The sequence below is a fragment of the Phacochoerus africanus genome, chromosome 8 (assembly GCF_016906955.1).
Source record: "Phacochoerus africanus isolate WHEZ1 chromosome 8, ROS_Pafr_v1, whole genome shotgun sequence".
Taxonomy (NCBI): Eukaryota; Metazoa; Chordata; class Mammalia; order Artiodactyla; family Suidae; genus Phacochoerus; species Phacochoerus africanus.
In genome coordinates, this window is record NC_062551.1 from 62,901,373 (window position 1) to 63,017,327 (window position 115,955).

Sequence of the window (115,955 nt, forward strand, 5' to 3'; positions counted from 1 at the left end):
CCCTTCGCCTTGTAATCTAAATCTAAGCCAAACACTACCCTAAACCCTAATCCCTACGAACCCTAACAACACCTATCCCCACCTAATACTAACCCTAACACTAACCACCCCTAACCCTAAGCCCTAAACCCCAACTCGCCACCACTAACCCTAAACCCTAAACCCTTACCCCATGAACTTCACGCTCCTCACCCTCCCCCGCCCCGCACCCTAAACCGAAACCCCGTAACCTAAGCGTAGCCTAACAACCCGTACACTACCCTACCAAACTAAACCCATATACGTACCCTAACCCTAGACTACGTGCCCATACCCTAAAAAAACCCGTACCCGTAACCCTAAACCCGTACCCTATACCTAAGCCGTCCCTAACTGGACCATAAACCGGACAATCTCCCTAACCCTAACCCGTAACCTAACCTTACCCTAACACCAACCCTAACCCGTAACCCATAAACCTAATCCCATAAACCCGAACCCTACCCTCACCTTTCACCCTAGACCCTCCCCTAACCTGGACGACCCTAACCCTACGGGATAACCCCTAACCCGAACATACAACGGAGCCTAAACCTGTAACCAACCAACCAACCCGCACCCTAAAACAACCCTAGACCCTACACCCTCTATACCCCTAACCCCTAACCCCCTAAACCATAAACCCTAACCCCCACTCCCCTAACACCTTAAAACCTATACTCCTAACGCGTCAGAACCCTAACCCTCTCCCTAACACCACCCCTCACCCTCAACCCCACAACGCCTACCCCCCTACCCCTACTTCCGTTCCCCCCTACAGCCCTCCCCCTAACCCCTCCACCCTCAACCCTACCCCTACCCCCCCCCTAATCCCTCCACCTGCACCCCTCCCCCCCTCCTCCTCCAACTCTACCATCTCCCCCGTCCCCCTCACCCATACCCCCCCCCCCCCCCCCCCCCTACGCCCCCCCCCCCCCCCTCCCCCTTCCGCCCCGTTCCCGCCTACACCCTCCCCCATCCCCATCCCCCCTCCCCCCCCCCCCCCCCCCCTCCCCCCCCCCCTCCCTCCCTCCCTCCCCCACCCTCTCCCCGCCTCACTCATACCCCTAAACCTAACCTTTCACACTAACCCCTAACACTAACGCCGAACCCTAAACCCATACCCTACCCCTAACATACGTATCCAAACCCTACCCTACACCGTACCCTCAACAGTACCCGCCGCCTACCCTACCCCTCTAACCCGCTTACCTCAACCCTACCGTAACCCCTACCCTAACCCTCACCGTCCCCAACCCCTACCTCTTCCCCTCACCTTTCCCCTACCCCTACCACCGCCCTCCCCGCCACTACCCCCCCTATCACTCCCGCCCTCCCCCTTCCCCTCACCCTCCCACCTCCCCCGGCTGCCCACTCCCCGATCCCCTCCCCTATCCACTCCCCCTCCACCTCCCCCCTCCCCTCCCGCGCCAGCACCCGTGCCACCTCCAACTCCCTTCCGCCTCAACCCCGCCCCCTCCACCCTTCCCCTCCCCCGCAGATCTCCACGGCCTTCCCCATCGCCCCCCTAACTCTAACCCTAACCCTAACTGCTTCAGGCCCCAGGTGCAGCTCCGAGGCTCTAAGAGGTGGGAGTGGCAGGCTCCAAAGCCAGGCTCCATGGCGCGGGGCGGGGCGGATGGAGGCTTGAGCGGGACGCACCCACAGCAGGCCCCAGAGGATGTGCGGGTGTTTCCTGGGCACCAGGGACTCTCTCCTCCGAGACCCTCCTGTCAGGCGAGGGGCGGAGGTGTGGCCTTCCGGATTTGGAGGTGGTTCGCGCCCTGGTTGGGTGGCATGGGTTTGGAAGGCTTGAAACAGGTCGTGGTCTAACCCTAACCTACAACCCTAACCCACCCTAACCCTACCTAACCCTAACCTTAACCCCTAACCCTACAACTACCTAAACCTAGCCCCTAACCCCTAACCCCTAACCCCAACCCCAACCCACCCTTCCCTATCCCATCCCTAAACTTAACCCTAATCCCTAACACTACCCCTACCCTCACCCCTAAACCCAACCATAATCCAACCCTAACCGAACCCTAACCCTAACCATCTACCCTCGCCCCTAAACCCTAACCCTAACCCTAACACCCTAACACCAACACACCCTACACTCACTCCTAACCCTACCCGTAACCCTAAACTTAACCTAAACTAATCCCTAACCCCTCTAAAACCATAGCCCTCTCACCCTAACCCTCAAACCCTAACCCTCTAACCCTAACCCTCCTAACCCAACCTCTCAACCCTAACCCACCCTAACACTCCCCCTAACCTCCCCCTAACCCGGACCTCCTACACCTCTCCTCCACTACACAATCCCTAACCCTCTACAACCCTCTCACCCTCCCTCAACCACCCGCCCGACCTCAACCCCCCTAACCCTAACCCTAACCCTAAACTTAACCCTAACCTTAACCCATAAACCTAACCCTTAACTCATAACACCTAACCCCAACCTAACCCCTACCCTAACCCTAACCCAAACCCCTAACCCCTAACGCCTAACCCCTGACCCTAACACTAAGCCTAACACTCTAACTCAACCAACCCCCACTATGTCCTAACCCCTATCCACTAACCCCTAAACCCTAAAACCTAACCCAAACTAAACGCTAACCTAACCTGAACCCGAACCCTAACCCTCAGCCGTACACTAACCCTAACCCCTAACCCTAAACCATAACTCCTAACCTAACCCAACCTGAATCTAAACCTAACCCAAACACTAAACCGAACCCTAACCTAACCCTAACACCCAACCCCTAACCCTAACCCTAACCCCTAACCCCAACACCCAACCCCTAACCCCAACCCCAACACCAACTATAAACCCTAACACTAACCCTAACCACTAACCCTAACCCTAACCTTAACACCAATCCCTAACAATATCCCTAACCCTGAACCCATAGCCTAACCCGTACCCATACACTAACCCGTGCCCTAACCCTAACCCTAACCCCTAACACTAATCCCTAACCCCTAAACCCTAACCCCTAACTCTAATCCATAACCCTAACCCTAACACTAACCCCTAACCATAACCCGTACCCTAACATGTACCCTGACCCTAACCCCTAAACATAACACCTAACCCATACCCTAACCCGTATCATAACCCATAACCTAACCCTAAACTGTACCCTAACCCTAACGTGTACCCTAACACTAACCTATACCCTAACCCTAACCCTAAAACTAACCCTAAACCTAACCCTAAACCATAACCTTAACCCTAACCCTAAACTTAACCCTAACCCCTAACACTAACCCTAACCCTAACCCGTACCCTAACCCTAACCCTATAACCACTAACCTTATTCCTAAACTAACCCTAACCCTCTAACCATAGCCCTTTCACCCTAACCCTCAAACCCTCACCCTCTAACGTTAACCCTCTAACACTAACACCTAACCCTAACCTTAACCCTAACCCTTACCCATAAACCTAACCCTTAACTCATAACACCTAACCCCTAACCTAACCCCTAACCCTAACGCTAACCCCTGACCAAAACACTAAGCCTAACACTCTAACCCGAACCCAAACCCGAACACTAGTCCTAACACCTATCCACTAACCCCTAACCCTAACCCCTAAACCCTAACCCAAACTAACCCTAACTAACCCTAAACCAAACCCCAACCCGAACCCGAGCCCTAACCCTAAGCCGTACACTAACCCTAAGCCCTAAACCCTAACCCCTAAACCCTAAACCATAACCCTAACCTGACCCTAACCTGAATCTAAATCTAAGCCAAACACTAACCCTAAACCCTAATCCTAACCCTAACACCTATCCACTAATACTAACCCTAACCTAACCCCCTAAACCTAGCCCTAACCCCAACCCCTAACACTAACCCTAACCCTAACCCGTACCCTAACCTTAAGCGTACCTAAACCTAACCCGCACCCTAAACCTAACCCGTAACCTAAAGCGTAGCCTAACCCGTACACTAACCCTAACCCATATACGTACCCTAACCCTAACACGTGCCCATACCCTAACCCGTACCCGTACCCTAACCCGTACACTATACCTAACCGTACCCTAACCTGGACCATAAACCGTACCATATCCCTAACCCCTAACCCGTAACCTAACCTGTACCCTAACCCGAACCCTAACCCGTACCCTAAACCTAACCATAACCCGTACCCTAACCTGTACCCTAACCTGCCCTCCCCTAACCTACCCTAAACCCTAACCCGTCCCGAACACTAACACGGAGCCTAAACCTGTAACCAACCCGAACCCTAACCCCTAACCCTAACCCTCTAACCCTAACCCTCTAACCCTAACCATAACCCTAACCCCCAACCCCTAACCCTTAACCTTAATCCTAACCCAGAACCCTAACCCTCTAACACTAACCCTAACCCTACACCCTAACCCTAACCCTAATCCTTAACCACTAACCCTAACCCTAAACCATAAACCCTAAACCCTAACCCTAACCCCTAATCCCTAAACCTAACCCTAAACACTAATCCTAAACTCTAACCCTAACCCTCACCCATAACCCCAACACCCAACACCTAACACCAACACCAAACCAAACCTAACCCCTAACCCTAACCCTAACCCTAAACATCACCACTAACCCCAAACCCCAAACCCTAACCCCAACCCTAATACCTACCCCAACCCTAAACCCTAACCATAACCCTAAACCTAACCTTTAACCCTCAACCACCCTCACACTACCCCTAACCCCCTACACCCCTCCCTCTCGTCCCCACCAACCCACGTACCCAACCACCCGTACCCACCCTCGTACCCTACCCCCCCTCCCTCCCACCCTCCCTCCGTCCCCTCCCCCAACCGTACCCTAACCACCCTCACCCTCAACCCGTAACCCTACACCCCCCCTTAACCCTCCCCTCCCCTCACCCCACCTCCCTCGTCCCATCCCGTACCCAACCCCGCCTACCCCTCCCCGCCCTACCCCTAACCCTACCCTACGCCCGACCCTCCCGTCCATCACCCGTCCCCCACCCAACCCTAACCCTACCCTCCTAACCCGAACCAACCCTACTAACCTCTAACCCTAACCCTAACTGCTTCAGGCCCCAGGTGCAGCTCCGAGGCTCTAAGAGGTGGGAGTGGCAAGGCTCCAAAAGCACAGGCTCCATGGCAGGGGGCGGGGGCGGGGGCGGATGGAGGCTTGACCAGGACGCACCCACAGCAGGCACCCAGAGGATGTGCGGGTGTTTCCAGGGCACCAGGGACTCTCTCCTGCGAGACCCCTCCTGTCAGGCAGAGGGCGGAGTGTGCCTGCCTTCGATTTGGAGGTGGATTCGCCACCTGGTTGGGTGGCGATGGGTTTGGAAGGCTTGAAACAGGTCGTGGTCTAACCCTAACCCTAACCCTAACCCTAACCCTAACCCTAACCCTAACCCTAACCTTACCCCTAACCCTACAACTACACCTAAACCCTAGCCCCTAACCCCTAACCCCTAACCCCAACCCCAACCCTATCCCTATCCCTATCCCTAACTTAACCCTAATCCCTAACACTAACCCCTAACCCTCACCCCTAAACCCAAACCATAATCCTAACCCTAACCGAACCCTAACCCTAACCATCTAACCCTCGCCCTCTAACCCTAACCCCTAACCGCTAACACCTAACACCCACCCTAACACTCACCCTAACCCTAACCCGTAACCACTAAACTTATACCTAAACTATCCCTAACCCTCTAACCATAGCCCTCTCACCCTAACCCTCAAACCCTAACCCTCTAACCCTAACCCCTAACCCCTAACACCTAACACCAACCCTAACACTCACCCTAACCCTAACCCTAACTACTAACTTACACCTAACTATCCCTAACCCTCTACCCATCGCCCCCTCCCTGCCTCCCCGCACTCCCCGCTACCCCTCTCCACCCTCCCCCCTAACCCTAAACTTAACCCTAACCTTAACCCATAAACCTAACCCTTAACTCATAACACCTAACCCCTAACCTAACCCCTAACCCTAACCCTAACCCAAACCCCTAACCCCTAACGCCTAACCCCTGACCCTAACACTAAGCCTAACACTCTAACTCGAACCCAAACCCGAACACTAGTCCTAACCCCTATCCACTAACCCCTAAACCCTAAAACCTAACCCAAACTAAACGCTAACCTAACCTGAACCCGAACCCTAACCCTCAGCCGTACACTAACCCTAACCCCTAAACCCTAAACCATAACTCTAACCTAACCCTAACCTGAATCTAAACCTAACCCAAACACTAAACCGAAACCCTAATCCTAACCCTAACACCCAACCCCTAACCCTAACCCTAACCCCTAACCCCAACACCCAACCCCTAACCCCAACCCCAACACCAACTATAAACCCTAACACTAACCCTACCACTACCCTAACCTACCCTATAACTAACACACTCCTAACCTATCCCTACCCCTGACCCATAGCCTAACCCGTACCCATACACTACCCCGCCCTAACCCTAACCCTAACCCCTAACACTAATCCCTAACCCCTAAACCCTAACCCCTAACTCTAATCCATAACCCTAACCCTAACACTAACCCCTAACCATAACCCGTACCCTAACATGTACCCTGACCCTAACCCCTAAACATAACACCTAACCCATACCCTAACCCGTATCATAACCCATAACCTAACCCTAAACTGTACCCTAACCCTAACGTGTACCCTAACACTAACCTATACCCTAACCCTAACCCTAAAACTAACCCTAAACCTAACCCTAAACCATAACCTTAACCCTAACCCTAAACTTAACCCTAACCCCTAACACTAACCTAACCCCGTACCCTAACCCTAACCCGTAACCACTAACCTTATTCCTAAACTAACCCTAACCCTCTAACCATAGCCCTTTCACCCTAACCCTCAAACCCTCACCCTCTAACGTTAACCCTCTAACACTAACACCTAACCCTAACCTTAACCCTAACCCTTACCCATAAACCTAACCCTTAACTCATAACACCTAACACCTAACCTAACCCCTAACCCTAACGCCTAACCCCTGACCAAAACACTAAACCTAACACTCTAACCCGAACCCAAACCCGAACACTAGTCCTAACACCTATCCACTAACCCCTAACCCTAACCCCTAAACCCTAACCCAAACCCAAACTAAACCCTAACTAACCCTAAACCAAACCCCAACCCGAACCCGAGCCCTAACCCTAAGCGTACACTAACCTAAGCCCTAAACCTAACCCCTAAAAACCTAAACCATAACCCTAACCTGACCCTAACCTGAATCTAAATCTAAGCCAAACACTAACCCTAACCCTAATCCTAACCCTAACACCTATCCACTAATACTAACCCTAACACTAACCCAACCCCTAACACTAGCCTACACCCAACCCCTAACCCTCACTAAACCCTAACCCTAACCCGTACCCTAACCTTAAGCGTACCTAAACCTAACCCGCACCCTAAACCTAACCCGTAACCTAAAGCGTAGCCTAACCCGTACACTAACCCTAACCCATATCCGTACCCTAACCCTAACACGTGCCCATAACCCTACCCGTACCCGCTACCCTAAAACCCGTCCTCCACCTAATACCTACCCTAACCTGGACCATAAACCGTACCATATCCCTAACCCCTAACCCGTAACCTAACCTGTACCCTAACCCGAACCCTAACCCGTACCCTAAACCAACCATAACCCGTACCCTAACCTGTACCCTAACCCGTACCCTAACCTGGACCCTAACCCTAAGGATAACCCCTAACCCGAACACTAACACGGAGCCTAAACCTGTAACCAACCCGAACCCTAACCCCTAACCCTAACCCTCAACCCTAACCCCTACCCAACCACTAACCCTATACCCCTAACCCCACCCCCAACCCCTAACCCTTAACCTTAATCCTAACCCAGAACCCTAACCCTCCTAACCCTAACCTAACCCACCCTACCCCTAACCCTAACTACCTACCATAACCCTAAACCCCTCACCATACACCCTAACCCTCACAACCCTATCCCTCCCCCTAACCTCTCCTAACTCTACCCCTCCCCCACTCCCCCTACCACCCACCCAACACACCTAACCCCCCCAACCTACCCCCCCACCCCCCCTAAACTCCCCATCCTCCCCCTACCTCCCTCCCCCCACCCCACCCTACCCTACCTACCCCAACCCTAAACCCTAACCATAACCCTAAACCTAACCTTTAACACTAACCCCTAACACTAACCCTAACCCTAAACCCATACCCTAACCCTAACACGTATCCACACCCGTACCCTAAACCGTACCGCTACCCATACCCCCTACCCTACCTACCCCTACCTACCACAGCCCCTTGACTCACCCTCACCCTGTCCCCTAACCCCACCCGCCCCTCCACCTGAACCCCTCCCCTCCACTCCCCTGTCCCCACTCCCGCCGTACGCGCACCCAAACCGACCTACCCCCCCCACCGCTCCCCTCACCGCTCTAACCCCCATAACCCCCTCACCGCTCCCCTTCCCCTACCCTCCCCCACCCGACCCCCCTCCCCCTCCCTGACCCGACCGCCCCTCCCCCGTCCCCTCCCCCGAATCCTAACCCTCCTGCCTCCCCTACAACCCTACCTCCTTCCCGTCCTCGTCCCCCCCCTGCCCTCTCATGCCCCAGGTGCAGGCTCCGAGGCTCTAAGAGGTGGGAGTGGCAAGGCTCCAAAGCCAGGCTCCAGCGCGGGGCGGGGGCGGATGGAGGCTTGAGCGGACGCACACACGCAGGCCCCAGAGGATGTGCGGGTGTTTCCTGGCCACCAGGGACTCTCTCCTGCGAGACCCCTCCTGTCAGGCAGAGGCGGAGGTGTGCCTTCCGGATTTGGAGGTGGATTCGCCACCTGGTTGGGTGGCAGTGGGTTTGGAAGGCTTGAAACAGGTCGTGGTCTAACCCTAACCCTAACCCTAACCCTAACCCTAACCCTAACCCTAACCCTAACCCTAAACCTTACCCCAACCCTACCTACACCTAACCCTAGCCCCTAACCCCTAACCCCTAACCCCAACCCCAACCTATCCTATCCCTATCCCTAAACTTAACACCTAATCCCTAACACTAACCCCTACCCCTCCACCCCTAACCCCCACCTAATCCTAAACCTAAACCGAACCCTAACCCTAACCATCTAACCCTCCAACCGCCCCTAACCCTCGACCCTCACCAAGAAACACCTCCCCCCCCTCCCCCTCACCCCTCCCACCCGTCCCCCCAACCCCCCACCCCTAACCACCCTCCACCTCCCCCTCCCACCCTTCCCCCCCTCCCCCCTCCCCTCACCCATTCCCTCCCCCATCTCCTCCTCCCCTCCCCCTCGCCCCTCCCCTCCCCTCCCTCACCTCACCCTACACCCAGTAACTACTAGAAATAGCTACCTAACCCTCACCCGTAACCCTTAACCCCCCCTCACCTAACCCCTAACCTAAACCTACCCCTAACTTAACCCTAACCTTAACCCATAACCTAACCCTTAACCATAACCACCTAACCCTAACCTAACCCCTAACCCTAACCCTAACCCAACCCCTACCCCCCTAACGCCTAACCCCTGACCCAACTACGCCTAACACTCTAACTCGAACCCAAACCCGAACACTAGTCCTAACCCCTATCCACACCCTAAACCCTAAAACCTAACCCAAACTAACGCTAACCTAACCTGAACCCGAACCTGAACCCGAACCCTACCCTCACCGTACACTCAACCCTAACCCCTAAACCCTACCCCATAACTCAACCTAACCCTACCCTTCCTCTCAAACTAACCCCAACACACTAACCGAAACCCACTCCTAACCCTACCCCCCCACCCCCTAACCCCCCCCCAACCCCCCCTCACCCCCCCCAACCCCCAACCCCTATACACCCCACCCCCAACACCCCGCTCTACCCAAACCCTACCCTAACCCAGCCCGTCCTACCCCACAACTCCCCCTCCCCCTCCCCCTCCTCATCCCTAACCCCTCCGGTCCCCTCTCCCTCCCCTCCCCCTTCCCACTCCTCAACCCTCCACGCCCTTACCAGCTCCCCCTCCCCCCTACCCCACCCCTACACCCTCTCCCTCCTACCCCCCCTCTCTTCCTCCCTCCTCCTCCCTCCTCCCGTACCTAACATTACCCTGACCTAACCCATAAACATAACACCTAACCCATACATAACCCATACATAAACCTAACCAACCCTAACGTACCCTAACCCTAACGTGTACCCTAACACTAACCTATAACACTAAACCCTAACCCTAAAACTAACCCTAAACTAACCCTAACCATACCCCTTAACCCTAACCCTAAACTTAACCCTAACCCCTACATAACCCTAACCTAACCCGTACCCTAACCCTAACCCCCTAACCCTAACCCTACCCTAACCCTAACCCTAACCTTACCACTAACCTTATTCCTAAACTAATAACCCTACCCCTCTAACCATAGCCCTTTCACACCCCAATCAACCCTACCCCACAACCCTCACCCTCTAACGTTAACCCCTCTAACAACTAACACCTAACCCTAACTTAACCCTAACCCTTACCCATAAAACCTAACCCTAACTCATACACCTAACCCTAACCTACCCCTAACCCCTAAGCCTAACCCTGACCAAAACACAAACCTAACACTCTAAACCCACTAACCCGAACCCAAACCCAACACTAGTCTAACCCTATCCACTAACCCCTCCCCCACTAACACCCCTACCCAACTACCCCACTCCCCCTCACCAACCACCCAAACCCGTAACCCCGACGCCTAACCCTAACCTTACACTAACCCTAGCCCTAACCCTCCCCCTACAGCCCTACTCCCTCCTCTCCCCTAACCTGATCTAAATCTAAGCCCAACACTCCCGACCCCCTTCCTAACCCCACCCCTATCCCTTCACCCTCCTCTCACCCCTACCCTACCTACCCCTCCTAGCCTCCCCCCACCCCTCCCCTCCCACCCTCCCTCCTTCACCTACCTACCCCCCCTCGCACCCTAACTACCCTAAAGCGTAGCCTAACCCGTACACTAACCCTAACCCATATACGTACCCTAACCCTAACACGTGCCCATAAACCCTAACACCGTACCCTTCGTACCTCCACTATACCTAACCCGTAACCCTAAACCTGGACCCTACCCTTACCTCTCCCTAACCCCCTAACCCCGTCCCCTCCCCCTTTCCACCCACCCCTACCCGCCTACCGCCTCAACCCCGTCCCCTAACCTAACCATAACCCGTACCCTAACCTGTACCCTAACCCGTACCCTAACCTGGACCCTAACCCTAAGGATAACCCCTAACCCGAACACTAACACGGAGCCTAAACCTGTAACCAACCCGAACCCTAACCCCTAACCCTAACCCTCTAACCCTAACCCTCTAACCCTAACCATAACCCTAACCCCCAACCCCTAACCCTTAACCTTAATCCTAACCCAGAACCCTAACCCTCTAACACTAACCCTAACCCTACACCCTAACCCTAACCCTAATCCTTAACCACTAACCTAACCCTAAACCATAAACCCTAAACCCTAACCCTAACCCCTAATCCCTAAACCTAACCCTAAACACTAATCCTAAACTCTAACCCTAACCCTCACCCATAACCCCAACACCCAACACCTAACACCAACACCAAACCAAACCTAACCCCTAACCCTAACCCTAACCCTAAACATCACCACTAACCCCAAACCCCAAACCATAACCCCAACCCTAACCCTACCCCAACCCTAAACCCTAACCATAACCCTAAACCTAACCTTTAACACTAACCCCTAACACTAACCCTAACCCTAAACCCATACCCTAACCCTAACACGTATCCACACCCGTACCCTAAACCGTACCCTAACCAGTACCCTAACGCCTACCCTAACTCTACCCGTACCTAACCCTACACCACGTACCTAAACCCTACCCTAACCGTACCCTAACCCGTACACTCTCAACCTACCCAGTCCTACACCCTACGACCCTAACCCTACCAACCCTAACCCGCACCCTAACACTAAACCGTACCCTAACCGTAACCCCTAAACCTAACCCCTACCCTAACCCTAACCCGTACCCTATCCCGTACCCGAACCCGAACCCCTAACCCGTACCCTAACCCGAATCCTAACCCGTACCCTAACCCTAACTCTAACCCTAACCCTAACTGCTTCAGGCCCCAGGTGCAGCTCCGAGGCTCTAAGAGGTGGGAGTGGCAAGGCTCCAAAAGCACAGGCTCCAGGCGTGTGGGGGCGGATGGAGGCTTGAGCGACGCACCCACAGCAGGCCCCAGAGGATGTCAGGGTGTTTCGCACCAGGGACTCTCTCCTCGAGACACGTCCTGTCAGGCGGAGAGGGCGGAGGTGTGCCTTCCGGATTTGGAGGTGGATTCGCCACCTGGTTGGGTGGCAGTGGGTTTGGAAGGCTTGAAACAGGTCGTGGTCTAAACCCTACCCACCTAACCCTAACCCTAAACCCTAACCCTAACCTTCAACCTAACCCCTAAACTACAAACTACACCTAAACCCCTACCCCTAACCCCTAACCCCTAAACCCCACCCTATCCCTATCCCATCCCAGTCCCTAACTTAACCTAATCCTAACACTAACCCCTAACCACCCTCACCCCTAACCCAAACCATACTGCTAACCCTACCACCGCACCCTAACCCTAACCATCTAACCCTCGCCCTCTAACCTAACCCTCTACCCTACCCTAACCCTAACCCTAACCACCAACCCTACCCACTCCCCTCCCTACCACCCCGTAACACTAACTTATACCTAACTCCTCCCTCCCACCATAACAAAAAAACTGCCCAGCCCTGCTCACGACCATACTTTACCCTAAACCTCTAACATACCTCTACCCTACCCTCTAACCATAGCCCCCTCCCCCTAACGCAACCTACCCTCTAACGCTAACCTCTACCCAACACCTAACCTAACTTACCCTAACCTAACCCATAAACCTAACCCTTAACTCATAACACCTAACCCCTAACCTAACCCCTAACCCTAACCCGAACCCCACCCCTAACCCTACGCCTACCCCTGACCCTAACACTAAGCCTAACACTCTAACTCGAACCCAAACCGAACACTAGTCCTAACCCTATCCACTACCCCTAAAACCCTAAAACCTAACCCAAACTAAACGCAACCTAACTAACCGAACCCGAACCTGAACCCGAACCCTAACCCTCAGCCGTACACTAACCCTAACCCCTAAACAAATCCTAACCGCATACTCTAACCTCACCCTAAACCTTACTCCCCCCCCCCCCCCCCCCCCCCCCCCCCCCCCCCCCCACCCCCCCCCCCCCCCCCCCCCCCCCCCCCCCCCCCCCCCCCCCCCCCCCCCCCCCCCCCCCCCCCCCCCCCCCCCCCCCCCCCCCCCCCCCCCCCCCCCCCCCCCCCCCCCCCCCCCCCCCCCCCCCCCCCCCCCCCCCCCCCCCCCCCCCCCCCCCCCCCCCCCCCCCCACCCCCCCCCCCCCCCCCACCCCCCCCCCCCCCCCCCCCCCCCCCCCCCACCCCCCCCCCCCCCCCACCCCCCCCCCCCCCCCCCCCCCCCCCCCCCCCCCCCCCCGCCCCCAACCCCCTCCCCCCCAGGCCCACCACGACCCCCTCCCCACACGCCCCCCGCACCCACCCACCCCCCCCCCCCCCCCCCCCCCCCCACCTCCGCCCACCCCACCCCCCCCCCCCCCCCCCCCCTCACCCCACCCAACACCAACTATAAACCCTAACACTTACCCTAACCCTACCCACTACCCTACCCCTAACCTTAAACACCATCCCTAACAATATCCCTAACCCTGACCCATAGCCTAACCCTACCCACTAACCCTACCCATACCCTACCCTAACCTTAACCCACCCTAACAATATCCCTAACCCTGACCCATAGCCTAACCCTACCCATCACTAACCCGTGCCCTAACCCTAACCCTAACCCCTAACACTAATCCCTAACCCCTAAACCCTAACCCCTAACTCTAATCCATAACCCTAACCCTAACCCCTAACCATAACCCGTACCCTAACATGTACCCTGACCCTAACCCCTAAACATAACTCCTAACCCATACACTAACCCATAGCATAAACCGTAACCTAACCCTAAACTGTACCCTAACCCTAACGTGTACCCTAACACTAACCTATACCCTAACCCTAACCCTAAACTAACCCTAACCCTAAACTTAACCCTAACCCCTAACCCTAACCTAACCCTAACTCTACCCGTACCTAACCCTAACCCGTACCCTAACCCGAACCCTAAACCGTACCCTAACCCGTACACTCACCTGTACCCTAACCCTACCCCGTACGAAACCCTAACCCGTACCCTAACCCTAACCCGCACCCTAACACTAAACCGTACCCTAACCGTAACCCCTAAACTAACCCGTTCCCTATCCCGTACCCGAACCCGAACCCCTAACCCGTACCCTAACCCGAGTCCTAACCCGTACCCTAACCCTAACTCTAACCCTAACCCTAACTGCTTCAGGCCCCAGGTGCAGCTCCGAGGCTCTAAGAGGTGGGAGTGGCAAGGCTCCAAAAGCACAGGCTCCATGGCAGGGGGCGGGGGCGGGGGCGGATGGAGGCTTGACCAGGACGCACCCACAGCAGGCACCCAGAGGATGTGCGGGTGTTTCCAGGGCACCAGGGACTCTCTCCTGCGAGACCCCTCCTGTCAGGCAGAGGGCGGAGGTGTGCCTTCCGGATTTGGAGGTGGATTCGCCACCTGGTTGGGTGGCAATGGGTTTGGAAGGCTTGAAACAGGTCGTGGTCTAACCCTAACCCTAACCTAACCCTAACCCTAACCCCCTAACCCTAACCCTAACCTTACCCCTAACCCTACAACTACACCTAAACCCTAGCCCCTAACCCCTAACCCCTAACCCCAACCCCAACCCTATCCCTATCCCTATCCCTACCTAAACTTAACCCTAATCCCTAACACTAACCCCTAACCCTCACCCCTAAACCCAAACCATAATCCTAACCCTAACCGAACCCTAACCCTAACCATCTAACCCTCGCCCTCTAACCCTAACCCTCTAACCCTAACCCCTAACCGCTAACACCTAACACCAACCCTAACACTCACCCTAACCCTAACCCGTAACCACTAAACTTATACCTAAACTATCCCTAACCCTCTAACCATAGCCCTCTCACCCTAACCCTCTAACCCTAGCCCTCTCACCCTAACCCTCTAACCCTAACCCTCTAACGCTAACCCTCTAACCCTAACCCTAACCCTAAACTTAACCCTAACCTTAACCCATAAACCTAACCCTTAACTCATAACACCTAACCCCTAACCTAACCCCCTAACCCTAACCCAAACCCCTAACCCCTAACGCCTAACCCCTGACCCTAACACTAAGCCTAACACTCTAACTCGAACCCAAACCCGAACACTAGTCCTAACCCCTATCCACTAACCCCTAAACCCTAAAACCTAACCCAAACTAAACGCTAACCTAACCTGAACCCGAACCTGAACCCGAACCCTAACCCTCAGCCGTACACTAACCCTAACCCCTAAACCCTAAACCATAACTCTAACCTAACCCTAACCTGAATCTAAACCTAACCCAAACACTAAACCGAAACCCTAATCCTAACCCTAACACCCAACCCCTAACCCTAACCCTAACCCCAACACCCAACCCCTAACCCCAACCCCAACACCAACTATAAACCCTAACACTAACCCTAACCCTAACCACTAACCCTAACCCTAACCTTAACACCAATCCCTAACAATATCCCTAACCCTGAACCCATAGCCTAACCCGTACCCATACACTAACCCGTGCCCTAACCCTAACCTTTACCCTAATGCTAACACGTACCCTAATCCGTACCCTAAACAGTACCCTATGCCTAACCCATACCCTAACCCTAACCCATACCCTAAACAGTACCCTAAGCCTAACCCGTACCCTAACCCGTACCCTAACACTACCCTAAACCTAAACCAAGCCTGTACCCTAACCCTAACCCATACCCTAACCATAACCTATACCCTAACCAGTATCCTAACCCATACACTTACCCTAACCTGTACCCTAACCCGGTCCCTAACCCGTACCGTAACCCTAACCCGTACCCTAACCCATACCCTAACCCTAACCCGTACCCTAGCCCTAACCCGTACCCTGGCCCTAACCCATACCAAACCCTAACACGTACCCTCACCCTCTAACCCTAACCATAACCCTAACCCCTAACCCTAACCCCTACACCCTAACCCCTAACCCTAACCCCTAACCCCTAACCCCTAACCCTAACCCCAACCCCAACTCCAACCCTAACCCCAAGCCCTAACCCTAACTCTAACCTCTAACCCTACATCTAATCCTAACCCTAACCCTAACCCCTAACCCCTGAGCCTGACCCTGACCCTACCCCTGACCCGGACCCGGACCCGGACCCGGACCCTAAACCCTGACCCTTACCCTGACCCTGACCCCGAACCGAACCCGAACCCCGAACCCGAACCCGGACCCTCACCCTCACCCTCATCCCTATGCTCACCACACCCCTACCCTCACCCTCACCCGTCACCCCTCACCCTCACCCTCAACCCTAACCCTAAACCCAACCCGATTCCAAACCCCGAATCCTAACCCAATCCCCGACCCCAAATCCTAACCCGTACCCAAACCCGAACCCTTCCCGTGGAAGAACCCAAGGCCTTCCGAACCCCAGGGAAGCCCTCCAGCGTCCGAGCCCACTAAGCAAACTGCCCCACCCCACCCCGCCCCGCTTCAGAACTAGGCTGCCCAACCACCCGAAATGCTGAAGGGATACACCTGTGTCCTCGGCCTGACCGGAGGCGTCTTGGAGCGGAGAGACGCGGATGCCCAGAAAACAACCCCAAACTTTTGGGTGCTGGCTTAAAGCTAACCCTAACCCTAACCATAACCCTAAACCCTAACCATAAACCTAACCCTAAACCCGAACCCGAACCCGAACCCTAACCCGAACGCAAACCCGAACCCTCACCCTAAACCCTAAATCCTAATCCTAACCCTTACCCCTAACCCCGAACCCTAGCCCCTAACCCTAACCCTAACCTCTAACCCCTAACGCCTAACCCTAATCCTAACCCTATGGACCACGGGATCGGGACATGTTTGCACAAATACATTTTGAAAGACCTCATGACCCAGCAAACCCAATCTTGATCATTTATCCGGAAAACCTTCGTCAGACACATTAAGAGTCTAAGTGTCGAGCAATGTGCAGGCAGCACTTTTCACCATAGCAAGAGATGAAAACAAACTCAATGTCCAGCAACAGAGGAATGCATATGGAGGAAGTCGAACCTTAGCTCTAACCCTACGTCTAATCCTAACCCTAACTCCTAACCCCTAACCCTAACCATAACTCTAACCCTAAAACTCTAACCCTATCCCACAACCTCATGGTTCCTAGTCGGATTCGTTAACCAATGAGCCACAAGGGGATCTCCAAGAGATTTACTCTTGGCTCTTTGTCATAACTGAACTGACCATATATGCATAGGTTTATTTCTGTGCTCTCTATTTTCTTCCATTGATCTATGTGTCTGTTTTTTAATGACACTGTTATCATTAGTAACCATTTTGATTACTAAAGCTTTGTAATATATTTGAAATCATCGTACATGATGCCTCCAGCTTTGTTCTTTCTCAAGACGACTTTGACAATTCAATGTCTTTTGCAGTTCTGTAAAATTTTAGGATTTTTTTCTATTTCTGTGGGGGGGGGATGACATTAGAATTTTGACAGGGATTACATTGAATTTGTAGATTGCTTTGGGTAGTATGAGCATTTTAACAATATTAAATCTTTCAATCCATGAGCATGGAATAGCTCTCACATGTGTCTACTTCACTTTCTTTCACTAATAATATCTTATAGTTTTTAGACAGGTCTTTCACATCCTTAATTTTATTCTTAGATATTTTACTCTCTTTGATTGACTTATAAATGGGATGGTTTTCATAGTTTCTTTTCCTTTTTTTTTTTTTTCTTTTTAGGGCCATGCCTGTGGCATATGGAATTTCCCAGGCTAGAGGTCCCAGGCCAGAGGTCGAATCAGAGCTGCAGCTGCCAGCATACACCACAGCCACAGCAACATGGGATACAAGCCACATCCACGACCTACACCACAGCTTGTGGCAACACCGGATCCTTAACTTCCTGAGCAAGGCCAGTGATCAGACCCGCATCCTCATGGGTACAGTTGAGTCCTTAACCTGCTGAGCCACAGTGGGAACTCCCCAGAGTTTCTCTTTCTGACAGATCATTATTAGTGTACAGAAATGCAACTGATTTTTATATATCAATTTCATATTCTGCCACTGTCCTGAATTTGTTTGTTAATTGTAATAGTATTTTGGTGGAGTCTTAGGGCTTTCTATATATAGTATCATTTCATCTACAAACAGTGACAGTTTCAATTCTTCTTTTTCAAATTGGATGCCTTTTTTTTTTTTTTTCGTCTTTTTGGCTGCTCTCATGGTATATGGAGATTCCCAGGCTAGGGGTCTAATTGGAGCTCTAGCCTCTGGCCTACACTATAGCCACAGCAACTCGGGATCCGAGCCACATCTATGACCTACACCACAGCTCATGGCAACGCCAGATCCTTAACCCACTGAGCAAGGCCAGGGATTGAACCCGCAACCTCATGGTTCCTAGTCAGATTTGTTAACCACTGTGCCACGACGGGAATTCCTCGAATTAGATGCCTTTTATTTCTTTTTCTCGCCCAATTGCTCTGGCTAGGACTCCCAATAGTATGTTGAATAAAACATAAAACATATGGTAGCGGTCTTCCTTGTCTTGTTCATGATCTTAGAGGAAAAGCTTTCAGCTCTCCACCATTGAATAAGATATTAGCCATGGGCTTATCATAAATGGCCTTTATTAGGTTGAGCCACATTCTCTCTATACCCACTTTGTTGAGTATTTTTATCATAAATGGATCTATTGAGATGATCAAGATATATATTGTCCTTCATTTTGTTAATATGGTGAATCGCATTGATTGATTTGCATATGTTCAACCACCCTTGCATCCAGGGAATAAATCCCACTTGATCATGGAGCCTGATCTTTTTAATTCAGTTTGCTAATATTTTGTTCAAGATTTTTGCATCTGTATTCATCAGTGATATCAGCCTGTAATCGTCTTTTTTTTTTTCTTTTTTCTTTTTAGGGCCACACCCATGGCATATGGAAGTTCCCAGGCTAGGGGTCAAATCAGAGCTGCAGCTGCCTACACCACCACCACAGCAACACGGGATCTGAGCCATGTCTGTGACCTGCACTACAGCTCACAGCAAGGCCAGATCCCCGACCCACTAAGCAAAGCCAGGGGTCAAACCCATATCCTCATGGACACAAGTCAGGTTCATTTCCACTGAGCCACGATGGGAACTCCCTCAAGGCATTTTTCTATTTCTCCTTTGATCTCATGATTCATTGGTTATTCACCATCATGTTATTTAATCTCTACGTATTTGTCAATTTTCTAATTTTTTTAGTTGATTTCTACTTTCATACAGCTGTGATTGGAGAAGATGCCTCCTATTACTTTAGCATTCTTAAATTTATTGAGACTTCTTCTGTGGCATAACATGTGATCCATCCTGGAGAACGTTCCCTGAGTACTTGAAAAAACTGCTGCTTTTGGATGCAATGTTCTGGATGTATCTGCTAAGTTCATGTGGTCTGATGTGTTGTTTAAGGCCATTGCTTCCTTATCCATTTTCTGTCTGAATGATCTATCCATTGACATAAGTGGGGTATTAAAATCTCCTACTGGGGGTTCCCATTGTGGCACAGCAGAAACAAATCTGACTAGTATCCATGGGGATGCAGGTTTGATTCCTGGTCCTGCTCAGTGGGTCAGGGATCTGGCATTGCTGTGAACTGTGGTGTAGGCCAGCTGCTGTAGCTCTGATTCAGCCCTTAGCCTGGGAACTTCCATATGCCATGGGTGCAGCACTCGAAGCCAAAATCTTAAAAAAATTAAATTAAAAAATAAAGTCTAGCATTGAGAACTATGTCTAGATACTCATGTTGCAACAGAACAAAGGGTGGGGGGGAAATGTAATGTATGCATGTAAGGATAACTTGATCCCCTTGCTGTACAGTGGGGAAATAAAATAAACTCTCCTACTATTATTGTATTGCTTTCTATTTCTCTCTTTAATTATGTCAATATTTGCCTTATATATTTAGGTGTGCCTATGTTGGGCACACATAGTAAATATCAGTATTTACAAATGTTATATCCTCCTGTTCATTTGCCCTAATTATTATATGATGATTCTTTGTCTGTTTTAAATTCTATTTTGTCTAAGAATAGCTATGCAGTTTTCTTGGTTTCCATTTGCATGGAATAAATTTTTCCATTCCTTCACTTTCAGTCAGTATGTGTCCTTACATATAAAATTAATCTCTTCTAGACAACATACAGGTCTTGTTTTTTTAATCCATTCAAGCACTCTGTGTATTTTGATTGGAGAATTTAGTTCATTTACATTTAAAGTAATTATCGATAGGTATTTCCATTTGTTTTAATATTTTCCTGGATGTTTTGTAGCTCTTCCCCATTCCTTTCTTCTTTTCTTGCATTTTTCCTTTATGGATTTTTTTTTTTTTTGGTCTTTTTAGGACTGCACCTGTGGCATATGGAGTTTCCAGCTAAGTGATGAATTAGAGCTGCAGCCACCAGCCTATGCCACAGCCACAGCAATGCCAGATCCAAGCCGTGTCTGTGAACTACACCACAGCTCATAGCAACACCGGATCCTTAACCCACTGAGGAAGGCCAGGGATTGAACATTCATCCTCATGGACACCATTTGGATTCTTAACCCCCTGAGCCATAATGGGAACTCCTATTTTCCTTTGTGGCTTAATGACTTTCTTTGGTGTTATGCTTAGATTCCTTTCTATTTCTCCTTATTTCTCTTTTCTGTACCTACATAGGTTTTTGTCTTGTGGTTAGTATGAGGCATTTAAAAACTTTCATTTGTAACAGTCTATTTTAAGTTGGTAACAATTTAAGTTCAGATGCATTGTAAAGCTCTACATTTTTTACTCTCCCTACCTCCATGGTATATTTTTGATGTCACATGTTACATCTTTTTATCTGGTATATCCCCGAATTATTGCCATTACCGTTGTGTTTACCACTTTTGTCTTTTAACATTGATACAAACTTTATAAGTGAGTAATCCACTTCATTTACTATGTATTTACCTTTCACTGAGATTTATATTTTCCTGTTTTCTTGTTACTAGTTATCAACCTTTCTTTTCAGCTTAAAGAAATCCCCTTAACATTTCTTGTAAGGTTGGCTTCATGGTGATGAACTCCTCTAGCATTTGCTTGTCTTGTCTCTCTCTTTGAATGCTGAACGATGGGCTGATGGGCTTGCCACATAGAGTATTCTGGGTTGGAACTTTTCCTCTGTAATCACTTTGAGTATATTGTGCCACTCCTTCTGGTTGGCCAAGCTCCTGCTGAAAAATCTGCTGATAGTCTTATGGGGGTTCCTTTGTACATAACAAGTTGTTTTTGTCTTGCTGATTTTAAGAGTCTCTCCTTGTCTTTAACTTTTGACATTTTAGTTACAATGTGTCTTGGTGTGGGTCTCTTTGGGTTCATCTCATTTTGAACTTTATTGGCTTCCTGGATCTGGATGTTTGTCTCCTTCCCCAGCTTAGCAATGTTTTCAGCTATTATTTCTTCAAATAACTTTTCTTTTCCTTTCTCTCTCTCTTTTCCTGCAACTCCTATAAAGGAAACGTTAGTCCACTTGACATTGTACTGTAAGTCTCTTAGACTATCTTTGTTTTTTCCTTTAGCTGCTCTGATTGAGTTCCATGTCCCATCTTCAAGTTCACTGATCCTTTCTTCACCTCCCCTTCTGCTGCTGAACCCATCCAGTGTATTTTTGTTATTGTATTCTTCACCTCGTGACTTTAATTTTGTTCTCTCCTAAACTGTCTGTCTCTTTGTTGAGGACCTCACTGTGCTCACCCATTCTCACTAGTCTTTAGAACCTAACGTTCCACCACTTCTGCCATTAAACAGAGCATGGACACCATGAGGAGGTTACTGGGAGCATCTTAGAGGCTTTCACAAGCCCTCATCTTCCTTCATGCTCTAACCCAAGCCCTGCCTCTGAATGTCTCCCAGCACCTATACATGCTGGGCACTTAGAAGTTGACAAGTTGAAGAAGGAATTATGAATTCTGCTAACATAGTTTTATCTCCCTCCTTTAGATTGTCCTCCAATCCCACTCCCGCTCCCACATAAATCTCCTCAATTCATCCTCAAAGTCTGGATCACAGCCATCCTCAGAGACCCCAGGGCATGGCATTAGAAAGGGGTCCAGAAGCTCATGTTCTTTGGGCACTGACTCAGCCTCCTCACTAGGCCCATTTACAGACATTAGTTTTACATTAATGTGTGTAAAATGCATACTGTTGTGGAGCTAATGTTTTCAGCTGGTAAATAATTCTAAAAAGTCAAAGACGGGAGTTCCCATCATGGCTCAGCAGTAACAATCCCAACTAGTACCCACGAAGATGTGGGCTCAATCCCTTGCCTTGTTCAGTGGGTTAAGGATCTGGCATTGCTGTGAGCTGTGATGTATGTCACAGACATGGCTCAGATCCCTCGTTGCTGTGGCTGTGGCATGGGCTGGCAGCTGCAGCTCCAACTAGACCTCTAGCCTGGGAACTTCCATATGACAAGGGTTTAGCCATAAAAAGGCAAAAAAAATAAATAAAAACAAAAGGTCAAAGACAAAGCTAAATACTGGGCTTGTGCATGGGGATGTGGAAGAGAGCTGGAGCCAGAGACCCAAGATGACGGATATCCCGAGCCTTTTCCTCCACTGGTGAGGAAAGAACTGGCACCAGAGGGGCACCAGCAACAGTGTAGCAGGTGACCAAACCCAAGAAAGAGCTTGGATCTGAGTGGGACCCAGAACTTGGCCTGGTGAGGGGCCTCTCAGAGAGACAGAGTGACTCTGGGAAAACCACTGTAGCCTGAGTTCCCCAATCAGTGGGAATAACTGGACAACACAAAGGGGCTTGTGGATGAGCACTGTGTCAGCCACACAGGATGGTGTGACCATTATCCCCAAGCCCTGGTCTTAGGTTTTGTGATTTGAAGCAAGGCCCGCAACCCTCCTGAGCCTAAGGGAAGCACTGGGAAGAGCGGCAGGAGAGTGGGAGGGCGCTAGACCGCTGAACCCAGATTTCATCAAGTCTCTTCCTTCTGCTCACCCCCTTAAGAAGGAAAGCCCCATGGGGCTTGGGGTGCAGGGCCCATGTCCCTGCCTGCATCTGAACCTTCCATCCTCCAGATCCTGGATGACTAAGATGCTGCCGACTCCCACCCGCCACGCACCCCTAGTGCTGCCCAGGGCAGGATCCGGAGAGGGGCTCTCTGTCCACGGCCTGCACCCAGAAGGCACTAGATGGGAGCCACGGGTCCTCCGCGCCGACTTGCAGCGCCGCCACCAGGGGGCGCTGCTCCCCTTGAAACGCTCCGAACCTTCCCTGGATTTGGGGCCAGTCCTACAGAAAGCAGGCATGTGGAAATAAAGGTGAGCAAATGAGAAGCTGTGATGGAAGAAACAAATACCGTAGCAAATACCGTCCCCAAAGTTCTGGTCTTGTTCCGGACCCCAAATTCACGTTAAAGGGGCTCATGTGACAAGAGGTACCTGCCTGTAGAAATTTGGTTCTGACATAAGGCCCACGTCCCCAGTTCTGCCTGACCGTATGTGGGACTCTGTCACCACAGCATGCAGGTTTATAGCCATTTGAGATCATCTAGGAACCAGCCTAGATCCCAAGACCCAGGCCAGTAGGGACGGTACAGGATAAATAAGGGGAGTTTCCTGGTGACCTAGGGGTTAAGGATCCAGCACCATCACCACTGTGGCACAGGTCTGGCCCCTGGCCCAGGAACTTCTGCATGCTATGGGCATGGCCAAAAAGAAGGAATAAATAGGGGAGAAGGACTTTGGAACCAGCAAATTCTTTCCCAAGTAAGAAGCTTCATGTCCCTGAGCAAGCCACCCAACCTCTCTGAGGCTGTTTTGTGATAGAGATAACAGTGCCTCCTGAAGGGGTCACTGGGACCATCAGAGGTGATGATGCAGCTCCCAGCCCCAACCAGGCAGCTTGACCCTCTCACTGTCCCAACCCACTGGTGCACGGCTGCCTTGTGAACCACTGTTCAACCGAGAAAACAAATATATAAAACAGACAAGCCAGGTACCACTCCACTTCCACCTGATTGGCTATAATTTTTAAAAAAAGACAAGTATTGGTGATGATGTGCAAAAGTTGGAATCCTCATCCACTGCTGGTGGGAATGCGAAGTGGTACAGTCAGAGGAACAGCCTAGTCATTCCTCAGAAGTTTCACTGTAGAATCACCATGGGATCCAGCAAGTCTCCTCCTCCGTATACTCCCAAGAGAACTAAAAACATATGCTCAAAAAAATCTGGCCCACAAATGCTCATACTACCAAGATTCACAGCCACTGAAAAGTGGAGACAGGGAGGCCCCATCGTAGCTCAGCAGAAATGAATCTGACCAACATCCATGAGGACACAGGTTTGATCCCTGGCCTCGTTCAGTGGGTTAAGGATCTGGCGTTGCCTTGAGCTGTGGTGTAGGTCGCAGACATGGCTCGGATCTGGCGTTGCTGTGGCTGTGGTGTAGGCCAGCAGCTGTAGCTCTGATTCAACCCCTAGCCTGGGAACCACAGGTGTGGCCCTAAAAAGACAAAAAAAAAAAAAATGGAAACAATACAAATGCCCATCAAGGGATGAATGGATTAAAAATTTGTGTCATATATACAGTGAAATACTATTCAGCCATAAAAGGGATGAAGCACTGACAGAGGCTGCAACGTAGAATAACCTTGAAAACACGATGCTGTGTAAAAAGCAGTCAGTCGCAAAGGGTGCCATATGGTACAAGTCCATTTGTGAAATGTCCAGAGAAGGCAAATCCATCGAGACAGAAAGCAGATGAGTGGTTGCTGGGGGTTTGAGGCGAAGGTAACAGAATGACTGCTTGATGGAGATGGGATTTCTCTTTGAGGTGATGACAATGTTTGGAACTAAACAATAATTTTGGTTGCACGATACTGTGAATGCACTGAATGCCACCAAATTGTTCCCTTTAACATATTATACTGTGTGAATTTCATGTCAATAACATAAATGAGTGGAGTTCCCATCGTGGTAGAGCAGAAACAAATCTGACTAGGAACCATGAGGTTGCAGGTTCGATCCCTGGCCTCTCTCCGTGGGTTAAGGATCTGGCGTTGCCATGCACTGTGGTGCAGGTCGCAGATGCGGCTCGGATCTCGCATTGCTGTGGCTGTGGCATGGGCCAGCAGCTACAGCTCTGATTAGACCCCTAGCCTGGGAACCTCCATATGCGGCAGGTGCGGCCCTAAAAAGACAAAAAATAATAATAATCATAATAAATAAAATAAATAAATGAGTAAAACAACCCAGCCTCATGTGCCTGGAGGAATGGGAGCCCAGTGGTCCCTGGGATGCACGAGCCCACAGTCTGCTGGTCTAGGGCATAAGGTCCCCCCCACCCCACCTGCAGGCCCCCTCCACGTCCCTGATGGCACCTTCCTCTTCACATCACCTGCCCTCACCCAGACTCTCCAGCTTCCGCCAGCCTCAAGTCTTTTGTCTCCTGCGCTTCATCCACCCCCGCATGAGACCCATGACCACCCCAATTCCAAAATCTACCCTCAGTTTCAGTGACCTAGCAGCAACCTTTGGGCCCACTCCTCCTCCTTCACCAGCCTTAACCTGGCCTCCAAGACTCACACCTGTCAGGCGCTCCTGCCCTTAGCCTGATGCCGGGGTTCCTCCTGCCTAAGGAGGAACTTTGCACCTTTGGGAAACTCCTCCCGGCTCTTCATCCCCTGCCTCTAAGGCAGACCCTCAGCCTTTAACAAACTCAGTCTCTCCCAAATTGAAAGAGAAGTAATGACCTTTCCATGATTCTAACTTCCCCTCCACTTTGGTCCTCTCCCTGACACTACCAGTCAAACCTCTAGGAAAAGGAGTTCACATGTATAGCTCTGCTCGCTTTGCCCCTGACCGCAACCCAGCCTCACCAGCCCAAGTGGCAACTCCAAGGAGCACTTCCAGTGCTATCTTCCCAGCTTCTTTATGGCCTTTCTCAGGACTGATACTCCCCTCCTGGCTAAGCCCATGCCTGCCCCCTCACATGGCTCTCAGCCTCCTCTCCCTGCTCCTTAAATGTGAAGGAGTGTTCTCAGAGCTGTCCTGGATGCCCTCCTCCTTTTGCTCTACCTTGTGGTGGGGGGCACAGACCATTGTCTTATATGCATCAGGGTGGGCAGACATCTGGGGACACATAAGCCAGAATCAGAGGCTCACCTCACTGTCACCGATGTCCTTTCTCACTGGACGAAGTTGTGTAGGGATCCCTGGGCGGCTCTCTACCTGCCTTGAGAAAGCCAGGCCCTTCCACCTGGGATGGCTCCGTCCACACTCCAGGAGAGAAGGGAAGACCCTGAGGAAGGCACTGGAAACTCAGCCACCACCCACCCTCCCACCTCAGCCATTCCTCACCTAAAATACACAGAAGCTGGGAAGAAAGTAGGGCTAACCTGTTTTCTCTACACTAGAGAAGTGGGGGGTGAAGGGGTCCTGGAGATCAGCTGGCATTGCTGTCACAACCTGCAGGCAGTGTCTATCCTCGGGTCTCTCCGTTAGCTACAGACAGAAGGCTCCCTGGCTCCTCAGTGCGCAGCCCTCGCCCCGTTAAATGCACTCATTCTACAGTTTTCCTGCCAGCACCCAGCCCAAAATCTTGGGGAGCACAGGTGACATGGGCCACCACGTGAAGAAGCAGAGCCCATGGAAACAACTCTGGGGAGCCCCACTTTGTGGCCTCTCGTCTTCCCCTCCAGGACGTTAAGTCCCAAGACTCTTATGTCACTCCAGCATCTGAAGTCTGCTGTTCCTGAAGGTCATGTTCGCAAGTCTCATTCCTGTGACTAGAATGCTCAGCCCTTGTGTGAGCGTCCAAGCTGCCCCTTGCAGTCGGCAGAAGCGAGCAGCTGGCAGAGAACACTTGGCTCAAGATGCATTTCCTCAGCCCTTGCAGAGGCAATGGGAGGGAAGGTTTGGAGCTGACACTTCCTCTCACCCCCACCCCCACCACTAGGGATCACTGCCTGCTGACCGTCATCATGAGCCCTGGGAACCCTATGGTCTACCAACCTGCAGGCCGCACCGCCTCTGGCACAGTCCACTTGGAAACCAAGGAGCCCCGGGGCCAGCTCTCTTTCCCGTGTTAAAAGAAAATCTCGAACACCCTCCATCCTGAGCAGCAGTGGGAGTGCAGACCCTCCCCAGCGTGGAGGTCGTCCGGAATCCCTGCACCCCTTACCCACCAAGCTCAGCCTTGCCCTAGGACTCCCTGGGGACACTCTTTCCACCTAAAGAGGCCTTTCTATGGCCAAGTCTTATCTCATGGTCAACATTCAAGACAGACATCCAGTCAAAAACCACCACAGAAGCACTTATCTTGTTAAACCCCTCTTTCCTAATCCTCCACATATGACTGTCAAGAGTCTTTCTTATTTATTCACTTGTCTGTTCATCAGCTGCCCCACCCCCCTAGTGGAATACAAGCTCCAGGCAGCAGGGACCTCCAAGCACCTAGCAGAGCTCAGTACACCGTAGGAGCACAATAAAAACCGTTCATCAGTATACGGGGCTGTTAAAGTTGCACGGCAGCAGGTGTAAAGCAAAAAGTTGCAGACAGGAGTGCAGGAGAGAGCAGGGGACCCTGCTATGAGGGAGTGAGTGTGACACAGACCCTCGGTTGGGAGGGGTGGGGTGGAGTTCTGGCAACACCTGACAAAGCAGTTTCCTGGCTGGTGAGGCAGGAGCTGGAGTGTGAAGGTTACAGAGCCGGGAGACAGTCAGTCTTCCGCAGGCAATTCTTTGGAAGTTTTGCTGAAACAAGGAAGAGACAGTGTGCGGCTGAAAGAAGATTTGTGTGGTGTGATGTTGCGATGGGGCTGTGGGGTTGGGGAGAAGCAGCTGCAAAGGAAGACAGATCTGAAGATAGAGGTGGGTGGAGGGAGGGAGGTCCAGGAGGGGCTGGGGGAGCGGGGGGAGAGCCTCAAACTGGCTGATAGCACGGATGGCCTGAACCCAGCGAGAACACAGACTGGGACTTGAACCCATGGTTTTAAATTTCAATCCCTCACCCTGAGCCTGGACTCACTGAGGTTTGGGTTCTTCATGTCTCCGTGCAGAAGGAATTCAGAGAGAGACAAAGGGATAGGCAAGAAATAGATTTATCAAGGTAGGAGGCTTGTGAGAGATGCAAGCGGGCAGTCACGGAAGCTCTGCCCCAAGGATCCGGGGAGCTACCGTTTTTATCAGCCAAGGGGAATGGGGGTCGGAAAAGCCCACCTCTTTCTTTCTGGGAGGAGTAGCTCCTCCTTAGTATCAGGTAAGGTGTGTATTCAAATCCGCAGAAGGGTGGTCCTCAAACTCTCGCCCTTGGTCTGAATCTGGATGCAGGCCTCATCCCACCCCCACCCAAGGACCTGGGGCAGTTCTCAAGGCTCCACTAAGGAGGCAAACCTGCCTTGTTCTGATGGCTTTTTTGAGCCATTTATTTACTTACGGCGATCTCCCAATGTCCCCTAAGTTTCCCTCCTTGTCTGTGGCCCTTTACTGGGGCTTCTGCAACCACCAGTGTCTACTCCACCCCTATCAATACCACCCTCTACACACTGCAGGATCACGGATACTAAGCAGGGTCCGGCCTGGTTAGTACTTGGATGGGAGCCTCTAGCCGCAGGCAGGACCCTGCTCAGTTCCTTCTAGGCCTGTGGCCAAGGCTGAGGCTCTCTGGGCCTCCACTGCACCTGGGGCAACACCGATTGTTAAGCTTTAGGACGTGTACGAACAGCACAGCGCCTGGCACACTCGCAATAGGGGAAAATAGTCATTTTCATTGGTGTGTCATTATTGTCATCCCTCCACTGCTGGGAGGAAGGACAGGAGGGCAGATGTGGTTGCAGAGAACCTGGTGGGTGTGGGGTCGAGGTAGGGAGGGGTGGTTTCCTCAGCGACCCAGGAGGACCCAGCCCAGCCGTGGACCCCATACCTGCGGCTCCTGAGACTGCCCACCGGAACCTCTGCCGGGTTGGTGTCATCAGAGACAGGGACACCCAGGCTCTGCGGGCCAGACTCAGGCTCAGAATCCGCGCCGCCACCAGCCCCACGCCCCACGCCCCACACCCCACACCCCCGGGCGTCAGCAGGCCAGAGCGCCGGGGAAGCAAGGGTTAAGCCGCGCGGCCGCTGGGACGGGCGGGGGGAGCCGCCGGCGCGTCGCCGCGATTGGCTGCGGCGCAGGACCCGGGGGCAGCTGCGGGCGGGCGGCCGCCCAGACTTCCCGGACGCGCCTGGCGCCTCCGCCGCGCCGCCGGCGGCCTCTGGGGACGCGCCGCCGGCTGCCTGGGGACAGCGCCGCTCCCGCGCCGGCCCCCCAGTCCCAGCCGCCGCCGCCTTCCAGCCGGAGGCGGGGACTGTCTCTCTAGGGGCTTGTCAGCAGCAGTGACAGCGTTGCTGCCAGCGCCTCCCACGCGCGCCGCTAGGAACATTGCCCAGCAGCCAGCCAGCCAGCCAGCGCCGCTGCCCCCGGCAGAGCTGAATCTGTCCTGAGGTTCCCCCCCCACCCCGTCCCCACCCCGCTGTGGCTGGGGACTTGGGTGGTGGATGGGCAGGCCAGCAGTCCACCCATGCCCACTGGCAGCTGTTGAGATTAGAATCCTACCTGGAGCACCTGGAAGAGGCTCCAGAAAACCCCAAGCTGGCTTGCAAGTTGTTGACAAAGTCTCGGTTGTCATTTTGAAAAATATAGGTCTGCTCATGCTGGTGCGATGAGCACTGCTGAAAAAGATATGATTCATCGAGGATTTCACTGCAAATAAAAGATGGAGCTGAAGTTCCTGTCGTGGCTCAGCAGTTAGGAACCCAACCAGTATCCATGAGGATGTGGGTTCGATCTCCGGCCTTGCTCGGTGGGTTAAGGATCCCGCACTGCGGTGAGCTGCAGTGCACTTCCCAGATGTGGCTCAGATCCAGGGTTGCTGTGGCTGTGGTATAGACTTGCAGCTGCAGCTCTGATTCCACCCCTAGCCTGGGAACTTTGCAGGTGCGGCCCTAAAAAATAAAATAAAAATTACTTGTAACAAAGCAAACAAACGAAAAGATGGAGCTATGGCTCCTGGGAAAGACTATGGCAGTTTTCAGAGCAAAGTGTCTCCACTCCCCGCAGCAGCCGCCCCAGAGTCGGGAGAGACACCCAAGCCCTGCCCCACCCCCCACCCCTCACCCACCCCCCCCCGCCCCCGTGGGACCCTCTAGATCTCAGCCTTGAGCAGGATTTGGGGAGGACACATCTGCCTTCCTCCTGGGGTTCTTACAGGGGACCTGGCCTACTCTGTGTCCTCTGCCTCCTCCACCCCACCCCCACCCTGACCTTGCCCACCCCCGCATCCTCCTCCCCCCCCCCCCTGCCCTCTGCATCCTCCTCCTGGGCTGCCCTCCTGTTCTAAAAGGGCAGGAATCTCCTTCCAGCCTCCCTCTGCAAGAGGAGGGAGGCAGTGCGGCGATCACCTGCCCCGCTTCCTCATCTATCACCCTCAACTGTGTTTCACGATAAAATTACTCATCCTCGGCCAGTGATAAATGAAATCATCCCAGAGACAACCACGCCGGGTGGGGGTGGGGACGCCCCATTCCAGGTTTCTGGGCCTGGCTGAGAGAGACCTAGGAGAACTGCATCTCCCTGTTAACACACTGCTTAGAAAGAGCCAAGTGAGTGGGATTCTGGGACCTGCTGTGTACTCTTGTTGAAAAAAGACATGTGTGTGTGCTTTGATGCAGCCTGTCGGCCCTGCAGAGCGATGGGGTGGGCTGGGGGCTGAGCCTTGGAGGGAGGCCAGCAGAGATTTGGAATCTGGGCACGGTAGCCAGGTGGGTGTTGAGCAAGGCCGAAGAGCAGAGAAGCTACGTTCCCAGGGGAAGCTGCTCTAGGAATCAGAAAAGTGCGGTGAGCCACAGAGTGGGGTGCTAGGGCAGACAGGAGGAAGGGCCAGGTGTCTGGGAGCCCAGCCTGGGAGGGAGGGAAGCAGGCAGTTCGTGGACCTACAGACAGGGTGACTGGGCCTGGCACCTCCAGCAGCTTCAGGTATCAGGTGAGACCCTGGTCCTCCAAACAGGAGCTCCCAGTTCTCCAGGCATCCAGAGGTCAGGCAACTCCCAGCACGAGCCCCGGCAGCAAGATGATGTCCACTGGATCCTCTGGATCCTTGTGTTCTTCTACTTTTAGACCAGGGATCCCCGAGAAATCCTTAGGGGACAACTAAGGGGTTAATTAATAAAGCGATAAGCTCAGGAGCAAACTTTGGCTCAGAGCAGCTAAGGGCTTGTTTCATGATATCACAGAGGTCCTGGAGTTCCTGCTATGATGCAGAACTTAAGGATCCAGCTATGGTGTAGGTCACAGCTGGTGGCTCAGATTCAATCCCTGGCCCAGGCACTTCCATATGCCGTGGGTACGGCCATTTAAAAAAAAAAAAAACAAAACCCACAAAGATCCAGAGGACGGGATCTCAACACTACTGTGCCACTTGCCACCTGTCACCTGTAAAAGGAGGTAAAAAGAGCGTCTACCTCATAGGTTGCTCTAAAGGCACCTGTGATTATGTTTGTAAAATGCTGAGTCATTGTGACACATATTTCCAAGACGTCTTAAGGGCCAGCTGACCCCAGAACAGAGATGAGACCCCTCTGGGGCTCACAGTTCAGGGGGGAATGTTGGCCTCCTATGCGAGTCAGAGCCTGAGTTCTGGACACGCAGGGAGGTGCGATCACGAGCTGAGGGGATAATGCACTCATTTAACTGGACAGATTCAGAAAGCGTCGTGGAGGAAGTGGCGTTTGAAATCAGCACCAAAAGACAAGTAGGACTGGTTGGAGGGGACTGTGCCAAAGTGCTGTTGCGGATGCCGGCAGCCCAGCAGCTCCTGGGCTGGGTCCTGCGGAGCGGGGGGCGGGGGGGGGGGGGGCTTGGGCAGGTGGGTCTGCCTGCTCCTGGAGGAGTTTGGAGCTTCCTTCTCTGACTCCCACACCAGGAAGGAAGGGCTGTGTGAGCTGCTCACCTTTGGCCCTGGGTGTGCGACACTGTGCCTGGCACAGAGGCAGGCTCGGTGCTAGTTGAACAAATCAGAGAGAAATGATAACTGTGTGCTCGCACTTCTGGCAGTGGAGCCACGGAGTCAATGAGTCAGGAAATGGCAGGTCGAGTGTTCCCGGAAGCGCCGGCGAGGCCAGCAGAGAAACGGCAGAAGCCTGGGTGGGCTGGCCGCCCAGCAAGGCAAGGTGCAGAGGAGGCCTGAGACTCTAACAGGGAGTCCCACTTGAGAGCCAGCACAGGGTGGGCGGAAGTACCTGGGTCTGTGGTGTCAGTGCTATCCGGGCACTGAACTTGCCAAGGCCACTGCCTTTGAGGACAGTGCCTGACAGGGAGGGAGACCCTCTCCCAGGAATAGCACTGGCCTTCAAGTTCACCTGGGGGTGGGCAGAAGCAACACCCTCCCCTTATGAGCCTCTGACTTGGGGCTCCCAGAGGCTCTAGCTTGTTGTTGGCTGTGCTGAAGGCAGGTGGCATTCGGAACTAGGCTCTTTCCCAGGCTCTCCCTGGGAAAGAGTTTTACCTGCCACTCAAAGAATATGTGGCTCTTTGCAGCCTTTGGGTCAAACCTTCCCCCCAAAGAGAAGAAACATAGCCCAGGTCAGGACCAAGACTCATGTGGCTGGCACCCTCACTTCCCCTCCACTCTGTCCACTGCCGCCCACCCTGCTCTGGAACCCCTCATTCCTGACACCTGCCCATCTGCCTGCAGAGCTGGGAGCCAAGGCCCTGGTCTGCCTACAGATCAGGTATCTGCCTCCTCTGGGTACCAGGTCCCCAGCTGCTCCTTTGGCCAGAGAGCCAGCCCTAGAGAATGCTCCCCAAACTCCCCACACCAGCCACACCCTGTCCTTGGAGCCCCCGGGCAGTGACGGGCTGAGATCTGATGCCACCTCTGTTTCAGACAGTGTCCATTCCAAGCCAAAGCTAGATGCTGCCAGCCTGCCTGTGTCTCGTGTGTGACACCTGTGTGACAGGTGTGTGTGTGTTTATGACCAAGGCTGCCACTCCTACACTCTAGAGAGTGCACTTCCTCTCCCAGTGGCATCACCCTGTCACTGGGGTACTGGTGACGAAGCCTTCCCCACTGAGGGCTGGAACCCCAGTCCCAAGCCCCACGGGTTCTCCTCAGAGCATGCTGTCCTCAGCCTCCCCTCCCAGCTCTCGCTGCTCCAGGCACGGGGTGCGTTTTCACAGTTTACATGCTGGGTGGCCCCTTCCTTCCATGACCTTCTGCTCCTCATAGTAAAGCTGCCACTGCCCCAGGCAGCAGGACCGACCTGAGGCAACTGGAGTTGGAAGTGGCCAGCAGAGGACAGGCTGGAGGTGCTGCAGAGAGCTTTGCTTCCGGGCCCTTGACCGCAGAGCCCCCTCTGACACCTCTTCCCCACAGTGGAGTTCAAGACATCCCAACCTTTACCAGCCTGTTGTGAACTGGCCAGTGATGGAGCCAAGAGTCTGTGGTGCAGCAGGTTGTCCAGGCCGTGGGGCCCAGGCACACGCAGAAAACACATGACAAAACTTCCTTTACGCCAGGCCCTGCACCAGATATGAGGCACCTTACGCGCTCATGGGACAGGTACTCTGATGAGACAGTGCAGCCACACTTACCTTCCTGCCAGAGACAACTCAAATACCAGACAAAATGCAGGGAACAACGGCCCTCATGACATCAGATGTCAAAGGATGGGGGTCCCAGGCAGAAACCACCATGGTGAGCCCTGGGACCACTCCTCACCGCCTCGGGAGTGCCCAGCTGCAGTGAGGAGGGGACCCAGGCAGGTTCAGGGGTGCCCAGAGGGGAAACGCGGAGCTAGGAGTCCTGGAGAGCAAAGGACGGAGCCCCGGAGAGGAGAGCGCCCGGAGTCCGCAGAGTCCAGGTTGGCATGTGCCTGGGAGGCAAACAAGACCAAGGGGAGCCCGTCCGGAGCTCCCACAGGCGGGAAAGGTGCTCCAGCCCACGGCCAGGCTGGAAGGTCTTCAGCTAGGACAGAGTACCAAGTGGGTGTTGCCATAGTAAAAAGTGGAACAGGATGGGCCCAAGGCTAAAGGCTGCTGTGGTTATTCTAGCAAAGCTTAAAAGAAAGACCTAAAGGGACAAAACTGCTGTCAAGTAACTTCCTGGTGTCAGGCAAAGTGAAAGGATATTTATGAAAACATTCAGCTCCCAACAGAAGTCACTGTCCTGATCATCCAAGCAGAAGTCACCAGTCATGCATGGAGGCAGGAAAATAGAGCCCATGATGAGAAGGAAAATCAGTCTACTGATGCTGACCCAGAGGCGGCTGGGATGAAAGGATGAGCGCACCAGGACTTGAAGGCATTTCCTGCAACTACACCCGGGTGTTTGAGAAGCCAGAGGACGGACCGAATGTGTCTGAGCAAAAACGCCACCGAGGAGGGGCCGGTCGTGGGAAGAGGGCAGAAACCTTGGATGAAGGCAGAGTGAGATCTCTGCAAGGAGGGCGCAGGCTCAGAGCCAGAGCCTGCGGGGCTGCCTGGCACATGTGTCCCACCCCACATAGACCTGGGATGCCTAGCTGAGCAGGTGCTGCAAACATACATTTTTGTCTGGCTTAATTCTTACTCCATTTTCTTAGATTCGGGCTCAGAGAGGCTGAAGGTCTTCCCAGGGCCAGGTCGTTGGTAAATGGCCGGTGCAGAGCCCTGGGCATGCAGTCTCAGGTCCTCTGTGCCACACACCCCTGACCACCAGGTCTGGCCAACCTGGTGGGTTCCAAGTAGGCTGCAGGTAACCCCAGTCCCCAGGAAGCAAGACGAGACAGGGAGACACATCCATGTTCCCATCCAGTGGCATTAGCTGCCACGAGATAGATGTCAGTACCTGTGCCCACCCGGCCACATGCTCCGTCCAGGACATCTGGAGTGCAGCGCCCCCACCCCAACTTCCCGATCTTGCCTTCTCAACTTGGGAACTGGGAATGGGAGCCCCGCCTGAGGGTGCTCGTTTCCATAATTCTGTAATTACCATAATTGCCTTAATCACCACTTGGGCTGGAGCACTCTGAGGTCTGTGGTCTCTGTTCAGCAACCCCCACCCCGCGCTGTGTACCTCAGCAGTTCCACCTGGGGGTGCAGACGCACAGCCCAGGGGACAGCCCCTGGCCACCCGCCCCCCAGCCCCACCCTGCCATGGCTCAGGGACTGGGCACCTCCGTGAGCACAATCCCATATCTAGACTATTTGCTGGATGCCTGCCTGCCTGCCTGACCGCGAGCCAGTGCTGGACACAGGAAGACAGAGCAAGCCGGGCAGTGAAGGCCATGCCTACAGGTACACACACCCAGGTGCTCTGAGTCCCACCCAGGGAGGCACAGACCCCCTCCCCCCCCGGAAGAGGTGACACAAACCCAGACACCGACCTTCCCTCTTCCCTCTCAGCAAGGCATTGGGCTGGAGGGGATGTGGGGGCCTCTGCTGTGTTGATGGTGACCTGTACTTATTGAGCAAGCTCCAGGGCTGAGCCCGTAGGGTTGCTTTACAAACCTCCAGTGACTGGGCTTCACTTACAGAGAGGGAGGGCCTGGGGCTCAGAGCACAGGACCTAAACCCCAGAGCTCTCCCTGCTCCAGAGTCAGCCTTGGCACCAGCTGCAGACTCTAAGCCGAGGCTGAGGCTCCAGGGGTCCCGCCACTGAGGGGCTAGGGTAGGGAGCGTGAGGACCTCCCCACCCCACCCCGAATCTCCACAATACGCAGCAGCTGAGAGCCAGGCCCGCCGCCGGCTCCTGCCAGGCCTCTGGCAGCATGAGCGATGGTGGGCTGAGCGATAAGAAACTAATAATTTATGTTCCCAGCTCCCACGGCCCCGGCGCCAAGGGAAGGCTGGGCCACAGCCTCCTCCTCACTCGAGCGGCCGCAATCCTTTATTGCACAAATTATTAACGACCAGGGAATGAATGACTCTGTAATCAGATCAGGGCTGCCAGCACTTTTCATTTCAGTTATTTGTATAAATTCTGAAATCAGGGTCCAGCCTGAGCTCGAAAGCCAGCCTCCAGCTGGCCCATGCCCAGGCCTCCACCTCGACAGAACTCACCCTCACCCTCACCCTCACCCTCACTCACTCAAGATGCCCCTGGGCTTGGGGAGGGAGGCAGGGAGGTGGGCCTGAACTGCAAGACCTGAGTTGAGGTGTGCGCACTGCAGCCTCATAAGACCAGGTCTCAGGCCAAGGTCAGAACTCTGTCCTCCAATCCACTCCAGGGCCCTCTCCGACGGGTTCTCAGAGCCGGGGACTTGGAGGTGGGAGAAAGCTCCTGTCCTGAGGGAACCTTCTCTTCTCCTTCCCAGTCCTCCTCCTTCTTCCCAGGCATCCTCTCATCACAATGATGGGCAGGCCGGTCCTACCCAAGGCTGGCCTGCACCTCCCTCTGGCCTCAGCCCTGTGCCCCATTCCATCTGTTTCTCCTGCCACCTCCTATCCTCCTGCCCCTTGCCATCATCTGCCTCTCCTGCCACCTCCTGTCCCCCTGCCATCATCTGCCTCACAGGCCGGTCTCTCCCCTGCCCTCCCTTTTCCTGTCCTGCGGCTGGGCTGGGCCGTCACATCCCTGGGGTCCAGGGACTGTGAGGTTTTCCGTGGCAGCACTGAAGAGTGAGCTGCCTGGGGTCCTCTCATGAGCCCACTTTTAATCTCATTGACCTCTCGTTATACTACGCCCATAAATTCAGTTTTGGAGAGCTTATGTTCCATCATAAATTGGGCTGGCAGACTTCCGATCAACAAGATAAAGCTGTCTCCTGCGAGGTGGGTGTTTTATTAGTCTTGGCCTCAGTGCGGCGGGCAGTGGCGGGGGGAGGGGTGAAAGAGGGTTGTCTCTGCTCTGGATCCTCCTGTGCTGTTCAGGGGGACCTGACGGTGCCTCCTGTTGTCATAGGCAGGCCCCAGGTACGTGATATCCCCCATACCGACAGCACCAGAGGGAGTGGCCACTGCTGGACCCCCAGTCTAGGCACTGGAAGGTCAAGATGAAGACCCCATGTGCACCTAGGCATGTGTCCGTGTGCGCCTCTCCCTCTGTGGTGGAGCATTGTGAGCCTGGCCAGAGCCAGAGGCGGGGTTCAAGGGTTGGGGAGGCAGCTGGACCTGCCTGGGCATCCTGAGGGCCAAAGGGGTATAGGAAGGGGTCCAGAGGGAAGGAGTTTGGGCCCCAGCTCCAGAGATGTGGTGGCCTGGCCCAGTTCTCTTTGCAGATGCAGACACATCCACACCAGGATCCTGAGAGAGCCATAGGGAGGTCTTGGCAACTATAAGCCACCCTGGGCCTGGGGTCCTGCTGCCACCCAGAATTGGGGGTGATGTCTGGAGGCCTTGCCTGCCCCTCTCTGGAGGCCAGAGCTTTCTTCAAAAACTCAGTCTCTGTTCCCCTGCTGTCAACACTTCTGGTTCAGCTTCTGGACCAGTCCGCCAGCACCACCTCTCCGTGAAGCCACCCAAATCAGCATTCCCGAGGCAGCTCCACCTGGGCCTTCTAAATCACCAGCACCCTGTTCCTCCCCCACTCTGATTTTGATTGGAGCACCTCTGAGCACCCCGGCCTGCCCAGGACCTTGGCAACACAGCTGAAACCTGTGGGACTAGGGTATATGCTGGTGTACTGGGGCACAGCGGGGCCCTAACAGGAGAAGAAGGTGGTCCTGGGAGGCTTCTTCGAGAAGGACATGCCACTGTGAGTCTCGAAGGTGAGTAGATGCTAGCAGGGTGATGTCACCACCAGGCACAGCAGGCGTGGCCCCTGGACTCCTGGTACTTTTAAGGGGTATTTTCATTTTAATTTACTTAAAGTTAGAAGGAAAAAAGAATATAATAGGAGTTCCCATTTTGGCTCAGTGGGTTAAGAACCTGACATAGTGTCCATGAGGATGCAGGTTCAATACCTGGCCTCACTCAGTGGGTTAAGGATCCAGCATTGCCGTGAGCTGTGGCATGGGTCAGATCTGGTGTTGCTGTGGCTGTGGTGTAGGCCTGTAGCTACAGCTCTGACTGGGCCCCTAGCCTAGGAGCTTCCATATGCCACAGATGCAGCCTTAAAAAAAAAGAAAAAAAAAGAATATACAATAAGGAATAAATTATATTAGTCGTTAATGGACAAAGGGGCCCACAAAGGCAAGAGCTTGGAATGGGGCCCTGGGATGCTGAAGAATAGTGATACTGGGAAGTGGGGCTCTGGGCAAAGGAAACCACTCAGCTATGCTTGGATACCAAGAGAGGCGCACACAAATACTGAGAGCTGCACCCCTGAGCAAAGGCAGGACACAGAGGTCAGGCAGCTTGGGCTGTTCCCTGAGCAGCTTGGAGAGCAAGATGTCTAGACAGGCCCATCAGGCCCTGGGCAAGCTGGGGTGGAGTCTGGGATGTCCTCACCATGTCATATGGGTGAGGAGGGCCAGGTGGGTCACCAGAGGGAGAGGGATCTAGGAGGGAGCACAGGTGAGGCTTGCTGCTTGGTTAGCAGGGAGGAGTCTAGGGTAGTCTCTGGGTGACTGAAAGCCAGACAGTGGCGACAACACAATGGTGGGAAAGTGGCTCCAGGGACTGTGACGTGGACATATATGGTGAGCTGTAGACTCTGTGAAGCTGGATTTTGGGGTCATAGTCTGCAAAAGAAACCACAGAAGTGCACAAGAAAGAAGAGGGCTAGTGCCCACCTGCCCAGCCCTTGTCCACTCGTCTACCCACCCACCATCCACTCATCCATCATCTATTCATCCACCTACCCATGCGACTATCGTCCACTCATCCACCCAGCCAACCTATGTTCTAGGGGTGAGAGAGGCAGGGGGATCCTAAAGGAAGGAGAAGTGAGGGAGGGGGAGGCTGATCTGAGACAAGGGTCTCAGGACATAGGCCCATGAGTAGAGCTCATCTAATATACATTCACCAGCTGGAAGCACTAAGAAAAATCCCAATTTGTTGTGGTCAGAATAAGACAGAAACAGGAAATAGAATATCAGCACTGAGCAGAAGCCGCCAAGTTTGCTGGGGGCCACGTTCCTGCCTTGAAGACAGGATGACCCGGCCCAAGTCTTTGCTTGGCCCTTTACCAATTTTGAATCACCTTTCACATCTCTGAGGCCTCAGCGGCTAAAGAACCCAAATACACCCATTGGACCTCAATCACAAATTACTCAACAGCTAATGTGGGGCAAACTCTCAGATTTTGACAAGGCCGCCCAGTCTGGGAGAAAGGTCTGACTCTTCTCCTGGAAGGAGAATCTGTCGGCATCTGCATGTACACACAGCATCGAACGGTTGGAGGTGCCTATACCCCTCTGTCCAGAGGTGAAAATACCTCCAACCAGCCCCGGTCCTGCCAACTGTCTCTTCTCGTCCCACTTCTCAGGGGCCGCCAAGCAGTCTCCCCAGTTTCCCAGTCTGCAGGCAGGAAGCCTCCAGGGCCAGCCTGGGACTTTGTTAAAGGTCCTAGGAAAAGCTTTAAGTTATGACTTGGACAGAGACCTGGAGTTGCTGCCCTCCCATGTTCGTGGTAGGTCCGGTCTGGTCTCCTCAGGTGGGCTCCACTCATGGTCTCAGCCAGTGCCTGCCCTTCAGCCCACCCACTTCTGGGCCACACCTGGGCCACTGCGCATGACTCCAGGGACTTGTGGCCCAGAGCTGCCCATCGTGACACCCCAAACATCAGCACGGAAGACAAGATGGCCTTGTGGAGAGCTCAGCAGGCCACACCCAGACAGCACCCACAAATGTATCAAAGCACCCCACAAGGATGTCATTGACTCAGCCTGTCCTGGACGAATGGGCTCGTTGGCAATGGGAGTCCAAGACTTGGCCCCACGTACTGGCCAGACGGCAGCCAAAGGCGGCAGGTGGGGTGTGTGTTGGGGGTTCCCTGCGTCATGCATCCATGTGCGTGTTCCCATCGTGCTGGCTACCCATGTTCACGTTGCCCTTCCAAGTCTCATGCTTCCTGTACCCAGGGCACACTGTGACAGGGGCAAGTGCCCATGTGAGGGTTCTACCTGTGTGCTGTGACCTGCACCTGGGACACTGCATCCCCACCATCTATGTCAGGCTCTCTGGGGCTGGTTCTGAATAATGAGTTCACTACCCAGGACAGACCTCAGAGTAGAGGCCATTTCTAGGGAACTCTGGCTGTTTTTCTTTATTTTGAGGTTCCGGTGTGCATTCCTGTGCCTGAGTTCTGCCCTCTAAGGCCCCAGAGAACAAAATGCCCGGGACCCCCTCCATGAGGCACAGAGAAGACACTTCGTGGGAGGGACATGGAACAGGGTCAGGAGGTCTCAGGCAGTCACCACCTGTACTGGGGTGCAGTATCTCAGGGACCCCTCCAAGGGGCTGCATCTGCTTCACCCAGGAGCAGCTGCCAGCCCTGCCTGCTCCAGCTGCGCGGGACCCCTCGTGGGGCCTCTGTGCCACGCCTACATCACCAGCCAGGATTTCAGAACAGACTGCCACCCCTGTCCTTGGACTCTAACCTCCCCCCTCGATGTGGGCAACACCTGCTGACAGTCAAGGATGCCCACCCTGACCCCCGCTGGGAGGTTTTCCCAGGTTCCTGAGTTTCCTTGTGAAAGAGGATGCCTGTGGCCAACTTCTTAAGAAGCTTCTGGGGAAAGGAGGGTATTCAGAGTCCTGCCTGGGCAGAAGCCCAGTGGGCAGGTGCTGGGAGAAGAGGTGAGCAGGGATGGAGCTGCCTGGGTGGGGAAGCCAAGCTGGACTGAGACTGGGCCACACTGGGACGCCCACCCCCCTCGGTCCAGTTTCAGCTTCCCTCTCTGCCTCGAGGGCCCCTGCCTGGATGACCTCTCTTCTTCCGCATGCACCCAGCAGTCTGGCAGAGAACCCACCTGAGCTCACCTTTCCCCAACACCCACTCCTGCTGCCCTCGGGGGTCCTGACTAGTGGCTTGTGGCTGAGGACGGCACAGTCTGCTATCTCTATGGGCCCTGGAGAACTCTATTCCTTCCCTTTGCTTGGCCCCACTCGGGGGGTGGGGGCAGGGAAGTGCTCCAGCTCCCGCACTCTGACCATTTATGGTGGAAGGGTGTGGGCTCTGCCAGGCCTGCCTCACCATGCAGACCAGGGCACCTGAAGCCACATCTCACCCTGGCAGCTCCACTTCAAGCCAAAGGGGACCCCACAGATTATGAGGCCCTCTCTCATTTTCAGATGGGCAAACCAAGGTCACAATAAGGGCAGAGAGGGCTGTCATGCTGCGGCCGGCCAGTAGGACCCAAGTCGCAGCCCACCACAGGGTCTGCTCTCTCTACTGCCTGCTTCAGCCTCCCCAGCACAGCACGGGGCCACGGCACAGCAGGCAGGGCCTGCTCTCTGCTCCCCAGGGATGCCAGTAAGGGGGAGTCTTCACTCCTGGGGAGGGACCGGGCATGTGGAGCCATTGGCAGCCAAGACTCCCACCCATATTGCCAGACAACAGCTTCCTCTGTGCTGGTGTCAGTGAACCCAATGTTCCCCATGGTGTGTCAAGCACACGAGTGCTGCTGCGCTCTCATCCGGGATCACTGCATGTGTCTGAGAAGGTGTGTGTATGTCAGCACATGAATCTCATGGTACATGTAACTGACAGTGTGTGCCTGTGGGTGCCCCAAGTGTGGACACAAGGCCCTAACTCTGCTTCTTTAAATGGCATCAGTTAAGGTCAGTGGACAGATTGGCCTCAGAAACACCTCCTCCTTTCCTGAGGGAGAGATGGCACGGCCTGCCAGCAGCTCACGGATGGCCAAAGGCAAGGCATATCCCAGCAGGGCAGCCCCTTCTGTGTCTGACTTGGAGCCAGGAACAGACACATCCCCGGGGATTCTGACCACTCCTGCAGGGGTGTCTGAGAGAGCCCCAGCCTATTTGCCACTAAATTCTGACTTCCTCGGTTAACATTTCCTGGTAGAGCCGTGCTGCAGACCAGACCTTGCACCAGACAAGCTGTCTTGGACATGATGACAGTATCCATCTGGGGCTCATGCTGCAGCCCTGTGTGTCCACGTGTGTTTTGTGCACAGGTCTTGGAGGTGGCTTTGATTTTGGCTGTTGTGTAAGTTAGCACACACACACACTGTGCAGGTTTGTGTTGAGGGTGTCGGCATCTGTGCATGCACCTGTACTATGTGGAGCTACAGTACACGCATGTAGGTATAAGCACACATGTGGTATGCTATCTGTGTGCTTTTAAGAAGGCACGCGTCTGTTGGTTGCTGTGCCTGCTTGTGTGGGCACATTTGTGTGTGTGTATGGGTGTGCTCGCAGCTCACTGTGGGGCCCCGGTGATCTGTCCCTGCTTGCCTTCCTGGGTCTGGGCGGGTCTGGGCCTGTTGTCCCACCCCTTCAGTCACCCCGAGCGAGCACAGGAAAAAGGAGGCTGAGAGGGGCAGGCTTGGCTCTGCACCTTTGGTCTTAGGGACACGCCGCTGCCCTCTGCATCTTTCTTCTTCCAACCTCACCTCTGGGGCTCTCTTCCTGGGCTTTTACCACATCTGGTGCTCAATAAATGATTGATTGAAGAAGGAACGGATGAAAAGGGGGCTCCAAGGGGGCGAGCTGGAGAGGAGGTAGGCAGGTACTCCAGGATGGGAGGGAGTGCCAGCTGTGGACGGCCTGGCAGCGCCAGAGGGCCGGTCAAGGCTGGCCGAGCCGGGGTTGGGGGCAGCAGGGTCTGTGGGCCACCCCCACGCTCCCCAGGGACGTCTCGGGTCACAGTCTGCACCGCCAGCACTGTGCCGCCCCACGGGTTATTTATGACCCCTCTCCCTCCCTGGCGGCAGCAGCGCCGGCGGAGGGCCCTGAGCGGGGGGACCACGAGCAGCGATGGCGCCGCAGAGGCCCTGCTGGCGGGCGGGGGCGGGGCCTCTGCAGGCCGGAGGAGGGGCCGTAGCCGCGATCCCACCCGCAGTGTCCGCTGGGCCTCCAGGCCTGAGGGCCAGGCAGCCTGCGGTGATTGCAGCGCCAAAATTCTGTCCCTCAGGCCTCTGGCTCCAGTGTGAACCATGCAGAGGAACGCGCGCGGGTCCAGGTGCCAGGCCAGGACAGAGTGGACAGGAGGGAGGAAGTGAGGAGATCCTCCGGAGAAGGGTATGATGCTCAGGTGTAAGGGTGCCTGGTTCCCTGAGAGAGTGGCTCTGACTCCCATGGGCAGAGGGCTCCACTTCCCAAGAACAGGTGGAAACAGGTGGGAATGGGGGTGAACTGCCCAGATCAGCCCAGGCCCTGAACAACTCCTGGAAGGCATCTACTTGGAGTCAGGGGATGGGCCCAGGAGGAGAAGTGGTCCTACAGGGAGCTTTGGACCCAGTCGTGGTCTTTTCAGGAGGAAACCCTGGAGGGCTGGAGCCAGATGGTGGCACGGAGGTTAGGCTGGCTAAGCTAGGTCAGCCACTGCACCTTGCCAGCTGGCCCCTTGCCCTGAAAGCCAGAGTTGAGGCCCCTTTGTGCCACTCCCTAACCAATGTGTGGTGAGAGAAGCCAGGGGTGAGAGAGGGATGGTCCTGCCAAAGGGATGGGACCCCCCCACCCCCTCGGGCTCAGGATGGAGGAAGAGTTTTGACCCGACAGCTGCCTGGTATCTTCTCAGATCTAGAGATGTGCTTCGCCAGCTTTCCCTTCCTGCAGTATGAAGGTCAGAGGTTGGGGAGCCTGAGGCTCAGTGGACAGGTGCAGGCAAACAGATGCACTAGGCGGAAGAGACCGTCTTATGGTAGCAAAGTCAGGGCTGCGGCCAGACAGCGGGCACACAGGCCCCTCCCACCCGGCCTCCAGCTGAGCCCTGATAGCTTCTCCACACTGAGCCATGACCACCAATTAGCGTGATGGCTCCTCCGTGGGCCTTGGCTCTCTGGCAGGGACACAGAGGCATCACATCTGAGAGCAAGACATAGGCCACAAGTGGGGGGCGGGGGGGACACAGCTAGTTCTCACACTGCTGTGAGATGTCCAGGCTACAGACAGCACAGTGGGGTCAAGAGTGGTGAAGTAAGGAGGGTCACTAATAGTCACACCCACATTCCCACCTGCCCCTTAAAACTCCCCACAGACAGATGAGCAAGGAGTGGAGCAGCAGAGGTTCCCAAACACATTCCTGGTCTGCTCTCCAGGTTGGTCTTGGGGCTGCCGGAAACTCAGCTGAGGATGACGTGGGCAGCATGTATCGGCAAGGGAATGCAGAGGGGTCCCCAACAGTCAGCCACATGCCCAGCCAGTGCTGGTGTCAGGTAGGAGGTGAGTTGCCTCACTCCCAGCCCCACCCTTAACAGAAGGTGCAAGCACTCCTGCGATGCCGCTCAGCGCCCCAAGAGCCCAGTCAGGAAGATGCCACATGGATGCCTGCCAAGTGCACCTCAGAGGGACAGGGGCAGGGGTCTGGGCACTGGGGTGAGTTCCGAAGCTACTTTCTGGCTTGTCCAAAATGGCACATCAGAGAAAGGCTCTCACCAGCTATTTATTATCAAAGCCACTGAGTTTCTCAGTTTGATGTGATGACCTGCAGGGAAGTGTGGGTTGAGCTCTAGGGGACAAGGGGCCCTCATTCCAGGCCTGGGCCAAGGCCCACCTGCTCCCCAAGGCGGAGGTTGATGTGAATGCAGAGGCCCCTCTTCCCCAGCCTCGCCCACGGTGGGGGACAGAAACATGCTCAAATGTATGACCCCACATTCCGCTGCCCCTCCCTCCACATCCCCCACCCCTCTCCCAGACAGGGTCCAGCCCACTTTCTTGCCCCACACCATGGCTGGGATTCTGCTTGTCCCAGAGTCAGACGATCTGGACTTGAACAGCTGTGTGAGATCTGGACAGTTACTTGACCTCTTTGTGTCTCACCTTCCTCGTCTATAAAATGAGTCACATAAAGAAGAACTCACGGTGGGATGATCAAGTGAACTAAGGGGGGTAAGCGCACGGTAAGAGGGCAGTAGCTGGCCAGATTGTTACTCACAGACCAGGAACCCTCCCCAACTCCTCTGCGGAGGCCGCACACCACAACCCACCGCCTCAAACCCTGTACACACAGAGGAGACCACTCATGCCCTACCTACTGATGTCCACCACCTACCCAGAAACGCCCGCTCACACACCCACCAGGTAAGGGGCTATTCCGATTCCTATCTGCTCCTTCTCCATTGCACGGAGCCAGCCCCGCCCCACGTGGAGGCCGAGACTTCAGCCCGAGTCTAGCTGGCATCCATCGCCGGGCTCCCGCCCCCAACCCGTCCCTAACCCGTCCCTTTTCCTTCTATTCTCGCCCACTTGGTAGTAGGGCTAGGGGTGCCGTCGGGTCCCGTCGCCCCCGCCGCCCCCGCTGCTCCCGTTGGGAGCCCGGTTGGCCGTCACGCACCCCCTGCTGGAGCCCGTGCCGCCCGCCCGCCGCGCCGGGGCGGTTTAAATGGGCCAAGTTGTGGCGGCGGTGGCGGCGGTGGCGGCGGCGGCGGCGGCGGCGGCGGCGGCGGCGGCGGCGGCGCGAGTCTTCCAAGTCCCCGCCGGGCGGGCGCGCGCTGGAGTACGCGGGTGCGCGGCTGGGACGGCGGGGCGGGGCGGGGCGGGGGCCTGGGACCCTCAGGCTGGGCGGGGCACGGAGCCAGAGGCTCCACAACTCCTCACGGCCCCGCCTGGCCCGGTGGGCTCACCAGCGAGCGGGACGCCGTGCCGCCCCAGGGAGCGCAAGTACAGGTGCCCCGCCGCCCCGTTGGAGCCTCATGGCCCTGGAATTGCGGCGTTCGGCAGGTCGATCAGGGATCAATAGCAGCTCCGGCAGCATCATGTCTCAGGCAGCAGAGGCCCTGCCAGACAGCCAGGCAGCGGTCCGAGGTGGCCCAGCTGGGGCACAGTAGAGGGGAGGGCGGGTGCGCGGCCAGGAGCCTCCCAGGCCCCCGCCCTCGAGACCCAACTCCAGCCCGGGCCGGAACAAGTTGCACCGGTGGCGGAGAGTGAGGCTGCAGGACCACTGGCCCGCCATGCCGGCGGTCAAGAAGGAGCTACCCGGCCGGGAAGACCTCGCCCTGGCTCTCGCCACTTTCCACCCAACACTGGCTGCGCTGCCACTGCCGCCGCTGCCGGGCTACCTGGCGCCACTGCCAGCGGCAGCCGCCCTGCCCCCGATCGCCTCGCTACCCGCCGCGACCGCGGGCTACGAGGCGCTGTTGCCCCCTCCGCTCCGCGCATCGCGCGCCTACCTGAGCCTGCACGAGGCCGCCCCGCACCTCCACCTGCCCCGAGACCCTCTAACCCTCGAGCGCTTCGCGGCCACTGCGGCCGCGGCACCGGATTTCCAGCCGCTGCTGGACAACGGCGAGCCGTGCATCGAGGTGGAGTGCGGCGCCAACCGCGCTCTGCTCTACGTGCGCAAACTCTGCCAGGGCAGCAAGGGTCCGTCCATCCGCCACCGCGGCGAGTGGCTCACACCCAACGAGTTCCAGTTCGTCAGCGGCCGCGAGACGGCCAAAGACTGGAAGCGCAGCATCCGCCACAAAGGTGCGGCCGCCGTGGGGGCGCGGGCCGCTACGGTCCCTCCCCTCCGCTCCCTAAGGACCCGCGGGTCCCGACTCCCCTCGTTCTACCACCTGGGAGACTCCATCTCTGCCCAGAGAGGGCGCTGCGACTCCGGGGCTGCCGCGGGGACACCCCCTCCCCCCCAAGAAAGGCCGCCTCGGTGGACCCGCACGGAGCGCCCTTGGCCTCCGCCGGCCCCCCAGCGCTGGCCGCGGTGCCTTGGGCTCCCAACTGCGCGCAAGCGGGAGGCTCCTTCCGCACGGAAGGTCTTTGCGGGATTCCTGGGCCTTGAGGCTCTGGGGAAGTTTACGGGAACTCGGGCAGGAGGCCGACTGGGCAGGATACTCCCCTCCCGGGTCGAGGAGCCACCGATTCTGGCGGGAGTAGAGGGGTGCACGTGCGGCCGGGTGCGGACGTGCGCTGGTGGAGCAAACTGCAAGGTGCTCGGGTAGCACAGGCAGGTGGGGGCCACGGGGGCGCGCCTCGGGGCGGGGGCGCGCGCGGAGCCGAGCGGCGGCGGGGCAGGGAGCAGCCGCTTGAGCTCTCTCAGGGTCTGGCTCCGAGGCTGCGACGTGCGGACGCCTGAACCGGCATGCGCGCGGGCGCGGTGAGCGCCAGGCCGAGGGTGGGAGGTAGTAAGAAAGTTAGGGGCCCAGTCACGCTCGTAGACTTTGGGGCTAGTGGCTGCGCGGTGGCTGCCTTCTTCTAGTTGCGAGGTCCGGCGCAGTCCCGAGTCCGGACCGCACCGCTCAGCTCACCTGCGCTGGGGCCCAACCCTCCTCCGCCCAGCTCTGGGTTCCCGCGGACCGGCTTGGAGAGGGTGGAGCGCGGGAGGAGCGGCGCAGGGGGCGGGAAGGAGGCTGCCCTTCGTCCGGGGAGGGCGCTCGCCGGATCTCGAGTTTCTGAGCTCTGCAGATCCCCGCTGCGTCCGCGAGGGTGGGGTGGCCCGCGAGACCGGGTGGTGAGTTCGGAAGTTGGGCGGCGGTGAGAGTTCATACTCGTGGCAGGAGGGAACCCGGCCTTCCGCCTGGCAGCACCCTGGAAGCGTGCCGGCGCCTCGGGCCCTACTTGGGCCGGCCCGGCTCTCTCAACCGTCCTGCCTCGGCTCTTCTCGCAGGGAAAAGTCTGAAGACGCTTATGTCCAAGGGGATCCTGCAGGTGCATCCTCCGATCTGCGACTGTCCAGGCTGTCGAATATCCTCCCCGGTGGTGAGAAGTGGGAGAAAAGCTGGGGCTTCGGGGTCTTGTTTCTCCCTGTGGCGCTTGTGCTTGTATTTTCTAGTATGAGTCCTAACCTCAAATCTGCCAGTGCTCAGGAGGGAGCCCCCAGACGGGCAAAGAGAGACCGCTTTGGGTGGGAATCCTGGCGCACTGGAGCCTCCGCCCCCTTGATGCAGGGCTGGGTGCTGCCTATTTTGGAACTTCTCAGAGCTGCTTCTCCCTGAAGTCCTGGGGACAGCCCAGGGTGTGAAGGACCTCTCTGGACACTGCCATCTGATTGGGGTCTGGAGACTTTGCCCTGTCACAGGGTGCTATGTTATCTGGCCCCACTTGGGAGAGGGGCTGGTCCTAAGTTAATGCTTATTCTGAGATGTGACAGTGTTGGCTGGCCTGAACGTCCATTCGAGCGGGGGGGGGGGGGGGGGCGCACAGGCTTGGATGGGAGTGAAGTACGTCTCTGGGGTGCCCAGAGCTAGAGCCCTGGATGACAAGGCCCTGGTTGTCCAGGAGTGTCTGGAGCTACAATGGAGTCAAGGCCAGAACAGGTGCGGTGCGGGCCTTGAGTGTCAAGAGAACAGGAGTTGGATGCTGGTGCAGGGTCTCCAGAACAGTGTAGACATGTACTGACCCCTCATTAGTCCAGGGGAGCAAGAGACATGGGGGTGCTCTGCCTGCCCCTGAAGTACTGCCTTTCTCATCCTATGCCCTCCTGGCAGCAGTGGTTAGAGGATTGATCTGAAAAGGGAATTGCATGTAGAGAGGGACCAATGTGAGCCCCTGGGGGAGAGCCAATTAGGGCCATGGCTCCTGGTGGTGGTTGGGGTTCTGCTGCTATTCCTGGCATCACTCAGCAGCCCCCTCTGCCAGGAAGGCCTGAGAGGACCCTGGGGCAGGGAGCAGGGGCCTTCAGCTTGTTTACCTTGGACTGGCGGCAGGGTGGGGGAGGGGACGTCTTGGCTTCCTCGCACGGGCCCTGGGGGCCGGCAAACAGGGCAGCCACAGATGACTCTGTGAAGACACACACATTGGACAAGTTGGGCAGGGGAAGGGGATGCAGCCTCACCTCACCATTGCCCCACCCCCCCACCCCCACGCCACGCACACACACTGTCATGCGCTCATCGCACTCACAGGCTCATCTGCATACAGAACACTTGGGACAGGGGGCTGACACGCACAGTGCAGCCAGCCTCTTGTCTGCGGAGCCTTACCTGTCTAGGACAAGAGGCTGGGCTCCCTCTCCACTCCTGCACACACTCAAGGAGCTGGTACCAGAGAGGGCTCCCTCCAGGTTGATCTGGGCTTTCTGTTCAGGTGGGAGGAGCCCTGCCTCTCCCACCCATCCTCCCCAAAGGTCTCCCACAGGAAGGGGGTGGGCAGGTGGCCTGAGCCCAGCATCAGTGCCCTGGAGGACATTGCTCGGATGGGAGGCCAGGATGGGGCTGTCTACCTGTCTGGGGCTCTGCATGAGGGACGGCTGAGACCTGGGCCTACCTCTCCTGAGCCTGACCCTCCCAGGCCTTAGGAAGGTGTTTCATGGACTCTTTCCAGCCCCCACCTTTCCCACCCAGAAACTGTCTTCCCCCGCCTCCCATGGTCATGTCCACAGGTGTGTACACACTTCACGGTCACAGAGGGTACTCTGGGGGCAGAATGTGGGTGTGCGTGGGGCAAGGGTCACGCAGCAGGCCTCATGCACCCACTCGCAGTGTCTGAGGAGTCAGAGCTTGGCCAGGGCAGGGGCTCCGCACCCAACTCTCGAATCTGTGTGCTGAGCAGAGGTGAGCAGCTGAGGTATCCGGTGTGCGTGGGAGGCCTAGCCCCGTCCTTGGCTGAGGTCAGGGCTGCCCATCCTTGTCCCTCTGCCTCAGCTGCCTCCCACAGGAGCCACCACCCCAAGTGGCAATCTTCCTGCTCTCACTCCCCCTCTGCATCCCTGTCCCACAGATGAGAAGCAGAGAGAAATGCATTTACTTTTCTTAAGAGAACAGCTTACTTAAAGCAGGAAGGCAGGAGAGGAGGTCCGGGGCTGGGGCTGCAGGAGCCTAGAGAAGGGCAGAGCTGAGGGGGATTTGCAGCCAAGCACACTCCAGACGGGCTGAGAAACCCCTCCCCGGCAGCCTGGCATGAAGAGGCATGGGGAGCAGACAGGCCGTCACCCCTGCAGCCTCACCTGAGCTCTGCTGTTGCTGGAGTAGCACAAAGCCAGGGCCAGGGTCCTCAGAGGCTCAGAACAGGCCCTCTCATCTCGAAGGCCTAGCCCAGACTCCACAACCCCCTCCACCCCACCTGCTGCCCAGTCCGTCTCACTGAGTGTGTGTTGCAGAGAGGAAAATGGAGGACGTCCTAGGTGGACTCACAAGGGCAGGTGCAGGAGAGACCCTATCAAGGGCACTGTGCAATCTGGGTGGGGCTAGGGTGGGCTGTGTGTCTCGAGGTGATGACGGCCTGGGCACACAGCTGGCCCTCAGATCCAGGACGGCACTGTGCAGGGAGAAGTGAGAACCCCCTTGACACCTTCCTCCCCAAACTCCTGTGTGTGGTGGGGACATGTTGTCCTGGCAACAGGAGGGAGGGGTCCCAGGAGGCCCTGATGACTGAAAAGACGAGAGAGAAGCAGATAATCCCGAGGCCCCTGCCACCTCCCTGAACCAGTGACCTGTCACTCCGTAAGAAAAGGGGGTGGAGTTTCTGTCCTGGCTCAGCGGAAACAAATCTGACTGATATCCATGAGGACACAGGTTCGATCCCTGGCCTAGCCCAGTGGGTTAAGGACCTGGCGTTGCCATGAGCTGTGGCGTGGGTCACAGAAGTGGCTTGGATCTGGCGTTGCTGTGGCTGTGGTATAGACTGGCAGCTACAGCTCCGATTCACCTCCTAGCCTGGGAACCTCCATATGCCACAGGTGCAGCCCTAAAAAGACAAAATAAATCAAAGGAAGGAAGGAGGGAAGAAAAGAAAAGAAAAACAAAGCAAAAGCTCCAGCCCACCAGAAAATGGTCACTTTTCTTCCTTGGGGTGGCAAGACCTGAAGACACGGGTGCATGCCACAGTGTGCAGAGACCTCACGTGTGCCACCAGTCACACGCGAGCTCTGCTGTGGAGTGCCCTGTATGTGTGTGTGTGGGCAGGCCATGCCTTCCACCCTGAAGCTCCCTGTCTGTGAGCCCTGCCCCACCGCACATGCTCCCCACTCGCGCTGCAGCCGCAGGGCAGGGGAGAAGTGGGCCTTGTGGAAAAACTCGCAATCTCTTAGTTCCTGATCCAGGGTGTAGGCCCACTAGGGCCCATAGGACGAAGGGTCTGGGCTGGTCAAGTCTCCGTACCAGGCGGCCTGTGAACCAGAGGCCCACAGTTTGCAAGGGGTCAGCCCCAGGCCCCAGGGTTCAAATCGATCTGTTTGGCACTAATAACAGAACGCGGTCTTGGCATCTGTGGGGGGCTCACAGAGAATGTAAGTGGGATCGCCAGGCAGACATGCATGCAGAGGGAACTGCACGCTGAATGGGTGACAGGACACAGACCTGCTGTGTCCTGCAGGTGAGCGTGGCCCCTTGGAGCTCCCTGGAGCTAGCAAAGTCAGGGTTGACCTCCAGGAGGCGTCCCCACTCAGCCTGAGGAGGGGGGCTGGGCTGAGGCAGAGTCTGGACAAGGCAGTGCCCACAGCCGTGCTGCTCATCCCCTGCCAGGGTGGAGTGGAAGGTGGTCTGTGGAGGGCTTCCTCATGGAGGCCTTGCCTCCCTGGTCACTCTTGGCCTCTGGCCAGTTGTGACTCTCCTGGAGGCTGGAGGCCGCTCTGTTGTAGGCGAGGGTGGTAGGGAGCTTTGGCCTGGGCACTGTGCCTGTCTGACCTCAGCGGCCCTGCTCGGGGGTCAGGACTGGGGTGCAGGTCTCCCAGGAGGCCGGGGGACCTGGTGTGACCTAACCCTCCTCTCCTCCCTCCCTGGACCAGAACCGGGGCCGGCTGGCAGACAAGAGGACAGTGGCCCTGCCCCCAGCCCGGGTCCTGAAGAAGGAGTTGACCCCCAGCTTCTCAGCCAGTGATGGCGACAGCGACGGCAGTGGCCCAACCTGTGGGCAGCGGCTGGGCCTGAAGCAGGAGGATGACCCGCACGTCCATATCATGAAGAGAAGGTACTCTGAGGGCCAGGGTGGGAGGGCACCTGGGCTCTGGCAGGGGGAGGACTCCAGGCAGCTGAGGGCAAGGCTGGGCCTGGGGTGGGGGGGGTGGGGCTCCACCCTGGGGACAAGGCCCCAGTTTAGCTCACTGTGTCTCCAGCTGCCACAGCTGAAACAAAGCCTGGCTGGACCTCCAGGGACATGCCGCAGGATCACTGAGAACCCACCTTGCCCCCGCTTAGGGACAGAGTGCCAGCCAGGATTTGGTCAGCATTGCTGGGGAGCGGGCCCACCAGTGGTGGCCCAGGGAGGGGTCAGTGCGGTTCTGTGTGGGGAAGGTGCTGAGGCGGGATGGAGCTGCTGGGTGTGAGGAAGCAAGAAGGCTCCAGGAGGAGGGTCTGGGGCCACCACCGCCAGGCAGGGAGAGGGGAGCTGGGCGGACCCTCGTGAGAGAAGCCCCTGGACACTCACTCTTATTGGAGGTGGCCACTCCCTTGGCTCCTCACTGTCCCTCCCAAGTTTGGGGCCAACCTTCCTGACCTCCTAGCTTCTCCCCTTCTGGCAGAGGCGCCTCCCTCTTTGTCTGTCATCCTTCCATCTGTCCATCCATCATCTGTCTGTCCAGCATGTCCTAGGCGTCCCCAGAATTTCTAGGCCTTTTGTCTTCCTAAGTAGTCTTTTAACATGTCCCAATTTCTCCGACCCTAAAGTAGCCTTCCTAGATGCCTGAAACCTCCTTCCCAGCCCTATCCCCCACCTGCGCCCAGGTGAACTACCACGTCGGCTTCCCACTGCCTTCCCTCAGACCGAGGGGCTTTCCAGGGACACCACTGGGGGTCAGAAAGCGGGCACAGGGCAGAGCTGTTTCCCTGCTTGATCCCTCACCCTGGTGTCCCTCCCCCCTCTGCTGTGTGACGGTCACTTTCAGGAGGCAGGTTGGCAGCAAGTGGGACCCAGGGTCCTGCACTCTCCTGGGCGACCCCCAACCACTGGGGCAGGTGGCCATGGGGCTCATTCCCTGACCTGGCTCCAGCCTGCCCGGAGCAGCTCTAGCAACTAGGGTTCAGTCACACAAGTGACACAGGCAGAGGAAGTCATAGCCCCCACCCCTAGCACAACACAGGGGCTCCTCTGGGTCCGCTGCCACAGGAAGCAGGGGTGCAGGGCCTCAGTTCAGTCCTTCCCCATACCTTTGTCTAGTGAGGCCCAGAATTGGCTCCTGCCCCACCGGCCTGTCCTGGTGGCAGCCGCAAGCCTGTCGAGCTGGTTCCAGATGGTGCTGGAGGCAGGTCTGAGCCAGCCCTGTTCCCTCAAGCCAGTGCTCTGGGGTAGACAAGGGGCTGCCACACACCTGTCCTGCTGTCCTGGAGGCCACACTGACCCTCTGCTTCTATCCTTCCAGAGTCCACACCCACTGGGACGTGAACATCTCCTTCCGAGAGACATCCTGCAGGTAGGGCCGGGCCCAGGCCAGGCTTCCCCCACGCACTGCACATGAGCACAACGGAGCCTTGTGGCTCCACCTCCCTGGGGTCTGCTTCTAAGTGTCTGCAGCCTCCCTGTCTCACTCCTCTCCTAGTCTGTGGTCTCTTAACTTGTGCCTGGGCCCCTGGGACAGCACAGGCGCGGGCTCTGGGCGGCCCAACCCTGGAGCCAGAGTGCATCCCCTTCCTGCATTTGAGCCCCTCTGCCCAAAGATAGGGCCGCTACTGCCCCCCTCCCCAGCCTCCCAGAGGCGCAGGAGCGTGATCGGTGTATGTTCTAACAAGATCCTTCGGGAGGCCCCGTGCAGCAGGTTGGGGGTTTGCTCCATCCATGGTGATCCAGGCGTGGGGGGCAGGGGGGCAGAGAAGCTGAGTGGGCTGCCAATCTAAAACATAGTAAGAAGAGAAAATCGAGGGGACCTGACCAGGATATTGAGGGTGTTAAGAAAACTCAAGTCCCCAGTGCAGATGGGCAGAGGTGGTCAGTCTGTGGGCAGAGCCCATGTGGGATCAAGTTTTACCCCAGGGTTTTGCAGAAGGCACAGGAGGGCCCAGCCATGCATGCAAGGGCATCCAGCGCCGAGGGGCCCCACTCGCAGCCTGGCTCTGTGCCAGATGTATTATTATTTACGTTTCCGAGCATGTCTTGGTCCTGGAGCCGAATTACAATGAAAATGTCTTTAAACTTATTTCCACCTCACTTTGAAGCTGCCTACTCGACTGATCATTTTTATGAACCGTCATGAACATTGATGACGTTTTATGAGCCTTTTACTTGGGAAGCTACGGGATAAACTTGTCAGCGAGGCCTGTGGCGAACTCTCAGGCTGCTCACCCCACCTGGCCGTGGGGTGTCAGGGAGGGGGGCAGAGGTGCAGACACAGAAGCCGGGTCAGAGCGTGGAGGCACTCCTTCAGCCTGGCACAGACCATAAAAGCAGCTGGGATGATTGTCTGGATTTTACTAGAGGGAAATGGGGCGCGGGGGGAGACACACAGCCAAGAGGACTTACAGCTACCCCCTCGCCCCCACTGCTGTAGCACCCCAGCATCTGGTCAGGGAAGGCTGAGGGACACACAGCCCAGCAGTCTTGCACTGTCCCTCCCTCCTCCTAGCTCAGTCTTCGTTTCTTCCTGGCTCCTTTTTTTTTTTTTTTTTCTTTCGTTTTAAAGGCTGTACTCAGGGCATATGGAAGTTCCCAGGCTAGGGGTTGAATTGGACCTAGAGCTGCCAGCCACAGACACAGACACAGCCACAGCCACAGCAACATGGGATCCAAGCCACGTCTGTGACCCTCGCCACAGCTTATGGCAACGCCAGACCTTTAACCCTCTGAGCGAGGCCAGGGATCAAACCTGCATCCTTGTGGATACTAGTCGAGTTCGTTGCCACTGAGCCACAATGAGAACTCCTCTTCCTGGCTCCTTTTGGCCTTGTCCATCTGCCCTTCCGTCTCTTGTCTGCTGCTTATCCTTCAGGCTCTGTTCATCTGTCTATCTGTTTCCATCCATTCCGTCTGCCCATTAGTGCCTGTCTCCGTCCATCTGTCTGATAGTGCCTGTCTGTCTGTGCCCATCTAGCTACCTCCACCTGTCTGATTTCATCCTTCAGTCTTCATCTACCTGTCTGTGCATCAGTTCCATCCATCTGTCCGTTTGTCCCCATCCCTCTGACTGCCTGACTAGTGGGAGCTCCTCCTTTGGCATGGGCGGCAGGCAGTAGATGTGGTCCGTGTCCTTCTGAGGCCCTGAGCTCAGGCAGGAGATGGACACAAGAACTGTACCATACACTGGTCACTGGAGGAGCCCGAGAGGCCCCTCAAGGAGGCACTGGGGTCTGAGGGTTCACACATTTTCAGTCTGATGTGTGCAGAATTTCTTTGCAGTTCTTTACATAAAACCTGGCATAAATTGTTGAGTGAATGACCAAGGGACCACACAGGTTTTCTGGGGCCGAGCCAGGCTGTCCTGGGGCCTGTGGGGCAAATCCCAAGGCAGAGAGTGGGGGTTGTTGGGTGGTCTGTGTCCTGGTTCCCACTAGGCATCACCTCCGTGGGGCTGCAGCACCACCCGAGTGCCTCAGTGGCCAGTGAGTGAAAGAGCTAGTGCCGTAGCGGCTGGGCAGACCCAGTCCTGGTGTGGGGCGCTCAGCTGAGGGTTCGCAGAGGACAAATGACAGGACCCGTCCCCACCCCTCAGTCTCTGGGGAATTGGTCCACCTCCTGCGGAGTCCTGGGGACACCAGAAAGGGGTCCCCTTGAGGGAGAACTCTGGCAGCAGCAGCCCTGCCACAGGCACCCCTCACCCCCTCCCTGGTGCTGAGGACAGCACTTCCCTCTTCCACACCCCCGAATGGATGAGGGTGATGGCGGGATGAGAATCGCTGCCAATTAATCCCATAAAGTACTTACTCCCAGCCCACCTGCCCTCTAGTTTGCATGGTGGCTGGGGGGGGCGGGGGCTTCTCTCTCCTCTGGGGAGAGGGGGCTAGGGTGGGAGGAGAGCCTGCGTCAGGGTCTCCCAGAGGCTCTAGCCCTGGAGGCTTTGGTGCTGAAACTGATCTGCTTAGGGGCCAGCTCTGGATTAGCCTGCTCCAGCCACCCAGGCTGGGGAGGGGGGCTGGGGGCTATTTAATGAGGTTCAGGGTCGGTTCCCAGGTCACTCCGTGGAGGCCCCCCTTGCAGCAGCCCAGCCAGAAGGCTGCTCCATTACAGGTGGGCCAGGGAGCCAGGGTGCTGGGAAGGGAGTGCTGGCATGCCAGAGTGGGCTGGGGGGCTGGGGTCCCTCCCTGTGCCTCTTCTGTTCTATCCTGACTTCCTGACACTCCAGGCTACATCTGCAAGGTGCCAGGTGGCCCTTCTCTTTGCTAAGGAAGATGCTCTCAGAATCCCAAGGGCAAATGGGGTTGGGGCATCTTCACACAGTTACACTGGGATGTCTCACGCCCCCTTTTCTCTGGGGTTTTGTGATATCAGTAGTGAGCTGACTGAGCAAGAAGAGAAGTAAGGGAACAAAAATTCATGTTCATTCCAAGGTTTTTGGTGGGAAGCAGTGGGTAGAGCAAAGTGTCCTGAGTATGAGCGCATCGGGGACCACACCGTGTGTCCGGTCTGTGTGTCTGCAGACCCTGGGCGAGTGTGCATGTGCCCATGTTTGTCCCTGGACCTGTGCACACCTCATTGACTCCGGACTTTGGTCTCCACCTTGGCTTCCTTATTTGAAGAAGTAAGGACTCCGTGGGTGGTTGCAAGTTCTGGTTGAAATAGCGCGTGCAGTCTCAAGTGCTGGGTCTGTGTGTCCTTGCTGGTAGCCTGGCCCCTGGGAGGAGGCACCCTATCCTAGCGGGGGCCTGGCTGCCCCCCAAGGCAGGAAGCAGGGACACAGCACCTGGTCACGCTGGAGAGGGCATAGCAGGACTGGACCAGCCCTGCAGTCTGCACAGACCCTCCCTGGGAGCAGCAGTGGGGTCTGAGTGCGAGGCCTACGTGTCCAGCAGACACTTGGCAGGTCCTGGTGATCCCAGGTGGGGCCTGGATCCGACAGGGTGAACCTCCACACCCCCACCACTAGGGGACGATTTGCGTGGGACCAGCTGTGGAGATGCTCACACGAATGGTGTCATGGACCACGGCGGAGCTGTGCACGAGGCACTGTCGCACTCAGGTGCTGCCCACCAGGCCATGCACGCTCACACTCAAACTCAGTCAGGAGCCCCACAGAGTCTCACCTTCCCTGTCTTGCTTTACCGCAGCCAGGACAGCGACCTTCCCACCCTCATATCCAGCGTGCATCGCAGCCGCCACCTCGTTATGCCCGAGCATCAGAGCCGCTGTGAATTCCAGAGAGGCAGTGTGGAGATAGGCCTGGGAGCCGCAGGTGAGGAGCCGGGGCAGTGCTGGGGGTGGGGACAGGGCTGCCAGGGCCAGGCGGCTCAGTGAGGACAGCCCGCCCCACAGCCCTCCCTGCCTCTCTGCTCAGCGGCTCTGGATGCCACCACCCCCAGCAGCCTTGGCAGGCAGCCAGGAAGGCCAACGGAGGAGGAGGGAGGTGGCGAGGCCGGCTGTCCCCCGGGGCTCCGTGTGATGGTAATTGTGTTAATCCTGGCCAGCCGGGCAGACAGGAGGCGGAGGCAGAGGCAGTGGCTCCACTGTGGCTGCTGCTGGGGAGGGCTTGGAGTGGCTGAGGCCACTGCTACTCCCTCCTCCCAGGGGCAGATGGAGGGAGGACAGTCAGGGCATGCAGGCCTCAGAGAGGCTCAGAGGTGCACACCCGGGAATGGCTCGCTTGAGGGCAGGGACACCCTCTGCGTGCAGGAGAGTACCCACCGACCCCGTGGAGCAGGGGGCCCCGGGAGGGAGGGGGTCTACCCCCGGGGAGAAGGGGGGCTGGGGGCTGGACCTCTGTGGTGGAGCAGGGGGGCGCTGGCCCAGGAGCTCTGTCTCTGCGGGGGGCGAGGGGCAGCTCCTGGAGTCCGCATGAGCTCAGTCAGAGGGAAGGGCAGCTTGGGGACCCACGAGGCACCACTGCAGAGAGTGGGGGCACGGCTAAGCTTCGGCTGAAGGGGCCAGGGAGGGCGAGAGGAGTTGGCAGGGGTCCCTCGTTGCCCTATGGACCAGAGCAAAGGCGACTCCAGCCTAGGCCACAGCTGTCGGGAAAGCAGGGCAGGGAATGGAGCACCGACCCCGGACCCTGAGCACCTCCGTCAGGGCCCACGGGTGCGCCTGTGCCTGGGAAGGCGGGGCAGGCGTGAATGCTGCTTCTGGAGCTGAGCTGGAGGCGCTGAGCGGGCAGCTGATAAAATCTAATTGCCCCATTGATTGGGCGAGCCTTGGAAGCCCCACGGTGATTGAGATATTCTGAGCCGGCAGCTCCGTGCTATCTGCACGCGCACCTCCTGGTACGTGGCTTGTGCGCGTGTGCGCCCAAGGCCCAGCCAGAGGCCTGGGCGTCCACTCACCAGGGTCACACACCCGAGTGTCCACACGCTCTTCATGCTGAGGTGCAGGGCGTGCATGTGAGCGTTTCGGAGTCATGTGTGGGCTGCGCGAAGTATCACATGTGTGTCCTGTGTTCAGATTTTGTCCGGGGCCCGCCCACCTCCTGGGACTCAGGTTCTCATGGGCTTCCACGTGTTCCCACCAGCCCCGGAGTGGAGACATTCGCCAGTCCTCACCCCACCTCCCCAGGAGCACAGGCCTGGGCAGGAAGTGTCACGGAGGGCGGTGCGGGCTCGGGGTAGGCCCTGCCAGGCATCTTGTGGCTGTGTGTGAGTCAGCTTCTGGCCGCCCCAGGTGTGTCTGAGTGCACGTGGCCCTCATCAGGGGCCAGACCCCCCATGGCAGGACCTCACTGCAGCTACGGGGCCTGGGTCTCATGTGGGTCCCCCTACCAACCCCAGAGCACCTCCCCCAGGCAGAGAGGAGTCCCCACCCCACCAAGAGAAAAGGGAGGGGGAATTCCCACTGTGGCAAATGGGAAACAGATCACAGGGAAGCGAGAGCTTCAGGTTGCTTACTAGGTCCTGGAGGGGGGCGTGCAGGGTAGGGTGTGGACAGCAGGTATGGATGCAGCCCAGACCCATCTGCAGGCCTGGCACAGCTGGATGCTACAACCCTGCTGGCCCAGGGCTCTTTGGCGTCCTCAGGGGCCTTGTGTGGGTTAAACACCCCCCGCCACCTATCCTGCCGCGTCACTGAGGTGGGACCTCATCTGGGCAGTGGGGACCTCATCCTCATCCCACTTGGGGCAGGGCCTGGGGCTAGGCCGCTGGGCTCAGGCCAGTGGCAGGAGGTGGCTGAGATCAATAAGTTATTAGCACCATTCTGTCAGCTGTAAAGTGGAGATTGATCGGCACTCCGCTGCCTCAGCATTTCCCCGCCTGATAAAAATGACAGATTAAGGGAATAAGAAAAGGGAATTAGGCTCAGGGCTTCTCGGGAGCTCCCTCTGCCAAGGTGTCATGGTGGGCCCAGATCATAGAGGGGCTAGCCCCCTCACCCCACCCACCCAGACAGCCTCAGGAAGATGGAGAGGGGCCCAGGAGTACAGGATCTGGACTGGAGGCCAGCACTGCGGAGTGTCCAGGAGACTAAGACAATTGCTGAGCTGGTCAGCAGAGACCTCCCAGGCCTGGGGCTCAAAAGGAAGCCTGGCATCTGAGAGTGCCAGGGCCCCGGGATGGAAGGAGGCTATTTCGGGAGACCGAAGAGTGTTTTGGATGTGGGACCCGAGAGAGGGCTTTGGAATAGGGGTGGGGTAGGGCCTGGGCTGTGTGAGGGGCTGTACACAGTAGGGTGAGGCTACGCGAGGTACCCTTGGGAGCTCAGCCCAGCTGGGCGCGAGTGTGACAGGCCAGACCAGGGTGGTGGCTGGGGCGATGAGGGGTGTGGCCTGGGGGAGGAGCCCAGGAGGAATGGAGGTGGTAGGCGCACCTGACCTAAGGGGCCTGTAGCCTCCAGGAAGAGGGTGAGGTACCCTGGCATGGGACCCTGCACTGCCAGTCCTCACCCCTGTTCTGGGAGGAGAAGGTGGTTTCCAGTCAGATCAGGGTGCTGAGGAGGGCTCCTTAATCTAACCTGTACAAGAGACTAGTCTGGTGGGCTGGGGGCAGCATTGCTGCCTGTGGGGTCCTGAGTCGACGCCTGAGTCTGTTACCATAAGTCTCCAATCTCATCTACCCACATGGCCCAGAGCCCCCCAGTCTGGACGGTCCCACACCGTTGCCTGTCCCAACCCCACACGCTGTTCTGTGGCTGAAGTTCTGGGACTCGGGCCTGGGCAGGACCTTCGAGCACCCTCGAGCAATGACAGGTGGGGCTCCGGGCTGAGCTGGAGCGAGGCTAAGACTGAGGCTGTAATCGGGGTGGGCCTGCGCCGTTCCTGCCCTGGCCCCTACAAGCCCTGAGGTACAGTGTAGGTTTCCCTCTGCCCTCCCCCAGGTGACCTGCTGGGCAAGAGGCTGGGCCGCTCGACCCGCATCACCAGTGACTGCCCTTTGGAGAAGAAGGCCCGAAGCAAGTCCCCCCAAGGTGGGAGCCCGATCCGGGGTGGGGTGGGGGACAGGAGGGGAGCAGGACCCTCTAGGGCAGGGTTAGCCCAGTAGCATGTTCTAAGAAGGGAGGTCCTGCTTCCCCCCTTGGCAGCATCTGAAGGGGAAGCCCCCTCACCTGTGCTTGCCCAATGCAGAGACTCTCCTGCTTCCGGAATTAGGGCCCAGCATGGCCCCCGAGGATCACTACCGCCGGCTGGTGTCCGCCCTGAGTGAGGCCAGCAACTTTGAGGACCCTCAGCGTCTCTATCACCTGGGCCTCCCCAGCCACGGTATATGCCCCTCCCCATGCCATGACTGTCCACCCACGTGCCCTGGCTCTCCCTGTCCCCAGAGGGCTCTGCTCACCCTGAGAAGAGGACCAGGGTCTTTGGCTGCTGACACCAAGGCTAGGCTTGGATGCGGGTTTTTCAGCCCCTCAAATCCCCAAAGCCCTCGTAGATGGACGATGAAGCCTGCCTTCTCCCTCTGCCCGATGCAACCACTTGTTTGGGTAGGTCTGGGGGGCCCACCCTTTCCGTCTCCCACAGACTCTCCCAGCAGAGCCTCCAACGGCCACTGTCATTTCGCAGATGAGGAAGCTGAGCCTTGGGGGAGCCCTAGTGAGAGTGGGAGTTGGGGGTTTCACCAGGCCCACCTGCCCCTCTCCAGCACACGCAGGTTGGCCTGAAGCCCTCACCTGGACCCCATGCTCTGTACGCTGTGTCCTTCCCACTCCAGCTGCAGTCAGGGTACCAGTGTGTGAGGAGGGGGCCAGACCCTCCTTGGGGAAGCTGCTCGGTCAGCTCCAGAAAGTCCGCTGCGGACGTTGGTCCCCAGGCAGGATGGGCCACAGTTGGGATCTGGTCACCAGGCCTTCACTGGTACACAGGAGAAGCTCCAGCTGGAAGCGCCATCTCTGTCTAAACCCCCTAGGAGACAGGCTCTGTCCATCTGTCTGTGCCTCCTCCCACGGACACTTGGAAGTCCCCCTACCACCACAGGGGCACCCTCTGGCACCCCATCCAGCTGCACCCTGGCCTGGCAGCCGCGGGCTTGCCTTTTCTGGCTGGAGGTTGGTGGGGAGGGGGTGCTGGGAAAAGGGGCCGGATTTCCTCTCCTTACACAGGCAATGTCCCCCAGGGCAGTCAGGCATCGAGAGCCTGAATAATTCACCAAATGTTAATAATTTAAAAATCTTCCTTTTTAATTGCTTTCCCTGCCCTGCCTGCGGCCGGCTCCGCTGGCCTGCGCGGGGGAGGGGCGCCGGCCGCGGGGAGCAGCGCGGAGCCGGGCTGTCAATCAGGCCCCTGCCTGCCACCCCCGCCGGGAGCCGACGGTAAATAACCCAGGCCGCGGGCGGGCGGGGGCGCGGGGCCCTGCCGGGATCGATGCGGGCGGCCGCGCCGGCTGCGCTCTGCGGGCTGGCACCCGGCCCGGGGCAGGACCCACCTCCGCTTTTCGGGTAATTAATTTATAAACAGGCGGCGGCGGCGGCGGCGGCGGCGGCGGAGCTTGCACAGTGGGGGGCTGCGGGGGGACTCAGAGGTCCGGCCCTGAGCAGGACAGAGGGACGGGAGGTGGGGAGTAGAGTGCAGTAGAGCGCACGGTGGGCCTGGGAGGGGATCGGAGACCCACCCCAACTCCTGGACTCTGGTCCCACTGCGCTCACTCTTGGGCCTTTGCACGACCCCTGCCCGCCAGCACCCTGCAGCCTTGCTCCCGCTGCTGTCCGAGATCTCAACTCCTGTCCGAGATCTCAACTCCTGTCAGTGTCAACATTCAGGCACCTCCGCCTCAGGTCTTCCCCTCTCTCCATCCTCACCACTTCGTGGTTCCTACTAACTCCACATCCCTTACAAATGCTTGCCTGGCCACCCTCCCAAGATCGGTGGTGCCTCCAGCGTGCTGCGCTGTAATGTCTCCTGTTTGCCTTGCCTTGTGGCCTTCTGCTCATCTTTCAGTCCCTGTGACCAACCAGCAAGGTCCCTAGGAGAATGTCCTCCTGGTCTCCGTGTCCTTGGCCAGTGTCCTGTGCTCAATAGGGTGGGGGGCGTGAGAGCCAGAGGGCTGGGGCTAGCCTCTGGGTCACTGCTATTGCCCCCCTCTCCCCAGATCTCCTGAGGGTTCGGCAGGAGGTGGCAGCAGCAGCTGTGAGGAGCCCCAGTGGCCTAGAAATCCACCTGCCCTCATCCTCACCAGGTCAACGTCGGAAGCAGGGCCTGGCTCAGCACCGAGACAGCACCACCTCAGCTGGCACCTCATCCTTCTCAGAGAGGTATTGGGGTGCTTGTGTTTCAGAGAGGCTCCTGTTTTCCCTGTGCTTGCGTCTGCGGTTGGCAGTGCTATCACCTGGCTTCTGCAGGTCATGTCCCACGCTGGCCCTCCTCACCCTGTGGCCACGGTGCACCCACCGCAGCGTTAGGGTACTGCATATGCTAGCTAGGCACTGTGCTCAGGCCTAGGCTTGTGGCCTGCTCTGCAGCAGCGACCTGATGCTCCAGAGCCAGGCGCAGACCCAGAACATTCCTGGGTAGAATGGTGTGTCTGTGGGGGGTGGGGGAGTGGTGACCATCCCTCAGCTGGGTTGTTGCTACTCCTGTTTCCACTGAGCAACTGTGGGACCGCTGAATCCAGGTGTCCCTGATAGCCAAGGGCTTAGCTCTCCCCACAGGTAGGTGGGAGGCTTGAGGCAGATAAGGTGAGCGGCGAGAGGTCTGGCAACCCCGAGGTCGGTGGAAAGCTGGGGATGGGGAGAGCCCCCCAGCAGCAGCGATTCAGACAGCAGAGCCGCTGGCGGCGCAGACGAGGTCTGCCCGGCTGGCAGGGGCGGAGGCCCCAGCAAGGGGCAGGGGCGGGAAGAGCTTCAGCGGCTCCCTCCGCCCCTCCTGCCCGGAGGCCGCCCCCGCCCCGCGCCGAGTGTGCAGCAGCGGCCGCCGCTGCCGCCTCCCGACCGCCGCTAATTGCGCTGCTGCCGCTTAGGGTCGGCGGGGGGGCGAGGGGCGGGGGGGAGGGTGCATGGAGCTGGGGCCCCCGCGCGGTAATTACCGCCGCAGTCGCCGCCGCCTGCCGGGCCAGCGCCTCCGAGCCGCCGCCGCCGAGATTAATTGGCGCCGCCAGAGGGGGCGGGGGCGGAGGCGGCCGGAGCCGCGGCGAGCGCACATCGACCGCCCGCTGGGCCGGCAATTAGCAAAGGCGGCCGGAGCGGGGACCGCAGTTACGGGAAAGAGGGGGAGCGCGGGGAGAGGACCTAGGCCTGCGGCGTTCGCCGCTCACCGACCTGCCGTCCACAGGGAGCTGTCGCAGCCGCCCCCCTTGCTGTCGCCCCAGAATGCCCCCCACATCGCCCTGGGCCCCCACCTCAGGCCCCCCTTTTTGGGGGTGCCCTCGGCCCTGTGCCAGACCCCAGGTGAGGAGCAGGCGGGTGTGAGATCCTTTGTCTCCTGGGTGGCTGTCGGTGCGGGACCGTGCCGGTTCGTCCGTGACCAACCCTGCGTCCATCAGCGCTCCCGTTGGCCCCGCCCCTGCCCTTGTTGAAGCCAAGGACAGACCAGGGCGGCCTTGGGCGGCCCTGGACCACTCGGCCACCTGGCCTCGTGGTCTGTCCCCTTCCCACCAGGTTACGGCTTCCTGCCCCCTGCCCAGGCAGAGATGCTCGCTCGGCAGCAGGAGCTTCTGCGGAAGCAGAACCTGGCCCGGTAGGTCCTGCACCGCGGGGTCGGGGGACAGCGTGGCAAATGGCACTGCCAAGCCCACTGATCCTCCGCGGTCTGCTCCCCCACGGCCAGGCTGGAGATGTCAGCAGAGCTGCTGCGCCAGAAGGAGCTGGAGAGCGCACACCGGACACAGCTGCTGGGCTCCGAAGCCACCCTGCGCCCGCCCGAGGGTGCCGAGGAGCTGCAGCGGCGCGGGGCCATGCTGGTGCTGAGACACAGCTCCGCGCCGCTGCTGGCCCTGCCTCCCCAGGGACCCCCCGGCCCAGGCCCCCCGACCCCGCCCCCGCCCCGGGAGCCTGCCCACCGAGCTCCTCGGAAGGGGGCCTCCAGTCCTGCCTCAACCCGGCCAAGTGAGCCCAAGGAGAACACAGGGGCAGGGATCTGGGCACAAGACGGTTCTGAAGATGAGCCCCCCAAGGACTTGGACGGAGAAGACCCTGAGATGGTGGCTGCTGGAGGCCAGGGCCCCACGTCAGGCCAAGCCCCAACTGGAGGGATCCGCTCTGAGGGGAAGGGGCTTCTCTCAGGATCCATGCTGCCCCCTCCCCTGCCCCTGGGCTTCCCCTATGCTGTCAGCCCCTACTTCCACACAGGTGGGCACCCCCTCCGTGGGGCGTAAGGGGGCCCAGCACCCTCACATCCTGCCAGGGTCTCAGGGAGGGTGTCCATGGGGAGAAGAAATCCCTTAGCCCGGACATCTCTGAACAATTAGGGCAAAAGCATAAGGCCAGCGGATGGGGGTGGGAGCATAGCCAAGAGCTGGCCAGAGTCCGAGCTACTCTCCCCCCAAACCCAGGCACCGTGGGGGGCCTCTTCATGGATGGGGAGGAGGCCACAGCCCCTGAGGACGTCAGCAAGTGGACAGTGGACGATGTCTGCAGCTTTGTGGGGGGCCTGTCCGGCTGTGGAGAATATGCACCGGTGAGGGGGACACCTGCCCAAGGAGATTACGAGCTGCCGTTTCCCAGTACCACCCCTGCCCCCTTGGTCAGTGCTTCTGCCTCCAACACAGGCACAGGCCCAACGCAGAGGTTTTCTTCCCATTTGAAAATGCTCCCTGCGGGCCTCACCAACTCCTTCCTCTAGGCTCTGCTCTCTGGAGAGCCTTGAACCAGCCCAGGACACACAGCCCTTGCACACAGGCCCTGAACGCTGCACTCCCCCACCCCCAGGTCTTCAGAGAACAGGGGATTGATGGGGAGACCTTGCCCCTGCTGACAGAGGAGCACCTCCTGACCACCATGGGGCTGAAGCTGGGGCCTGCTCTCAAGATCCGGGCCCAGGTGAGTGCCTGCTGGGGGCGGTGGTCTCTAGCAGCAGAGGGGCAGCCCTGAGGCTCTGCATGTGGCTGCAGGCCCCCACCCAGGCCTGTCTCTCTGCAGGTGGCCAAGCGCCTGGGCCGTGTCTTCTACATGGCCAGCTTCCCTGTGGCTCTGCCGCTGCAGCCACCAACGCTGCGGGCTCCTGATCGGGAGCTCACTTCAGGGGAGCGGCCCCTGTCCCCGACAATGGCCCCCTCCCCCTATGGGGGGACCCACCCCCCTGTTGGCCGAGCCTCACCCAAGCAAGAGAACGGAAGCATGGCTCTGCTCCCAGGGGCCACAGACCCCTCTCAGCCTCTGTGTTGAGCCAGTGTCAAACCCCAACCCTTTGGCACCAGCTGCTCCAGTGCAAAGGCCCCCTCCCCCCACAGCTTATTTTCCTTTCGGTTTTAAATGCAAAAACACAATTGTTAAAAGGAAAACACAGGACTAAAGAGGAAAGGAATGAGTTTCCAGAGAGACTCGGGGGTGACTATAGAGCCTGGTGTGGGTGGCCTGGCGACCCGAATCTGGGAAGCTGCAGATAAACCAAAGACGAAGGAGGCCCACAGGGCACCTCACGCCACACCAGCTGAGCCCACCGGCTCCCCCTGGAAGCATGCCTGCTCTGCATCCTGACCTCCAGTGGAGCCCCCGCTCCAGATCAGCTTCCGGCTCACCCACCACCACAGGGTGCGGCAAGCAGGCTCCATGGCACTGGTTTACACCCCCATGGCCGCCACGTGAGGAGCTGGAACAGCACTTGGTACTTTCTGGTCTTTTATGTTGTAAAAAAATAAAGCCCTGTCCCCATCTACTGCCCTTCTGTCCTGTGTACAGGTGCTCAGCCCCAGCCTGGAAGCGGCATGCCTGACTGCAGGGTGAGGTGGCCACACTGCACCCCAGGCCCCCAGGCAGGCAGCCCTCAGTCCTCCTCGGAGAGCTGTAGATCCTGCAGCTCGTCCTCTGGCCCCTGGGCCAGCTGCCACAGCTCCTGGGCGTCCAGCCCCGCCTCTGTGTCTGGGCTTCCATCTGCAGGAGGAGAGCACGGCTACATAAATTCTGCTTTATCAGAAAGAAACCAGCCTTGGAAGTTACTCATCACTAATTAATCACAGTGCTAATTAATTTATCGGTGCTGCTATCGCTGGCTGCCAGAGCCAGCAGGAATGGAGCAGCTGGCTCGGCATCCCCAGGGAGGGGCGTGGGCCCAGCATAGAGCTGATGGCCCTGCCCGCCCACCCAATCCCAACGGCCTTGGGCGCCAAACAGGTGGGCGCAAAGACCACGGCACCCCTCACTCTCAGGAACCACTTACCCTCTGACTTGCTGACTTCTTCCTCCATGCTGCTACCACTGCTGTCCTCCGCCACCGCCGCCACCGCCCTCTGCAAAGCTTGCAGGGACCCAGGCGTCCCTGCAGACAAAGAACAAGAGTCCATGGGAGTGACCCCACCAGCAGAGGCGCAGGAGAGCAGTAAGGTGAAGGGCGGTTTAGGTTTATGGTCCTGTCCCCAACCTGCCCTCAAGCCTCCTTTGTGCAAGTGGAGAGGACCCAGAACTGTGCTGAAAAGTGGTGGGGGGGGGGGGGCGGGTAGGGACAGACAACACACACCAACCACACAGCAGGAGGGGCAGAAGCGTGCATTTCCTCTGGCTCCATGAGGTGGGAGGCCTGCCAGGCCCACCTGCTCCCTCCTCCCCCAGCACGAGCTGAGCCACAGGCCCCCACCTCTCTCTGGGAAGCGTGGAGCCCAGTCATCCTCGTCACTGTCCAGGTCAAAGAGGGCCTTGAATTCTGCCCGGTCTTCATCCTTCCTGTCCCCGACCTTGCGGCGCTTTACCTCAGGGAAATTCAAGTCTTCCAGCTGGAAGGACCAGGACCCAGAGCAGCAGGTGAGGGTGGGCTCTCAGGGCGACCTGCCCACCCCTCACAGCCACCCAGCTCTGCTCCCTCCTCCCCTGCTCTTGAGCACCCCTCCTCCAGCCTCCATGCAAGGACCCTGCTTGGCCACTTTGGGGACTGACCCAAAGTGGTCAACACCGCAGGGTAGGGTTTCCTGGACAGCCACCCCACCAGGCCAGTGAAGCGGCCACTAAGTGCCACCCACACGGTAGGCCCCCACGTTCCTGTTCCCAAATTTTCAGCCATTATTCTCAGGACAGACAGCAAACCCGTGCTGACACCAGGACGGTTGCAGACAGTCATGCCCCTTGGCATGATGCGTCCCCCTCAGGTCATGCCATCCTGCACCCGCTGGCCGGGCCCAGACCCAAAGGCAGAGCTAAAGCTCTTCCTGCCCCTCCCTACTGGCCTCCCTGGTGTCCACAGCTGACCCAGGTGACAAGGTCAGTCCAGCACTTGCCCCTCCCCCAAAGCCGCCAGCCCATCAGGCCTGAGGAGGGGAGCAGCCCGACTTAATCCAGTTCTGCCACCATCTGCCCCATCACAGCAGCCACAGCACCATCTTCCCAGCCACACCCGCGTTCCCTCCCCTGCCCCACCATACACGCTCTTTGCCACTGATCTCCAGCTGAATCTCTCGGTCCCTCAGCTTCCGCCACTGGCTGTAGTACTTGGTGAGTGGGGTCCCCTCGTCTCGGGTCTGCTTCTCCCAGGCATCCTGTGCAAGATGTTGAGGGTCGTGCCCCACGCAGACACACCCCCAAACCCCAGCCACACACCAACCGGTGCCTGCAGGGCCCAGAAGCCCAGCTGACCACTGCGCGCTGGTCAGACACGCCAAAGGAGACGCTCTGGCGGAGGCTACAGATGTGCTCTGCGTTCTCCTGCACCTTCTCCAGCAGCTGGCGCACCTGACGGCAGTAGTTGGCGACCTTGCACTCCCGGAGGAAGGATTTCAGCTGTAAGAGGAAGGGGGCACTCAGCTTGGCTCCAGGCACCACGTACAGGGACCGCAGGCAGGCAGGGTGGTCAGAGCCCTGGGGACACACCCCAGTGCATGTGAGAGAGGAGCCAGGGTACGTGGGGTGGGGTGGGGGCCCGTGTGACCTCTCTGGCCCCAGACTGACCGGAGGGCACACACGAGGTGACACATTAGGTTCCTACTAGGTGGGAACATAAATCTAGCCTGGGGCCACATCCAGCCTGCTGCCCACCTTGGTAAATAAAACTGTACTGGCCCTCAGCACACTCACTTGTTTACATCTTTCTGTGAGTTTTCTGCAGTTTTGTGGGAGAATGGAGCAGTTCTGAGGAACTACATGACTGCAAAGCCTAAAATATTTACCATTTGACTTTTCACCAAAAACATCTGCTGATCCCTTTCTAGACCATGACCCTTGGGGCTCAGAGCCAGAAGCCTGCACTCGTACCTATGCCTGGGCAGCCCCACCCCGCCCATCAGCGGGCCTGTGATTGGTGGGCTGCTTCTGCCCACCAAGGCCAGATGGGCACAGGCCTCCCTGAGATGGGAATCACTTAGGCTGAAAGGGGCCTCAAACAGGCTTCTGAGAGGGAAGACCCCCCAACCCCACCCCATCCTGTATTAGCTGAAGGAAAGCTGAGGTGGGCGGCCAGGTTTTCCTGCTACCCCAAACCTGTCCTGACTCCTCCCCTAGCCCAGGATCACCTGGGGAAGCACGAGGTCAGACCAGCCTGCTCAGCCTCACTTCTCAGGCTCTGCACCTGCGCTTGTACGCCAATACCACGGCTGCGGGGATCCAGCCTCCCGGTGGTGCCAGCAGAGACCCCCAGCTGGCAGGGCTGGGACACAGCTGCCTCTCTCTGACCCCTGAGGAGAGGTAGCCCCCTGGGAAGGAGTCCAGTCTGCCGACGGGTCTGGGCTCGTGGGGGGGAGGGGGCAGTGGGCACACACCTGCAGGACAGCGGGCAGTGCCAGCTCAGGGAAAGCAATGCTGTAGGCCTGACTGTGCAGGTACTCCAGGGTGAGGTCATACAGCTGCTCCACCAGACCATCCTGAGGCAGGAGGAGAGGAGAGCATCAGGAGAGACGGGAGCTCAGACCTCTTCCACCAAAGGCCACTGTCAGCTCGCTCCCCAGCCAGGAGCCACCACAGTGGCCTCCAAGCCATGTTCAGGCTCTGCCATCCTGCCGTGACCCCACCCAGGGCCCTCCCCAGACCCTCCTGGAGGCTGGGCTCACCCGGTATGCCTTCTCCTGCAAGCTGCCCTTGGACAGCTTCAGGATCACAGCGAAGTTGATGGGCCTCGAGCTCATGCGCCCTGGCCTCCTGTTGAAGTCGACCTGCTGGAAAACCTGCCCCAAGGACCCATCATGAGACCAGGGACAAGTGGCCAGATGCAGTGCCAGCCCCTCAGCCCCAGACAACCCCCCACAACACTCAGCCTGCCTGCCAGGGCTCTGGTCCCCACGGAAGTCCCTCTGCCCTACAGCAGAGCCCTGGCCGAGGGGGCAGAACCAGGAGCACAGGCACATGCTCTGCTGCCCTCTCCTAGAACAGAGCCAGGAAGCAGGTCTGAAGGCAAGGGTCGCTCTCACCTGGGGCAGTGGGAGCTATGCCGCAACTCTCACCAGGGCACCCTCCCCCGCCACCGTCCCATGGCGGGAACCCAGGGTGTGTCCCTGAGGGGGTTGGGTGGCAAACGGTGCGGAGGCCTGAGGAAGGCCCCCAAAAGGAGACACCACAGCCTGCCCTGTGGAGGAGGAGACCTTCACGCTGAGCCCAGCTCAGCTCCAGCTGTGACACAGCAAGGACACAGTGGTCCCCTGGGAGGATGCTGCCTGCGGTGTGGGGAGGCTAAGTGCCCACACAGGGCTGCTCTGAACCCCTCTTCTCACCCACACAGGAAGGGAAGGGCACAAGCAGATGCTATGCTTTCGCCTCCACCGCCTGTTTGCTCCTGCAGCCCTGGGTGTGAAAAAGACGTGTGGGTGCAGCTCAAGCTGAGCCAGGGGTGAGGACGTGGGCTACGCAAAGGTGGAGGACGTTACCATGGAAGACCGCAGACAGACAGATGCCCAGAGCTGGCCAGCGGGGGAGACCCACAGTGGGGACCCCAAGCCAACCAAGGGCCCCGGGGCCAAGTCAGAGGCCCTCTATGCGGCGTGGATGTTCCCAAAGGACACCCGTGAGACAAGCTGCAGGCCCTGCCGGGAACTGGACTCTACCAGGCCCCCTTCCCTCTCCACTTGCTGGTGGTGGGGGAGGCACCCCAGCCCTGGCCACACTGAGCACTGCTCCGGGCCGTCTGGTGGTTGGTGCTGAGGCCTCTCTAACGGGTGAGGATGAGCTCCTGAGAGTGTGGTGCACTGGGGCTCAGCCCTCCGCAGATCTCTGGCCTCTGAACTACAGCTCTCCCTACCGAGCCTCATGCTCACGTACACACAGGTGCACGCGTGCAAAAGCATGCAGGAGAACACAGCATTACAATCGGACGGGGCTTCCGGCCCAGCTCTCCTGCTCACTCTGACCTTGGGCGAACATCCGGCTCAACTCAAGTCTGTGCCTTAAAACCAGTGCCTTGGGCCAGCCCCGCAGAGCAGCCCCGCAGAGCAGCCGTCCTCGTCTGCGATGGCATTCCTGCCAACCAGCACATACCGCCAACTCAGGTAGGCACGGGGCAGTGCAACGCCCTCGGGAGAGCTGCACAACGCCGTGCAGCAGGAAGGTATTCCTCCCCAACCTCGCGCCCCAGCTCACCTCCAGGATGAAGGGCAGCACCGGGATGAAGGTGCCCGTGCCCTCCGAGAGCAGCGTCAGGGCGCGCACGCAGTGCATGCGCAGTGGGTAGAAGCGGGCAGTGGGAACCAGCCTGGGGGCAGGGGAAGGCGAGAGTGAACATAGGCCCCAGCCTCAGAGACCATCTCCCCTCCCGCCCCCGCCCCCCGGGCCCCAGGCCATCCTCACCCTCCTGGCCCAGCTACCCCTGACTCTTCACCACCCTCAGGGCTCCAACCTGGGGATGTGGGGGCCACACCCACCCCCCACAGGAAAGGGCAGAACAAAAGGCCTCGCCTGAAATCATGCTTTTAAGGACCTGCCCCCTTGCTCAGTTACAGGGGTCAGGGGACACCCCCACCTGGCTATTAACGCAATTTCATTCTAACGCATGAGATAGCAGCGTGGCAAGAATCATTCGAGCCTTTCTTTCTTGCCTTCAGGAAGACACGGACGCCCTCTCCTGGCCACACGTGGCTCCTCCAGTCTCAGTGCCCAGAGATCAAGGCTGGATGTTCCTACCCGATCTAAGCGCTCCAAGATGCCCCTGCAGATTCCCTTCAAACTGCACACAGGCCCCCTACCTGGCATCCCCAGAACACATGTGCTGCATCCTGGACTAACTGCGAGCAGGCCTCATGTGCAAGTGGGGAGGCCTCACACGCAACCACGCAGCCCAGATGACACGATTCTAGGACGTTCCCCCTCGCTGGGCCCTGGCCACAGACGGCCTCACCCCAAGCCCTTCCTCCAGTGCAGCCAGGTCACACGGCCCACATCCAGGAGGCCCCAGCCAGCAGGGGTACTGCCAGACCCGCCTCACCCTCATGTAACCTGGACCTCTAAATAGCCTCCTGGAGGGATGTCCCCCAACCGCCCTGCAGAACCCCAGCCCCTGCCTCCTTCAGCCCCCAGGACGGCCCCACCCACCCGACTCACTTGATGCAGCCGATGATGACCTGGGAGAGGGGGTAAATCAAGGGCTGCAGAGCCTCACTGGGGCCGACGGTGCTGAGGGCACGGCACCACAGGTGGAGGCAGTGCACGAACTGCCAGTTGTACACGGACTGGTACGTCTCCTGGGCAGAGCGAAGTACACCTCCGGGTCACCCAAGGGTGCCCTCCACCCACTCCCACAGCTCCCACCAGCGAGGACCCGACCAAGGTGCTGCACTGTACCCCCAAGAGACGGGGGTTTCCAGGAGGCCCCGAGCCCCAGGCAGGTCAGGCCCCAGGGTTCCCCTGAGCCCTGCAAGCCCCTCCGCACACCTTCTTGCGTGTGGTCATGGCATTGCGCAGGTGGATGGCGAGCTGGCGGATGTAGAGGAAGGCGTGCTGGTAGGCGACGCCAGAGTCCAGGGCCAGCAGCTCCGTCAGGGTCCGCTGCATGAAGCTGATGAGAGGCAGGGCGCTGGGGGAGGTGAATTTGCAGTTCCTCACGTATGTGATGTACATTTGCTGCCAGAAACACCCCCGTCAGAGCCACCGTGGGGCTCCTGGGCCCTGGACCCAACCACCCAGCTCCAAGCCACCACCAGCCACCTGGACCTCTCCCTCAGAGCTGGCCTCAGCAGGAACCACAGGACAGCCACGTGTGCTGCAGACTCGCCTGCTGGCATGGCGCCTGCTCCTTGTCCCTCCCCCACCAGCTGCTCAGCCTCCTCGTGTGTGCACGCGCTAACCCTGGGCACAGAGTCTGCCGTGCAGAGGGGAGAGGCCTCACAGGGAGGGCCGGGCACCCAGGAAGGAGTGGCTGCAGCACAAGTAACTCTGGGAATGGGTAAGGATCACAGAAGGACCGGGAGCGGGGGAGGCCAAGGAGCCCCTGCTGCACACCAAGCCACACGGGTGGCTTCCAGAGGGTCTCTGTGTGGAGCAGGCCCCCTCCCCCTCCAGCTTCAGGCCCAGCAGCAGGTCCCTGCACCTCTCCAGGCCTGATGTCCTGGTCCTGTCAGAGCTGTGGGGAGCAGCCCACGTGCAACCCCACCCCACCCCCCACTTTTCAGGGAGGAAACCACGACAAGGGCCTGCGTCTGCCCAGAGTCACGGTGCCTGTGAGGAGTGCCAACCACAGAGGTAGCCTGCCCGGCCCTGACAGACGGACTCGGCGGCACCACTACCTTGAGAACAGGGCTCAGGAAGACGTCCTTCTTGTGTCGGCAGACCCTGCCCAGGACCAGGAAGGCCAGCACTCGCACCGTCTCCTCTCCCGTGCTCCACAGGGCCACCATCCTCTGCGGAGGCGGGGAGTCACGGTCTGCCCCAGCCTCACCGAGCCCGGCCAGAGGCTCCTGGGGTCGAGCTGGGAGAAAGCCCTTCCCAAGCACCCCAGGGGGCCCCACGAGTTAGAGCTGAAGCGGGGAGAAGTGACAACGCAAAACAGAGCGTGCCACCCCTCCTGAAGGCTGTGTGGTGGAAACCCACCTCTGCCCTCAGGTCATGCACGTCAGAAAGCTGCCCCCAGCCCCCAGGGCAGCCCATCCTCAAGAGACCGGGCTGTGCTGCCCTGCGGGCGCTCCCAAGACAATGCCCTGCAGGGATGGTGCACGCGCCACCTGCACACTGGCCAGCATACCTTGAGCAGCATGCGGCACTGCTTGGGGAAGGTGAGGTAGTAGAGCACAGAGCTGCCCACGTGCTGGAGGACGGCCGCCGCTACTGTCGCCTCTGCCACACAGGCCACCAGCTGGGGAGGCAGAAGAGGTCAGCAAGGCCCAGGAGATGAAGAAGGACTGGGCCCGCAGACGTGGCCAGGCCCCACGGGACCAGCAGGCCCTGCCCCGAAGAACCGCACCTGTATGACAGCACTCAGGTACGCCTTGACGTCCAGCCGGAGCTTCCCCCACAGCGGGCTGCTGGATGGCTGCAGCATCCTGCAGAGAGACCGCAGCCCTCACTGTCCAGCTGAGCAACACGGTTCAGACGTGGGGCGGCCAGGAGGCAGGGGTGTGCCCTGAGCTACGTCTCACCCAGGTCACCCAGGATGCAGGGGCGCATAGGCCCTGTGGTGAATCCCTTACCCCCTTCCCGTGAAAAGCTCAGTGGCCCTTCTACTTGGGTGGACACAAGAGATGTATCAAAACTCTCAGGGAGACAGTCCTACACCTGCACCTAAGGAGGTGACCAACAGGCCCTGAGCCCCCCCACAGGCCACCCCACCTGGCCAGAGGGCTGACGGTCTTCCATGTCCAAGCCCAGGGCCAGCCACTTCCCCTGGAGTCCCCAGAGGGACTCCTGGTCGCCAGCAACCTCCACCACTCACGCACCCACACTCTGCAGTGGGTGGTCTAACCTAGGCATCACCAACCACTACCGCCAGCCACCACCGCAAGCTGGCTCCCTTCAACCCATACACGCTTCACGGAGACCTAGCTGTCCCCATTTACTGCTTAATTTCAGTAATGGTGGCTGATGCTCCTGGGAGTGTCTCACAGCCGTCACCCCTCAATAATCAAAGAACTCAACACAAAGCAAGTGCTTTTACTGCATCTGCGAACACACACGAAGGAAGAAAAGAGAGGGGCCCCTGAAAGTCTCCCCATCAGCTGATGTCAGACGCTGGGCGCCTGAAGCCACGGCCCAGAAGGCAGCAGAGCTTCCTCCCCAAGCTCACCGTCCCTCGAGGTGACCACTCTCTCCAGCGCTGTGGCCTCCACGAGAGCCCGCACCAGCCAATGCCAGCCCACTTGTGCCGCACGCTTGCTGCTCCCTCACACTGCCTGTCCTTCCACCTTCGCTGATCCGTCAGCATACTTTGCTCCCCTTCAGACAGAACCACCCCCATGCAGCTGCACCTCCCTGACCTCTGAGTCCAGCCCTGACCACCATGCCACCAGCCCACGTCCCCCCATCTTTGAGTCTGCTGCTCCCCCACCTCCCCTTCAGGTGGTCACAGGAGGATCTCTCCCTGGAGCCTTCTTTCTTCTTTTGAAAAGTGTCTGGGGTGAGTTGGACCCTCCATGCTCTTAGTGCCTCCAGATCATGTGGGGTAACCCGCACGCTGCCAAATGTCTGCTGCTCCGCTCTCCTGTCTGAGGACGGTCCTTGGCCTTCTCCGCTCAACCTCCCTCTAACATGGAAGTCTAGGTCCTCAAGCCAGCGTGCTGGGGGGGGGGGGCCCAGGGGGCGGGCTGCCCGGACACACACACACACACACACACACACACACACCAGCCACAAAGCAAAGGACAAGGAGAATGAACAAGATCCAAAGACAAAGACGGAGAGTGTGGACCTGGGAAAACGGGGAGGCAAGCCAAGCACATACTCTGTGGCCCCCGAAGGAGTCTGAGCAGAGTAGAAAAGAGGAATGAAGAAGGATGGGGCTACCCCCACGTGGCCCTGACTGTCCGGTCTCTCCCAAGAGCCCCTCAACATTCCTCCACACCAGCTGGGTCTAGAGAGGACCACGAGGTCGCAAGGCCTCTGCCTTCCCCAACGCAGGGCCCTGATCATTGCCCTCCATGCCAGCCCCTGCCCTCTTACCTGCTGCTATCCTTTGGGGCTTTTCCAAACAGCAGTTTCTCGAGGCAGCCAAAGAGATCTCTGATGCAGAAGGTGACCAAAGCATTGAACACTGCAATGAAGGGGCCAGAGATGCCACTCTCAGGACAAAAGATGGAACAGACAGCAAGTATCCCAGGTCACCTCACCCCAGCTCACCAGCACTGTCCGTGACCTGGAATTTGCTGGCTTCAGCAACTTCCTGGTCTCCTTGGGTGGTGGACACGGCTGCTCGGAACGCCTGAACAACTTCATGGAACAGCTTGGGAGTAAGGTGCTGCTAAAACATTGGAGGAGCAACCGGTCATGATGGGCAGAGCAAGAGGCAGCTAGCTGGGACTCCAGGAACCTGCACTACGAGACAAAGGCACCCCTCACCCACATCCGCACTCAAGAGCAGAGGTAGAAGCAGTGTTACTGAGCCAGGTCCAGAGAAAAAGGGCCCAGAGCCTCCTGGAAGGGCCAGGAGGAAGGAACTGAGGGTTCTGGATGAGGATGATGGCCAGTCAAGGGGTATCTGGAGTTCTCTCTTTCTGTCCTTTCTTTTCCCTGGAGAAACCACTGCGACGCCCTCAGAGGAAGGGCCCTGGCTCCACCAACTAGCAAAGGCACAGAGACCATGTCCTGTCCACAGCGGGACTCCAGGGAGCCCCTGTCTGTGAATGAAGGAGAGGATGCAGTCTTGAACCCTCCTAGTATGCAGGGAAGAACTGAGATTCTCTCACGCTGAAGGGACTCCAGCGCCAGGGCTCAGAGAAGAGCTCTGCCCTCCTGTCTCCTCTCGCCTGCACAGCCCCAGATCACCAATAGCCAAGGGTAGGGTGGGGTGGTGTTCAGCTGCCCACACCATGCCACTTCTCACCTTTGCTGCCTGCTTCCACCCCTCAACCATGGCAAGGGTCACAGGGACAGAATCCCTCCTCTTCCCTGCAGGTCCTCCTAGGACCCGGTCCCCCTCCTCCTCATCTTCTTCCTCCTCACTTGCTTCCTGCACCAGACACAGAGGGCCAGGCTTGACAGGATGTAGGGATCCCACAAGTACGCCCCTGCCCCCGACCTAGCTGCGCGCAGGCCCTCACTTCCAGCCTGTCTGGCAAGGAGTGGAACTGCTCCTCTTCGTCCTCGGAGCTGTCCGAATCACTAAAGTTCAGCAGACTCTGGTCATTCTCCTGCAGGAACTTGTAGAACTCAGGGTCTTTGTCCTTCAGTCGAGAGAGTTGGTCCTTGTGCTCGGACGCACGGCCCTTCCGCCGGCTGAGGAGGTAGGGGTCATCCAGACTGACTGGCAGGTACAGCCAAGGCCAAAGCCAGTGTAGGGGGTGGGGGTGGTGAGGGCGGTGAGGCGGTGACCTCCTCAGAGAACCCATGAGGCTTAGTTGACTTCCTCCATGGCCGCTCCCAACAATCAAGGCAGAGGGACTTCCAGAGAGAGAGCTTTCGGCAGATCTCTCTCTCTCTCCCCACCCTCAATGCATACGGATGCCCTAACCTGCAGTTTCAGCCAGACTTGCTCTGCTCACACCCTGCTCTATCTAAGCTATCTCTAACTCCCCCTTTCCAGGTTCTCAGATCAAAGATAAACCTCTCCCTGTCTCTCGAACCCAGCTGCCATGAGATCTCCTCAATACAATACTTTGTTTTGTGTTTGTTTTTTGGGGCCGCACCCGTGGTACATGGAGGTTCCCAGGCTAGGGGTCTAACTGGAGCTGTCGCCGCCAGCCTACGCCACAGCAACTCGGGATCCGAGCTTTGTCTGCGACCCACACAACAACTCACGGTAACGCCAGATCCTTAACCCACTGAGCAAGGCCGGGGATCAAACCACAACCTCATGGTTCCTAGTCAGAGATGTTAACCACTGAGCCATGACGGCAACTCCAATACAATACTTTCAAATCCACTCATGGCTCCTCTCAAACCAGCACTATCTCTCAATTCCTTCACAACCTCCTCTCAGCACAGCAACCCAAGAGACCCTTCATGTTACGAGCTACGTGACATTACTTCACCAAACCCCTGAGATAACTTCCCACTGTACTAGGATGTCTTATAAATGATCTACAAGATCCAGCCCCATCACTACCTCTCCAGATTCACTTCCTGCTACTTTCCCCTTCATTCCTGCCACAACCACACTCATCTCGGCGCATAAGGCCCACTCCCACCTCAGGACCTCTGCTGTTCCTGCTCCCTAAAACAGTGGAACATTCTTCTCCTACTGTGGCAGTTCCCTCCCTCAGGTTTCGCTCAATTATCACCTCCTCGAATGGCCTTATCCACTTCGCTTAACGCTGCAGCAGGCGCTCCCAGATATGCTCCCTGTGCCTCCAGCCCCTTCTGCTTTGCCTTCCTGACCGCAAGCACTTCCCTCTTCTAACCCACTACACAACGTGGGCCATCCAAAATCGAGTAAGCTTTCTTACCGCAAAGACCAGAAAGGAGTACTATTCTCCAACGTCTAAGACCTGAATGACCTGGCACAAAAGAGGCGCTCCGTAAATACCGGTCCGAAGAATAAACAAGCCGGAGGGTCCGGGGGAGAGGTCACGGGTCCTCAGGTCTCAGTCTTAAGGCCCCAGGAGTGGTCAGCACCCTTGTGGTGGGGAGGGCCAGGACGATTAACGGGGTTCTGCTTTACACACGTCCGGTGGAGGACGCTCCACTCACCTGGCCAAGGAACTCCCATCTGGCTCATCTACGCTCCGGGAGGCTCCGCGTGCCGCCAGCGTCTCGCCTTCTGCGGCTCCTTCGGGCTCCGATTCGGACTCGGAATCAAAGCCCGAGGCCAGGAACTCATCCACAGTCAGCTCCGCCAGACGCCTGCGGGCCATGCCCTCGGAGTTATGACTCCCCGCCAGCCGGGTGTGCCTAGCCCCGCCACCCCGGGAAAGGCGCAAGGGGCGCCAGAAAGGCGGGAGCAGGGCCTCGACTCACCGCTTGCGGCTCCGCGCCACCGCCATCGCTGCCCGGCCCGCAGCGTGCGCCCCGCTTCCGGCCCCGGCAGGCCTTGCGCTGTGCGCACTTCCTGAGGTTGGCCCCGCCCAGTCTCGTCTCGCCGGGTGGCTTTACGGTTCTCCAACAACGGCTGCGGCAGCATTCAGGCGGGAGAGCGCGTTCACACCTCTCGGGAAGCGGGCGGCGCCCGGGCTCCCAGGGTGGCACGCGGGATGCGCGTTCCTGGCGCAGGCCGGGTTCAGTCGCGGCCCCCGAACGCTTCCGCTGAAGGACAGGCGGCAGAGCTCGAGCACCCGGCAGGACTGCGTAGGGCGAAATCTCACAGATTTCTGCTCACAAATCTGAGACCTTTTCCCAAAAAGGCACCAATATCGACAACGACCTAGGGGAAGGCGAGGCTCGGGCCCTCGCCTGGCCCTGCCCACAGCCCCCGCGGGCTCCGTGAACCCGCGCCTGTGAGGGTGTCATTGCTCCACAGAAAAAAATGCATGGTGGTGGGAGACATGCGTCAGAGAGGACCCTATACACAAAGCTCTTACAAATCGATGATCTAAAGCCAACAATCTAGTAGGAAAAGCAAACGAAAACAGAAATGGCGATGCTATCGATGGGCAGTTTGCTTAAAGATAAATAACATTCTGGTGAGGGTCAGAACAGTGAGAGCCTTTTCCATTTTCCTAAGCAGCCCCATAGCACTTGCGCCGGGGGAGTAGGAGGGGGCAAGAGAGCAGACAGATCCGAGCACTGTTGTTGAAGCTAATTTGGCCAAATCTCCCTAAAAGAGTGTGCCTGATACTTCAGTCCAGCGAGTCTTCCGCTGGAGATTCTCTTGGGAACACCCCTACCTAAGTCCCCAGACCGGCCCGGGTAGGGACAGCTACTTTTCCTCTTTGTCTGTGGAACAGCCAGCAGGTGCAAAGGCCCAGAGGCTGGAAGGTTGCCATGGGGAAGGAAGGAGGTGAGGAAGCCAGCCTTTGCCCTCTTCTCCCCCCACCTGCCTAATGGAGGGAGTATGCAAGCCGGGACAGTCAGATCCCAAGATAGGAAATCCCACAGCCCCTAGGGCGTGCGTCCCACTTCCATCCTGCACCCCAGCCAGCGTCCAGATCAAAGGCGGACAGGTAAAATGGCCTGCGTGGGGTCACAGAGAGGCGAGTAGATGCAGCCCCGGGTTGGCTCAGGCCCCAGGGGCATCACGTGGAGCCAGCCATTCGGCGTCTAAGAGATGCGGGGCCCAGGAGAGTGCGGGGCGGGGCGGGGTGGGGGGGCTGCCTTCTTCAACGGGTTGAGACGGGCGGAAGACCCGGGAGGCTTTTTGGAGATAGGACGCGGGCGGGGCGCCGGGGGCTTCCTGGAGGAGGAGGCGGACGGGGCACGGAAACCCTGAGAGAATTCTTGCGCTAAGCAGTGTCCGGGAAGCCGCGGGGGAGCGCGGGAGGCGGGGCGGGCGGCGCCGAGAAACAGCGGCTGCGGGCAAGCGGCGGGAGCCAGGGACCCGAAGCCGGCCGCCACCGCCGAGCAGCCCTCCGGCCGCCCGACATTCGCTCCTCCGTGCGTCCTCCGCGGATCCGCGGCGGGCCGGCGGCCGAACCCATGCAGCCGCGTAGCGAGCGCCCGGCCGGCAGGACACAAAGTCCGGAGCACAGCAGTCCGGGGCCCGCGCCCGAGGCGCCGCCGCCGCCACCGCCACCGCAGCTGCCAGCGTGAGTGGGCCGGGGGGCTTAGTCCCGTGACTGGCCCGAGCCGAGGAGGAGGAAGGGAGGGGCGCGCCGACCCTGGCGCTTTGCATCCTGCGGGCTCTGCCGGGCCGCGGAGGGTCCAGCCCCCGTCCGTTATCCGCGCACACAGCTGGGGCGGGGCAGGGTGTCCTGAGGTGGCTGCTCTGTCCCCGCCTGCTGCCCTTGAATCCGGCTGCGCCGCTTAAAGGCTGGGGCGGCCTGTCTGCATGCTGGAGGTGGGAGACAGAGAGGTCACACTTGCTGGTTGATGTAGGGGTCGCTTCAGAGACACTCGACAGTATGGACCAGTTTCACCCCGTGCCCGTCCTGTATGCCCAGCCCGTGCCGAGGACATCGGACTCCAATGGGGGCACGGGAAGTGTGGCCAGCGATGGACAGAGAGCCTCACCCTGAGGAGGGCCTAGGGAGACGGGGTGGGGGGAGGGCTCCTGGGCAGAGGGAAGTGTGGTACCTGAGCAGGGGTGGTGGCGGAGGAAGCTGTACAACGTTTAACTATTGACTTCTGGAGTGGGGTCCCACCTCAAGCTGGGAGCAGATTGGAACAGAGTCTGGTTGGACTTCCGAGAAGGCTCTCTGGACATGAGAAAGCAGAAAGGGGTGGAGCCTGGAGAGCAGGGGCGGCCCTGGGGGGGCTGGTCCTTGATGGAAGCCTGGTATGGGCTGCTGGGGGGAGAGTGGCCTCCTGGGTGCCCTAGCCTTACCCAAGGTCTCAGGGGAGGGTGAGCAGCTCCCTGCAGAGTGCACCCTGACCTGGCACTGCCCATCTGCAGCCCCGAGGCAGAGCGTGCCCGTCCCCGGCAGGCCCGCCCCACGGCCCCCATGGAGGGTGCGATGCAGCTGCTGAGCCGTGAGGGCTACACTGTATCCCACAACTCCAAGCGGCACTACCATGATGCCTTCGTGGCCATGAGCCGCATGCGGCAGCGCGGCCTCCTGTGTGACATCGTCCTGCACGTGGCCGCCAAGGAGATCCGGGCACACAAGGTGGTGCTGGCCTCCTGCAGCCCCTACTTTCACGCCATGTTCACAAGCAAGTACCGCTTCATCAGGTCTGGGCATGTGGGGGACTCTGCACCTCTCCCAGAGTGGGGACCATCCTGACCTGCTGTCCCCACAGATGAGATGAGTGAGAGCCGTCAGACGCACGTGACCCTGCACGACATTGACCCTCAGGCCTTGGACCAGCTGGTGCAGTTTGCGTACACGGCCGAGATTGTGGTGAGTGAAGGCAACGTGCAGGTGAGGCTGCCTCACTCTCCTCATCCCTGTACCTCCACCCTGCTGCATCTCCTGTGCCACTCCCACCCCTTCAGTGCCTCACGTCCGGTTTCTCTGTCCTTGCTCCCCGGCCCTCTCTCCTGCTTTGTTGCACAGACTCTGCTCCCGGCTGCCAGTCTCCTGCAGCTGAATGGCGTCCGTGACGCCTGCTGCAAGTTCCTGTTGAGTCAGCTCGACCCCTCCAATTGTCTGGGCATCCGGGGCTTCGCCGACACACACTCGTGCAGCGACCTGCTCAAGGCGGCACACAGGTACGTGCTGCAACACTTCGTGGACGTGGCCAAGACCGAGGAGTTCATGCTGTTGCCGCTGAAGCAGGTAATGTGCCAGCTGGGGCACAGCCTGGACCCTGACTTGGACCCCAACCCTGAACCAATCCCTGGACCCCAGAAACAGCCCTGGCCCCCTGGGCCCTTAAGACCTGGTCCTTTGCCCTTCAACCTTTATCCCCACCCTCTGGCCCACGTGCCAGCCCCACCACCCGTCTCGTGTGCACGCTCCCCACTTTCTAACCCTTCCCAAGCTCCCACCTTTGATCCCTGACTCCATCCTGTCCAGATCACATTCCTGCCCACAACCCCCAGTTCCTCCGGACTGCCCTGGCACTAGGCCCCCAGAAACAGGATCTGTGGCTCCTGACCCTGCTTGGCCCCTCCTCATAGGAACACTGGGCCCCTGTTGGACTCTCCCTCCCAGGCACCTTCAGGGCTCCATGGGCCCCCAAGACCCCAGATCTCAGGTCTGAGGGTCCCCACCCCCAGGTGCTGGAACTGGTCTCTAGCGACAGCCTGAACGTGCCTTCAGAGGAGGACGTCTACCGTGCTGTCCTGAGCTGGGTCAAGCACGACGTGGATGCCCGGAGGCAGCACGTCCCTCGGGTGAGGCCAGGCCCTGGGGTCCCCCTGATAGTGCTCCAGAGGGGATACTGTGGTTGAGGACCCAGGTGTGCCTGGGCTCTTCTGTGTCCAGAGGGGGTGATACCGACATGTGTCTTGAGGGGGTGATACCAACATGTGTCTTGAGGAGGTCCAGGTGTCTGAAGAGGTCTTGGGGCTCGGGCCTCTGCCACCTGACTCTAGCATCCACTCCCCAGCTGATGAAGTGTGTACGCCTGCCCCTGCTGAGCCGGGACTTCCTGCTGGGTCACGTGGATGCCGAGAGTCTGGTGAGGCACCACCCGGACTGCAAGGACCTGCTCATCGAGGCCCTCAAGTTCCACCTGCTGCCCGAGCAGAGGGGCGTCCTGGGCACCAGCCGCACCCGGCCCCGCCGCTGTGAGGGTGCTGGTCCTGTGCTCTTCGCTGTGGGTACGCTCGCTGGTCCTCTCTGGTACCCTAATCCCTGCCCCATGTCCTCTACCCACGGCCCAGCACAAGCCCACTCCACTCTGTGCCAGGTCCATCCAATACTCACCCCCCACCTGCTCTTCCATCCGTCACGGTGTGACCTGCTCGCCAATCCCCGTCCCCACTTGCCCTTGGAGTCCCCACGCCCTCACCCTTGCGCTGTGCTAGAGCCCCCTGGGCCCTCCTCCAGGCTCATCACTTCCCTCTCGCTAGGTGGTGGAAGCCTGTTTGCCATCCACGGGGACTGTGAAGCATACGACACACGCACTGACCGCTGGCATGTGGTGGCCTCCATGTCCACGCGCCGGGCCCGGGTGGGTGTGGCAGCAGTTGGGAACCGGCTGTACGCCGTGGGCGGGTAAGAGTGGAGGCTGGTCTTGGATCAGGGGCTTGGCGTGTATCCACTGGGCCAGCCTTGACCAGCAGCGGACCCCTCCTCTAGTTATGATGGGACTTCAGACCTGGCCACCGTAGAGTCCTACGACCCTGTGACCAACACCTGGCAGCCCGAGGTGTCCATGGGCACGAGGCGCAGCTGCCTGGGTGTGGCTACCCTGCACGGGCTCCTGTATGCAGCTGGTGGCTATGATGGGGCCTCTTGCCTCAACAGGTAGTGACTGGGGTCAGGGCTGGGTGGCCTTTGGGGGGTAGCTCAGCAGGTGTGGCTGCATTGGGACTGCAGAGGTCCTGCCTGAGGGAAGCCAGGACCTGCCTGGGCCAGGCCACCAGGGTCCCCAAAGCCTCTCCATCTGGGCCAGCAGCAGCCCTTTCTTTCCCCTCTGTGGTCCTTTCCCCCAGGCCAGGGGCTGGGCTCGGGTAGACACCCGGCATCATCCAGGTAGCCCATCACCAGTGCCCACCCAGCAGGCCCTGCTTCCTGCTCCCAGGGGACTCGGGTCATTCTCCGTGACCCAAGCATGGCATTTTAGTCATGCCTCAGGAGAGGGCAGGTCCTGGGGCCGGGACAGCTTTGCTACCGCTGCTCAAGGTCAGCGGGGTCCTGACGTCTACAGTGCTGAGCGCTACGACCCCTTGACGGGAACGTGGACGTCCATCGCTGCCATGAGCACCCGGAGGCGATATGTGCGCGTGGCCATGCTCGGTGGGTGACTGCTCCATGTAGCGCCCGTCCCACGGACCCCGCACGCAGATACACCATGGGTGTGTTGGCTCCCTGCAGATGGAAATCTGTATGCGGTGGGCGGTTATGACAGCTCGTCGCACCTGGCCACCGTGGAGAAGTATGAGCCCCAGGTGCGAAATGTCCCCAGCCACATCCCCCTTCCGTGGAGCTGTGCGAGGTCACCACTCTCCCGGCCGCCCCCACCCATCATCCGTATCCATCCTGTCCCACAAACACCTGGCCCCGGGGTAGAGGTCTGCACGCTAGGTGGGGGGCTGCTAGTGGTGGGTCTGCCCCCAGCCCTCCCTCTGATGCAGGTTAACTCGTGGACACCCGCGGCCTCCATGCTGAGCCGGCGCAGCTCTGCGGGCGTGGCAGTGCTGGAGGGGGCCCTCTACGTGGCCGGCGGCAACGACGGTACCAGCTGCCTCAACTCCGTGGAGAGATACAGCCCCAAGGCAGGCGCCTGGGAGAGTGTGGCGCCCATGAACATCCGAAGGTGCAGAGGCCCCACTCCAGTCGCCCCCCACAGTGGCAGATGTGTCCCAGGGCCTGACCCCTGCACACTGTCCCTCCCCCCAGGTCTCCCCCTCCCAGGCCCTGCCCTCGGGGCATTCTCCTCGCCTTTCCCCCCTCCACCGCAGCTTAGCCCCCAGGCCGCTCTTATGGCCCTGCCCCCACGACGCCAAGGCCTCCCCCCCAGCCCTGCCTGTCCCTCCCATCGGCCCCACCCCCTCCCAGTCAGAGCCCCGCCCCCGAAGCTTCTCCTGTGGCCTCAGCCCTGAGACCCTGGTCCTGCCCCCTCCCTCACCCCAGCCTCACCCCCTACCCCTCCCCATCCACCCTGCCCCTAGGAGCACACACGACCTAGTGGCCATGGATGGATGGCTGTTTGCCGTGGGGGGTAACGATGGCAGTTCCAGCCTCAACTCCATCGAGAAGTACAACCCAAGGACCAACAAGTGGGTGGCCGCATCCTGTATGTTCACGCGGCGCAGCAGCGTGGGCGTGGCGGTGCTGGAGCTGCTCAACTTCCCGCCACCCTCTTCGCCCACGCTGTCTGTGTCGTCCACCAGCCTCTGACCCATGGCGCGGCTGCACAGAGGCCGACCTGTGGCCTCCCACATGCCTTAAGCCCCCCAGGGCCCAGCGCCTCCCTCCGCCATGCGTGGGGCGGGGCTCGGCCCCTACCAGGGGCATCCGGCGCTGTCCAGTCTCCATGTGTCCAGCCGGCCCGTTTCTGTGTTCCTTCCTCAGTGCTTGTGTGTGTGTGTTCCGTTTATTCGTTTATTTATTGATTGTCGGGGCTGCAACTACCAGTTTACACATTTACTGTTGAAGTGTCCTGTCTCTGGGACCAGGCTGCCCTCCTCAGCATCCTCCCACCATGCTGGGGGACGATGGGATGGCCACTGGCATTACCCGTGGGGGAGGGACCAACGTGGACTCTGCAGACCTGGAGGGACTGACAGGTGATGCCGAGAGTGGTTACTGGGGCCGGAGGGTGGGGGGGGAAGGGGAGGGCTTTCTGAACAGGTGCAGACCCCCGAGCCTGCGCTTTGCACACCACCCTTGCCTCACCTAGCCAGGCACGTTCCTGGGGAGAGCACAAATTGGGCTTCCTTCCCGTGGCTGTGGTGTCTTTTCTGGATCCTGCACTGAGCTGGACACAGACCACTGCAGACCCCACACAGCAATATGAGCCACTTGAACAATAAACGTGTTTCCTGGGCTCTGTGGGCCTGTGGCTGAGTGTCCAATCTCTGCCTTTCAGGGTCCTGTCTGGGGTGACTGGGAGGGCCTGTGCAGCTGGGCTGAGGTGACGTGTTGGCGTCTGGGGGCTTTGAGGCAGCACGGTCACATCCAAGGGCAGGGCTGTGGTGTCATTAGCAAAGCGCCCAGCCATGAGCATGGCTGTCAGCCTGATCCTGAGAGGCTCCCAATGGCCTCTCCGCCCGCTCTGCAAGGCATCCCCCCAACCTCACTATGGCAGCCCCAGGCACACGTGGGACAGTTGTGGCTTTCTTCCTGGATTCTTGCTAAGCCTCCAGGACCCTGACCTTGACCTGAGGTGAGGGGTGGACTGAGGCAGGAGTGGAGATTGTGGGAGGGTCCTGGCTTCCTTCCTTGGTTGCAGATTTCTGCTTCAGCAGCTTAGAGCGGGCACGCGTCCCCCTTAACAGTCCCTGGTGACTCAGAGATGCATTTAGGTGGAAGCAGGATGTGTGCTGACAGGGCCGGGGGCGGGGGGGGGTGTGGGCGGGGGGCAGGGGGGGCATCTAGAAGGGGCTCCCTGGGCTTATGGAGCTCCAGCCCCAGACATCCCCAGCCTGATGTAGTCACAGGCTACGCCTTGGAGCCACCTTCTGTAGATCAGGGGCTCTTCACTGGGCTGAGAGGGGGGACGCCTTTCCTCCCCATCCCCCAGGTTGGCTGGCATGTGTGGAGAACCGGGGGCAGAGATCTGAAAGGCTCAGACTCAGGTAGGGACCGGGTCTCTCCTAGCAAAGCTCTGCCCTCCCCAGCCCCTGAGTACAGGGCGAGCCGGCCCAGAGCCCCGCCCCAGGAGGTGGGGCAGGAGGCTCCCGGCAGAGGGACCCAGACCTGTCTACCTGCTCTCCTGGGGCCAGCTGCCGCCACCCATGGGGAACAGCCACTGCGTCCCTCAGGCCCCAAGGAGGCTCCGGGCCTCCTTTTCCAGAAAGCCCTCACTCAAGGGAAACAGGTGAGAGGGGGCAGGGCACAGCCTCGGTCACAGGGTCTCCCTCTACCTACCTGGGGGGCCAGGCTGTGAGCTCCCCCCTTCCCTTGTCCTCAGAGAGGATGGAGCACGGAAGCTGACTGGCCTCTTTGGCACCGAGGCCAGTTCCGACGGGGACACCACTGCCGACAAGATCTTCCACTACTTCCCCGGGACGGTGAGCGGCCAGCCGCGGGCCCCGGCTGGAAGGGCCGTGGCGGTGGTGGTCTCTGTGTGACTGCATGTGTGTGTGCGCCCCGTCTCCGCTCAGCACAGGGTCTTCCCTGTCACCCCGGAGAGGTCAGTCCAGAGCACAGTGAGGAAGTAGGCCCAGCCCCGCCCTGGGGAGCTCATCGGCCGAAAGTCTGAGCAGAGAGCGAAACTGAGACCCAGCACTGAGTCAGTGGGGTGAGCGGCCGGCAAGGGCGGGCAGGGCGGGGCCTCTGCACCAGCCACGTGCAGAGCCCTGCCTGTGGGCCCTGGTGTCTGTCCCCTGCCCCGGGGCCTGGTGCGGGACAGCGTGTCCGGGCACATTCGAGCTGGACAAGCTCATGTGTCTGCTGCTGCGCCGTGGGCAGGGGTGTCAGGTCGGTGATGTGGCTGTGAGCGCCACACCCCTTTGGCCGTCTGAGAGCGCGAGGGGCTTCAGGTGAAGAGGGAGCCAGCCTCTCACCTGCTCTCGGCCCCAGTTTCTCCAAGGGGGTGTCTCCTCAGCGTCCACCACTGCCTCATCCGACAGCAACCCTTCTGCCACCCAAGGCCACACAACAGGCGCATATTGGGCCACCTCTGAGCTGAATGCTAAACTGCCAGTCCCCCCACCCCCCGCCCTTCAACCCAGCATGGCTGGTGAGGGCCAGGACATAGCTCTGCTGTGCACAGAGGCCCCAGGATGTGAGGGAAGTGACCCCCAGCTTATGACCCCAGGAACAGCGTTTGTGACTGTGCCAAGGACACGGTCCTGCACTCCTTGGACCTCATGGCAGCTGGTATGGGCTTCCAAGCCACCTTCATGTGTGTTCCTGCCAGGCTGGGAAGCCCAGGCCTGTCCCTCTCCTGTTCCCTCAGGTCCCCAGGGCTTCCTGCGGCCAAGTGCCAGCTTCAGAACCTGAGCTGCCTCAGGGAAGTGGACAGGGCACTTCTGTCAGGGCCCGGCCGGCGTCCCTCTGCATGCTTGCCTCTCAGACGTCAGCTCCTTCTCTCCAGGCCCAGGACACATCACATGGTCCTCGTGGTCCTACTTGCCAGGACATGGTGGCTAGAGAGGGGACTGCCGAAGCTTGGGAGCGGGGCTGGGGGAAGAGCCCCCTCTGCTGTGGCCTGCCTGTGGTGGGTTCTGTGCTCACACGTGAACCTGCCCTGCCATGGGCCCAAGGCTGAGCCCAGACCGCAGGGCCAGGTGTGTGGCCCTTCCTGCTCCATGGCCTATTTTTCATGGGTCCCATCCCAGCATCATTCCCCACACTGGGTGTGGGTACAGGAGGCCCCACCCAGAGCAGGGAGGCCAGAAAGCTGTGAGACTATCTGTTTACATTCCTGGGCTTGTCCAAGGGACGGCTCAGCTTGGCCAGGGCACAGCAGCCCCAGCTTACCCTGAGCCCCAGACCTCACCCCCTCCAGCTCCATTTTGGCGCCTGTCCCTGTCTGACTCCCCTTCTGACCATCAAGCTTCTGTTTAGCGAGGATTCTCTGTGCACCAGAGTCAGCTGTAGGTGGGCACTGACCCTCGCTCCCTTCAGGAGACAGGAGTTGAAGCTGCCTGCACACTCCAGGCCTGTCCTCGGCCCTGGGGAATGAGCAGGGGGCGAAAGCGACACAGGCCCCGTTCTCATGTTGTTCCCACCCCGTGACAGAGCCAGATGATGAATGAGTAAAAGACAGAGGAAGTCAGAGATGGCTGGCACTACCGAGAAACATAAAAGAGGAAGGGTGGGCAGGGGTCAGTGCAGGCTGGGAGGTTAGCAGTGTACCCAGAAGGACCTCACAGAGAAGGTGAGTCTGAGCCAAGCCCTGAACTTGGCTGAGTGGTCCAGGCAGAGGGGACAGCAAGGGCAGAGGCCCTGAGACGGGCGTTTGCCCAATGGGAGGTAAGAGGACCCCTTGGCCATTGCCAGGACTTTTGCGCCGTGCTGAGAGGGTGATCGGGAGCCTGCGGTGGTGTGCTGGTAGTTTGAAATGGGCTGTGATGGGAGTACTTACACCATGGAAATTGGAAAGTACTATAAATCAGCCCCCCACTTTTTGGTAGCAACGATTTTTAAAGCTTTGCCAATGCTGGAGGTGTGGGAGGGTTTCAAGCATTGTCTCCCCAAGGCACCTGAAAACCCCTTTGACCAACAAGCCTTAGGAGGCTGAACAACGAAAATAAGGGAACACAGCTTAGGAAATAGTGATGCTAAGGGTTGGATCTGCATTGTATCCAAACCTCACTGACTCCACCACTAGACCACGGAATTCTGTGACCAGCAGGGAGGCCGTGTGTGCGTGCGCACACGTGTACACGTGCCTTATGCATGTTTTCGCGTGAAGGGGCTACGAGTGCGTGCAGTGCGTACACTGCGTGTGCGTCCTTAATCTATGTGTGGTGTGGCTGTGGGCCGGGGCTGCTGGCCCCAGGTCAGGCCCCCTCCCCTGAGCTCTGCCCCCACCCTAGAACCTCCCCGGCCTGGAGAGTCAGCCCCAAGACCTGGAGCAGCCTTTTCTGAGTGTGTTCAAGGCTGGCCGGCGGAGGGCACCCGTGCGGAACCTGGGCAAAGTCATCCACTACGCCAAGGTCCAGCTGCGCTTCCAGCACAGCCAGGTGGGGGCCAGGCCGAGCTGGGAGGGGCGTTCTTGGGGACCACGCTGCCCCCCCACCCCCAGCCCTCAGACCCTGGCCCTGCTCTCCCACAGGACATCAGTGACTGCTACCTGGAGCTGTTCCCCTCCCACCTCTATTTCCAGGCCCATGGTTCTGAAGGGCTCACTTTCCAGGTGAGGGGAAATGGGCAGTGGGAGGAGCTGGGCGAGGGGAGCCAGCAGTGCTGGGGCGGGTGGCCCAGTCCTAGCACTTCCCTCCCGCTGTGCTCGGCAGGGGCTGTTACCACTGATGGAGCTGAGTGTCTGCCCGCTGGAGGGGTCCCGAGAACATGCCTTCCAGATCACAGGTGTGCGGGGGGCCCGGTGTGCTGCCCGTGCCTACCCAGCTGCCAGAAGGACGAGGGCCCTAAGGCTGCTGCTGAGCAGGCCCCAGGACCTTGGCGGAGCCCTGAGCACAGAGGGGCCCTGGCTTTTCCTCCGATGGGCACACGTGCACTTGCCAGGCTGGGGTGGAGGGCAGCGGGTTGGGACCTCCAGAGCTGTGCGTGTGGTGGTCAGTGGCTCCTCCCAACCCTTGAGAGTCCTTTCCTGTGGGCTGCAGGCCCAGCCCTGTCTGCCCCTCCCCAACAGGCCCGCTGCCCACCCCTCTTCTCGTGCTCTGCCCCAGCCAGACCGAGCTGGGCCGCTGGCTCTACCACCTGGAGAAGCAGATAGCCCTCCTGGGGGGGTTGCCACGCCGCCACCAAGTGCCCCCGCAGGTCAGTGCTGGAAACCCTGCAACCCTTTCCCATCCCCAGCCTCCTCCACCTGCCCCTGACCCCCTTCTACCAGGGCCCCCCCGAGGACGAGCTCCCCTGGGTGCTGCAGCGCAGGCTGACCCAGCTGCGGACGGCATCTGGGTGCCAAGTGGTGGGCAGTGCCATCTGTGCCTCGAGGGTCAAGCTGCAGCATCTGCCCTCACAGGTGCGTGGGGGGGAGGGCACAGAGGAGGGAGGAGGTGGGGGCAGGTCCAGGCCCTGGACGTATGCCTGGGAGACCCTGCTCTGCCCTTTGACCCCCCTCACAGGAGCAGTGGGACCGGCTCCTGGTCCTGTACCCGACTTCCCTGGCCATTTTCTCTGAGGAAGCAGATGGGCTTTGCTTTAAGGTGGGTCCCTCAGCACAGTGGATCCGCCCCAGGGAGGAGCCCTGTGCGTGGGGGGTGGGAGGGGGCAGCAGCGCAGGAGGAACCTGTATTTCGGGGCCTGTTGGGACAGACAGCACAGGCCCCACCCACCCAGCTCACTGCCCTGGTCAGTCTGATCTCAACCTGAAGTGGGCAAGGAGGGGCCCCTGCCTTGGCCCCCCATAGCGTCCTAGAGGGTCCTCGGCCACCAGCAGGCCCATCCCCTGGGGCGGGTGGCATGAGGGCTCCTGTGGCCCTGAGTAGACATCTTCCGGGTGCCTGAGGGCATGCGTGGGTACTCTTAGAGCCTGAATCGTCTGCCACATGCAGCACGATACCTTCCACTCTGGGTTTGATCACGGCCTTCAGTCACTGAGAAACACACACATGGGGGGCTTCCTCGTGATCCCTTCCCACTCACCCCCATCTTAGCAGGTGACCCAGGAGACCAGTCCCCATAAGCATCCGTCTGTGTTGGCCATTGGCTGACAAAGTCTTCCCCAGAGACGGGGGAGAAGGGATGCCCGGGACAGATGGGGAGTGTCTGCCTTAGCCCTGCCTCGCGCACTACCTGGCTGCCCATGCAGCTCTGCGGGGCCCAGGCAGAGGCCTGGCTGGCTTTTCCTAAGGCCCCATCCTCCCTTGACGCCCCGCAGGGGGAGCTTCCACTCAGCGCCATCCACATCAACCTGGAGGAGAGGGAGAAACAGATCCGCTCGTTCCTGATTGAAGGTGGGCGGAGGCCAGGCCTGGGAGGAAGGGTGTGAGCCTGCTGGGTGGCCACCTCTGCACCGGGGCCTTGAGGGGGGCACCCTGCCTACCAGGCCCCCTCACGGCCTCCATGTGCCAGGCCGTCTCATCAATACCATCCGTGTGGTGTGTGCCAGCTACGAGGACTATGGCCGTTGGCTGCTCTGCCTGCAGACTGTCTGCCACAAGGATGGGGCCTCCCTGCTGCCCGGCCCTGAGAGCTTCCCTGGGCTTCAGGCGCCCACACAGGTGAGAGGTTGGCAGCAGCGGGATGCTGCCCCACAGCTGGGGTCCCGGGTGGTGGTAGAAACAGGAGGATGGGTCTGGGCATGGGTACGTGGGGAGAGGTGCTGTCGGCTCACCCTCACCCACCACTGACTGCCCAGATTGTGGGTGGTGGCCAAGGCTCGCTCTCCTCGGATGGACGGACCAGCTGGGACTCAGGGTGCCCGGCGCCCGCCTCCACCTGCACCAGCCACTCCCTCCCTGAGTCCTTGGTGCCCTCTACCACAGACTTCCCTGCCCAGCTTGCACTGGTGAGTGTCTGGAGGGGAGTGGGCCGTGGAGGGAGAGGGGGTGCCCAACCCAACTGGGATCCTACCTCCTCAGGGGAGGGCACTTGGACTGCAGGGGCTCTGTGTAATCTCAGAGGGCTACATGGGAGAGGGCCCCAGGGAACCTTTTGGAAATTCCTTGGTCCCCGCAGGAGCAAGCCAACCCTGACGGCACCAGTGTCAGTGGGCACAGGGCAAAGCTGAGACGGGGCGGCAGCAGCCGATCACCCAGGAGCAAGGCGAGGGGCGAGGGGCCCAGCCCGGTCACCCCACTGCGCCTGGACCTGACCAAGGTGGGCCCAGCACAATGACCCTGGCTCTGGGCCTGCCTCTCCCTCCTGGCCTTCACCTTCCTGGCCTGTCTCGTTCCCGGAGCTACCCAGAGGCCTACAGCACGGAGCAGGGAGGGCTAGGCCACTTCCAGTTCCAGGAAACCTGTCGCATCTGTCTCTTGCCTGCAGCTAAGCCTGGAGGACGGCCCTGAGGCCCCGGGCCACTCTCTGGAGACACCACACTCCCCACTCTACGCTGATCCCTACACACCACCTGCCACTTCCCACCACAGGATCACAGATGTCCGAGGCCTGGACAAGGTCAGTCCCCTGCTGGGTGACAGAAAGAGCTGGAGGTGCCCACAGCCGGAGGTTAGGAGGGTGCCTGAAGCCTGAGGTCTGCCCAGGCCGTTGTGAGAGGCTAAGGGGTTTCTGGGGCAAGGGTCCCTCAGCTGCTTGGAGGTCCTAGCCTGAGGTCTTGGTCACTGGCAGTTCCTCAGCGCAGTGCAGAGCTCACTCGGACCTGAGCCCTCGGGCCCATTCCCCGCCGGCCCAGGGTCGGTACCTGTCTCGGACCCCAGCTCTGGATTCTCCAGCCCCCACTCGCTCTCCGAGAAGGGAGCCCTGCAGTCCCGAGCCTCTCAGCGGCATCGTGGCTCCATCAAGGGCCGGGGGCCCCGGCTCCCAGGCTCCCCTCAGCATGTGAGTAGCAGCCAGTCCGCCCCGCCCCAGGCAAGGGGTCCTGTTGGGAGAGGACAGAGCATGGAGCCTCCTGGGACCCTGTGGGAGCAGGAAAGATGGAAACGGGGAGAGCAGGTGGGCAGAGACCTAGGCGCAGTCGCAAGAGGGGGGCACTGGGGAGGAGGAAGGCCAAGGGGAGAAGGTGGGCTGGTCTTCAAGCCCCCTTTCCCAGGGCCCATCTCTGAGACTTGTGCTTGGGGTCCTCAGGTCTCCCCCGCCAGGGAAGCGTCCCCCCCGCCCCTGCCACCACCCCCAGGTAAGTGAGGGCCCCGCCTCCTCCAGGGAGAGCTCTGGGTGTTGCTCCCTGCAGGCACATGCATCTCTGCCCTCCCCACCAGATGGCCACCCCTTCAGGAGCTACGACAGCATCCAGGACAAGGCCCTGTCACCTTCTCACCAGTGGTGGCCTCGAGGAGCACCTGAGGCTGATGAGGGGCTCGTCCAGTGGATCTGATGGCCCTCGGGTGGCTGCTTCTCAGGACTGCCTATCAGCATTGACTTTGGAGGAGGGTCTGCAGCAGGGCCTGGCTCTTTCTTTGTAAGGCTCAGGCATCCAGTATTGAGCCAGGATCTGGCCCCGGCAGGGTGGAGGGAGTCTCCAGAACCCTGAGCTTCCCTGAGCCCTGGAGGAGCCAGGAGGGCCCCATCCTCAGGACGCCTTGGCCAAGGTGACTGGATGCCCAGGGTGCCGTCCTCGGCCTGCCTCCCTGGGGAGGAAAGAGTGAGGGGACTTGGGTTAGGGGCTTTCACCTGGGAGAGGGAGGATGGCACAGGTGTAGCGGTCAGAGAACCAGGAAAGTCAGCTTAGAGAGGGTCCACGTATGGGAGGTCAGAGGGCACGAGGGCCAGCAAGGTCTGAGACTAGGCGGGCAGAGGGAGGAAGGTTCTCTGGGAGCGTGGGAGTGGAATGGGTTCACCGGGAGAAACTGACAAGAGACCAAACAAGAAAGAAAGAGATTTTATTGGCGCCGTGTGTCCACGTGTTCTGTCCTCAGCAGCCAGGAGTCTCCTGCGTCCTGGGGACCCTGTATGCCGTGCTGCCTTGGGGCTGGATGCCCACCTAGCACCCAGCCTGGCAGACCCCCATGCTCTACCACCACCAGCACGCCACCCACTTTCCTGTCCCATCTCCAGCTCCTCTCAGACTTGGGACAATCCCAGGTTGTCCAGTCCCTCCCCTGATGCCATTGTCTTCTGCCTCAGCACTTGCTCAAGGGTTCCCTGGAGGAAGGACTCCAGGCTCTGCCCTACAGACCCCCACCCCACAGGGCACCTTAGGTACCTGCTCACCATCTTGGGCAGGAACCAAGGAGGCTTGACTGTACACCCCTGGGGTTCAGGGGTCAAGGCAGCCTCAGAGGCCTCCACTGGCCCAGCCCACTTACAAACAGGGCAGAGTCCCTGGGACATGGCCTCCTAGTCTCAAGGCCACCCAGCCTCCCTACCTTTGCCCCCTGCTCAGACCTCCAGCTGGGGCCTTGCTGCTGCTCTGAAATCATCTAATTTCCCAGGCCCTGTCATGCCCCTCCCCCCAACAAGATAACCAGATAGGAATAGGGTGCCAGTTAACTTTGGTTTCAGATAAACCACAACTAATTTCTTGGCATAAGTACATCTCAAATCCTGGGTGTCTGAGATTCAAATTTCACTGGACGCCCCTATGTTTTTAGTTGCTGATCTGGCCACCTCAGTAACCAGCTCCCTGCTTGGCCCCCACCCACCCAGCCTTCCAGAATCTCTTCACTCCCAGGTGTGGAGCATAGCCTCGGCCGCCACCACCGGCTGGACCCTCGAGTGGAGTCCAAGGGAGCCTGGACCGAGGACGCTGGCTCCTTCCTAGATACCGAAGAACACAAGGGTCAAAGGGCAAGGCCTGAGGGCAGTGCCTCACCCTGAGCACCTGTGAGCATTCCCTTGTCGTGTGTCTTCCTGGGCCAAGCCTGGGTCCTAGGGGCTGGGGCTGCGGCTGCGGCTGGGGCCGCCGCGCCCCCGCCTCACCTGCCGGCGGAAGTATCGGATGGCAGAGATGGTGCCGATGTTGGCCAGCAAAACTGCAAGAAAAGCACAAGGCCTCCTGAGTGCCAGCTCCATTCGACCTAGTCACCACCTCTGTCCACAAGGCCTGGCCCTCAAAGCCTAAGAGGAGGCGGGTGGGGCGAGGGTGGGTCAGCAGCGCAGGAGAACAGTCACGGAAGGAAGCTGTGCCTCCCCCTGTACCACTCATCCCTGCTGGCCCAGCAGCTGGGACGGGCCATCACTGTCCCTGCATTTGACTCCCGAACACCATTCCCCACCCCCACCCCTCCGGCCCACAAACCTGTTTTCCAGGCATCTGGGGCATGCAGGTCTGATGTTCTCACAGCCCAGGTGGCAAAGGCTACAAACACCAGGCACATGTCGTTCTGGCTGAAGGTAAACGAGGTGAGGGGACCCCGGGGTTCCCCTAGGAAAGAGAAGCAGGTCCTGAGCTCCTGCTGCCGCACTTGGACTTGCCTGCCCCGGGACACGTCTGCCCTGAGTCATATCCTCCCCGTGATACCTCCATCCCAAGACACAGGCTAGCGTGTGGCATAGTTGAGTCAGGCCGACGTCTAGGGCCCCATTTCCTTGTTCATAAAACACCTTCCGGAAGAAATGTGAGATGAAGTGTACTGAGTGCCTGACCTGGCACTGCCCCAGCACCGGCCCCGCTTGGCTGGAGGCAGAAACTGCTGTTGTTTGGGCCTAAACACAGAGTGACGGTCAGGGTGGAGCCAAACCCCTGCCTGGCCTGGGCTGCCCCACCTGGCCTGTGTCCGGATGGTCAGGAGCTGGTCCTTCTTTCCTGGATGATTCCCATGGGCCCCACCAGCTCGCAACCCAGGGACCTGGCCTGCCCCTCCCCCACGGCCCTCTTGGCTGAGCTCCCCGGACAGCGTGTCCCTGAGTCCTGGACAGGCCACGGGGTTCCCTCTGCACACACACCTGCTTGCCTGATGGCCAGGTTGAGCTGCTCTGCTGTGGCTGGGCTAGGCTCTGGTGGGGTGCCAGTCCCCACTCCCCAGAGGACTGAGCTGGGGGGCTCCATGGCCTGCACCTGGAGAAGGGCCGTCTGCTCCAGCACGCCCCCTGACCTGTCCTCCCCAAGGAAGTGCTCGTAGGCCTCTGGGATAGAGATGGGCATGGGGTCTCCAGGAGAGGCAGGTTCAGGCTTGGCTTGTGGGGGCGGGGCTGGGGACCGGCCCTTCTGGCGCCCCGCCCTCTGGCCTTGGCAGTCCTGGAAGAAGAACTCGCACACCTCCGGCCACCGGACTTCAGCCAGAGCCTGTCGGGCCTCCGCTTCCTCCTCAGCATCCTCGTCCTCCTCCTCCTCCTCCTCCTCGATGGTGTCACAAAAGAAGAACTCATAGGCTTCCGGGAGGGTCACCGCAAAGCAGCTCTTGGGCGCAGGCCCCCCTGAGGCAGAGGGGGCAGGGGGAGGCAGGTGCTTCAGGATCCGAGGCTGAGGGGTCCGGGGCCCAACTGCCACCGCGTCCCAGGCCCCGGACCCCCTGCGGCCCCCAGCTGCCATCCTGGGGGTTGTGGTTGAAGGGGGCGGGCCTGTGGCTGCTCCTGTCCCTGGCTTCTCCCCGCCAGGTTCAGCCATGGAGAATCTCACTTTCTTCTTCTTGGAAGCTTGGGTGGGGCCTAGTGGGGGCTCCCCAGTGTGGTATCCAGGAGCTCCTTCTGAGGGTTCCCCTCTGGGCTTCTCTCCATGCACCCCTGGAGGTGGAACAGGGCTCAGACCCAGCTGGGCCAGTGGGGCAACCTCCGCCTCCACCTCATCAGGCCAATCCTGGGGGACAGGAGATGTAGACACACCCCCTTCAGACCTGGCCTCTGGAGCAAAGTGAGGCAGAGCCCTACACGGGGTGGCCTTTGAGGCAGCTGTAGATGAATCCACCTCTGGCTTGACCACTGGGCCCAGCATAAGCAGGTCCACATCCAATTGAGGCTTGGAGGCGGGTGTAGACTGAGGTACCTCGGGCGGAGGCTTGGAGGCAGGTGTAGACTGAGGCACCTCGGGCGGAGGCTTGGAGGCGGGTGTAGACTGAGGCACCTCGGGCGGAGGCTTGGAGGCGGGTGTAGACTGAGGCACCTCGGGCGGAGGCTTGGAGGCGGGTGTAGACTGAGCAACCTCAGCTGAAGGCTTGGAGGTGGGTGTTGATCGAGGCATGCCTGACTTGGCCATTGAGACATCTCGAGGCGCCTCCGGGTCCAGCATGGACACAGGCTCAGCCATGGGCATCATTCTGAGTAGATCTGTACCTTGCTCAGTGGTAGGGACAGAAGTAGACAGAGCCACACCTGGCCCTTGCCTGGTCACCCGCTCAGGGGCTCCTGCCGACTCTGGCCTCAGCTCGTTCTGCCCGGCTCCTGCCATCTGCTTTGCCACCCCAGCTGGGAGAGCCCTCCCCCTGGACCCAGCCAGGCTGAGGCCCTCCTCAGGCCTGGCCTCAGTGAGCACCTCGGAACCCAGCTGGGTGAGAGAGCCTGGAGCACCCGAGCGCCCACCTGCCTTGGTGCCTGCAGCGCGCCTCTTCTTTCGGCTGGGGCTGCGTGGTGGGGCTCCAGGGCTGCCAGGGGGCATCTCGGGGGCAGAGCTGCGGCTAGGGGACTCAGGGCTCTGAGGAGGCTCACCAGTGGGACTAGGGGCAGGACCCTGGGGGGCTGACCCCTGCAGAAGCCTCTGCATCTTGTCTCCGGAAGACGCTGACCCTGGGAGGGACGAGCTCCGGACAGCAAGGGCAGCCCCAGAGCTGAGGGACAGCCGAGCATCTGACCGTGCGGACGTGCTAGGCGTCTGCTGACCGGCCTCCAGGGCCAGGACAGGCTCGCGCCAAGACCTGCTGACCAGCTGCCAAGTGGCTGCCTTGCCCTCCTCCTCAAAGCCAGGGTGGCAACTCCCCCCGGGAGCCAACTGCCCCTCAAGAAGAGGAGGGGGCCCTGGAGGACTATTGTCCCTTTGGTCAGTGTCACTGGACAAGAGCTCATCCCCAGAGGCCAGGGCAGCCTGCAGGAGGCCACACTCTTCAGCAGTGGCCGAAAATTCAGCCCAGTCCTGGTCACTCAGCTGGACACTGTACTGGAAGTTTTCCATCACGGGTCAACAGAGGCACGTGGGCCACAGGGGTAGGGTCTTCACAGGCCCAGGGCCCTGGCCAGCAACCACTGCCACCACCCCACCCGCCCCCTGGGTCGGGCTCCCCCTCCCTGGCTCAGGGGCCAGCGCTCCATCTCTGTCCTCAAAGAGAGCAGAACAAGTGGGGTGTCCAGAGAGACGCTGTGCTGCCTTCAAACCTGGTTGCTTCCTGGAGTTGGAATATCCGCAGCTGCCACTTGCCCTGTTCCCAGAGTGACCGCGAACGATAACGTCACAATGACATGTTGCTACAGTCCTGCTTTCGGGTGAGTGAAGTTCACTGAAAAATAGGGTTCATCTTGTTTGAGTTTTCATCCCCAGGAGGAGCTTCCCCCACAGCTTTATGCATTTTCTGTTCAGCCGGGCCAGCCTGCAGCTTTCCTCCTGAGTTGCTGGTAGCAAGGCTGACTTTATAGAGCCAAGCCCAGTTAAGGACCACCCACCAGGGTTCAGTTCACCTGGGTGACGGTCAGCCCTGGACTGTCCCGACATGCCCCAGGTGGCTGCTGGCCATGGGGGGAGGGGCCACGGTGTCCAACAGTTCACCAGCCTTTGGCCATGACCTTCCGGCACCCTTGGCTGAGAAAGGCTGCTGGGCTTCCTCTGAGCTTACCAAGGTCATGCCACCGCTGGCCAGAGCCCACTCGGGGGTCATCAGGGAGAGCCTGGCTCTGCCCCTCCCTGGGCAGGAGGTCCCAGAACAGAAACAAGCCCCCCTAGGGCCCATCCTCAGGCTCTAGGCCCTGACCCAGACCTGCACAGCTGGCGAAGCCCCCTTTCACCCGTCTCAGTGAACCGAGACAACCCTAGCTGTCTGAGAGCCCCTAATGTCTCAGCTCCCTAGGAGGGGCTGCCTTTGGCATTTGGTCAGCTGCCACTGGACCCAGGGGGGTGGGAGGTCGCTCTGGCTGGGCCAGTCCTGAGGCAGAGATGCCTTGAGTCCAGGGCACAGTGGCTTCCTGACCCGCTGTACTTGGTTCTCCTCTCTGTCCTTAGGGGACGTCCCTGTAGGGGCTATCCCCTTAGGGACCCCTTAGGGACCCCTTAGGGTGGGAATGGGGCTGCTGACAGTACCGTACCTGGGACTCCACAGCCAGCTGGGGCAGTGGAGCTGGGCATCCGAGCAGCCTGTTCCAGAAAGGCATGGTGCTGGGCTCGCCACCCAGGCCCCACCCCCATTGCCAAAAATACTCCAGCCCCACGGTCACATGTCTGCTGCCAGGCATCAAGGTCCAGGCCACAAATAGATGGCATTTGAGGGACTTCCAGCTACATGAGGGACACCTTCCTGGTCAGGACAGATGCCAGTCAGAGAGCGCTGACCACAGTCAGGACGGCAGGGACCTCCCCTTCCCAAGCTGAAGGCCACTCTTAAGTCCATCTTGGCCGCAGCCTGCCCTTCCCTCTTAAAGTGGTCCCGCCCACTGTGAAAACTCAGACCCCCACTTCTCATGCCAGCTCCCCTGCTAGCAGCCCCCAAGACTATCTTAGGACTTTACCCTGACACCTGGGGGGAACAGAGGGAACAACAGAGCGATGAGCTGGGAAAAGACCAGTCCTGGAATGTTCTGAGGTCATCGGGAGAAGGCCACTGCTGGCCTGGTCAGGGCTTGTACCTCCCTGGTCTGGCCCCTGCCCTGCTGGTGGGGCTTGGGAGACAGATGAGGGCCTTAGGGTTCTCTGCAGAGGGCACCCATGGGTGCTGGCCTCTGGAGAGGGCTGGGGAGGGCAAAGGGAGAGCTAGTCACTCCTGCCAGCCTGTCTCCCGACTAGGCTCCACGATCAGGCCCAGCAGGAACGGGGTTCTGGTGCTGCTTGCCCAGGTCAGGAGGCACGGCCTCTCGGAACAACAGCCACTTGCAGGCGCCACCCTGCCTGGCCCCCTGAGCACCAGAAAGACCCTCTTTCACAGTTGAGCTTGGTAAGGCACAGAGAGGGTGAGTGATCTGTGCACAGTCACACAGCTAGTAAGTGGCAGAGCTGGGTCCCAAAGCCCCTGCTCCGAGTCATCCTGCCCTTGGGGCTGGTGCTGCCTATCTGCCCCGCCCCGCGCCGCCGGGCAGGTCATGGTGACACACACACTTCTGGCCTCCCACTAAGGGACAGAGGAGCAAACATCTAAACTGGCAGGTAAATAAGAGCATTTCTGAGAGCAACACATCATAAAAGGACGTAGAGTGGAAAGAAGGTGGCATCTGAAGAGGGTCGGAGAGTCGAGACTTGGGGGGGGCTGGGACAATGAAGACCAAGGCCTCGTGTGGAGGAATCAGCATCACACAGGAAGAGGGAGGTTGGTGGCATCCTCAGCCACCTGGGACATCCGGGCCACTGAGACACCAGCCAAGTGTCCTACGGTTAATAAATTCTGACAGTCTGGAGATGGCGTCGGATCCCACAGGTTAAGGCCTCAGCCCCACAGACCGCCCTCCACCTCAGATGCCAACTGCAAGTAGCAGGTCCCCAGGTCACCCACAACTTCTGTCCAACTTGGAGGTTCCCGTGACACCCTGCCCCTTGGATTCAATTAACTTGCTAGAGGAGCTCAGAGAATGCAGGGAAATATTTACTAACACCAGTTTATTATGAAAGGGTATGATGAAGGGTACAGACAAACATCCAGTGGGAGGTGGGCAGAGCTGCGCGTGGGGGGAGGGCAAGGAGCGGCCATGCCCCACCCAGGCAGGAGGTTCACTCCACACCGTCACATGGTCACCAGTGCGGGGCTTTGTGCAGGCTTCCTCACTCAGGCTGGATCAATTTTTTTTTTTTTTTGGTCTTTTTGGGGTCGAATCGGAGCTGTAGCCGCTGGCCTACGCCAGAGCCACAGCAACGCGGGATCCAAGTCGCCTCCGCAACCTACACCACAGCTCATGGCAACGCCTGATCATTAACCCACTGATCGAACCCGCAACCTCATGGTTCCTAGTTGGATTCGTTAACCACTGCGCCACGACGGGAACTCCAGGCTGGATCAATTATTAACCTGCTTTCCAGCCCTTCTCCCATCTCATGGGTGGGGGCTGAAAATTTCAAGCTTCTAATTAGGCTTGGTCTTTTTGATGACCAGCCCCTACCCAGGAGCCTCATTAGTACAAAAGGTGCTTCTGTGTCCTCAGCAGCAAAGTCCCAGGGTCCTAGGAGCCCTGTGCCAGGGACTGGGCAGTGACCCATACATGCACTTTTCATCATCTCCCCATCTCCCCATCAGGCTCCGGACTTGGGTAGCTGAGGCTGTGTAGCTCAGCTTCACTGCTGAGCTGTTTCATGTGTGGCAGGCATAAACGGCATCCTTTTCCTGTCATCAGCAATTGGGGTCGTTTCCAGTTTGCAGCTGTTACCAAGAGTGACACCGCGAAGACTTTTCTTTTGGTGGTTTGGAGGGTCATGGGAGCAGGGATGTTTGTCCAGCTCGGGAGGGTACTGCCCAGTGGTTTTTCAGAGTGATTGTGTGCTCACTCCAGCTGCAGGACACAGTTCTGTGTGCCTCCTGTCTGCTGACTGTCACCATGTGGTTCAGCACTTTCCTCAATAATGAACTTACTGGCCATTGGCATCATCTTGGATGATGGACGATGGCGGTCCCGTGGCGCTTTTTTTTTTTTTTTTTTTTGGCTTTTTGCTATTTCTTGGGCCGCTCCCACGGCATGTGTAGGTTCCCAGGCTAGGGGTCGAATCGGAGCTGTAGCCACCGGCCTACGCCAGAGCCAGAGCAACGCGGGATCCGAGCCGCGTCTGCAACCTATACCACAGCTCACGGCAACGCCGGATCGTTAACCCACTGAGCAAGGGCAGGGACCGAACCCGCAACCTCATGGTTCCTAGTCGGATTCGTTAACCACTGCGTCACAACGGGAACTCCCCGTGGCACATTTTTGATTCCATGTGGACACCAGTTGGTCCGGCGCCACGTCACAGCTCAGGGTGCACACTTGCGTGTTTGTCTGTCTACAGGGGCACAGCAGCCGAGTCCACACACACTCACACACGAATGAATTCCTCACAATGAGGAGGTTTGAACGGTTTGGGGCAGGAGCTTTTCGACAGTTGCCATGGCTTGTGGTTCAGCAGTAACAAATCTGACTAATATCCATGAGGATGTGGGTTTGATCCCTGGCCCCGCTCAGTGGGTTAAGGATCTGGCAGTGCCTCAAGCTGCCACATAGGCCACAGATGTGGCTCAGATCCTGTGTTGTTGTGGCCGAGGCGTAGGCTGGAAGTTGCAGCTCCAGTTCGACCCCTAGTTCCCTGGCCTGGGAACTTCCATATGCAGGTGCAGCCCTAAAAAGAAGAAAGGAAGAAAAAAACAGTTGCCACAGCTGCTCTGGGAGAAGGGAGTACAGGGTCCTGCCAGGAGGCTGGGAGAGGGCGTCAGTAGACCTGGTTCCTTCTGAAGACCAGCTGTGGCTGAAGATGCCCCTTCCCCAAGCATGGGCCTCCTCTTGGGTTAGACTTTAGAGAGCAGGGCATTTGTGCGTTTCTGACCCAGCTCCGCGCTTGGGGCCTTAGGTCTATGCGAATGGACCGACCGAGCGCTGGGCGGAGGAGCAGGAGTAATGATGCAGGAGTAAACAGAGGAGCCGCATCACCAGGCACACGGCCTGCGGTACCGACAGGTGCCACCAGAGGACGCGCGGGATCTACCGGAAGTTGGCAGAGCGGGCAGCCCCCTGGCCCTGGTCTGGGAGGCGCCTTGCAGGAGTGGCAGGGTCCCCTCCTGAAGCTGCGCAGCCTTTCTTTGAACCCTTGGCCTTGAGACGTAAGCCCTCAGAAATAAGAGCCAACTTTCAACTAGCTGCTGTTACTCGTCCCGCAGTGTTAAATGCTTCACACAGCTTAGGGGCGTTTTACTTTTCTTGTTTTAACAGTTGTGTTGAAGTGTATGACTTCTTAACACAATAAGCTGCACATATTTGAAGAGTAAAGTTAGGAGTTCCTGCTGTGGCTCAGCAGGTTAAGAACCCAACTAACATCCACGTGTGTGCACCGGGGGAAACCATCACCACACGCCTGAGAGTGACCTTGGGATGCCCCCTCCCTCCGCCAAGGCAGGGCTCTGTCACTGAAGTTCGGTGCAGAACTTTATGTAAAGGGACCGTACAGCACTCATTTGTTGGTGCCACAGGAACGAGTGCGGTACGTCAGTTGGCATAATTATTTTGAGATTCATCTATGCTAGATAATGTGTATACCCGCTGTTCTTTTCAGTTTTTTATTTTTATTTTTATTTTGTCTTTTCTAGGGCCGCACCCACGGCATATGGAGGTTCCCAGGCTAGGGGTCGAATCGGAGCTATAGCCGCCGGCCTATGCCACAGCCACAGCAACGCGGGATCTGAGCCACATCTGCGACCTACACCACAGCTCACGGCAACGCCAGATCCTTAGCCCACTGAGTGAGGCCAGGGGTTGAAGCCAAAACCTTGTGGTTCCTAGTCGGATTCGTTAACCACTAAGCTATGACGGGAACTCCTGTTCTTTTTATTATTTATAAGTAGTGCTCCATTGTTGGATATGCCAAAATCTGTTTATCCAGTCACCTGTTGATGGATATTGGGGCTGCTATATGTAAAACTGATACAAACATTTGTGTTTAGGTCTTTGCATGAGCATGTGCCTGTGCTTGCATTTCTCCTGGAACTTCAAGTGGAATGGCTAAGTCTCATGGTAGGCATGTGCTTAATCTTTTAAGAAACTGCCAAGCAGTTTTCCCATGTGGCTACCATTTTTCATCCCCACCAGGAGTGCACGAGAGTTCCAGCTGCTCCACATCCTCGCCAGCACTTGGTCTGGTCAGACTTATTTTTATGACTCATATTCAATTTTTTATTGCAACCCAGCATCTTATGGCAAATCCAAGCCACAAAAATATCTCTACTGCCAAGACAAAAAAGCAAACAAACAAAACAGAACACGAATTAATACTACTGCTCATCCTTAAGGATGCATTAGACACAATTAGCAGAAAAGTTGGTCAGACTTTTTAACTTCACCATCCTAATAGATCGTTAGCAGTGTCTCATTGTGGTTTAAATTAGAATTTACGTAATGACTAATGATATTGAACATCTTTTCATGTGTTTAAATGCATCCATATATCTTCTTCCATGAAATGACTGACCAGATCTTTTGCCCATTTTCTTAAGTGGATTGTTTTCGTATTGTTGAGCCTTAGGAGTTCTTTGTATTACCTGTATATAGGTTCTTCCTCACATATGTGATATGAAATTATTTTCTTCATCTTTTATTTTCTTAACAATGTCTCTAAAAGAGCAGAAGTTCTTAAATGTTTTTGTCTTTTTGGGGCTGCAGCCATGGCATATGGAAGTTCCCAGGCTGGGGTTGAATAGGAGCAGCAGCTGCCAGTCTATGCCACAGCCACTCCAGATCCGAGGTGCCTCTGCGACCCACACCAGAGCTTATGGCAACGCTGGATCCTTAACCCACTGAGCAAGGGCAGGGATAGAACCCATGTCCTCATGGGTACTAGTCGGGTTCTTTGCTGCTGAGCCACAGTGGGAACTCCAAGAAGTTCTTAATTCTTTTGGCTGTGCCCACAGCATGAGGAAGTTTCCAGGCCAGGGATAGATCCCACATCACAGCAGCAACCTGAGCCACAGCAGTGACAGTGACAGATCTTTAACTCATTGTGTCACAAGAGAATTCCAGAAGTTCTTAATTTTGACGGCTTCCAATTTATCCTTTTTTTTTTTTTTTGTCTTTTGTCTTTTTAGGGGCGCACCCGCGGCTTATGGAAGTTCCCAGACTAGGGGTCCAATCAGAGCTGCAGCTGCTGGCCTACACCACAGCCACAGGAACTCAGGATCCCAGCCACATCTGCGACCTACACCACAGCTCATGGCAATGCCAGATCCTTAACCCACTGAGCGAGGCCAGGGATCAAACCCACGTCCTCGTGGATGCTAGTTGGGTTTGTTAACCACTGAGCCACTAGGGGAACTACTATCCATTTTTCTCTCATGCTTTGTTCTTTTGGTTGTATCTAAGAAATCACTGCCTAACCAAAGGTTACAAAGATTTTTCTAAGTTTTCTCTAAAAGGTTTTACAGTTTTAGTTTTTTTATTTAGGCCTATGCTCCATTTTGAGTTAATTTGTGTATGTGGTATAAGATGTGGTTCCACGTGAAGTTGCCGGTTTGATCCCTGGCCTTGCTCAGTGGGTTAAGGATCTGGCGTTGTGTGGCTGTGGTGTAGGCTGGCAGCTACAGCTCTGATTTGACTCCTCTCCTGGGGACCTCCATATGCCATGGGTGCGGCCCTAAAAAGAAAAAAAAAAGATGTGGTTCCAGGTTATTTTATTTGCATATGGATATCCAATCGTGCCTGTACCGTTTGTTGAAAAGACAAATCTCCTTTCTCCATCGAATGGTCTTAAGAATTTTGTTGAAAGTCAACTGACCATATAAGGGTTGTTCTATAGATATCTAGAATTCTAAGTTGGCAGTTTTTACTTTTAGTGAAGATGCACTTGTCTTCACATGCCTTATTTCCAACATGAGATCAGCTATCCGTTTATCTTTGTGCCTTTATATGTGTCATGTATCTTTTTGTACAGAAGCTCTTAAAACCTTCTCTTTACTATTGTTTTTGTAGGGAGGCGGTAACAGTTTTATTGAAAAATAATTCACACACCATACAATTCACCTATTTTAACAAAGTGGTTTTCAGTATAATCAGAGTTACGCAACCATCACCAGAATCACATTTAGAACGTTTTTGTCACCCTACAAGGATACTCCATACCCGTAAGCAGTCATTCCCAGTTTCCCTGGACCCCCGCCCCAGGTCCGGGAACCACTGATCTACTTGGTACCAATCTGCCTAGTGTGGACATTTCATGTAAATGGACTCGCGTAACACGTGGCCTCTTGCGTCTGGCGTCTTACACTAGATGCAGTGTTTTCAAGGTTCATCCAGGTTGTGTATCGGCACTTCCCTCCTTTTTATTTTGCCAAGGATCTTCCACTGTATGCACATAGCACATCCTTAAACTCATCCATTCATCAGTTGGTGGCCATTCGTGTTATTTCCACTTCTTGGCTATTATAGATAATGTTGCTGCGACCATTTATGCACAAACTTCTTTTTTTTTTTTTTTGTCTTTTCTAGGGCCACTCCCGCGACATATGGAGGTTCCCAGGCTAGGGGTCGAATTGGAGCTGTAGCCACTGGCCTACACCAGAGCCACAGTAACGCGGGATCTGAGCCACTTCCGCAACCCACACCACAGCTCACGGCAATGCCGGATCCCCAACCCACTGAGCAAGGCGAGGGACCGAACCCGCAACCCCATGGTTCCCAGTCGGATTCGTTAACTGCTGTGCCACAACAGGAACTCCTATGCACAAATTTCTGTGTAGACATGGTTTCATTTTTCTTGGGTGTGTACATAGTAGTGGAATTGCTGGGTCGTGTGGTAACTCTAAACTTAACCTTTTAAGGACTTCCCAAACTCTTTTCTAAATTGGCTGCCCCGTTTTGCATTCTATGAACTATGTGTAAGTGTCCCAATTTCTCTACAAGCTCACCGACACTTGTAACTGTCTGTCTTTTTAATTAGAGCTACCCTAGTAGGTATGAGGTGGTTTTGGTTTGGGGTTTTTTTTTTAACTGCCTCCCAGGCATACGGAAGTTCCTTGGCCAGGAATCAAACTTGCAAAACAGCTGTAACAAAACCATACATAGTCACACCACCAGATCCTTAACCCTCTGAGCCAGCAGGGAAATCCTCATTGTGGTTTTAATTTAAATTTCCCTGATGGCCAATGATGTTAAGCATCTTTTTACAAGCTTATTATCCATTTATATATCTTTGGAGAAATGTCTGTTCAGATTTTTTTACCCATTTTATTTTATTTTTGTATTTTAGGGCCACACACATGGCATGTGGAGGTTCCTAGGCTAGAGGTCTAATTGGAGCTGTACCTGCCGGCCTACGCCAGAGCCACAGCAACGCCAGATCCGAGCCACGTCTGTGACCTACACCACAGCTCACGGCAACGCCGGATCCTTAACCCACTGAGCAGCGAGGCCAGGAATCCAATCTGCAACCTCTTGGTTCCTAGTCAGATTCGTTTCTGCTGCACCAAGACAGGAACTCCCCTATCCATTTCTTTTGGTTGGGTGTTTTTTTTTATTATTGAGTTGAGAGTGTTGCTTATATATTTTAAATATTAATCTCTTGTCAATACATGTTTTGCAAATATTTTCTCCCATTCTATGTATCTTTTCAGTTTTTCAATAATCTCCTTTGAAGCCAAAAGTTTTTAATTTTTTTCTTTTATGCCACTTCTGAGGCATATGGAAGTTTCTGGGCCAAAGACTGAATCCGAGCCACAGCTTTGACCCAAGCTGCTGCATTCGGATTCTTAACCCACTTCGCCACAGCAGGAACTCCGAAAGTTTTAAATTTTTATAAAGTCCAATTTGTCTTTTTTTTTCTTTTGTACTTATGCTTTTGGAGTCATATCTAAGAAGGCTGTGCCTAAGGTTCTTCATGACTCCTGTATCTTCTCCTAAGAGTTTTACAGTTTCAGCTCTTGCATTTATGTGTATTATCCATTTTCAGTTAAGTTTTCTGTACCTTGAGAGGAAGGGGTTCAGCTTCATTATTTTGCATATGGATATTAGGTCCTAGCACAATTTGTTGAAAAGACTATTATTTCCTCTACTGTGTAGTCTTGGCATCCTTGTTGAAATCAGTTAACTAAAAGTGAAGTCTTATTTCTGAATTCTCAATCCTATTCCATCAATCAGTATGTTCAGCCTCATGCTAGTACCACACTGTCTTGATTGCTGTAGTGTTGTAGTAAGTTTCGGAAGCAGGAAGTTTGAGTCCTCCAACTTTGTTCTTCTTTTTCAAGCTCGTCTTGGATATCCTGGGTCCCTCGGATTTCCATATGAATTTTAGGAACAGCTTGACAATTTCTGCAAACAGCGGCTATGCCTTTGAAGCAACTGTGTTGAACTTACAAATTAATTTGAGAAGTATGGTCATCTTAACAATGCTATGTTGTTAGTTGTCATTCTAGTTATTACCTTCAAATGTTGTATGTCATAGAAATAGTCAAATTTCCTGGATGATCTCGTCGTAATCAAGTATTTAACCGTGCTTTTTAAGTCTCTTACCATTTCGAGCCAATTGTTGTCTTACTCTGAGGCTTTTACAAAAATGCTTGTAGAGGACTTGCCTTTATGCTCCAAAACTAAATTAGACTCGGTCGCAAAAGGACTTCCACCTCCCATGAGGGCTGCTTGAGAAACGGTGCTCTTGCCTAACACTTTCCTGACCCTGGGCTGGCAGGGGAAACCCAAGGGCTCTGGATGGGGACCGGCCCCTGGATGTGCGTGTATGGCCCAGGTCATGGTCTGGGGGCCAGAAGAGGATGGTGGTGCCTCCCCACCCCCAGGGCTGCTGACCCTTACCCCACTGTGCTAGACAGAGCAAGAGGTGCTGGGGGTGAGGGAGGCTGCAGCTGGGGAAGCCCTCTTCCCCCACCAGTCTCTGGCCCACTAGAGGGTAAGGATGGGAAGGTAGGAAGTGGGAGGCCCCCAAGGCTGTGCCTCTTCCTTACTGTGGGTGCTGATGGCCAAGCAAAGGGCTTCAGGCTCCCAATGCTGGCATAGTCTACATGGAGCCCCTGCCTCCCCACACAGACATGGGAGTTCCTCATTCCCAGGAGGAGCCCAGGAAGGTGTCAGGTTCAGGCAGGCCACCAGGAAAAGACAGCTTTGAGGCAGCAGCAGCCTGTTGCTTCTTGGGAACCATGGATACCAGGCTGCAAAAAGGGTGGATGTGCCCACTGGGAGCAAGTCATTGTGGCCCGGGGATGGGTTACAGGGTTTGTGCTTGGCCAGGCCCGCCCTGGGCATGGGCCCTGTGGGCTGCAGCATGGAGCATCTCCCACACGCGCCTCTGATTCATGTGCCCTGTCTGTTCCCGAGACAGTAACGGGCCCCAGCCCTGCCCAGAAGCTACAGGGAGGGTCCCGGGCTATGGCTGGTCAGCCCTAGCATGGAATGGAAGCTGGCACGGTGCTGGTCTTCCAGGGCTTGTGGCCTGTGGCCTGTCCCTGCACCCCAGCTGGGGCTCAGTGGGGAACTTCCCGATGGATGTGAGGCTTATTGCCACAGCTGCAAGAGCTGTCTCTGAGCGCACCCCCACCCTGATTCTGTCCTTGCCCCACTCAACCTCTTCCACAACCCCAGCAACACATGGGCACACGCCGCTGGCCCTGGGTGACTGGGGCACATTAGTTGTTTATTGCTATTGTTATTTATTTTAAGTTTTACATAAAACTTATTTATAGCTGCATAACAAATCAATCTAAACTTTATCACTTTAATATTTAAACAACCAGCATTTATTATCTCACAAAGTTTCTGAAGGCTAGGAGTCCAGGAGCTGCTCAACTGGATGGTTCTGGCTCAGGGCTTCTCATGAGGTTGCCGTTCAGGTGTAAGCAGCAGCTGGGATCTCATCTGAAGGCCCAGCAGGGCTGGAGGATCTGCTCCTAAACTCCACACTTTCTTGGCACCTCCATAGCAAAAGGACAGCTGGCCGGCCCCAGAGTGAAGAAGGTGGACCTAGAGCCGCAACCTCATCTTCTGCAGGACACATGGGCCAACCTCAGTACACTCACCTGGCTTAATACCAGGGGGCCTTCTGGGAGGCCAGCAACCCTAGGGCCTGTTTCCTCGCCCATAAGTGTATCCCAGGGTGGGCATGGCCCCAGGGCTCCATGGAGCAGAGAGCAGAGCCCTCTGATCACAGCTTCCTCCCCAGGAAAAGCAAGCAGGTCCTGGAGCCAGGGCGTGCCAGAGGAAGGGAGGAGGCTTCTGGAGCCCGGGGATAATTAGGTGAGCACAGGGGCTCTGGGGCAGGAGGTGGGGGCTGTGAGCAAAGGCCTGACCTCTCACAAGCCAGGGATCCAAGCAGCCCCAGGCCTTGGCCCACCCCAGATTCCCAAGTGACTAGAGTTTCATGGGCATGGCCGGGCTGATTTCTGCCACCATGGGGACCTATTCTTTCTCCTGACTTCAAACACCTATACTTTGCTGTCATTGTCTGGTCCCCAAGCTCTGGACCCACAGGCAAGACACAGGGAGCCAGACTCACAAGGCTCCACAGGACTGGGACCCACAGAGGCCAGCAGAGCACCTGACTGTGCACCTGAATTCAGTAAACATTCGTTGACCCTTGGTCACCAGGGACTGGGCTGGAAGGAGGCCACAGAAGAATGAGGCTCAGCCTGCATGGATGGGAAGTGACAAGCAGGCCTTCAGGGCCACTTCCCCCCAAGGAGGAGGGAGCCCTGATTCCTCCCCCACCCACTCCACAGGGCCCAGCCCGGAGAAGGTGCTTCTTCTATCGCCCAGCAGGTAAGATCTGCAAGACAGAAGCCAGGAGCCAAGACAATACTAGCTGAGGATGGAGTGGGACAGAGGAATTACCCAGCCCCCCTCTGAGGCAGGGGAGGAGCGGGAAATGGGTGGAAGAGTGGGGAGAGCAGGAAGGAGGAACAGTCCCCAGTGTGAGGAGGAGACCCCACCCTGGCTCGCTGTGGCCAGGGCAGGTGTCCACGCTGAGTGGGATGGGGCATGGCTCCTTCCACAGCTGGAGGCAAGGATGCTGCCCTCAGCTGCTGAGGAGCAGCCAGGAGAGGGGACCCAAGACAGCTCCTCTGGGGCCTCCCCTGTTGCCCTCTGCATCACCACAGGCACCCAGCCTCAGCCTGGGCTGTGCTTCCTCAGACTCCCCTAATCTAACCAAGGACACCCCTCTGCAAACCTCCTGGCTCCTCTTTTATCCAAGCTACTTAACTAGGTCTGTACGGCCTGAGCTTCTTCCTGTTCCAAGAAGGTGCTGGGGACAGGAGTGAGTGACACAGACACAGCCCTGGCCTCCAGAGCCCTTGGAGCCTAGGGTGGCTGCCTCGGGTGGGAAAGCAAGGAGAGAATGTCCGGGCTGGGCACAAAGGGGTGAGATGGGGGGCCTGCCCATCCCAGAACAGCGTGGATCCCTCAGAGCCCAAGAGGTCCCTGGTGGGTTAACAGTGTCCTCAGCACAAAGATCTCTTGGTAATAGCTTCTCAGCATCTCAAGAATAGATTATCAGGAACAGGAAGTAAGGAAATGGTGCAGGGGCAGGCACAGCATAGGGACAGGAGGTCGGGGCTAGAGACTGGGAAGAGAGAGTACGAGGTCTCAATTCCAGGCGATCTTCCCAGGCAGCCCTTCTCTCTGGCCACACAGGTGGGGAGTTCCCATTACCCCTGCAGGCCGTGTGGAGCCCAGCTCTGAGCAGGTCCCAACCACCCACTACCTACCCACCAGGCTTCATATCCCAAAGCCCCAGGCCCTTCCCTCCTGCTCAGGAGTGGAACTTCCAGCTCCTGAAATGGACCCTCTGAAACTCTCCTGCTGGAGAGGGCCTCCCAGGCCAGCCAGCAGTAACTCCCTCACTGTGCTGCTGGTAACCCAGTGCTCTGAGCCTCCCCAGGGCCTGGACTGCTGAATGTGTATACGTCCTAGGGTGCAACACCTGGCCCACATGTCTGCCACTGGTCCAGGCCCTGGACCCTCAGGGAGATGGGCCAGGCAGCCAGAGAGTCTTGGGGTGGGGGGGCACTGGCTTGGTGGGGACTTGGAGGGCCCTGACAGGTACATGGCTGAGTCCAGGAGGACAGGTGAACCCTGCCCATAACATGGACCTGGAAGCTGCTGGAGCCATTGGAGGAAGGGCAGACCACCCTCAGGCAGTGACTCAGCCTCCTCCTCCTTGCTGGTTCCTGGCCAGGCAGGCAGCAGGCAACCATCTGATGAACTTGGCTCTGGTTGGGAAGTAGATCTTGCCTTAGCCTCAGGAGGGCTCAGGATGAGACAATTCAGTCTCAGCTGTGTGACTCAGACCACTCCCTCGTGGCTCCTGGAGCATAGCCGCCAGCAGCAGGCTGGGGAGACCTGGGACCACAGGACAGTGACTCCCGCGTTGATGCCTAGTATCGCTGTATTGCAGGGCCAACACACAGCAGGTGCTCAGGAGGGCACAGCCGGGGGAGCTTCCCTCTCAAGGCAGAGCAAGGCACACAGTAGAACTGGACACTGGCAGTTTCAATCTGTGGGTGGGCACAGGTGGGTTCGTGCTCAGCCTCGAGCAGCCAAGAGGTGGACCAGGCCAGAACAGAAACTTCAGGGACAGTCACCCCTTACCACAGCTTAGCCCTGAGACAACAGTGTGAAAATACATGTTTCCACCGTCCAGAGTCTCCAGGGGTGGGAGTGGGGAAAGGTACCTTTAAAAAAAAAAAAAATGGTACCCAGCACTGGAAGATGTTCTGGAAGAAGTGATGACTGTCACAGTCCTGCCTGATCCTCCTGAAGGACCTCTCCCACATCCCCCCACCCCACCTCAAGAGGGGTCGCTACTCCAGTGCGGATAGATACAGGCAAAGGCAACGCGAGGTGAACGCCCGTGCGGCGCACCTGCCAGGCACAGGTGGGCGCAGAAGGACGGGGCCCCAGGGCTCGGCCTGGGGAAAAGCCACCCCGCCCGCCCGTGCAGAGACATCGGCTGCAAAGACAGCAGCTGACCCCGGCTGCTGGGCCTCCGTGTCTGGACTCCTCACAGAGACAACGAAACAGAACTCTCCACGCGGTCTCTGACGTGAATATCTTCTGGATCAATCTCAGCAAAGGCCGCGGCCCTAGAACCGGGCTCCGCCTCCGCTCCAGTCCAGGACCGAAACCTCACCGTAGCCACGGCCTCCAGGGCACGCCCTGGCCCTGCGGCCCGGCCCCGGCCCCGGCGGCGGCGAGGGGCGCCCCAGTCCGGCCCGGCAGGATCGGCAGCGCGAAGGCCGCCCCGGGGCGCGGCGGCGGGGGGAAAGGGCTGTCGAAGTCCGGCTGCGGCGGTCGGCCCGCGTAGACGTCCGGCGCCAGGGCTTCCGCAACAAGGGACGGAGGAACCGGGCGGCGCGGGGGCCCCAGCTGGCTGAGGCAGGCGGCCAGATGGCCGAGCAAGCGAGAACGCACTTCGGCCGGGACGCCCTCACAGCCGACCAGGAATCGGTTCACCTCGGCCAGACACTCGTTGAAGCCCGCGCGGTATTTGCCCAGGACCGCGGGGTCGGCGCTGAGGGCGGCTGCGGGGGAGGCAGGGGTCAGGCGGTGGGCGCCCGAGCGGGTGGTCCCCGCGCCCCCTACCCCGCGCCGATTCCGCTCCGCGCCTCACCTGTCACCTGCACGCGCCGCAGGCTCTGCAGGTGCCTCACGGTCATCTCCAGGATGTCCGCCTTCTCAAGCTTCGAGTGGCGGGAACTCTAGGGGCAGGGCCGATGTGAGCGGATGGCAGCCCAGGCGGGCCCAGGAGGGCCCAGGTTCCAGGCTCCACGCCTCGGCCCGGAGATCTCACCCTTCCCGCCCCCGACTCACCTCTTTCCTGAGGGCGTCCAGGATGAGGGTCTTGAGCTGGGCGAGGCTCTCATTGATGCGCGCTCGACGCCGCTTCTCCATGACGGGCTTGGAGGACTGCGGGGCCGGCAGTGGGTGAGTCAGTTCCCCTCTCCCCCGCTCCCATCCTGCCAACCCACGCCCGGCCAGGTCCCCACCTTTCGGGGCTCGGCCGCGCTCCGGGGCTTGTTCGGGGTTCGGCTGGCGCTGGCCGGCGCTCCTGCCAGCGGCGAGGCTCTCGGCTTCCCCGGGGTGTCTGCAGGCATGGTGCGCCCCCCGCGCCTCCGGGTGCCGGGCGGAGGACGCCGGCTGGGGCGCGCGGTTTCCCGAGCCGCTCTCTAGACGGTCCTACGCTCCGGGACCGAGCGCGCGCCGCCAGCCGCCCGGCTATTTAAGGCAGGGCCGGCGCTGGGTGTGTGAACCCGGCTCCGCATTCTTTCCCACGCTCGCGCCAGCCAATGAGCCGCGGCGCTCCTCCCTCAGCCCCCCGCCAACTGTCAATCACGCGTCCTCTCCCAGCCCACCGACTCGCGGGCGACAAAGGCGAGCTGGGGCAACCGGCCGGCGCCCGCCTCTGGCAACGCAGGGCGGAGGCGGGAAAATCGCCGAGGCCCCTCCTCGGTTCCAAGCGGAGTATGGGGCAGGAGGACTGGGATAGGAAATTTCGGGGTAGGAGGGGGTCTGTGTGGAAAGACAGGTGTGTCTTCATTGGCCCGCAGCCTTGTGGTGGGTGGGGTGCCCCCGCCCCGCCCCCGCATCTGGCTACCATGACAGCATTCCACACAACGACCTTCAGACAATGTCCCCTGGGAGCCCACCAACTGCCGAGCACCCCTCCCTCCCAACCTCAGACGTGGGGGTGGCAACTGCGTTCCCACCTTGCTCCTCAGCATTACACTGGCATATGGACTCCGGGACATCAGAGTCACCATAGGGCACTGCCGGCACCCCCACACTCTAGGGGGTCCTCTCCTCTCCTGCCAAGGGGAGGCAGCCTGTGGACTCAGGCAGCTGGGACCAGAGTTGCCCAGCGCAGGCTAAAACTATTGCAGTTTCGCTCCTGGGAGCTTGGGGGTTGGGTGCTAAGTCGTTCATCAGTGTTCACTAGAGTGATAAAGCAGCAAAGGCCAGGGATGGAGAACCACAGGATTCAGGACAGATAGGTGGGAAGCAGAAGCCGAGGACTCAGGCAGAGGCCAGGAGCACCAGGATACCTGTGAGGAGATTCAGCGTTCAAGGTTCAAGGGCGGTCCCTGCTCCCTGTGACTGAGAGAGCATCTTCCACCCTTAAAGACCACAGGACAAACACACCTTCCCTTGGCCACCAGGAGCTGGGCTGTGGGAGTACCCCCAACACCCCGTGGGTGAGCACCTCCCTGTGCTCTGGGCATTATCTTTCTCCAGAATTGAGTGTTGATTCCTCTCCACATTTGGGAAGCCATGTCCCTCCAACTTCTGGGTGGTGATGGAATCTCCTTCCAACTCCTGTGTGCCTGGGATGCCATCTCCAATGGCTGCTACTTTTCTCATCATTCTCCTTGCATCACCACTCTTGGGGACAGATGAGCTTCCCTGCCCTTCTTCCTTGCCACATCCAGACCAGTTTTTTCTTCACCAAAAAAGCCCCAGCTTTGAACCCCACCTGATTATCAGACTGCCCCTTGCGGAATTCGACTGTAGCCCAGTGGGCTTCCTGAAGCTATTACTTCTGGTTCCCTGTCACTTTCTTCAAACACTCCTGTCATAGTTCTTGGTGATTGCAAAATCCACGTGGATGATTCTCCAAACTTCTAGATTCCCCCTTCTCCATGGGTAGTGGTCTGGATGTAATGTCCTAACTAAGCTGGGGATTCTGGATGCTGGGTGGTGATTGTTGCTCTCCGTTTCCCATCCACCCTGGAGGCCCCGCCCACAGAGGCACAGGTGGAGTTGGAGGCCAAGGTCTAACCCTTGG

General features: G+C 58.1%; 6 protein-coding genes across 13 annotated transcripts; 3 read left to right on the forward strand and 3 right to left on the reverse strand.

The window, feature by feature from the left end:
* The first annotated feature begins 45,913 nt into the window (after window positions 1-45,913).
* Window positions 45,914-66,562, forward strand: SAMD11 (sterile alpha motif domain containing 11). 2 transcript variants are annotated; one of them, XM_047790989.1, is made up of 14 exons: window positions 45,914-46,859; window positions 47,995-48,086; window positions 52,051-52,232; window positions 53,620-53,670; window positions 57,452-57,576; window positions 60,639-60,728; window positions 60,886-61,020; window positions 62,843-63,005; window positions 64,021-64,136; window positions 64,347-64,425; window positions 64,516-65,036; window positions 65,240-65,364; window positions 65,616-65,726; window positions 65,826-66,562. In XM_047790989.1, the coding sequence occupies exons 1-14, from the start codon at window positions 46,343-46,345 to the stop codon at window positions 66,069-66,071; spliced, it is 2,553 nt and encodes an 850-aa protein (XP_047646945.1). In that variant the 5' UTR covers window positions 45,914-46,342; the 3' UTR covers window positions 66,072-66,562. The 2 variants fall into 2 exon arrangements, with proteins under 2 accessions (XP_047646945.1, XP_047646946.1); XM_047790990.1 differs by having other exon boundaries at window positions 62,930-63,005.
* Window positions 66,512-79,006, reverse strand: NOC2L (NOC2 like nucleolar associated transcriptional repressor). Of its 4 annotated transcripts, none has more exons than XM_047790992.1 (19): window positions 78,846-79,006; window positions 78,579-78,731; window positions 76,991-77,165; window positions 76,774-76,899; window positions 76,071-76,188; window positions 75,894-75,984; window positions 74,203-74,281; window positions 73,984-74,094; window positions 73,529-73,642; window positions 72,678-72,866; window positions 72,348-72,487; window positions 71,391-71,502; window positions 69,872-69,985; window positions 69,584-69,685; window positions 68,466-68,609; window positions 68,255-68,368; window positions 67,477-67,612; window positions 67,063-67,161; window positions 66,512-66,776 (listed from the first exon to the last, which is right to left on the reverse strand). In XM_047790992.1, exons 1-19 carry the CDS (start codon window positions 78,869-78,871, stop codon window positions 66,670-66,672), a joined length of 2,250 nt encoding a protein of 749 aa, XP_047646948.1. In that variant the 5' UTR covers window positions 78,872-79,006; the 3' UTR covers window positions 66,512-66,669. The 4 variants fall into 4 exon arrangements, with proteins under 4 accessions (XP_047646948.1, XP_047646947.1, XP_047646951.1 ...); XM_047790991.1 differs by having other exon boundaries at window positions 76,071-76,191; XM_047790995.1 differs by lacking the exon at window positions 76,774-76,899.
* A 1,328-nt stretch (window positions 79,007-80,334) lies between these two features.
* Window positions 80,335-86,099, forward strand: KLHL17 (kelch like family member 17). 4 transcript variants are annotated; one of them, XM_047790996.1, is made up of 12 exons: window positions 80,335-80,569; window positions 81,376-81,635; window positions 81,723-81,844; window positions 81,980-82,201; window positions 82,546-82,761; window positions 82,977-83,190; window positions 83,443-83,587; window positions 83,672-83,839; window positions 84,243-84,331; window positions 84,410-84,483; window positions 84,670-84,851; window positions 85,207-86,099. In XM_047790996.1, exons 1-12 carry the CDS (start codon window positions 80,460-80,462, stop codon window positions 85,433-85,435), a joined length of 2,031 nt encoding a protein of 676 aa, XP_047646952.1. In that variant the 5' UTR covers window positions 80,335-80,459; the 3' UTR covers window positions 85,436-86,099. The 4 variants fall into 4 exon arrangements, with proteins under 4 accessions (XP_047646952.1, XP_047646953.1, XP_047646955.1 ...); XM_047790997.1 differs by having other exon boundaries at window positions 81,723-81,823; XM_047790999.1 differs by having other exon boundaries at window positions 80,337-80,569; window positions 82,645-82,761.
* Window positions 86,100-86,622: 523 nt separating this feature from the next.
* On the forward strand, window positions 86,623-94,340 carry PLEKHN1 (pleckstrin homology domain containing N1). Its single transcript, XM_047791001.1, has 16 exons — window positions 86,623-87,077; window positions 87,171-87,270; window positions 89,746-89,892; window positions 89,985-90,065; window positions 90,166-90,238; window positions 90,522-90,649; window positions 90,723-90,854; window positions 90,958-91,038; window positions 91,713-91,788; window positions 91,907-92,055; window positions 92,193-92,342; window positions 92,513-92,653; window positions 92,822-92,953; window positions 93,125-93,334; window positions 93,581-93,629; window positions 93,712-94,340. The coding sequence occupies exons 1-16, from the start codon at window positions 86,995-86,997 to the stop codon at window positions 93,825-93,827; spliced, it is 1,848 nt and encodes a 615-aa protein (XP_047646957.1). The 5' UTR covers window positions 86,623-86,994; the 3' UTR covers window positions 93,828-94,340.
* PERM1 (PPARGC1 and ESRR induced regulator, muscle 1) lies at window positions 94,316-99,720 on the reverse strand. Its single transcript, XM_047791000.1, has 4 exons — window positions 99,614-99,720; window positions 96,338-98,814; window positions 95,691-95,816; window positions 94,316-95,424 (listed from the first exon to the last, which is right to left on the reverse strand). The coding sequence occupies exons 2-4, from the start codon at window positions 98,490-98,492 to the stop codon at window positions 95,321-95,323; spliced, it is 2,385 nt and encodes a 794-aa protein (XP_047646956.1). The 5' UTR covers window positions 98,493-98,814; window positions 99,614-99,720; the 3' UTR covers window positions 94,316-95,320.
* Window positions 99,721-109,887: 10,167 nt separating this feature from the next.
* HES4 (hes family bHLH transcription factor 4) lies at window positions 109,888-114,382 on the reverse strand. Its single transcript, XM_047792015.1, has 4 exons — window positions 114,160-114,382; window positions 113,984-114,079; window positions 113,784-113,871; window positions 109,888-113,694 (listed from the first exon to the last, which is right to left on the reverse strand). Exons 1-4 carry the CDS (start codon window positions 114,265-114,267, stop codon window positions 113,300-113,302), a joined length of 687 nt encoding a protein of 228 aa, XP_047647971.1. The 5' UTR covers window positions 114,268-114,382; the 3' UTR covers window positions 109,888-113,299.
* Window positions 114,383-115,955: the final 1,573 nt, after the last annotated feature.

Bases quoted from the DNA above. Each gene is read 5' to 3' on its own strand.
- PERM1 (XM_047791000.1), bottom strand. From the start codon at position 98,492: ATGGAAAACTTCCAGTACAGTGTCCAGCTGAGTGACCAGGACTGGGCT. The intron at 95,817-96,337 runs GTGTGTGTGCAG...TCTCTTTCCTAG, and splicing joins CCTGGCCATCAGGCAAGCAG to GGGAACCCCGGGGTCCCCTC. The intron at 95,425-95,690 runs GTTTGTGGGCCG...CTTTTCTTGCAG, and splicing joins CCCAGATGCCTGGAAAACAG to TTTTGCTGGCCAACATCGGC.
- NOC2L (XM_047790991.1), bottom strand. From the start codon at position 78,871: ATGGCGGTGGCGCGGAGCCGCAAGCG. The intron at 77,166-78,578 runs GTGAGTGGAGCG...CTACCTCCTCAG, and splicing joins GATGGGAGTTCCTTGGCCAG to CCGGCGGAAGGGCCGTGCGT. The intron at 69,686-69,871 runs GTGAGCCCAGCC...CTCCTGCCTCAG, and splicing joins TGCAGGAGAAGGCATACCGG to GATGGTCTGGTGGAGCAGCT.
- PLEKHN1 (XM_047791001.1), top strand. From the start codon at position 86,995: ATGGGGAACAGCCACTGCGTCCCTCAGGCCCCAAGGAGGCTCCGGGCC. The intron at 89,893-89,984 runs GTGGGGGCCAGG...GCTCTCCCACAG, and splicing joins TGCGCTTCCAGCACAGCCAG to GACATCAGTGACTGCTACCT. The intron at 92,954-93,124 runs GTCAGTCCCCTG...GGTCACTGGCAG, and splicing joins ATGTCCGAGGCCTGGACAAG to TTCCTCAGCGCAGTGCAGAG.
- KLHL17 (XM_047790996.1), top strand. From the start codon at position 80,460: ATGCAGCCGCGTAGCGAGCGCCCGGCCGGCAGGACACAAAGTCCGGAG. The intron at 82,762-82,976 runs GTGAGGCCAGGC...TCCACTCCCCAG, and splicing joins GGAGGCAGCACGTCCCTCGG to CTGATGAAGTGTGTACGCCT. The intron at 83,840-84,242 runs GTAGTGACTGGG...TGACGTCTACAG, and splicing joins GGGGCCTCTTGCCTCAACAG to TGCTGAGCGCTACGACCCCT.
- HES4 (XM_047792015.1), bottom strand. From the start codon at position 114,267: ATGCCTGCAGACACCCCGGGGAAGCCGAGAGCCTCGCCGCTGGCAGGA. The intron at 113,872-113,983 runs GTGAGTCGGGGG...CCCTGCCCCTAG, and splicing joins TGGACGCCCTCAGGAAAGAG to AGTTCCCGCCACTCGAAGCT. The intron at 113,695-113,783 runs GTGAGGCGCGGA...CCTCCCCCGCAG, and splicing joins GCGGCGCGTGCAGGTGACAG to CCGCCCTCAGCGCCGACCCC.
- SAMD11 (XM_047790989.1), top strand. From the start codon at position 46,343: ATGCCGGCGGTCAAGAAGGAGCTACCCGGCCGGGAAGACCTCGCCCTG. The intron at 61,021-62,842 runs GTATATGCCCCT...CCCTCTCCCCAG, and splicing joins CCTGGGCCTCCCCAGCCACG to ATCTCCTGAGGGTTCGGCAG. The intron at 65,037-65,239 runs GTGGGCACCCCC...CCCCAAACCCAG, and splicing joins CAGCCCCTACTTCCACACAG to GCACCGTGGGGGGCCTCTTC.